The 125,267-nt window shown below is 38.4% G+C and overlaps 1 protein-coding gene across 1 annotated transcript; it reads left to right on the top strand.

Annotated features, from left to right (window-relative positions):
- The first annotated feature begins 7,633 nt into the window (after window positions 1-7,633).
- Window positions 7,634-54,365, top strand: THBS2 (thrombospondin 2). Its single transcript, XM_081334023.1, has 20 exons — window positions 7,634-8,088; window positions 11,270-11,354; window positions 15,638-15,834; window positions 18,180-18,323; window positions 20,669-20,765; window positions 24,936-25,106; window positions 25,896-26,072; window positions 26,916-27,089; window positions 28,201-28,328; window positions 28,475-28,627; window positions 30,259-30,477; window positions 32,001-32,108; window positions 33,328-33,487; window positions 36,172-36,290; window positions 38,252-38,486; window positions 42,462-42,689; window positions 44,609-44,880; window positions 48,648-48,745; window positions 50,258-50,397; window positions 51,790-54,365. The coding sequence occupies exons 1-20, from the start codon at window positions 7,711-7,713 to the stop codon at window positions 51,795-51,797; spliced, it is 3,291 nt and encodes a 1,096-aa protein (XP_081190149.1). The 5' UTR covers window positions 7,634-7,710; the 3' UTR covers window positions 51,798-54,365.
- Window positions 54,366-125,267: the final 70,902 nt, after the last annotated feature.

Genomic DNA, 125,267 nt, shown 5'->3' with positions numbered 1-125,267 from the left:
AGGGTCTCTGGGCCAGGGCCAAGGCAGTGGGGGCCGTTCCCTCACTGTTTCCAGGATGGCTTTGCGGGCCACATGAAACCACTTCGTGGGCCGGATCCGGCCCCCGGGCCTTGTGTTTGACATGTCTGTTCTAGAGCCTCAACATCTTTCTTTCTTTCTTTCTTTCTTTCTTTCTTTCTTTCTTTCTTTCTTTCTTTCTTTCTTTCTTTCTTTCTTTCTTTCTTTCTTTCTTTCTTTCTTTCTTTCTTTCTTTCTTTCTTTCTTTCTTTCTTTTTACATTGTGGCGACCAAAGCTGGACGCAGTATTCCAATCCTTTCCATCCACACCGGGGTAGCTTCGGTTTGATCCAGTGGGAACAGCCAACCGGCTCCCTGGCTTCCCCCCCCCCCCAGAATTAAGGAAGTAGGGACTTTAATGCGAGCCGTGTGCCACGGGAGCAACGGCTGGGAACGGGTCTCCCCTTTTCCCCGCCTGGCTCCACCCCTCCCCCGAAGGAAGGGCTGCCAATGCATGCGCGCGGGGGTGGGGGGGCTCGTGGGAGGAGTGCTGCGGTTGAGCGGGTGGCTGGGCTGGGGAATCGCCTTCCAGGTAGATGGGCTACAAATCGTCTACTTGGAATAGTAAGGTCGCGGCCGCGTTTCCTCGGTTGGCTGATTGACAGCCCGCGCCCGGCTATATAAAGCGGGCAAGCAAAAGGCTGGGGAGCCACTTCAAAGCCCTCCCAGCGGCCGCTTGTTCCAGCGCAACCCCGCCGAGAGGACAGCGCTTCCGTGCCACGGGCGGACCCTTTTTGGTCTTCTGGACTTGGATTTGGCAGCAATCAGCCGGAGGGTTCGTGGAAACGCTCCTGGGCAGGTAAGACTTGGAGCCGGTGCTTGCCGGAGAGGCGCAACGGAAAGGAGGAGGAACAACTTCGGAAAGTTTCCTCGTCGGGAAGGCTCCGACGCGTGGCTTAGAGGAGTCCTTTTCCTTCCTCTGCCCTCAGCCAAACTCCGGGAGTGGAACTGAGGTTTGTAGGAGGACGAGCGCGCAAGAAGAGTCCTTGGTTCCGAACAGGCATCGCGTGCATCGGATTCGCAGAGCAATCGTTTCCCCGTCTGTTCCGATGCAATTCTTCGGGACCCGTCCCGGTGATAGATGGCCAGAATGAAAGTCTCAGTCTGCCTCCGGATCCCTTTCCCCCTCCCACCCCATCCCCCTAGCACGTCGACTTTCTAACGTTGTTAGCGCAGACACTCGGCTGGTTAGTTAAGAATTCTTGCTTTCCTTAAACACCCTCTCGTAAAAACGAGCGAGCTTTTCCAGTGGAGGTTTTAAATCTATCTTTAGAAGTCGTAAAAAGCACAACCCAGCGCCGGGGCTTGGTTTTTCTTGCCCTTTTAGATGGGAGGGAAAGGGACATCTATATGCAGGGGGCTCCCACCCCAAAGTGACCCACGGAACCTTTTAAGTCAGAACTGTCCTGTATCTTCGTGTGTGCAGAAGTACGCGAGGCAAGCGTGCAAGGCTATACGTGTCTCTCTCGGGTCCGAAGAGGGTTTAACGAAGCTTGTAACGGAGGAAAGCTGCGTTCTCCACCCAATACAAGCCACAAGAAGAGCATCTTTGGGTCACAGCCTCTGGAAGAAAAAAAAAAATTCCCTGCACAACTTCGGTATAAGAATTCCCATTTATCTGATTGAGTTTAGCGCTGGGGAGTCTCCTGTCCATCTGGAGAAGGACTTGATAGTTTTCTGATGGACTTTTCAGGAATTGCTGCTGAAACATTAGCAAAGCTGACAGCGTTCAGGTGGACTTTCAGCACCTTTTTATTTCCTAAGGACAGATCCGTGGTCCTTAAACCCTCCTTTCAAAGTATAATCCTTGTACAATGTAATGTGCAGCCTTGGCAAGAACTTGTATCTCTACTGCATACCCTAATACCGTAGATGTAAAAAAAACAACAATATTAGATCTCCCGGAGGGCTGAAATAGTGTAACTTTATCTTGTATGGGGAGGTTATACTTGCAGTGTTGTGTATGTTAATATGCAGTTGTGCAGCTTTCCCTGTTTGTCAGTGAGTACTTTGTGTAGCTTTCCATGTTTGTCATATCAACATTTTTGACTTGGGAATTTTTTTTACTGGCTATGAATTTTCCTGCTTTGATGTGGAATAAATACCCAGTTATGAAATCTACAGTACAATCTTAAATAGAAGTAATAGATTTATATTCTACTTTAAAAAAAACCTGCAGATCATATTAAATTTTCAATTTAAAATTTGCAGTTAATGGAATGTTTCACTACTTGAACTGTTAAACAGGTAATTTATTCAATGACATTTCCTAGAACTCCATACAGGACTGCGGTTGAAAACTCACATTTATGGTTAGATCATGAAATCTAAATATTTTTATAAGTAAAGAAGGCTGTGGACATAGAATAGATCAAAATGAAGTGTCATTTTATGCTGATGCAACAATAGACACAGAGAAATAAGCTGTCTGCTATTTCTCCAGTGGTCAATGTGTATATACGTATGTACTGTATAAGTGTTGGGTGTATGTGAGAGAAATACTGAAGCATTAGCACATGCTATATATATGAAACCCTGCTGGAAATATCATTATCTTCTAAGAATGTAACTCTGGAGCTGGCCAAAAATGGCTTTAAGAGATCCAATAGCTAATAGACAATCCAGCACCCAGATGTCTCACAGAAAACCTTTGAAGAAATTCTGTCCATATCATATATCTGTTTTATTGAAAATATATATATATATATATATATATATATATATATATATATATATATATATATATATATATATATATATATATATATATATATATATATATATATATATATATATATACATATATACATACATACATACATATATACATATATACATATATACACACACACACACACACACACACACACACACACATATATATATATATATATATATATATATATATATATGTGTGTGTGTGTGTGTGTGTGTGTGTTTTTTCTGACCAAAGATCTATCGATCTATCTATCTATCTATCTATCTATCTATCTATCTATCTATCTATCTATCTATCTATCTGTCTGTCTGTCTGTCTGTCTGTCTGTCTGTCTGTCTGTCTGTCTGTCTGTCTATCTATCTATCTATCTATCTATCTATCTATCTATCTATCTATCTATCTATCTATCTATCTGTTAAATGTTTGTTAAGCATTCAGAATACACTTGCTTAGTCCCAGACACGGGACAAATCTTATTTCCTGTTTCAGCCTAGCCCAAGGCCATCTACAGGCAGTAGCCACAGTAGTGGCAGCTCATATTTGTGTAAATTTTTTGGCTTAGTAACAAAGAATGATCATATCGGTCTCCCTTTATTCTTTGTTAGCAAGCCAAAAAAATTACATTATATATATATTGGGGGGGGGGGTCTTTTCCTGACTACTTTCCCTGCATTTCAAATGAGCCTTTTTACTAATTTCATCATAATCAACCCCAGATCAAGTGACTGATTGTATACAGAGGTAAAAGCATGGCCAAAGTAAGCATATTGATCCTGTATAGTAGCAGAGTGTTATGTATTCCCTATATACAACAAATAAGAAATGTTACACACTGCCACACAGATGAATTTCCTTAGCTGGATTTTTGGAGATGAGTTAAGTGGTTAAAATTGGTAAAGGAGCCTCAATAATGGATACATCTTGGTTTGTTCCTAGGCATGATGTTACAGAGGAGTTGGTTATTGGGGCTACTGATCTGTCTAGGTTTCGGTCTTTCATCACAGGCTCAAGGTGAGTCTTTGAATTTCTGTATTCTGTATTGAATTTCTGCATTGTCTGAACAATTCAAAGCAGGCAGAAATTTTAACTATAACAATATCTAATGAAACTGAGGCTCCAGTTGTGTGCACATGACTTTGGCTTGCACTTAAGAATTCTTACTCAAGTATGTCTTTCCACTGCATGCCTAAAATATGAAATTGGAATGGGCCTGTCTCAAAAGATGTGGAGGCAGAGGAGGGGGTCAAGAGATGGAGACATCGAGGTAAGGAAGCTTTCTCCACTCTTACGTAACCACAATACAGGCATGAAGAAATTAAAAGAAAAATCAGCCATGTCCCCAGGACGTCGCTCTCGCCAGCTGATAAACAAAGCAGAGTAATTATAACTATAAACAATAGCATATTTATGTGTATATAATAGTAAAAAATACCTATCCCAGGTCTTTGGAAAGTATTTGATAGGTGGACAAAAATGCCAAATTCAGCATTAACAGCTGGCTGACTGGGTGACCAAAATATAATAATAACATCAACAACAACCCAGTCCTTGATTTATAACCACAGTTGAGCCCAAACTGTCTGTTGCTAAGTTGTTAAGTGAGTTTTGCCCCCTTTTTCTTGCCACAGTTATTAAGTGAATCGCTGCAGCTGTTAGGTTAGTAACATGATTATTAAGAGAATCTGGCTTCTCCCTTGACACTGCTTGTCAGAAAGTGGCAAAAAGTGTTCACATGACCACAGGACCCTGCAATTGTCATAAACACATGCCAGTTGCCAAGGGTCTGAATTTTGATCACGTGACCATGGGGACACTGCAATGGTCCCACATGTGAAAAACAGTCATAAGTCACTTTTTCCAATGCCATTGCAGCTTCAAACAGTCACTAAGTGAATGGTACCTATGTCGAGGATCACCTGTAATTTATTAGACTTGTATGGCATGTGCTGCCTTGGCTAAACTGGTGTTGAAGTTGGGTTTTCTCTCTTCTTCCAACCCCACCCAAGACCAAGCCTCAAAGTGAGGTTCTACATTTAGGCAGGAAAAATCAAATGCACAGGTATAGTATAGGTGGTACCTTGCTCAATAGTAGTAACTGTGAGAGGGATCTTGGAGTCTTAGTAGACAATCACTTAAATATGAGCCAGCAGTGTGCTGCAGCTGCCAAAAAAGCCAACACAGTGCTAGGCTGCATTAACAGAGGGATAGAATCAAGATCAAGTGAAGTACTAATACCACTTTACAATGCTTTGGTAAGGCCACACCTGGAATACTGCATCCAGTTTTGGTCACCATGATGTAAAAAAGATGTTGAGATGTCTAGAAAGAGTACAGAGAAGAGCAACCAAGATGATTAGGGGGCTGGAGGCTAAAACATATAGGGAACGGTTGCTGGAATTGGGTATGTGTAGTTTAATGAAGAGAAGGGTGAGGGGTGACATGATAGCAGTGTTCCAATATCTCAGGGGCTGCCACAAAGAAGAGGGAGCCAAGCTATTCTCCAAAGCACCTGAAAGCAGGACAAGAAGCAATGGATGGAAACTAGTCAAGGAGAGAAGCAACCTAGAACTAAGGAGAAACTTCCTGACACTTAGAACAACTAACCAGTGGAACAACCTGCCTCCAGAGGTGGTGAATGCTCCAACACTGGAGGTTTTTAAGAAGAGACTGGACAGCCATTTGCCTGAAATGGTATAGGGTTTCCTGCCTGAGCAGGGGGTTGGACTAGATGACCTCCAAGGTCCCTTCCAACTTTATATTATTATTATTATTATTATTATTATTATTATTATTATTATTATTATTATTATTATTATTATTATTATTATTATTATTATTATTTCTACAAAATCTGCTAAGCTTCTCTTGCAAATTTTGGAGGGAAATCAGGTTGCTGCGGTGGCTTGAAAGAGTCCGTAGAGGCAGAACAAAGATTGATGGATGTCATGTTGATGCATTTTTCTGCCAGCTTAAAAAGTGAGGGAGGGCACTTCAACTCAGCAGCAGGCAAAGGCCCAGTGTTTAAAATGGGCCACTAACTTAGGTCAAACACCCACCTCAGTGTGAGTTTTGGACATCACCTTAATTTGTGATTAAAAGACTGCACCTCTTCCTCTTTCTCCTGAATTACTTGGCTAGTAAATGTATTTAGAATTTGATTCATTCTGAGAATTAAGACTTTGCCAATTGTTTATAAAATAGCTCTAAATCTACTTGGGTTGTTAGGTTTTGCTAATGTGTTGCTCTTCTTTGAGAAGTTCCCAGGGCTGTCCTTGGCTTCAACAGATGCTGCAGTGTTGCATCTTTCCTGGCAGGGCAGTTGATTTGGCTTGAATTTTTATCCAGTTTCAATAAGGACATCTCTTTCATATATTTTAGCAAGAGACAGTAGCAGCTAGACAAGATCGTTTCATGCCAAAGAGCAGCAGTTATTCATACTAAGCATGGAAGCATCCCATACAATGATGTCATACATGTCTTGATGTTATCATGCAGATGGTTGAAATGATATCATGATGATCTCAAGACCCAAATGAGGTATTTAAATCACTCCATTCACATGAGAACCTCATGAAGTAGGAGTTGTCAATTCCATGGAAATACCTTGGAGGTAACTTCTACCAGAAAAGTAACCAAAGTTACTTTCAACGTGCTGGGTGGGTTTACACAATGTCTTAAACCAGAGGTCCCCAAACTTTTGGGCACCAGGGACCAGTTCCGAGGAAAGAGTTTTTTCATGGACTGGAGAATGCATGGTTTTGCGTGCTGCCTGCATCTCACAGATGGGGCTTTGCTTGTTTGTGTGGACCGGTTGTTGGCATGCTACGGCCCAGTACTGGTCCACGGACCAGGGGTTGGGGACCCCTGTCTTAAACCATATGTTGACCCTCTACTTCTGGACTATTCAGTAGACAAACTGTAGCTTAGCATGCATTTTAATGTGTTTTAAGTCTGGAGCTTGAGCTATAATATACTTGAGTAGGAGACTAACTTAAATGATACCCATTGATTATTTCCCTATTTATCTAATGTGAGCCATTGACAAGAGCAGAAGGTTTGGATCAGAAAGCCTTAATGAATATTTTTTGTTTAGGTGGCTGAGGTTGAAAACAAATAAAACTCTCAGCCTAAATTTCACAGTCTGTAAAGTTGAGCTACATATGTCCTACCTTATAGGTTTTTTTTTGTGAGAATGAGTGAGTAAATGGCTGCAAATTGAACTACAGGTAGTCCTTGACTTACAATCATTCCTTTAGTGACCATGTGAAGTTACAACAGCACTGAAAAAAGGTGACTTATGACTGTTTTTCACACTGATAACCACTGCAGCATCCCCACAGTTGCATGATCAAAAATTGAAAGCTTGGCAACTGGTATGTATTTATGACCATTGCAGAGTCCCGGGGTCATGTGATCTCCTTTTGTGACCTGACAAGCAAAGTCAGTGGGCAAGCCAGTTTCACTTAACAGCTGTGTTACTAACTTAACAACTGCAGTGATTCACTTAACAACAATGGCAAGAAAGGTCATAAAAATGGGGGCAAAACTCACTTAACAACTCTCTTGCTCAGCACTGGAAATTTAGGGCTTGACTGTGGTCGTAAGTCGGGGACTCTCTGTCTAATTTTTAAGAGCAATGGTAAATAATCACGCTAAAACTGTATCAGAGTGAAAGACATATGGGACAGATGATAGTCAATTACTTTGGTCATTCCCTTGTTGTAACCCTGTCACTGTTTGGCGGTGGCTTTGCAGATGGTGAGAGAGAGGATGGGACCTCTTTCGACTTACTGAAAATCAGCAACATTAACAGAAAGACAATTGGAGCAAAACTATTTCGGGGCAACATTTCTAATGTCCCAGCATATCGCTTCGTCCGGTTTGATCGCATCCCTCCAGTTAATTCAGAGAAATTAAGACAAATTATTAAGCTGATGCAGCAGAATGAGGGCTTCATACTTACAGCCACCATGAGGCAGGATAGGAGTTCCAAAGGGACCATCCTTGCATTGGAAGGTCCTGGCATCTTTCAACGTCAGTTTGAGATTGTTTCTAATGGTCAAGAAAATACACTTGAACTTTCCTATTGGATTGATGGAGCCTGGAAACGGCATTCTTTGGAAGATGTGGAATTAGCTGACGTGCAGTGGAAGAATATCACGGTACAAGTTACAGGAGAAAACTACAGTATCTATGTTGGTTGTGACCTCATTGACAGTTTGACCCTGGAAGAACCTTTCTATGAATACCTGAAAGCAGAGAAAAGTAACATGTATGCGGTCAAGGGAGCTACACGAGAGAGCCACTTTCGGGTAGGTAGCCTACAAGACAGATGGTCTACTAAGTAAAGAGCCTGCAGTGGAATGTTATTTATGTCTACTACTACTCAATTCATTGAGTATTTTTCTCAGGGGAGGTGGCATGGGAAGTTTACTTGAAATCTAGAAAATATGGTAAGTATCCTGGAGGTTGTAATTATTTAGATCAGTTCACGGCTTGGTGGCCATTGAAAACTGTAGTCTCCTCCTCCTCCTCCTCCTCCTCCTCCTCCTCCTCCTCCTCCTCTTCCTCCTCCTCCTCCTCCTCCTCCTCCTCCTCTTCTTTCTTCTTCTTCTTCTTTCTTCTTCTTCTTCTTCTTCTTCTTCTTCTTCTTCTTCTTCTTCTTCTTCTTCTTCTTTCTTCCTTCTTCTTCTTTCCCTCCTCCTCCTCCTCCTCCTCCTCCTCCTCCTCCTCCTCCTCCTCCTCCTCCTCCTCCTCCTCTTCTTCTTCTTCTTCTTCTTCTTCTTCTTCTTCTTCTTCTTTTCTTCTTCTTCTTCTTCTTCTTCTTCTTCTTCTTCTTCTTCTTCTTCTTCTTCTTCTTCTTCTTCTCTTCTTCTTTCTTCCTTCTTTCTTCTTCTTCTTTTCCTCCTCCTCCTTCTCTTCCTCCCCCCCCCCCAGACAAAGCACTTGATCTATATGCAAGCTAGAAGCCACAGTGATTTTTGCAAGATTACTAGTGAGCTAGCACTCTGGGGAGGAAAGACTACAGGATTCAGTTCAGCCTTCTCCAAACTAGTGTCCTGGACTAAACTTCCAGAATTTACAGCTTGCATAACTGGAGAAAATAATTTCTGAAGTAGCATATAAAATAGAAAATGACATATCCACTATTTCTAAACTATACCTTATCAGTTGAGCGAGGAAATAAGGTAAGATTGACCAGTTTGCCCAACAATTTCCTGGTCTGTAGGATATTTTATTCTAGTCCTCCATGTCTGATCTTTTGAAGCACAATCAACTATGAGTTCAGCATCTCAAGGGTCTTAAATTCCTTAATTAACACTAAATTAGACAGTTTCTTCAGGACTGAGAACTTAATAATGAGCTTCATTTCTTGCAAGTTATACTTTAACTGCACAATACTTTTGAAACACTCCTTATGTAATTAACTAAAATGTTAATCCTATGAATTTCTGAAAGTCCATTATGGTGTGTAGAATGTCTTTAGTGAACATAAAATAGCTATTCAAAAACAATTGAGGGTTGTGACCACATGTTGCATGATATCAAGAAGGGGGAAAAAGGCAACTATGGAATTTGGATACTTAAGCAGAAGCTATTGAAACAATACTTTGCAAAGATTGCTTTGTTTCTTTGAATTATGGTATCATCTTAAGGAAGCACTTAAGACAGTCATCTTATCAGGACAATGGGCAGCATATAAATTTAATCAATAAGTAAATAAAATAAGGGCTGCTCAACTAGGGTTTCTCTTTTGCAGAACTGAAGTACATGAGTCCAGTATACCCATCTGTAATTTATTTATTTCTGACTTATTACCTTTGCTTATCAAGAACTTAGTGCAATATAAACAAAGAAATTAAGTAATACATAACGAGGATTTAACAGTACATATCCACATTCAAGATATTGTTGGAAAAAATATTAAGATAAAACTGATTTTGTGGCCTGTGCCAAAAAGAGCAGATAAAGGACTTAATGGGCATTTGTGTGGAGGCAAAGCCTGCTTCAGATTGAGGGGTTTCAATCTTATGAAAAATTGAAATCTTATTCTGTCATTCAATCCATGGTGTTCCTTTGGCTCAGGATTTATTTGTAAATAATTGAGCATACTAGTTTGATTTTAAATAAGAAGCAGTCAGTTGTACTCTGCAAGTTGGGGAAAAGTAGACTTGATCATTTAGTAAATTTATAGGCCGTCCATCTCATACACATGGCTATTAACAGTCCAGTGGGTCACATTTTTCAGAAGGAAGTCCAAATGAGTTGAATAGAACTCAAAAAAGTTTACATGAAGGATTGTGATCTTATTCATAGCATTTATAGACTGTGGGAATTGGTCTATGGGTATCTCCCCGGGGTGTGTTAATTGGTGGATTAGCGTCAATTGATGGTACAGATGCTAACAGCTGTATTTTTTTCAAAACTACAATACATCTATCCAAACTGTTTGAAAGATGTTGAATTACACATTCATTCCATGTTAGTCATACTGAGATGGAAACATGTGTATCTTTTTTCTTCAGTTTGCATCTGAAGGGGGGGAAAGAAAAATTAGAAATTGCTTTCTTACTCTCTAGAACATGAGTGATGAATCTGTAGCCTTCCAGGTGTCCTCAGATTTAAACTTTTATTACTCAGACCACTGGTTGGGCTGTAGATACTTTATTGCACTAATGAAGGCTGAAGATTGGAGTGAGTTTTCCATTTCTATTTTTCTGCTCTTTTCTTAGCTCCACAAACTGATTAGGATAGAAAAGTAGTTAACCTTCTTAGTTCTCAACTATTCACCAGGAATGGAAAGTAATTGGGCAAATACATATTACTATTTTACAATTTAGATTACAAATCCATCTAGAAGAAAACACGACTAAACCCATCAAAGATTACTTTTAACTAATCTCTTTCCAAGGAATGCTGGAAACTATAATTTCATGAGGTTGGTAAATTATATATTTCTAATTGTTATTAGAAAATATTTAGCATCATCCCAGGATTTGGGTATTAGAAGCCAATATGCGCCAATTACTATATTATGAATGTTGTCATATTACTCTATAGTATAAAGTTATTGTAGTTTTTAACATCTTTCCTCTATGGGATTCCATCATCTTATCATGACTTTATTGTGATCCAGTGATATTGCTTACACTAAGAAATAATCACTTGACTAAGATCATCTGATGAAGTCCATGTTAAGAAAGTCTTTAAATTGTGGTCTTCTGATTCTTTATTCCTCCTTTATTATTGTGTTTATGTATCATCACATTGAACATTAGAACTTTTGAAAATGCGTTATAAAGACAGCTGGTGGAATATTAACTCCATGCCATAGAAATACCTCTTTACCCATAAACCAATGTATTTGAAAAACATTTTTATCATAATAAAAGTTGCATTTATTAATCTATTCATTGTTAAATTCAGTTAAAAAAACAGTCAACAACATACCGGTATATGAGAAAAATGAGAAATACTTCTTTCTGTTTTCAGGGTCTCCTACAAAATCTTTATCTGGTTTTTGGAACTACAGTAGAGGATATTTTGTGCAATAAAGGTTGCCAGAGAAGTCAATCAGGTAAGAACAAGATGTGGCATTGTTACTTCTGGATTTATGCACAACCTTTTCCTTCTCTGTTAGGCTGAACCCAAAGGGGAGTGTAATGGGAGGTAAATGGGAGAAGAAAAGAATGGAAGTGTAAATTAATAGAATGAAATGTTTAGTATAGTTGATGATAAAATTAACCATGAACTGTTCTCCTTGCTGTTTTCTCACTACAACTCCTACCAAACATGGGCCTTTGCATTTATATATTATCTTACCTTTATTATTTGTATAAATAACTCAAGGCAGTGAACATACCTATTACACCTTCCTCCTTCCATTTGCCCCACAACAACAACCTGTGTGGTTGGTTAGGCTGAGATTGACTGGTCCAAAGTCACCCAGTCAGATTTCATACCTATAAAGAAAAGGAAGGAAGGAAGGAAGGAAGGAAGGAAAGAAGGAAGGAAGGAAGGAAGGAAGGAAGGAAGGAAGGAAGGAAGGAAGGAAGGAAGGAAGGAAGGAAGGAAGGAAGGAAGGACTTCAAAAACTTTTCAATAGTTTATGAAAAAGGAGAACAGCTTCCTGGTTTATTTTACTCAATCCTGTCTCCAAAATTTATTTTTCCAAAGAAGTAAATGGGATTAGATAATCTCTGCCTTTCCAAATGTTGGATTCTAATTCCTATCCCCCAAAGCTGGTGTGTCAAGAAATCAGGGCCGAAAATACCTGAAAATTCATAAGCTATTATCCCATGTAAAATAGAGCTGACAAGTCAATTGCCTAAATATTAAAGTGTACTTTAAAATCAGTGTACATCCACCCAAAATGTAATAGGTTGGCCTGAGATCTTTAAAAGTTTAGGTTTTTTTTTATTAAGTACAATTAAAGCAAAATTGAATAGATATGACATCTCGCAAAGGTATCATTCATTTGGGATATATTTTTGCATTAAGAGCCAAAGACAAAGAAAGATGAAATAGCCTTATCTAAGTACATATAAAAATCTTATTAAATGGACCAATTAGAATTATGGAAATGATCAGAGGGAGGGGTGGAACCCCCAATATTGTTTTTTGCTGGAGGTAAATTGCCAATAGGATTTTTTTTTGGTTACTGTTTGGACTGCCTCTGGATCCATTATGATGATTGCAGTCTTAATATGCTTGGTCAAAACCCAGTTGAGGTTGATGTCATAATCTCACATTAATTATTATGCGTGTGAGCAGCCTATTACACTTTTATGTCTACATGGTAGGAAGACGTCATTTTATTCCATCAAGTTGACATTTAAGCATATTCCACTTCATGATAAATTTTCCATTGTGCAGTGTTGCATTTTTAAGGTTTCTAGTCTGAAGTCTTAAAATAGCCAAGTAAGTCGAATTTCTCAGTGCTGTAAAGAATTCATTATACACTTTGGAAAAGATTTAGTTAGCTGTTGACTTCACAATTAACTCAAGTTAGTATCATTAGCAGTAAGACTTTCCGCTGCCAAAAAGTCTTTCTTTGATGAAAGTTGTATTTTGGATTATTCACAGATCAAATATCCACTTTTCTCCTATTTAGCCACTTTGACACTGTAGTGTTATTATATTTCCATTCTGGTATTCCTACTGATTTTCACTACTATAACTAGGCATAACATGGTGATTGCAGTCTGTTGCCCTTTCTCTAGAGTAGGGGTCTTCAAACTTGGCCCTTTTATGACTTGTGGACTTCAACTCCCAGAATTCCTCAGCCAGGCATGCTGGCTGAGGAATTCTGGGAGTTGAAGTCCACAAGTCATAAAAGGGCCAAGGTGGAAGACCCCTGCTCTAGAGTCACTAGTAATGCAATTGAAGAAATACCAGCAGGTTTCTGAACATTTTAAACAGCAACGTCTAGAGGACAATGACCTTTCTTTTTGCCATGGTTCTTATAATTTGCCCTTTGCTTAAGGAACATACCATTAAATATTTGGACATAGGATATGGCTTAAAAAATTATGAAATAAAACCAATTAATTAAAATATTCTGAAATAAGAATTCTAGGAACGCTGTTTTAGTTTCTCTTTACTGGCATGTAATGCTAAAATGTAATGGAAACTACATGTTCCATGAGTTCTAAATTATTAAGACCATTCCGAAAATTAAAATTACACAATGAGTAATTTTGGAAACTATGGGTTTCCAAATTTGTTTCACAAGAAGTAATGGTGGAGAGTACAGAAATATTTTTTAGATGAAGATGCAAAGGCAAGGAAACAAATTTCAACTAAATATTTGAAGAGAGGATCATCTGTAGGATGGCTTGCACAGTGGATTGTTTGATCAATTCAAGGAAGACATGGGGATCAATGTCTACTAGCCCTGATGGCAAGGTGGCTGCCTCTGAAGGCCATCTGCTGAGAGACTAATGGGCTTCCTTATGCCGTTGGTTGACCACTGTGAGAACAGATAGCTGGACTAAATGGGCCAGTTCATTGCTTATTCTCTTACGATATGTTAAGAACCTGGTATGGGCCATACTAAACATAGGAATACTTTTGTTGCAACAATCTGCATGCAGATTGGCTGTTCCCAACTCTAAAATTCTGTGGATCTTAGTCATATTGAGAGCAAGCCACTTCACTTGTAGTTCCCAAACTTATGCCAAGAATCTGGAGTTTAGGGATTGTGCCTCTAAATTTATCTTTTTTTAAAAAAAAACACCCCAGCATTTGTTCTCTTAGCAAAAAAATGCTGCCAAGAAGCATTGTACCAGCATTAGACATGCTCTGACAGAAATGTGCAGCTTTCTGCCAACTCGGTTTAGAAAGGCTGTTGTCTACCCAAAGGGAGTGAAACGTACATTGAAATAGTAACACTTAGGGAACCTTCGTGTCTTCAGTTTTGTGGAGTGGAAAATAGGGTTTATACGATAAAAGATGAGCAGAAAATCCATACGATGCAATCCTAGATCTGTTCTGTTGAGATTACCCCCCCTGCTCTTGTGAGTGGGATTTTCAGTATGCTTAATACGCCCCACCCTTAATCTTACTTTCTGTGCCTGAAAAAAGCCAAAGAAGGCAAAGATCACTTAGGGCAAAATGTGGGGACAGATTTCTCACGGTGGAGCGTACTCTTTCAACCCCTCACAATATATTTCAGAAGGCTCTTCATCCCATCTCCCCATCCATTTGATTTTCAGAGTGCCTAGTAAGCTACAGGAAAAGAAGGGGGGGGTCCCTGTCCTCCATCCCATTTACCTTCCATTCTCTCAGCCAGACCAACTAATCGTGGTGCATGTAATGCCACTCCCAGCATTATCCCAGAAGAAAAGCAATACCAAGGGTGAATGGAGGTCCTGATTTCCATATAACCCTGTCCTTCTTTGAAACAGCAGAATAATTATTAGGGTTGTGCAGTGCTTTGGATTTGATGATCGAATACAACATTGGGCTATGGAGAGGAGCAAAGTTAACTCCTGGCTGGAACATCAAAAGATTTTGGAATCCAATCCAAATGATTGCACTTCCATGGTAATTATGCCAAGTTCAAAATTGGGGCCAACTTTCCATAACATATTAATCTCATTGGTGACATCATATTCTCTCTATCTCTCTTCCAAGGGTGTCTGCAGGGTATAAACAAAGACAAGATGATGGCTGTGTCTACACCCTGTGGACAGCCTACAAAAGAAGGTACAATTGGTCAATGCAGAATTATTTTCCTAAAGCCACATGCCTGCTACTCACCCTTTATTCAGTGAAGTTAAGACATGTCTCCAATAATGAACAAGTTCAAGCAAGTTGTTGGGACGTTTAAAAGTCCTTAAAAAGGATGATTGTGGTATCTTTAATGTTCGTGCCTTAACATTCCTACTATGCGGTCATTTCTGAAGGAAAATGATTAAGACACAAACATTGATTTTAACTACACTACTTTTTTTGCTCCGTTTTTAAAGTAAAATTCTGCCAGGATCCAGAATATTGAAAAAGACTTCAAGAGTACTTTCAGAAGGGCAATGTTGTATATGATGCATATTATGATTGTAAATGAATTGCAGTAGTTTAACAGCTTTCTATGGCATTTCTAAAGAAGTTTTCCATTACCTTCTGAGATAGGAGAGGATATTTCCGTAGATTTGGGAGCTAAGCTGTGGAAAGGAATAATTGAAAAGAGCAGGTATTCAACCTGTTTGCTTCTGTGATGTAATTTGAATTGAACCTATTCCAGAAGAGATCCTTTTGAAATCCATCTAATGCATCAATGTATAATTTTGATCAAAGGTTATAATAAGTGGAAAATATTTTGGTCTGTGTGTGTTCTCATTTTGTTTTCTTTCTTTGCAGCTGAAGTGAACACTATTAATGAGAACACAGAGATCCTGCACCTCAGTCCTTCAATCATAACAGAGTATGTTGGAGAAAACACAGAGAAGAAAGCTGAATTCTGTGATCGCTCTTGTGAAGAGCTTGGGTCTATGTTTGCTGAACTCCATGGACTACGAGTTGTTATTAATGGCTTGTCTGAGAAACTGAAAAGTGTGGTAGGTACCTCCATTCATTCTTGTTCTAAGAGGTTTCCAGCCTTGCGTTCCCAGGATATAGTTGGATTACATTGGTCATTGTTTCCAGCAATGGGTGATGGAAATTCTAATCTACCTTCAGGGTTTACACGACTAAAAACCTTTCAGTAATTATGAGGATTCTGTCTGTCTGTCTCTCTCTCATACATATGCACCCGTGGTGGGATTCAAATATGTGAACAACTGGTCTCTTTGTGGATGCCGCTTCTGGAAGTCCATGTTGGGGGCAATTAAGCTGACTTTGTAATAATGCCGCTTGGGGTGTGTGTGAAAGCCCTAATAAGCAGGCATATACATAGAATGAAGGCTACTGCTAAGCTTGTAAGCCGCCCTGAGTCTTCAGAGAAGGGCGGGATATAAATGGAATTAAAATAAAAAATAATAATAAAAAAATAGCTACCGGTTCTGCCGAAGTGGTGCGAACCGGCTGAATCCCACCACTGATATGCACATTTATTTATTCAAGGGACACAACCTTGATAAGGATAAGGATCACATATTAAGCCTTTTGCTTAATATTCTACTAGCATTCATAATTAGAATCCCAAAGCACAGTTTCTTTCCTACCCTTAAACTATATAAACATGATAGCAGTATTCTAGTATCTGAACGGCTGTCACAAGGAAGAGTGGGTCAGGTTGTTCACCAGAGTGCCAGAGGGAAGGATGAGAAACAATGATTGAAAACTGATCAAAGAGAGAAGCAACCTGGAATTAAGGAGAAACTTCCTGACAGTGAGGACAATCAACCAGTGGAACAGCTTACCCCCAGAAATCATGGGCACTCCATCACTGGAAATTTTCAAGAGACTGGACCTGTCTGAGATGGTATAGATTCTCCTGCTTGAGAAGGGGGCTGGACTAGAAGATCTCCAAGGTCTCTTCCAGCTCTATTCTATTCTAGAATACATAATGCCTAAGAGGTTCCTCTTTGCTGATTCTAAGCCATAGACTATGTAACATAATATACGATGAATGCATCACGCTTTTCACAGTAGGCTGGTTCCAGACTTGGTCATACTTGAATTCAATTCACTGAAATCACAGAATAACTTACTCCACAATTTTCTATGAGTTTAGCGACATGTAAATTAAATAGCCAAACGCAGACTAAATTGAGTTACCTTTTTTTTGTCTTCCAATTGTGTCCCATTCTTGGAGGCTTCGTGGTCTAGTTCCTGCAGTTTTCTTGACAAGATTTTTCAAAAGTGGTTTGTCATTGCTTAATACTTAGGGCTGAGAGAAAGTGACTGATTCAAAGTCACCTAGCCAGCTTCATGCCCTAGCCAGGACTAGAAGTCGCAGACTTCCAGTTTCTAGCCTGATGCCTTAACCACGACACCAAATTGGCTCTCAAGCTAACATTAGGGTGGCTGAATTGGATGTGGGTTTGTATGGGTCTGTAATGGGGCTCCAGGGTAGAGTAGAAAGATGATTGGAAGAGATGATCTCATTGGATTTGGAATATTGAAATGACTTAGAATTTTTCCCCCCTTGTTTTTGCTTGGTCCTGTTGGAATTTGGTGAGAGGCAGTTAAGTTCCTCTCTGCCTTGATTCTTATCTATTCCTTTTTGGCTCTTCTGCTGGCCTATTTCTCTATTTGTTTGGCATATACTTTGGAAACAGGTGACAGGAAAATATTTCAGCTCGCAAACCTATGCCCATTCCAAAATGCTTCAATCTTTTTTTGAATCATAGTTACCATTATAACCAACTCTGTGCTGTTAATCAAATCCACACATTTTTATTTGGTTACTTGTTGACTTACTTCTTCTTTTCATCCCATATCAGAAGCTGTCCCTTATCTTGTTTTTCTAATAGTAACTCTTTGAAGTAGGTGGGATTGAGAACAAATGACTCGGGTCATCCAGTTAGTTTCTCTGGATGAAAGCCTTTTGAACTTCTCTAGTTCTCTTCCAGGACCTGAAGTATCATACCACATTGACACTCTCCGCACCCTTGAAATAGATCTGAAGTGGCCTAATGTCCATTAGATGAGTGGACTCCAGTACTGAATAAAGTTGTACTGGAGGAATAGCTTTTCCACGGAACTTATTGCAATCTGCATACGATTGACAGGCATGACTTGTAACATTAATTGATATTTGTACCCACCCCTCATCCAAAAAAAGATGGCAATTGAATTGTTTGCTTCCTTTTTGACTGATGTATTAGCTGGGTACAAATAATGTCCTTTCTAAGTATTCTGCATTTCTAAACTAATTGCAAATTAGTTTAGGTCAAATTTCACATTTATTTCTTCATGATGTATTCATGATGTAACGGTTCATCATTTTATTGTACAGTCAGAGGAGAATAACAAAATTGTATCAGAGTTGCTTGGTCCCAACAAAACACTCAAGAACCAGACTGCTTGCTGGCAAGATGGCCGTGAATTTGCAAATAACTCACACTGGGTTGTGGACAGCTGTACAAAATGTAGCTGCCAGGTGAGCCTTTTAAGATTCCTTTCAAACTATACACTGTTTCCTTATCTCAGTCATGATATGTTTTTAAAGTCTGCATTGATGTCTAAGATGAATGAAAAAACACCAATGGACAGTCATAATAAACTTCCATTTCTGTTGCTTATAAGATTGGATTTTTGGTCTGGACTGTTATTTCCATACACAGGCAAAGGAATGTAGAAGGAATGATAAAGAATTTAATTGATGCATTTAAAAAAAATAACAAGACAAACCATTCCAGTGTGCTATGTAAGATCTTGAACAACAAGTGTTAATAGGGTAAAGATAAATATACTAACTATGCTCTAAATCCCATTGCATAGAATGTAGCCAATTCCAAATTTAATATTTAGCTCATGGAGTGATAGATTGTTATTTCAAACCTTAATCAAATGCTAAGGTATCATGAATAGGAACCTATTTGTGGGACTAGCTCTCCCAATTATTCCTGCCCATTTTATTAGATCCAGCAGAAGGGGCAGGTTATGGGGCCCATAGACAGCCTTTCCTGTTATTGCACCTGTCCTATGGAACATCATCCCCCAATAACTTAGGTTGGCCCTAACAATAGCTATGTTCATGAGCTTAGACATTGGGTTGTCAATTATTATCCATGAGATGGTTATGCAAATCATTGTTTGCTTGTTTTTTTAAACTGTGGCTGCTGGTTGAATATTTTATTTTCATTGTTGGTTGTGTTTTTAATTGCTGGTTGTATATTTTATTTTCATTGTTGGTTGTGTTTTTAATTGCTGGTTGTATATTTTATTTTCATTGTTGGTTGTGTTTTACTATGGTGAGATGATCAATCATATAAATTGAATTAAACAAAGAAAAAATAGGATTTTTTCCACAGGAAATACAATGTTTAATTATAAAATGGTGATCAGTTCATAATCCAGGCCATGTGAAAGTCTTTGAAGAATAATTGCAATAAATCCCAGACTTGGGCCACTGGAATTACATAGCATCTTAATTTTGGTAAGATAAGATGAACAGGGTTCTTCCTTGTTAGACTGTTTTCCTTTATATGAAGATCATTTATGGTGAAAGCCTTCACAGTGAAGACCATCTCCTAATTCTCCTTATACTCTTCACCTTTTAGTAACCCAGCTCTCCTCCTTTCTGCAACATCCTCATGCTATAGAAGTGATGGAATGTGATATCAACAAATGCCTCTTTATACTTGGGCCAATTACCATTATTGATGAAATGCTTCAGATTTTAGTTTTTTCATGCCACCATATTAGTGGACGTAAAAGTAGAAGCTCAGAAGCTCCAAAGCGAACATGAAATGAAGCATTTTGCCTTCTTAGACTTCTTATAATGGGCAGGCTGTGAGATTTTGTTTACCATCTTCAGTGACCTAGTGCTCAACAGGGGTCTTTGCTTGTAGAACATCCACTATGGAAAATGGTACTTTGGGAGCTGATAGGAAGAAGAGCATGTATATGTCAGGCCCAAACCCAGAGATGAGACAGTGAGATGCAATCAAATTCTAGCCCTTTATTTGCTTGCATCTAATGGACAGAATCTTGCCAAATTAAAGCTATAACCTTATAACCTTCTGTATGCATCCTGACAGATTCTAGAGCCGAAGTCCCCAACTTTTTGGGCACCAGGGACTGGTTATGTGGAGAGAGATTTTTCTATGGACCGGGGGGGGCATGGTTTTGTGTGCTGCCTACATCCTGTGGATGGGGCTTTGCTTGTTTGTGTGGCCGAGTTGCTGGCATGCCGTGGCCTGGTACTAGTCCATGGACCGGGGGTTGAGGACCCCTGTTCTATAGTATGGCTATCCTGAACCTCTTTCCCTATTCCCCATTCCAACTCATCCAACATGAGTGAGAAGGTGCCAAAAAAGCAAGATGGTGCATTCAGTTAAGGACCCACCTCTTTTATACATCTGTTGATTAGTCATACATGAACAAAAAGTTTGCATCATGATGGATGTATCTTGCCAACTTGGCTTTTTTTTAACCTCAACTCTCACAGTCCACAGATGTTCTGGATGTAGACTAAAGAAATAAAGATTGTGACTGAGAGGAATATAACAGAAGGACCAGAATGGAAACATTATCCATAATTCCTCTTGACCAAGACCATGAGTTCTGAATGATATCTCATTGGAGATATGTGTGCTACTGCATGAAAATAGCAAATTCAATTTTACATCATTTGGTGTATCTTTTTTATCAAAAAGAAAATCAGCTTACCCAATTCAGTTTCAAAAATTTGCATGTTTCCATTTTTTTAATGAGATATCTTTAGTTGACTTCATTTCTGTATCATAATCTGACCCTGGTTTTTTTATTATTGTTATGTAGAACTCTAAAATGGTGTGCAATAAAATCACATGCCCGCCTGTGCATTGTGTCCGTCCAACTTTTATTGATGGCGAGTGCTGTCCTGTCTGCTCTCACAGTAAGTATGCTACATTTTCCCAACTTGTGTGGTGCAGCTTCCCATCATTGTATTCAAGATAAGCCAAAGACGGCAATTCAATAACCAAAGAATAAATGTGGTCACATAGGGAAATAAGTGCAGAATGAAATAAAATGGCAATTCCCCAAATGAAGAGCAAGGATCCTTGCTGACGTTCTTGCTGATATTCTTGGGGTGCACTGCACCCCAAGAAATCATAGTAGCCTGAAACTTATGAGATCATGGAAACCAGTTCACAGCTGGCTCCCATGTCTCTTCCTCCAAAGAGATTGACAGCAAGTAGAAACAAAAACTCCTAAATCTGTAGGTGCACTGACTGCTTGTGTTTTCTTGATGCACCATATAAGGCATGGATTATATTGTCTATTAGGTAATATTTGAATGCAGAATTCCAGAGAATAGCTAGAAGAGATAAGAATGCCTTCTTAAATGAGCAATGCAAAGAAATAGAAGAAAACAATAGAATAGGGAGGATGAGAGATCTTTTCAAGAAAATTGGAGCAATGAAGGAAACATTTAATGCAAAAATGGGCATGATAAAGGACCAAAATGGCAGGGACCTAACAGAGGCAGAAGAGATTAAGAAGAGGTGGCAAAATTACACAGAGGAACTATACAAGAATGAGCTTAATGTCCCTGATAATCACAATGAGGTGATCACTGACCTCGAGCCAGACATCCTAGAATGTGAAGTGAAGTGGGCCTTAGAAAAGCTGAGCAACAACAAAGCTAGTGGAGGTGACAGTATTCCAGCTGAGCTATTCAAAATCTTAAAAGACGATGCAGTAAAAGTGCTACACTCAATTTGCCAGCCAATTTGGAAAACTCAACAGTGGCCACAGGATTGGAAAAGATCAGTTTACATTCCAATTCCAAAGAAAGGCAGTGCCAAAGAATGTTCAAACTATCACACCATTGCACTCATTTCTCATGCTAGTAAAGTTATGCTTAAAATCCTACAAGCTAGACTCCAGCAGTATGTGAATCGAGAACTACCAGAAGTACAGGCAGGATTTTGAAGAGGCAGAGGAACTAGAGATCAAATTGCCAACATACGCTGGATCATGGAGAAAGCTAGGGAGTTCCAGAAAAACATCTACTTCTGCTTCATTGACTATGCTAAAGCCTTTGATTGTGTGGATCACAACAAACTGTGGCAAGTTCTTAAAGAGATGGGAGTACCAGACCATCTTATTTGTCTATTGAGAAACCTATTTGCGGGCCAAGATGCAACAGTGAGAACTGGACACGGAACCACTGATTGGTTCAAAATTGGGAAAGGAGTCCAGCAAGGCTGTATACTGTCGCCCTGCCTATTTAACTTATATGCAGAGCACATCATGAGAAAGGCAGGGCTAGATGAATCAAAAGTTGGAATTAAGATTGCTGGAAGAAATATCAATAACCTAAGATATGCAGATGATACCACTCTAATGGCAGAAAGTGAAGAAGAACTAAAGAGCCTCTTGTTGTGGGTGAAGAAGGAGAGTGCAAAAGTTGGGTTGAAACTTAACATTAAGAAAACCAAGATCATGGTTAAAAGAGCCTTGGTGGAGCAGTGGGCTGATGCCTCCTTAAGTAACACCAGCTGCCTGCAATTAGTGCAGGTTCGCATCCCACCAGGCTCAAGGTTGACTCAGCCTTCCATCCTTCCGAGGTAGGTAAAATGAGGACCCAGATTGTTGGGGGCAATTAAGCTGACTTTGTAATAATGCCGCTTGGGAGGGGTGTGAAAGCCCTAACAAGCAGGCATATACATAGAATGAAGGCTACTGCTAAGCTTGTAAGCCGCCCTGAGTCTTCGGAGGGGGGCGGGATATAAATGTAATAAAAAAAATAAATAAATAAAATAAATGGCATCCGGCCCTCTCAATTCCTGGCAAATAGATGGGGAAGAAATGGAGGTAGTGACAGTTTTTATTTTCCTGGGCTCCAAGATCACTGCAGATGGAGACTGTAGCCAAGAAATTAAAAGATGCTTATTCCTCGGGAGGAAAGCTATGGCAAATCTAGACAGCACACGACTTCGCAGCTAACGACAACAACAACAACAACAGCAGCAGCAACGTAATATTTAATGATACATCTGCAATTATGAGTGTTAGTTCAGTGGATAAGCAAAGCTCATTTAACAGAATGCAATAAAAATATTTTTTGATCTCATGAAATTATTAATCAGTATGTAAAAATCATGTATTATTTACAATTAGAAATGGTTGTTGTTGTTGTTAGCTGCAAAGTCATGTCCCACCCATCGCAACCCCCTGGACAACATTCCTCCAGGCCTTCCTGTCCTCTACTATCTTCTGGAATCCATTTAGGCTCACGCCTACTGCTTCAGTGACTTCATCCAGCCACCTCATTCTCTGTCGTCCCTTCTTCTCTTGCCCTCAACCTTTCCCAGCATTTGGCTCTTCTCCAGTGAGTCCTTCTTTTTTGTTAGGTTGCCAAAGTATTTGAGTTAGAAATGGTTAGCCTTGTGCTTTATTCAAATACTTTTTCATAACAAAGTATAATACAGTCATTCAGCTAAATAGGTAATGCATTTTGTTCGATCTTCCTTGATTTCAAGTGGATTAGGACGCTGAGCTTGTTGATCAGATTGTCGGCAGTTTGGCGGGTCGAATCCCGAGTGCCACGTAACAGAGTGAGTGCCTGTTACTCGTCCCAGCTTCTGCCAACCTAGCACTTTGAAAGCACGTAAAAATGCAAGTAGAAAAATAGGGACCACTATGGTGGGAAGGTAACAGCGTTCCGTGTGCCTTTGGCGTCTAGTCATGCCGGCCACATGACCACAGAGACGTCCTCGGACAAGCGCTGGCTCTTCGGCTTTGAAACGGAGATGAGCACCGGCCCCTAGAGTCGGAAACGACTAGCACACATGTGCGGGGGAACTTTTACCTTTACCTTTTTTACTTTGATTTCATCTGGGTGAAGTTAAGCAATTACAGTTCTGCTGATCCTCCAAGGACACCACTAACAGGGACACAACTGAGCATTGAGTCTATTGCAAATTTTTGATAGATTCTACAGACCTTTGGTACACTCTAATTTGTTTTTAAGACTATAAAGAATATCAGACTCTGCAGGCCTTTGATTTGGTCCAGTACTGCTCTGCTTAAGTTCTAAAGTTATCTTTGTTACCATACAGCAAATTCAAAGACAGCTGAAGGGTGGTAAAGCTTGTATATTAGGCTTCTCATTTGCCATTTTTCCTTGTCTTCAAAAGTGTTGATTGTTTATCCTGGTTCACTTGATGCAGATCGTGGTCATAAACAAATCAAGCACTACTGCAAAAATCAAAAGCCGTTGGGCAAAGTTTGCAGAAGAGAAGTGTCACTTTTCTGCCTTTTTTTTTACAGCCTAAAAGGGATTGCTAACTATGCCGAATCAGTATTACAGTATATATTTTGTCAACAATACATGAGTCATTACTACTTTCTCCTCTTCGAGCTCTTCATATCGCAAACATATGTTACTTTCGCTGTGGAAAGGCTCTGAAGAAGCAGGAATACTTTATGGCATCAAAAGGAAGTGCTGTTCACTTCCAGGTGGATGATATCTCAGTGTAAACTTTGCTCCTTGTATACTCATGTGCAGCACTATGGCGCACATAAAAAAGGCGAAAGTTGTGGCATGACATTGCAACGTATGTTTTGTCATGTTGGCATCGGGAGGATTTTTGCTCTTCGTTCAGTTAAACCCTGCAATTTGAAATGGTATAGCCTTTAAATAGGAACTTCATACTGGGACTTTCTACTTCAGTTTTTTTTAGTAGGGGTGTTATTTATTTGAAAATTCCTCCGTGTGTGATTCATACTCTAATTCAAACTCAAAACAAAGGGGATGTTTTGGAAACTATCCTCTGTGATGTTTACAAAGGCCACTTTTAAAAAAAAATAACAGCAATCTCTGTGAATCTGGAACTAAATAGAGATGAGATAAACTAAATTATCACAACTTGCTGTGCAATAATAACCACGTATCATTGGGCTTTGTGCTGCATACCACTTTTGGAAAGTTAGCACACTACAGAGCTTTCTTTGCATCTTCTGTCCTTCTGATTCTTAGCCTATCTGTAAATTTTGGCAGGCTAATATTTGTAAATAACCGGACAGTCTCAGAGTATTTATGTCTCCCGATTTGCAGCTGACGATCAGGAGGAAGGCTGGTCACCTTGGTCAGAGTGGACAGAGTGCTCAGTCACATGTGGCTCTGGAACCCAGCAGCGAGGAAGGTCATGCGATGTCACCAGCAACACTTGCCGAGGCCCGTCCATTCAGACCAGGACCTGCTCCCTTGGCAAATGTGACAATCGCAGTGAGTGTTACAATGCTTTAGTTTGCTTTGCATCCAAATAAAAGGACAGTAAATCTGGGATTAATCTTAAAAGAAGGATAAAGATGAGGTACCATGAGATCAATCACTTTTTAAGATATGCTCAGTCCTATATACCTTTACTGTTATCTAATATTTTTTTTTGCAGTATTTTTAGGGGGTACAATAGCTCCACTGTTAAAGACACGGTGCTTGTCAGCTGGAAAGCTTGGGTTCGAGACCCAAGCACCATGAGACGGGGCAAGCTCCCATTACTTGCCCCAACTCCTTGTCCACCTAGCAGTTCAAAAGCAAGTGAGTAGGTAAATAGGTACCTCTTCGGTGGGAAGGTAATAGCATTCTGTGCACCTTTGGCAAACAGCCATGCTGGCTACAGGACCTTGTAAATGTCTGCAGACAATGCTGGCTACCTCAGCTAAAAAATGGAAATGAGTATTGCCTCTTAGGGTTGGACATGACTGAACAGGGGAAACCTTTATCTTTATCTTTACCTTTACTTTTCCCCAAGAGGGAATTGCTCAAGTGGCAATTGACTGGTGAAAATACTGCTCTGTCTGACCCAGATGGGTGTTTATACAGCTATGTGTGCAATTTGTTGACATGGCTGGAGGGCTGACTAAGAGGTAGCTGGAACAGTGAGAGATATAATTATAATTATATCTTGAATTATAAACCAATTTATATACACCTAGAGATAAATTGAAATTTCCCTTAGATTCTTTGGGGGCTGAGGATGCAAGTTCATTATTTTTTTTTCTTTCTCTTGATCAGTACGTCAAGATGGCGGTTGGAGTCACTGGTCCCCTTGGTCTTCTTGTTCCGTAACTTGTGGAGTAGGCAATATCACACGCATACGACTCTGCAATTCCCCAATCCCACAGATGGGTGGGAAAGGCTGCAAAGGAGGTGGACGTGAAACTGAAGAATGCAAAAGGGACCCATGTCCAAGTGAGTTTGTTGACTGGAATCTCTTTCTTGTAATAGGGCCATATGCCTAGGCATGAAAAGCAAGGCCTGCAGAAAAGCCTTCCATGGGTATTATGAAGGAGTTCAAAATCTACATGTTCTACAGAGGACAGCATCTTCTTTGATAGAAGTTCTTCAAGTGATTTAGAGTGTGGATTTACCAGAGTTTCTAAATGCATAGAAGGCTTCACAAATAAAAATGCCTTTTTTTTAAAGATGGCCCATAGCATCAGAGTTAGTAAACTCATTCTTGTGCATCAGCCATGCTTTTTTTAGGTTCACATAGAAGTCTGAAAAAGAAAGAGTTGCATAATGAATAGCAGAGAGGTGCTGAGCACATTTTTTGCATCGCTACTGAAGTGTGCATAGCACTAGTGTGCAGTGTTATAGAAACTTATTCCAGTAGTAACCACTGTATGTCAACAACAATAACTAGAGATAAATTTCAAGTACAATTTAGTGCCATCTAACGTGACTTGTTTAAATTACTTTAATAGAAAATGGGCATTTTTTTCTTGATTACATTTTTCTTCTGAAATGCCATTAAACTGTAGGTGTTTTAACTACAGTTACATCATTTGCAGAGACCTACATCAAATGCAGTCCAGAATCACTTTATCCATTGGGATTGGTGAATTATGGTATAATATTAGTAAGTTACTTTGAGTATGCAAATTGTGTTTTGGAATATTGACAAAACAAAAAAGAAGCTTTATATTAATTGTGCTAATGAATCAACCAGTTAAAATATGTGTGGTTACTGCAGACATTTATTGGTTGAATTCTGTTGCTTATGCTAAAATTTCGTTGTCTGAATTCTTCCAGTCAATGGTCGATGGGGTCCTTGGTCTCCGTGGTCTGCGTGCACAGTTTCCTGTGGTGGGGGCATTCATGAGAGATCTCGTCTCTGCAATAGTCCAGAACCTCAGTATGGTGGAAAGGCCTGTGCAGGCGATGTCATTCAACGTGATATGTGCAATAAACAGGATTGTCCAATAGGTGAATATGGAAAACACTGGAATGTCATATGAGTTCTAAACTAATATACTGTATCCCTGTGAGATATGTGTGGGGAGTCACAGCTCATTGATACATTAGCTGCTTTACAGATAGAAGGCACCGGATTCTAAATGAGTCCCTTCACATTGTATATACAGTGTTTAGCATTGCTGCCCTGGATTTTAGTAGAAAAAGAAAAACCGAATAATCTATGAACTGTTCATAAAGCTTTATTGAATCAACAAAGAGACATTTTCCTCTGACAAGTCAGAATACATCAGAAGAAAATTATAAAAAATGAGAGTAAAAATATTAAAATTAATTTTTAGCATATTTAATTACATTTTATCACATTGGGTGATGTTTGGGATATTTCTAGACCAAATCAAGTACATAATACCAATATTTTTAAAATTACTAATCAACATGTGTTTTTAAGTCATCAATAAAATCTTGAGATTTATACTGACATTGATTCATTTGAATTTAATTAATTTAATTTCAAATTCTCTTTTAATGCAGACTGTTATTTGTAATTATTTATAAAACCTAAAGAGAAATAAAAGAAAAGGCCAAACTGTTATTTTTTTTCTGATTTTTCTTGTGCCTCATCTGGGCAAACTTAGAATAGAATCTTATCTAATTGAATTTCCAGCTTCAAAATATTTGAGCCTGGAGCAGCTGTTTCAACTTTAGTGGAAGTGTTCCATGACTATCTTGACCACCCCAGAAATGTTCTAAGCTTGAATCAGCCTCTTTTCCAGCTTATAACATCTGTTCTGACTTCTATAATGTTTGGAATACAGTAACGTCCACAATACTTCCCACAAGGTCAGATCAACCTTTTTTTGAACTCAAAACATTTTAAACTGAAAACATTTTTCACACTCTAAACAAAAATCAGTACTGTGGATAATATAGAATGCAAAACAGTTTTCCTTCCTCATCTGCACAAACAGCCTTAAAATCAGTTTCAACAGATTTAGAGGCTATTATTTTGAGGTTACATCAGGTATTGCAGAGAAGACGGGAAGCTACTTCTTCAGAAGCATTCGTTATGAATTCTCTCTTAGTTCTGCCACAGTGATGCTCTTTTATTGCATTTTGACAGATGGCTGTTTATCCAACCCTTGCTTTCCTGGAGCAGAATGCAATAGCTATCCCGATGGTTCGTGGTCCTGCGGTGCATGTCCTGCTGGTTATCTGGGAAATGGAACATTCTGTGAGGACCTTGATGAGGTAGATGAGTTTTTTAGTCTGTGTGAATTATTTGGATTCCACCTAGGGAATGCAGGTTTTCATTATTATTATTATTTGATGTGTCTGATTAAAAAAAAAACCCCACAACAACTCACTTCTTTTTGCACCTTTTCCCCCTGGGGCAGTGTGCTGTCGTGCCAGATGTTTGCTTTAAGTTCAATCAGAACCATCGATGTGTAAACACCAACCCAGGATTCCATTGCTTACCCTGCCCTCCTCGCTACAAAGGAACTCAGCCATACGGGGTGGGCCTAGAGGCTGCCAGAACAGAAAAACAGGTAAGTGCCAGAAGATAGGAGAGATGTATCCATTCTACAAGTCTTGTTGTTTTAGAAAGGAATTAAAAGAGTAGACTTGAAATAGATAACATTCAAAACCAGCCCCGATGTTGACAATTAGGCACAAAACCATGTCTTCGTGGAGAGAATACAGAATAACAGAGGTGGAAGGGACTTTGGAGATCTTCTAATCCAACCCCATGCTCAAGCAGGAGACCTTATACCATTCCAAACAGATGGCTGTCCTGTCTCTTCTTAAAAACTTCCAGTGATGCAGCCCCCAGTGATGCAGCCTGGAGGCAAGCCATCCCACAGGTTAATTGTTCTCATTGATAGGAAATTTCTCTCTCTTTGATAAACTTCCATTCATTACCTCTTCTCCTATCTGCCACGTAATAGGTCAACCCTGTCTCCTCTGTGGCAGACCTTCAAATATTGCAAGGCTATTATCATGTCACTCCTAGTTCCTCGCTTCATTCGATTAGACATACCCAGTTCCCACAAGCGGTCATATAGAAAGGATGGATTAAAATACTAAGTCACAGAAGTAGATTAAAGCAGTGTTTTTCAACTTCACCCTCTTTTAAGAATTCTGAGAGTTGAAGCCATTGCATCTTAAATTTGCTAAAGCTGAGAAATACTGGATTAAAGGAAAATGTTTCCATTGGTCAAGCTTGATTTCTGGTGCCTGCGTGAACATATCCACAACAACTTCAAAGGGGAGAGGAGAAGTAGCAATAGGCCAGATTGACTAAGGGAAAATGTAGAGCCTCTGTTTTCTCTGATTTTTGTCAATAACCTCCCCCCACCAAGGTCCATTTTGTGAAGCTGTTTGACATAGCCATATACTTTTCTGAAAGATGTCTCCATTTTCTAAAAAGACACATCCCCCCCCAGATTTTTGTTACCTTGGATTTTATTCAGTCATCATCCATTTTCTGACTTATACAGTTTATGGGTTCTAAATGTAAAACTAATATTAAAAGTATGATATCAAAGTTATAATGTAAGCCAATAACAAAGTAGAAACAGCAGCTGTGACTCATTCAAAGGAAATTGTTGTCTGTTAGCTGTGTCTATGGGATTCTTTAAAAAGCAATTTATTGGTTGGTTGCCTGCTGAAAAAGTGAATGTCACCATCAATTCTGGTGACATCATGGACATGCCTAAGCAACTCTTTTGGCAATGGCCTGGAAAGAACTTACCATTCCCCCTTCCAGAATTTCTTTCTTTTTTCTTTATCTTCCTGAAATTACATAGGAAACGGATAGGGCTGTATGTTCTTGCCTCACAGTAAATTTTATATTGTTTAATTACATCCAGAAGTCTACAGATGTGAGAGATAAACCTGTGAAGGAATATGTCATTTGACTTAAGGCTATGCTTTACTTGAAGAGAGGTTTATTCGTAATTGCTACATTGACAGCAGCGCTTAACTTACTAACTCCACAAGCAAATGTTGCTTGGGTCTTTGCCCAAGTTTTTAATGAAAGATGATTATATCTGGATCCAGCTACAAAAACGTGTGCTGAAGGCTCAACAATTGATGGGAAATTAAAGCATCTGTTTCTTTGCTGTTCTGTTAATCAGGAGTTTTGGGTGTCCTATTTGCATAATAATCTGCTTTTCAGGTATGCGAGCCCTCCAACCCTTGCAAAGATAAAACACACAGTTGCCACAGTTCAGCTGAGTGCATCTACCTGGGGCATTTCACTGACCCTGTGTACAAGTGTGAATGTAAAACAGGCTATGCTGGTGATGGATTCATCTGTGGGGAAGACTCAGACTTGGATGGATGGCCCAATAGTAACCTGGTCTGTGCTGCCAATGCTACTTATCACTGCATGAAGGTAAAGTATATGAAGTAGAGTGCTCCTAAGTGTCTAAACCAGGGGTCTTCAAACTTGGCCCTTTTATGACTTGTGGACTTCAACTCCCACAATTCCTCAGCCAGTGTGCCTGGCTGAGGAATTGTGGGAGTTGAAGTCCACAAGTCATAAAAGGGCCAAGTTTGAAGACCCCCTGGTCTAAAATGAAAATAAGGTGTTAATTTTTAAATGGTCTTCCGCAGGGCTGGCTTTATCATGGTGACTTTATGAAGTTTTATCAAGCTTCAGTTATTACTTCAGTCTAGTTCTGAATCTGGAATAAGAGTAGTCCAGAAAACATGGAAATTATTCCTCTTTTACCATTTGTTAGGCCACTGTAGATAGAAAGAACATAAATGATATGTTTCTCTAATCTATCTATCATTTTAACATATAGTCTTCCATGTTCTTTTCCTTTTCCTGCTTTGGGACCTGTATTAATTACATTGAAGTTAATTAATTAATTAATTTTATCAGCAAGTCAGCCAAATATACACTACACCAGAAAAATCTATATTAAATATAACTTTTACTAAAACTAAATAATCAAACAGAATAAAATGCCAATGTACAATATAGCCCAATATCAAGTGAATTGAATTACATTCTCTAAAAACATATGAAGTACAGTACTCCATAACCCTGAAAAATTATTGTTTTTTTTTTAAAATTAGAAGTTAAATTTAGTTTCATTGGCAGTTTCTGTTATTAAGAATTTAGAATCTACTTTTCCAAATATACAAATTTGTTAGCAATATTTGAACCAATGCAACAGTCAGAGAACTGCACAGCTCCAAATGTAATTGTGCTGCAGATTCAATATTAATTTGGAAGGGAGGAAAAACATTAGTGAGCAAAGCATAATTGTCTATTTTCATTATCTGAAATATATTCAGTTCCTTATGCTTTTCTTTCTGTACCTTACTTAAAATTGTTTGACTAATGGAATGTTTGTAATCTGAAAATTGAACATAACTGCATAAATTTGTGTAATGAATGTATTTCTGTTCTTTAATGACTAAGAAGCAATGTTAGATTTTCACTTAACCTCACAGTTCAGATACCATATCCATCTATACTTACAGTTCATCTTTGGGGGGGCAGTTATTTTCATTGGTACAGTCTAACTAATTAGGCTAATCTATTTAGAAGGCATAAATTTAAAGTCTAAATTATTTAGAAGATATTCTTCCCAACAGCTCAGCCCATAGCTAGATTTAACTAGATTTAAATGGCTTCCTTTGAGAATCTACCAGAAACATCAGGTGATAGACTTCATTATGACATTTTAGCAATTTAAATAGCAATATAAATGCTTCTTTTTCTTAGCGCTTGAAAGTTTACAAAAAGACATAAATACTTATATCTCTTTATCCATTATGACTTTAGAAATACATTCATAACTTCCAGGTTGAACATCCAAGTCTTTTGTTGTCCAAAACCTGGGATTATTATCTGTCTCTGAAATTAAACTACATACTGATCCAAGATCTTTGTTTATACAGGATAATTGTCCTTTCCTGCCAAATTCTGGACAAGAAGATTTTGATAAGGATGGAAAAGGTGATGCTTGTGATGAAGATGATGACAATGATGGTGTAGTGGATGATAAAGTAAGCTCATATTTCTTACATTAAATCATATTTTCCATTCAGAAGAAATAAATGTGGAAACTATCAATAAATGTTCAGTTTCTTTAAGATGTCTTAGTTTTGTATGATATTTTTTCTTTATTTTAATGGATTTACATATTCCATATGTAATACAAAAGTATCCTAATTCTCCATGAATTTGTGCCATTTTTTTATTATTTCATGCATATTACAGCATCCATCTGGGACTATTAAAAGAATTTGTTTATTTATTTGTTAAATTTATATGACATCTCACTATCCAAGTAACCCTGGGTGGACAATGACAGTTCGACAATGATACCTAGGATAATTTATTTATATAAGAAGTATAATATATGAAGTTCTTGTCATTATCCCTAACTACGCTAAAGATGCGAATCCTAGGTATACTCATATTTAAAAGGAAACAATCGAACACCAGGATAGAATACAAACAAAACTGTTTAATGTGCTAATACACTTAGCTTTCGTCAGCTAACTGCCAAAATCGTCAGAGTAAAAAGGTGGAGTTCTGGGAGATTGCTTATAAGGCCGGTTGCTTTTGCACCCTGCTCATTGAGCGGTCACCGGTCTACCCGTCCCAATTGACCGTATAGTTTCTAGCTGTCCCGCATTGGTCCGCATGTTTGTAAGCTCAGGAATTGTTTCCTCGCTCGTAGTTGCTCTCCTTATCTGCCTGGTTCATGTCCAAGTCCGAATGCCCATAGATTGGCTCACTAGTTCTTGTTTTGAGACCTCCCCCACTCTTTTTGCTGGGCCCAGGTGCCCGTCTTAAGGTCTTGTACAGGAGGTGCTGGGGATTCTTGTCATAAATGTATCATAGAATGAGGCCACTTGCAAATTAATTATTCATTAATTTCATATGCACCAGACTGACATAAGCCTAGGAAGGCTTCCTAATGATGATAAATGCGAAATCCTTAAAAGCTAGGAGTAAAAGTTATATATTTGTCAGCAAACAGGTATATGCAACAAAATTGTCAGATCTTTCAAGAAAGACTTATTTCATGGTTGGGGAAGGAGTGGGGGCTTTAAGAGAAGTCCTGTATCCCAGTAGCCATTTGTAATTTCATGGAGGATGATGCCACCTAGAAAAGAGTTTTATGAGGTGTTTCTTTTAACAATTGGAGTGGAAATATTCCTTCCAAACTTGATCTGTACACCCATACTTATTCTAAAATCTTACTTCTTCTTTTAGGACAATTGCCCACTTCTTTTTAATCCCCGGCAATTTGATTATGATAAGGATGAGGTTGGTGATCGTTGTGATAACTGTCCATATGTGCACAATCCTGCTCAGATTGACACCAATCATAATGGAGAAGGTGATGCATGTGCAGTAGATATTGATGGAGATGGTATGTTCCTACTTATTCTCTTCCATTTTGTTTCTAGAAAGTAGTCTAGATTAACTCTCATTCCATATCAAGATATCTTTCTGGAAACATCTGTAGTTCAAGTACATCTACCCATCCATTTATGATTGTAAGACAAGGTGCAATGTATAGCTGCAATCCTGAAATGAATTATATTCACATTTATTTTATTCGTTGTTCATATACTAACATTCTTATATCTTTGGTTTTTGCCCATCTTTTTTCTAACGGAAAGGACAATTTTGCCAGCAACAATAAATGCTTGGGCCGGAACTGACCAAAATCATGATAAAACCATGATTTATTATATTGGTTTTATCATTGGGGGACGGGAGGGAGATACATCTATGGAAGGCTATATTTCCAATCAGAATTTTCCATGAATTGACAAGGTGAAATCACTTTTGACAATATCCCCAGAAACTATGGGTTATGGTGATATTTATTGGACAAATAATTCTATAATACTTGATGACTCTTCATCATGTTTTTCAAGGTACTCTGAAATAAAATAGGTTAAATAGATCAGTTAAACAACTCCTTATGGACAAAGGCTATAAACAAAGAGATATTTTCTAATACCAACACGCTCACTTGATATATAAACTTAATAAGGAAGGAAAGTATAATTATGGTCTAACAATTTTTAGTTATTTCATATGTTTTTGTAGGCCATCCAATAATATTATGTGGCAGTTCACAAGAAATTAAAGGAATTAAAATATTTATGTAGAATACACTTGCATGAAAAATCATATTTGATGTGCCAGTCAAATCAAATGTCTTCACCTGAAGTGCTTGCCAAAATGCCTGGAGAAAAGAAAGGAAATTATTTTAAATCTTAGAATAATAAGAATCGTAAATTACATATTTGGCTGAAAGGGAGAGAAAAATCAATGGTGATATTTAACATTATTAAACTGGCAAATATAACCTGAACAGTAGCCCAGCCTTGAAAAATCTACCAACCCAAATACCTTTGATATGTTTTCAATGCCTTTGGGTTTATGCATTTTGGCATGACTTGCAGCCTGAAACATTAATGTCCTAAGGATGTTGTTGTAGCATTTCTTGGCAGCTGAATCTCAGTTTATAGTTTGGGCAAGAGGAGATAACCAGTTAAGCCTTGGATCTGGTTTAGTGAATGTTTCTTTCATACATATTGGATATGTGTATCAGCAGAAATCTGAAAGCTTCCTATAGCTTAAGGTTTACATTAATGATTGAACTTATTTTTGGGTTGATGTTCTGGAAAAAGTTGCAAGAAAAAACAAACAAACAGAAATTAAAGCATAATTTGAAGTATGCAGGAAAATCCTATCAACTTCCATTATTTTCTGGAATTATATCTGATAATACCTTTTCAAGGAATACTTTAACATTCAGGAATGGGCACATCTGATTCGTAGTAAAGGATTTCGGACTCAATAGTTTTACAATGAGTCTTTTATAAATTATCTGTTGAAACAATATATGTATTTGATTAAAAAAAATAGAACAGTGTATGTAAAAGGATTTATCTTCAGGCTCACATTCTGGTTCAAGTTCCTGGGTTTACAAATGATGGTCCTCACAAAAAACCAAATATAGATCATGCAAATCTGTTTTACATCTAGTTTTCATAAAAAACTGGCAGGGTAGCAATTTGGGAAAATACCCTATGATATGGTACCTGAACCCTCACCTAAGATTTGCTGTTCTTAAAACATAGAGAGTCTTTTCAAAATTGGTACCTTGAACTGATCAGTGTCTTTCGAACAAAATTATTTGGCTGTGTTCTTAAGTAGTATAACATATGCAAAGATTATGTATAGGAGAAATAGACCATTTTAAAACTAACCTAAAAGATGACAGTGATGTGATATCCTGAAGATACTTGATCAACTTGGAACCAGAAAGTACAATGCTATAGATGGTATCTATAATTCTGTAAAAAAAATTTGAATAGGGGATGTAATTTAGGGAAAGCATGACAAAGCAAACACATCTTCTTTAACAGGCAAAGGCGACTGCAATAGATATTTAACTGTTTTGCTCAGAATCCATACTGACCTGTGGATTTTACTATTACAAGACAGTTGATGGCTACTAGCTGGATGAGTTTAAAACTGGAGGTGTAGGAAGATGCTATTAACTAAAATGATAAAAACTCCTGATCTTTTATTTATTCTTGCAATCAATGTCCCAGTGCATATTTCTTCACTTGCCCCATAGATATCTGCATGGGTTAGATGTCTCTCAGTCTGTAGGGTTCACTGTTACCTGTGGGTTAATCACAACATGCCTTTAAATACCAGTTGTAACAGGAAACCACTTCAAGCGGGTGGGGTAGACTTCCATCTTCAGCTTGCAGGCTACTATGAAAAACAAAATGCCATTTAAGATAGGATCTGTCCCAAACCATTTGGTTTAGTTGTATTTACTTATGCAGCACCATGATCTATTCAATATATTATGCATGCCTTGAGTCCAGAGTGACCAATGAGCCATGAAACATATGGGAGAATCCCAGGCTAATCATTTTCCTTTGACCTAACTTCATTCAGACTTTGAGGAAGGGTAAAATGGGGGGGGGAAATCTCCATTCCTAACTGTTGAAAAAAACTGTTGTTTTGACTGGAATCTCAACATCTGGCTTCATTTGTATTGCTTTTTCATCCTGGCAGATATTTTCAATGATCGTGACAACTGCCCATATGTCTATAACACAGACCAGAGAGATACAGATGGAGATGGAGTTGGTGATCATTGTGATAATTGTCCCCTGGTACACAATCCTGATCAGGTAAATGATGTACTTCTTAAATATAGAAATGAAAGATGTTGTCATGATTTTAGGAATTTGAATGATATTTTTTTCATTTTTCCAGCACTGAATATAGTTCTTTTTCTAAACCTAAATTTGCAAGTTGTTGACCAAGTTGCTGGTAATATTGTTGGTTGTTTTAGAGATGCTTATATATCCCCAATTGCCCTTTTTCTACATAATGGAGAATTTTTTTTTTCAAGAAATAGGAAAAATAAGTAACTGAAGGGAATTGGTAACTTTTGTTGGTAATAAAAAATTCACCCAACCATTTTCATACTAGGGATTAATTTCTATGGTAATAAAGGTATGATCATAAATTCAAGTTTGTTTATATATCTGTAGGATGATGATGTTATCCATTTAGTCATGTGCAACACTTGGTGATTCTATGGGACCATGTCTCTCCATTTCTTCTGATCTTGCACTAATATGCCTGTCTGTCCGTCTCTCTCTTTGTTTCTATAATCTATTTCTATTTGTATTTCTATATCCCTATGTATATGTATAGATATAGATATCTATATAGATATATAGTATGTGTGTCTGTATACATAGGCATATGTATACACACACACACACACACACACAGTGAATGAATTGTGTGTTTGAATGAACTGGAGAGTTTCTCCATGTGTGAGTAAGTGTTGTTGTTGTTTTTAAATTGTCTCACCAGGTATTTTAAAATTGGTAACACAGGTGACAGATCACAATGGTCTTTATCGCCTTGTCTCATCAGTGCTATGTTTTACTTAGTCATGATTTCATTTGGAAAGGAAAATTGCTCATTTTATATAGAATTAAAATTATTCTTTTCAACAACAGGCCACATGTCTACATTAAAAGCAAATATAATCAACAAGCTACATGTTGGAGATGAGCTGAATGTTTGCATTATTAAAGAACAGCTTTCAAGTTTTCAAAGATCCAACTCAATATATTTACCTTTGATTTCAGCTTATGATCTGGAATTTCTAATTGTATGAAGTTATTGCCTCAGGCTTCCTGTATTTTTTCTTTCAAGGGAACATTATTCTGAGCAATATTCTTTCATATCTTAAGAACATTGCCCAGACAAGAGAAATTTTTCAAAGGAGCATGCATGCAGCACAGTTTCTCTCATTTTTAAGATCTTGCAAAGGGAACAAAGCCCAGATCCAGAACAGCTGAGGTTAAAGTCTTTCCCAGTTTTACCGACATACTTTTCCATCTCCTAGTGCTTGAGTACATAGTTTGGAGCAAAGACAAGTGTTTACCCAGTCATAGCAGATGTAATAAAGATTCATCATTAACAAAATTAGCACAGAGTGGCAATTACAGGGAATGACTTACTTGAGCTTTACTCCTAATGGTGTCAAGGAGCCATGGTGGCACAGTGGTTAGAATGTAGTATTTCAGGCTAACTCTACATTTCCACTGCCAGGAGTTTGATCCTGACTAACTCAAGGTTGACTCAGACTTCCATCCTTCTGAGATCGGTAAAATGAGGACTCAGATTGTTGAGGGCAATATGTGGATTCTGTAAACCACTTAGAGAGGGCTGTAAAGCACTGTGAATTGGTATATCAGCCTAACTACTATTGCTAATGATTACATACACATCCATATTATTTTCTCAGCAAAGAACCTTATGGTTCTGCAAATTCTGCAGAGGACAAGAATTTGAATGAGGAAGGTTCATATCAATCCATCCCACACTACATACTGTAAATGAAAAGCTAATTCAAATTGTTATACTCTGCCTTGTGATCTGGTGGTATCTTATGCATTCCAAATTAGAATGTATACATGATATGTCTATCTGCCTGACTGCCTGTCTGTATTCCATGCCATAAATAGATGTTTTAAGGAGGATCTTAGCTCCGTGATGCCATGGATTTAGTTTAGTTTTTATTTTTATTGCAAACACTTTCAAACTTTTTATCCATTTTCCTCCTTAGACTGATGTGGACAATGATCTGGTTGGTGACCAATGTGATAACAATGAAGACATAGATGATGATGGCCATCAGAATAACAAAGACAATTGCCCTTACATTGCCAATGCTAACCAGGCTGATCATGACAAGGATGGCAAAGGGGATGCCTGTGATCCTGATGATGATAATGATGGTATCCCAGATGACAGAGATAATTGCCGACTTACATTCAACCCTGACCAGAAGGATTCTGATGGTAAGATTATTTTTTCCTGCAACAGAATTTGTTTAAAAACAAACCACAAAACGATTTGCACCTACAGTCACTTCTAGTATCTTTCACATAGAATCTCCATTTTGGGCACCTGAATAATACATGACACTGGCTTTCTTTAATCTAGTGATCTCCAAATGGGTTGTTCTATAATTCCCAGATTCCCCTAGCCAGGAAGAGGAAAAAATCTATTTTTCAGAATGCTAACTAAATGTTGAGCTTGTTATATTTGAAATGAATCTGTTTAGTATTTTTGCCACTGACCTGCTTGGAGAATTCATGTGGGGTCTCCTTCTAAAGATGCCCTGAAGTTTAAAACACTAACAATGTCACATCTACTGAGTGGCAATAAAAAATAATTTTCCAGTTATTGCTTTATTGTTGCTTGATTATAATTGTAGTCTATTGGGATTGTGGGCATAAAGGTAAGGTAAAGGTAAAGGTTCCCCCGCACATGTGTGCTAGTCATTTCCAACTCTAGGGGCTGGTGCTCATCTCCGTTTCAAAGCCAAAGAGCCAGCGCTTGTCCGAGGACGTCTCTGTGGTCATGTGGCTGGCATGTATGTTGCTTATCCTGAGGGGGAAAAAAAAGAAAATCAGAAATTGCCGCCTGAAAAGAACAGAATCTTGAGACAAAGTCTGAACTGAAGATAAGGGACTAAGAATCATGCTTCACTTTGGAAGGATAATTCCAGTGGTGGGATTCAGATACATGAACAACTGGTTCTCTGTGTGGATGCCACTTTCAGAAGTCCATTCTGGACCTGGACAACAAAAAATTAGCTACCGGTTCTGCTGAAGTGGTGTGAACCGGCTGAATCCCACCACTGGATAATTCTGATTGTGGCCAGTTCCCAAATTGGGCTAAGGCAGAATAAAACAATACATTTTTATGTTTATTCCTTCCCTGGCAGCTCAGATTTACCAGCCATTGAAGCTGAGTGTGAAATTTGAACTTTTTAATACTATTCTAATCCAGGGTTCTCTAAATCTGGCAACTTTAAGACTCCATGCTGGTTGGGGAATTCTGGGAGTTGATATGCATAAATTTTCAAGTTGCCAAGTTTGGAGATCCCTATCCTAATAACTGCATAATATTGGCTATAGTACACAGAAATCCATGTGTTAATCTATCATATTTTTTTATTCCAGTCATACAAATTGGTAGGTGATTAATTACTCTGTCCTGCAGAGTAACCTGTATCATTCATATTTGATTATCAAGGTTCCTCCTGTTAGGATTCTACCAAGAAATTAAACAGAATACTAAGTTTGTTCTGTCATGTGAGGAACTGTTTTTCAACTAGTAGTCCTCAAAAAACTGATGGGTGAGATCGATGGTGAGATTCAAACATGTGAACAATCAGTTCTCTGTGTGGATGCCACTTCTGGAAGTCCATTCTGGGCTTGGGCAACAAAAAATTAGCTGAACTGGTGCGAACTGGCTGAATCCCACCACTGGGTGAGATGCATTTTTAAATTTCTGAAGGATTAGTAGTCTTGTCAGCAGCAATTAGTGCTGCAAAAAAATTAGGCAACATATGAACCAAATAATTAAAACCTCACTTGGACAAAGAAGTCACTTCTTTGAAGTTACCAGAGAGAATAAAACTGGAGACATACCTTTACCCTCTTAAGTGTTAAGATAAACACATATACAGTTGGTCAATATTTGGAATTCAACTTGGACAGCAGTCAGTCAGTGGAATGTGAGGCCATTTTCTCATAAAGAGAACTATGAAAAACCTTGATTCTTGCTATCTGTGTTTTTTAAAAACCTTTTTTGATGCTCCATGGCCAAGTTCCTACTGATAAATATTTATGTAAATTCCTAAAAATGTGTGAGAATTAGCCAGGAAAAGAAAGAGAGAACTAGCTCCCATGATTTTCCATGTTTCATGACTGGTGAAACATCAGAAGTGAGAGAGTTAAGGAATCTCTATATAAATCTGACTGTCATGATTCCGATCAATAAGACCAAATAAATCAGAACTCCAAGGCAAGAAAGTTTTTTGGATACATAATACCGGCACATTCAAAAGTGAAACCAGATCTAAACCTTTCCCCCCCCACAAGAATCAAAGTAATACAATGTAATAATTCCCACTCCTGTATTCATGCTGCCCAATAGAACCCCTTGGCAGGTTTTTCTACCTCAATGATCCATCCCTCTGGCATAGGAATGACCTTGGTGCCCACAAGAGTTGCTCATGTTTAGACAACCAAAAATACCCTTCCCCTTCTTTTGGCAATCCAAAACGAAAAAATGGCTGCAGCCAGGTTCGTTGCAGAACTGATACTGACATAGTTAGGATAGATGAAAAAAAATGTTAGACTACCTATAGGTGCACATTAGTAATAATAATAGATTTGTGGAATGGATGAACATTTTATAAGCTGTTATTTAGTCCAGCAACTCAGAAGACTTGTTGACATTTTTCTTCTGGATTTTGGCATTTATTTTAATGCCTGTTGTTTTTTAACCTCAAAAACTAACTCAAACCATTATAAGTATTCCATTATGACACCGAGCTTTTCAACTATTTAGCATTATGCCATTAGTCAATCTTTGTATATAAGTGATTTGGGGGTGGTGGACTCTATTCTCTTGAGTGGTTTAACCTTGAATGCCCCATTAATCAACCACAATTTCAATACAGTCACATTCCAAAGCTTCAAGGAATGTATATTTCACTTTTAGCTTATCACTGCTATTTTTTATGAAATAAACAAGTTTCCCTCGTAAAGAAAGAAATAGTAGTCAAAGCTATTTTTATATGATTTACTGTAATGCCTTCCTCACTCATTTAATACAGATGGGACAAAAATGCACGGCCACAGTCTTAAGTACTCATGGCAAAACTTTGCTGAAGGCATTTGATGACACAGAGATAAAAAAATAAAATAAAATCCCACAGCACTTTTTAAATATCAAATTCTGTTGTACTCAGGATTTTTTAGGGTATAAAGGATTCATTTCCCCCTCTCCCCCAAACAGCTCATATTCTACTTCATATGTAGTTGTGGCATAGCAATTATTCTCAGATTTTCAGCCTCACGATAATCTTACTTAGAGTTTCCACTAGATCAGTAAACCTATAATATTTTCACATTACTATTTTGAGAAGAGAAGTGAACCAATGATTTTCCCCTTCTTTACAATTAATAAATGTACAAAAACAACTGAAGTGTAAATTTGGCGATTCATCATTAATATGTATTAGTACGTTAATGATGATTGGCATATAACAATCACAATATAGCAAAAAAATATAAAGAGCCAGAATTTAATTATCAAGTTAGGAATAATGGTTTGGTTCTAAAAAAAAACACCTTCCCACCGTTCTGTGCACCTTTGGCGTCTAGTCATGCCAGCCACATTACCACGGAGATGTCCTCGGACAAGCGCTGGCTCTTCGGGTTTGAAACGGAGATGAGCACTGACCCCTAGAGTTGGAAACGACTAGCACACATGTGCGGGGGAACCTTTACCTTTACCTTTTCTAAAAAAGAAAAAAAAAGGCTTAGATGGTTATATGAGTGCAACAAAAAGGCTTTGTGATTCTATTTCATGTAAGTAGGGGATGCTTCACAATATAGAAAAGAGTTGTGCATCTCTGTGTATAAGATACAAGAGTATCTATTAGAAAGGAAAAAATAAAGCAGAAAAAGTTTTAACCAAAAGCACATAAAGTGTGCTCCTTTTGAGTAATTGTTTTCTAATAATAGTTAATTGTACTCCTTCATTCAATAAAAGTATTTAAGTAAGTTATGAATGGCCATCTGTTAAATTTGCAATACCTCTGTACTGTATTGTTTTTAGGAATAGTATAGCGAATTGTTGCACTGTATTATTCAGTACTAATTAGCATTTAATGTATAATGTAAATATCCACAACTTCTCATACAGAAAAAAAGTTATTATTACGTGTGTTTTTAAAAATTTGTATGATTCAGGGGATGGCCGAGGTGACATCTGCAAAGATGATTTTGACAATGATAGTGTCCCAGATATTTTTGATGCGTGCCCTGAAAATGATGCCATTAGTGAGACAGATTTCAGAAAGTTTCAAATGGTACCCCTGGATCCTAAAGGAACAGCTCAGATTGATCCAAACTGGGTAATTCGCCATCAGGGCAAGGAACTGGTTCAGACTGCTAATTCAGATCCTGGCATAGCTGTTGGTAAGTATTATAATTCCTTCTGAGTGAACTGTATTCAGAATAATAACAGTTGACCACAACTGTTATTTATTCATAAGGGTCTCCAAGTATCCTGTGGCATTTTTAGATTTTGAGACCATGCATTGGTATTCTGTGTTTGCCATAAAAGAGATTAAATTATTTCATCCCAGATTATCTCATTTTTTCAATCAGGACTAAGATGGTAAAGAATTTAAGGCTAATATCATGTAGCTATTTACCTGAGTTTCATAATTACTATAGTAACTCCCTACAGCATATATAAGATTGTAGAATGTATTGTGCAATTCCTAGTAGCCATGCTGTGAATTGATAGAACAACAAATAGCATTTATAAAACCCTAGTGAGACCACACTGGAATACTGCAACCAATTTTGGTCACCATACTACAAAAAAGATGTTGAGACCTTAGAAAAAATTCAGAGAAGAGCAACTAAGATGATCCAAGGCCTGGAGACTAAAACATATAAAGAACAGCTGCAGGACTTGGCTCTGGCTACTCTAAACAAAAGAAGAAATAGGGTGACATGATAGTATTCCAGTATTTGAGAGGCTGCCACAAAGAAGATGGGGTCAAATTATTCTCCAAAGCACCAGAGGGAAAGACAAGAAACAATGGTTGGAAATTGATCAAAGAGAGAAGCAACCTGGAATTAAGGAGAAAGTTCCTAACAGTGAGACAATTAACCAGTGGAACAGCTTGCCTTCAGAAATCGTGGGTGCTCCATCACTGGAGGTTTTTAAGAGGAGACTGGACAGTCACTTGTCTGAGATAGTATAGGTTCTCCTGCTTGAGCAGGGGACTGGACTAGAAGACCTCCAAGGTCCCTTCCAGGTCTATTCTATTCTATTCTATTCTATTCTATTCTATTCTATTCTATTCTATTCTATTCTATTCTATTCTATTCTATTCTATTCTATTCTATTCTATTCTATTCTATTCTATTCTATTCTATTCTATTCTATTCTATTCTATTCTATTCTATTCTATTCTATTCTCCCAGCTGATTGCCATTTATGGCAGTAATAATTTAAATGTTGAAAAATCATTTGGGCCTTTATGGATTAATATCTTGCAGACAGCCAGAATTTAAGGATCAGCATCTTATCCAGTGCCACCATGAGCCACTCTGTTTCCTTCAGTACCAGCTTCAGCTTCTAGATCATTTTTGAGGAAAGTTGCACATAGCACATCAGTAGGCCAAAATATGAAGGTTGTTGCCTTCTCCAAACATCTACAGTACAGATGTTTCACCCTAAACCAAGTATGATAATTAAATCAAGGGAAAAGATAAGGAATGAGGAAAGCCAAGAACCAAAATACTAAAATGGAAGACTAATAATCTGAGGGGCTGCATTTCAGTCTCCCTTATTAGATCTTGCAGAGCAGGCATGCAATGCATATCATCAGCCAGGGATTTATATTTCACCAGCCTAAAAGATGTAGCTGCCACTGCCATAGTACCCGCTTTATTGAGCATCCTTCCCACCCCAAAATTAGATTGGCTCCTTTCTTTTGATATTCTGGAAGGCCCCTACAAACAGGCCCATTGTGTGATCAGGACTTGGTCTCCCAGAGAGCCAAAACATGGCTAGGTGATTCCATTATTGACAGAGCCATTTTTAAATTCTCCCTTCACTTTGATTGGTTTTGGGTTTTTGAAAATATTCAAAAATACTATGACTTTTTATATTTGTATTCAATGTTTTTATATTTTTTAATATATTGTGCACCACTCAGACTCACCTTCAATAGATGAATGAGTGGCTATATTAATTTGATAAATAAATGATATTGACTTGAATTCTAAAACAAATGAACATACCACACTAAATAGTTTTGACAGTAGATAGTGAAATTAAAACAATACCTCAGCATTTCTTTCCTATCCTTCTTCAGGCTATGATGAATTCAGTTCTGTTGACTTCAGTGGCACATTCTATGTCAATACAGACCGAGATGATGATTATGCTGGATTTGTCTTTGGTTACCAATCCAGTAGTCGCTTCTATGTCTTAATGTGGAAGCAAGTGACTCAGACATACTGGGAAGATAAGCCAACCAGAGCTTATGGATACTCAGGGGTGTCCCTTAAGGTGGTGAATTCTACAACTGGTACTGGTGAACATTTGAGAAATGCTCTTTGGCACACAGGAAATACGCTTGGACAGGTAAGTAGTTGAAAAGTCCCCTCACCAATATGTTATCAGCCCAAAGTTACCATGAAATTAAGGAAACCTATACTTCCCCTGCCCCCATTTAATCGCAAGACAGCCCTCCCATGTGCAAATCATGTGATTAGTGCACAAATGTTAAGAATGGGTCACAGGTTCTGGTATGTATTGAAATTTCCCTTCCCTTCTACAGCAGCTGTTGTTGACCATATTATTTTAACCTACTTTATGATCTATGATCATTCTAACCTGCCCCATGTCTATTTTAATTATAAGCGGCCTCAGGATTTAAAAACATACACTGAAAAGTCAGGGTATAGCACACATGTCAAGACTAACTTTTCATGTAGGTTTAATCAGGAAAGTGCTAAAAATACTGTCAATCTGGTTCAGGATGATAATAATTTATTGCCCAGGTTTCATTATTAAGGGCTCCAGATGTTAGATCTGGGCAGATTGGTGGCAGCTTAGGGAGGAGAGTTGTTTCTCTTTAACAAAGCATTGAGGTGAGCTCTCTTTGCTTTGAGCAGCTGTTTTGCTAAGGGCGTGTACAGGATGTACAGAAATCATTGCTATCAGTCTGAATGGTGTGGCTTCTCTGCTGAGCAGAAATGGAGGGTTACTTCTCCGTGTCACTTTCTAAGGGATGCTTAACTTAAAGTTCTGACAAATCAGTATCCTTTTTGAACATATGCATAGCCCAACCAAGGTATATTTGGTTTGCTAGACCCAAACTAGGCCCAGGTTTAGTTTTTATCTTAATTACGGTCAGTTACTCAGTACTCAGTCCCCTCGTATCACAGCCAAATGCTCTACACATAACTAAGTACTATGGAATATATCTGCTATGTTAGTCTCCTCCTACAGCTCCTCCTATCAGCTCCTTCTGTCATCCTTTTTCTGCCATAGCAACCTCTGCCTAAGTCATAGTATCAGAAGGGTAAAAAAACTCCAAGAGACATAGACTAACAGGTCTATAGAATTACAGTGTTGGAAAGGACCCTTGAGACATCAAGTGCAACTTCCAATTGAGATCAGGAATTCAAATTAAAGCATCCCTAGCTAATGGTTGTCTACCTTCCAATTGAATACATATAGTTCAGAGATCCCCATTATCTTCCTGCAGGACTGGTTCTACTACCAAGCCATCTTAGTGTAAAAGTTTTTCTTTTCTTTTCTTTCTTTAGAATATTTTATTAATTTTCCAATTTTACATTTAAGTATTTTAAAAGCAACACGGTGGCTGGGTTAATCAATAGTTCGGTAACAAAATCTTTAGTACAAATCTCAAGTTATAACATCAAATATTTCCTCTCTTTTTCCCTTAACATTTACTGTCTTGTATTTAAGCTAATACAGTTCTTATTATATCAACTCAGTAAAAACATCATTATTACATTTATCAATAATTTTTTAGCTTATATGTATCTTAATTATTTTTTACAGTGAATCTTCATAAACAATCCATATCCTGCTATTAATTTTCCCCCCAATGTTTAGTTTCCCATCAATATTCCAATTTAACCTTTGATATTTATAATTTTCAGGCTTTAGGTAATCAAGATTTCCCTTATCTCAATTCATAACAGAATCTAATATCCAAAATACACATTTGATCTATTTGAATATAATCTTGTTATCTATTTCCCACCATATTAAATCATCTACTTAATCATACAGTATCCCCTTTAATAAATCAAAACCATTATATAAATTGCCTGGGTTAATCAAGAAATCAAATATACATAATATTTTTTTTTCTTTTAGGTCTAATTTTTAAGTATTAAACAGATAAAATCTTTATTTTCAACTAATTTCCAAATATTTTAAACCTAATGACCAGAATTTCCCTCATCTCAACTTCTCCCTTTAACCCTCTAATTAATAATATGAAATCTCTAATATATCAAAACCCCAATTTTCTTCAGCCTTATTCTGGCTTTCTTTCTTTGCCAACTAGCCTTCCATATCAGTACTTTTAGATCATCAAATAGATCTCCTTCTATTATTATATATATTATTTGAAATAAAGGAGACCATTTAATTGCCTTTTTTTGGAAGGACTAGCCCATTTGTATTTATTAAGTTGTCTCTCTATTATTCCAACTCCCCATGATTGCCCTGATATGTTTATCTTCCATTCAATCTGTTCTTCTTCTTTCTCAAGTTTCTTCTGGTTTATATAGAAAGTCTTTTCCATTTTCAGTGTTGTCACTCCCTTTTCTGGATTTTCCATTAACTGTATTTGCTGATGAATTGAGTCCTCTGTCTTAATATTTGATTGTTCCACTTCTTCTGTTGTCTTCTGCATTGTTAGTTCTTTGGTTGTAGTCAAAGTTTGGGTTTGTGTATCTAAGCTGGCATCTTGATCTCTTATGTTAGGTGTTATTTTATCACAAGCTGAAAGAATGGTTTCATGTATTGCTTTCAACATGGAGAGGATCTTTTCCTGGTCTTCATCCATCTCTTTCATGTGTTTATAAATAGTCTTCATAGTAGAAGTCATTTGTCAAGCAAGATTTTATAGTCCAAGGTATTTCATCATCTCATATAGTAACCAATATTTCTCAAATAAAGAGATAGGAAGGCAATTCCCCACCTATAACTCTGAAAGTCAATAAAGGTTTACATACACAGTTCAAGTAGGCCAGTTATGCCACCCAGCTGTTGTCTTACATCTGAATTTCTCACAGGTGGTGCCAAGGTCAGAAGAGTCTTATCTAAGGTCTGGGCTTTGAGCCAAGTGTCTTTTAGGAAATAACAAGTTGTAATACCAAACTTCGCCACAAAATGACATTGATGCCTTTTAATGTTTTTTAAGTCCAAAATTTTTACAATCTTTTTTTCTAATTTTATTTCTTTTTTGTAGATAAAAGCAAAAGTCTCCAATAAAAATAGGAAAAATTTTGGTCCCCAAGTTTCAGGAACATATACATCCAATTGGATTAAAGTTGTTCTTTTAGTGTTTTAATTCCTCTGGGTAGTCAGTCGCCGCTATTCTTAGAGGGTGGGATAGAAATTCCCTTCCCTCTCTCCTCACAGGGGGAAAGGTACTTTGGGCAGCTTTTACAGGAAAAGAAAATATTTAGGGTAAAGAGAAGATCAGATCTCACCCAGTTTCATCTGCATTGCTTTCGAAGTGCTTAGTGGTAAGTTTGACTTCTGCTGTCTGCAGCCTAGTGACATATCATATTACTATGGCCGGTCTTTCCTCCACTGGTGTGGAGGGCTGCCCCAGATCGAGAGGAAGGGCTGCTATCCTCCTGCAATCAATCAGGGGTTCCCTCCTTGCTCGTCACCCCTACAGGGTGACTTTTGACCCTTTCCAGGGTCCCCCAGCGGAGCGAAACCGAATGCGGAAGACAGAGCTCGCCTTCCAGGAGCCGTGGTGGCTGCGATGGCAAACCAGAAGTCAAATGTTTTTATTTTCTAACATTCAGTTGGAATCTGTTTCCCATAATTTATATGAATCATTTTATATCCTGTACTCTGGAATAAAAGAGGAGGGGACCTGACTTTCTACATGAAACCCTTGCATGTATTTAAGGGTAGTGGTATGAGTTGTAATGTATTACTCATGAGTAGAGTGTAATGAGTGGATAAAAGACAACTTCATGTATGCATGGGCAATTCCTTATTCCTGATGTAACTCACTCCTTAAACAAAGTTTAGATACCATAAGAAGTTGGTCAGTTAGCAATAGCATGATATATGTAAGGCTTTTTTCTCCCAATGTAAGCCTATGTGTTTTATCTTTGTTACAGGTGCGTACCTTGTGGCATGATCCCAAAAATATTGGCTGGAAAGATTACACTGCCTACAGGTGGCATTTGATCCACAGACCTAAGACAGGATTAATAAAGTATGTCATTTTTTCTGATGTATGCTATTCTTTTTCTATCTGATCATAAATAGCATTTTATAATCCTTTATGAGCAAATGCCAAAGCTATCACTTCATTTAGGGCAGCCTGTTTATTTTTATAGTTGAAGCCTTTGGGGGATTCTGAATTCATGTTTTCTCACTTTTCCATCTCATCAGATATGTTCATTTTATTCTGAATGGCATATATAAACAAAGGCAAAATATTATTACATTATTTAAAAGAAATAACTTTCTTCCAGCTCTTAGAAAGTTATGGTTTGCTATGAAATAATCTGGTTCTGGCTAGAAGGTGAGAAGGAAAGAAAAACGATTAAAGTAAAAAGGGTCTGAAAGAAAAGATGGCTCTTTTTTAAAAATAATCAGGTCATCTGGAGAACATTTATTCAAAAAAAATGTTTTAATAAAATATAAATGTAAACAAGTTCTATATTATGGCACATATTTTCCCATGAGTGCAGTATTACTTATTATTGCTAATAATTCCCTTGGGAATGGTTACTGCATTTCTTCTTTTTGTTTGCCCATGTCCCCCTCTACTAGTTCAATTTTTCATGCCATTTATGCCACCTGAATTATTGTCCCATGTGTTAAGATATGTGGGAATTCCTTTGGCCTTCAGATATGTAAAGAATTCAATCTTTGCAAATTATGACATGAATGTACCTCCAGGATTATTGTGTAAATTAGTGTATCTCTATGATTTCTGGGCTTTATGTCCCACCCCACCCCCAAATTTTGCAAATCTTGTTCCCACTGAAAAGTAAAAAGTAATCTGTTAAAAATGTGTATCATCTATTGGATTACTATTTTGGTTTATCCTGTCCTGACCTACCTTTATACACAGATGGACACTATCTATGACACAGTTTTAAAACGCTTCAGTCCAGACACTGTCCTTGAATGTTGTTTAAGCATTCATATTTTTATGAATGTGTAATTTATATATTTTTTAAAATTGGTCATTTGCAGAAGCTGCACACACTGTTTAGGGTCTGATATATAATTATGTAGTGTACGTTCATTATGTCTGCCAGGTGGAAACAAAAAAGACATTTCTCATCCTTACATTCTCTTAAAATCAATTAATTAATTGGAATTAGTTGTTAATTCAGTGCCACACGTTTCTTTCCTATAAAATATAATATCTTTATATAATTTAACTGGTATTGTAATTAAGGCTAAGAAGAAATAATATGTTTAAATAAACAAATAAAATTGCTAGATAGCCATGATATGCAAAGCATATTGATTTCAAAATATTTCATTCTCAAACTATTGTCTTCTATGTTCAACACCTTTTTCTGAAAAAGTTGGATTGTCCCCAATGTTATTAAAAAGGGTTCTGACCATACTAGAAGTCTTCCAAGTTTGAAATGGCCCTGTTTTGAATGGGATGTTTTCATTCAAAAAATTTTGCACATTATTTCTAAAAAGATGAATTATCATCTCAAAGATTGCATCTCACTTAGACCATGTTTTTCCCTTACAGGGTTGTAGTCTATGAAGGAAAACAGATCATGGCAGATTCTGGACCAATCTATGATACAACTTATGCTGGTGGACGATTAGGTCTTTTTGTCTTTTCACAAGAGATGGTATACTTCTCTGACCTCAAATATGAATGCAGAGGTAAATTGAAATTTAAGATTATTACTAAGGCAGGCATGTCAAACTGCTGGCCTGCAGGCCAGATGCATCACGATGAAACCGCGCCCTCCCCATTGCCGGCAATGGGGAAAAAGTCGTGATACGTCACACAACATCATGTGACGTCACGAGTTAGACATGCCTTTTCTAAGGAGTTAATTGAGTTAAAATCAGTGGAATATAATTGTGAATAAAATACTTAAGAGTGGTGTATTCATGTAGGCATTAATTAATTAATTAATTGGTGTTATATACCATTCCAATCAACCTTCTTCAGTGGCTTACAATTCTCTAAATTAATTAATTATATATATATATATATATATATATATATATATATATATATATATATATATATATATATATATATATATATATATATATATATATATATATATATATATATATATAATGCTTGTTAACTATTTAGATTACCTTGCTAGGCCCCAAACATGGGACAAATCTTTATTTCCTGTCTCAGCCTAACCAAAGGCCAGCGACAGGCAGTAGTCACAACAGTGGCAGCTCATATTTGTGTAAATTTTTTAGATTGCTAACAAAGAATTAAAGGGAGACTGATATGCATTTCAAACTTATTTGTTTTCATCAGTCAGCCATACCCTTCTGAGATTTGAACCTGGGCCGATTGCACATTAGGCAGTTGTTTTTACCTCTAGGCCACAAGCTCTATCTCACTTTGTTAGCTGAGAAGCAAGGGAGATATGTGTTAAATGCTTGTTAACTATTTAGATTACCTTGCTAGGCCCCAAACATGGGACAAATCTTTATTTCCTGTTTCAGCCTAAAGATTTGTCCCATGTTTGGGGCCTAGCAAGGTAATCTAAATAGTTAACAAGCATTTAACACATATATCCCTTGCTTCTCAGCTAACAAAGTGAGATAGAGCTTGTGGCCTAGAGGTAAAAACAACTGCCTAATGTGCAATCGGCCCAGGTTTGAATCTCAGAAGGGTATGGCTGACTGATGAAAACAAATAAGTTTGAAATGCATATCAGTCTCCCTTTAATTCTTTGTTAGCAATCTAAAAAATTTACATATATATACACACTCAGTATATTTTATTGTATTCTGATTATTTGTTCTTCAACTCTGCTTTGGAAGTTGCTGAGGCAAAAAAAGTTTGCAAAATGTCTCATATTTCTGAACTACAGTGTTTAAAATTTGTGACCCAAATTTTGTACTTTTTAGGGTACCCTCAATGAAGTTAATAAGATTCCAATTATCTATGTAGAACTTTAGGTCCATTGAAATAAATGAGATTAATATCTGTTAATTTAGCTTTAATCCATAGATTATCTGTACTATAGTCCAAATGTGGCTATTGTACTAACCGATTGTTTGTTTCTGATGCAGATGCCTGAATTATTGCAGCTGTGTGAAAAGCACTGTACTGTAGATGCCGTTCAACCTAGACACCTCTATACATCCTAATATTTCAAATCCCTTATTTTTTCTACCTTTCCTTGACAACCCTGTTGCCAGGAGGGATCTCTCCAACCCTACACCTAAGTGCCTCCAAGGAGTTTGGATTAAATGTGATCATTGAACTCATTGCTGATGCAGAAATAGATTGATGTGTGGATTGAAAACATGGCATAAATAATTTGTTTTAGGTTTTTTTTAATGACGTTTACATATAAAATGTAAAAGTGTAATTATATTATGTATTATATAGATATAAATATGGCAGAAATAAGATTTGGAGGAGCAGACAATATAGCAAGCAGAAGGAAATGGTTAGAGATAAGATCACCACTTAAACGCTTGTTACTTGTTCAGATGAGAGGTGGACTTTGCTGTCACAAAGTCCAAAAAATATACTGTAGCAGAAGGACAACCTTTACAAACTTTGCTCAGAGAGAAACTATGGGAACTTAAGTAAAGAAGATGGTACAGTGATGTTCAAGTGATAATGATTTCCTATCATCTTTTTAGATCAGCAGTCTGCTTGGAGGTTTGCATTAAAGCAAGTCCTCTTGTATAATCAATATTTAACATTTCAGCTGGGTTCCATGGAAAAAATTACAGTTTATACCAAAGCAAATTCATAAGAATGTTGGTTATTTCAGAATTTTTAACATAGTTCTCATGAGTTAGAGTTGAGCCAGCCCAATATTTTAGGAGGAGAACAGAATTACATTAATATTCCAACTGAGTTTTAAATGACAAGTATGCCTTTGCAAGAATTGCATGCAGTGACATCACACAGGCATTGCCATCACACACCTATATTTACGTGAAGGAAAGCAAAACTGCTTGTGTGCATGAAGCTCCTGTGAAAATAGTTTGTGGCCACATCTCACAAACCACTTTCCACCTCTTCTACATGCTAGCACTTTGATTTCAAAATGCTGATAAGATAGGAATGCAACCATTATCAAGATCTAGTAACATAGTTCCAAATATGAGGATACTGATGTTATTTATTATTGCAGTGTACAGCTACATTGTCCAATAAGTTAATTCAAAACTCACCAGAAAGTCCATTAACAATGAAAGGTCTCAAAGAAGATGGCTACCAAATGCTTTTAATGCTATAATGAGAAAATATGGATGTACTTGCTCATATATAAATTTTTTAACTGCTCTGAACTGTCAAACAATCAAATAACCATTGAGACCTTGAAAATGGAACCCTAATATTTACTGTTGTCCTCAATGCTTGTAATTTTTATTGTATGTGTGCTGTATATAGATCGTTTCAAGAAAACTGTACTAAAAGTCCATTGGCCCCTTTAGTCTAACCAGATACAACCAGTTATTCAGCCATAGACTTAGTACTCTCATATTTATCATTTTTTGTTATTTTAAACTGAACAAGCTTCCTCTGGAAGATATTGGTATGGTTTGATTCATGGATGTTTAAATATAGGAAAAACATAAGCAAATCTGTCTCAATTCAGAATGCCATTATGTTATCCAAAAGACTGTTGGTAGACATGTGAATGTGTGGACCTTAGACAATCACATGTGTTGCTGGTAGATGCCACCTCAAAGAACAACTTCTACTAAGTGAGAATTCAAATGTTCAATGTCCTTGTTCATTTCTGCACACCAAACCCTATAAGATCAGGCTTAATCAACCCTAACCAACCCTGCTAGATCAGGCTGGGAATTACTCGGAGTTTCATATCCAGACAAAGCCATACAAAGGGAAGTCCTTCAAACAACAGAACAGTAAGATTCAGGTCATCCACAAGTTTGCCTGCAGCCATGATTGGTTGCAGCAGCTTTGTAGATGTGAACCTGTCATTTTCCTGTCAAAATGTGTAAAGCAGCCACTGGGGAATGGGAGGGTGTGTGTCTCTGTTGTTGCCCTAATGGCTGTTCAAGGATCATCTCTAGAATTGCTTGAAGGATGTGATAGAGTAAGCCACATTTCGTTCCTCTGCTTTGAAAACATTTTTGAATAGATTTTGATGTTATCAAGAATCTGGGGTTTCTGGTTTTATTGCACATTCTTTGTTTTGTCATATTAATAGACATTTACATTTTTTTAATGAGGTTTGTTGAGGGTGTCTTTTGCAAATCATATTTTAATGCATTGAAAGTATGGCTGTTAAGTCCCAGAGAAGAATTATTGAGGGAAACTTCATTAATGTAATAATGTTTTTGTATCTTTTAAATAAAAAAGGCATCAGTGCTGGGACTAAGATGTTAATATTTTGATTGTATCATAATTGCCTATGCCATGTAAATTATTTATGATGGTCTCCCTTTTCCTTTGTGTGTGCTGTGCTTGTATGTGAGTAAGGGAGTATGTATGTGTGTGTCTATGTGCATGAGAAGATCAATAAGACTTGCATTTTATTTTGCTGAAGACTGTAAATAACTATTTATTGTTTGCTCGGATAGAATCTCACCATTTAATGTCCCTCATTTATTCATTTTTCTTTTTTATATACATTTAACAGTAGACAATAAACTATACAAAGGCTTCATTGAAAGTGTTCTCTTTACTTTTGCATAGCTTAATCTGAAGTCATAAAAATGACAAAGATCCCAAGTGCCCATATTCTGGAATTCACATTTTGTTGAAACTGAATGTTTGATACCATTTGTATTGCTAGGAATGGAATGGAACATTGCATATTTTATGTAAGCTAGATGAGTGGCTGATGTAACAAGGTCATCTCTTGTAATTTGTACTCATTTTGATGGCATTTGGGGTAGAGATTATCATAGTGGGCTGCGTCTACTTTTTATGTTCCTTTAAACAAGGGCTAGAGTACATTGGTTTCTTTACAGATATTAGGGCAGCATTCATGAATAGTTGCATAGACCACATCTTCCTTATCACACAACCAGCAATCAACATGTAGATAAAGGAGAAGCAAAATAATAGCCAGGAACAATCTAAGAAGAAACCATATAGCCAACCAAGCCAGGTAGGCCAATCAGAAGCAGGTATCTAAACTGAAACAATTCTTATCAAAGTAGGTAAGATAAGCCAGCACACATAACAAACCAGCAAGCCCCATCTTTTAGTACCATTGTACTGCCAGTATTAACTACTTTGAAGGGTGACTTGTAAGAAGAAAACTAAGTTCAGCATTCAGCAGGAACCCAAGATTTATACCTATTTAAAGTTTTTATGTTCAGTGTATAATATTTATACCACAAGAGATGCTATTAGAGTCTATTTTACTAAATTTCATAATCTACCTTCCAGTGAATGCATGATTAGAATATTATCACAATAGTCACGAATTTGACTCTCAGATTCTTTACCTTGGTCTTGGTGATTATCCCCTTTTAGCAATAGTAATAACACTTAGACTTATACACCATTTTATAGTGCTTTACAGCCATCTCTAAGTGGTTAACAGAGTCAGCATATGACCCCCAGCAACCTGGGCCCTCATTTTACTGACCTCAGAAGGATGGGAGGCCAAATCAAAGTTGAGCTGGTCAGGATCGAACTGCTGACAGTTGGCAGAAGTAGCCTGCGGTACTGTGTTCTAACCACTGTGCCACCATGGCTCTTTTATTACTGATTTTGCACCAACATGCCAAGTACAGATGAAACCATTTCACTGTACTTATATATTGATAGAACTAGCTACAAATAACCTTTGGTTCATTAAAATAATTGGAACCAGATTAAAGATTAATATATCAACTTTTTAAATTTGATATCACAGCTGTTTTTGCCGATGGATAAGAAAAAGAATAGAATAGAATAGAATAGAATAGAATAGAATAGAATAGAATAGAATAGAATAGAATAGAATAGAATAGAATAGAATAGAATAGAATAATAGAGTTGGAAGGGACCTTGGAGATCTTCTAGTCCAGACATGTCAAACACAAGGCCCGGGGGCCAGATCCGGCCCGCAAATTCGTTTCATGCGGCCCGCGAAGCCATCCTGGAAACAGTGAGGGAACGGCCCCCACTGCCTTGGCCCTGGCCCAGAGACCCTCCTTCTGCCAGAGACCCTCAGATCTGTCCCACTCCTGCCCAGGCCCCCATAGGCACCCTTGATGCGAACGATGTAGAGATGGCCACGCCCACCCAGTAGGCCATATGCACTCTAGCCACACCCACCCAGTAGGCCACGCCCACCCAGGCCATACCCACCCGGCCCCCTGAGGGCAACCGCAATGCTGATGCGGCCCTCAATGAAATTGAGTTTGACACCCCTGTTCTAGTCCAACCACCTGCTCAGGCAGGAAATCCTATACCATTTCAGACAAATGATTGTCTGAATGGTTGACAAATTTGGGAAGCAGACCAGTTAACTGGCATCACATAGCATCTTAGCCTTGCTCTGGATTATAGGTTCATTACCATTTTTGTAGTTCTGCAGCAGAACTAACACTGATAGAAGTGGATATTTGGAGTTGAACTGTGGGGTCCTTTGTGCTTTCTGAGATGGTTTTCTTAGAGACATTTAATTACAAATTGGTAACATCACCAATGGCATCATGCTGGCCACCAAGGCCAACACAGAACTAACACTGTCATCAATCTGATCCTAACAACATGTGGGGTCCAACAAAACTCATTTAGGCTCACTATCACAATAATACTGACATGGTTCCGATAGATGAAACCCATTAAAGAACTTTAAGGCAAGAATTCTTCCTTAGAGAACATTTTATTCAGGAAACAAATTATCGGCACTACATAGTTGAACCCAAAACTAGATTCCCTTCCCCCAGATACAAAGTAGCAAGTTGCAAGTACCCCCCCCATGAAGCAGTCATAAATCACATTCTCCAATTAGCCCAGAGCGCAGGCTCTCTCCCAAGATCCTCAGCCTGCCAAAACGTTATCGGTTTGTGTCCTTGAGTTCCCATGGAGCTGCATTGTTATTATGGCTAGCTGAGTTCAAGCATTCACCCCATCCCCCCTGCAACACCTGATTTCTAAACAGAAGAAAAAGCATGTTAAAAGCAAAGGAAAAATGGCTGCAATTTCCGTCAGTTGTCAGAGCAGGAATATCCATTGTTACTGCACTGACAAATACATCACTGAATGTAAAATCCATAATATACTTTCCATTTTCCATATACCTGCCATAGATCTCCATTAGTATATGGACATTATAAAATTCCATATTACAATATATGTGGGTGCAATATATGTGGGTGCAATATATGTGTATACACACACACACACATACACACACACACACACACACAAAGATAGGGCAGATTCAAAAGGTCACTGCCCACCTAAGCATGTCTACATGCTATGAATTCATTGGTGACATCCATTTTACTCCAAACTGTCCAAATTTGCCCCTCCCAATGGGATTTTCCCATGTATTTTACCAAGGAAATGTATTAAGGGCCAACTCAAAAGTAGTATTTAGTTCACTTTTTTCCCTTTTAAATTGACAGAAAGTAACACATGGTGTGAGATCCCAATGTCTAACCTATCTGAATTAGGGGAGAAGATAACAGGCAAACAGTTATTTGGAAGGAAGGTGATTTGAGACAGAACAATGAAACTGTATGCCAAAATGTGAGGCAGCACTAGTATGTATGTAGATTCCAGAAGAGAAGGAATAGCATTAGCAATAGCACTTGGATTTATATACAGCTCCATAGTGTTTTACAGCACTCTCTGAGCAGTTTACAAATGTCAACCTGTTGCCCCCAACAATCTGGGTCCTCATTTTATCAGTCTTGGAAGGATGAAAGGCTGAGTAAACCTTGAGCCAGTCAGGATCAAACTCCTGGCTGTGGGCAGAGTTTGCCTGCAATACTGCATTCTAACTACTGTGCCACATGGCTTAGAATCACCTTTTAGCCTCTGCCATAGGCTCTGTTCTGCCATAGAATTCTCAATATCAAACCAGGGTTAGGCATGATTATGTATTCAGCATGATTACAAATTCAGAGATTGTAGAACAGACATGTCAAACACAAGGCCTGGGGGCTGAATCCGGCCCGTGAAGTGGTTTCATGTGGCCCGTGAAGCCATCCTGGAAACAGTGAGGGATCAGCCCCCACTGCCTTGGCCCTGGCCCAGAGACCCTCCTTCTGCCAGAGACCCTCAGATCTGTCCCACTCCTGCCCAGGCCCCCATAAGCACCCTTGATGTGAACGATGTAGAGCTGGCCATGCCCACCCAGTAGGCCACACCCACCAAGGCCACACCCACCCAGCCCCTTGAGGGCAACTGCAGTGCTGATGCGGCCCTCAATGAAATTGAGTTTGACACCCCTGTTGTAGAACATGAATTATTTCACTTTCCACAATGTTAACATCATTTGAGATAGCAAAGTGAGCTTCATAGATTATGTGCTATGAACACACATATTGTAGATCTTTTAGGAAAATCAAATCTGATAATAGAAGAGACTGTCCATTTTCAGCCCATGTTCCACTTTGGCCAATATACTCTTTATTAATATGAACTTGGAATTTGATATTAAGAGATTTGAAAGATGGAGAAATCTCTAACAGGACCTGCTTTTATGGGAAACTTTAACTTACAAAAGAAATGTAATACAGCAGACCAAATGAAATATGGAATTAAAAAAAATCAAATCAGTTCATAATTTAACTCCAAGGTATGAAAGGAATGTAATCCTACTAAAATTCTTCAGCCAGCAAATGAAGTAGTTCTCCTCACCACTTTTATTATCACAGCAATAACTTGTTGTTATTATCACTATTTTATACTGAGAGAATTAAAACTGTAAGATTAAGGTTTGCTCAAAGTCAAGGTCTGTTTATGAATATGCAGATCTGGTGGGAGATGAAGTTACATCAGTGTGACTATGTAGGAATATACATCTAATAAATCTTCAACCATCTTAATTTCACTTTCTGGAATGGAACTGTTGTAAGCAAGCAAATATAGTTTTTGCTTAACAGACTCCTGTGTGCATTACCTTTTCCCATTCTGATCAATTTCATCTCCTCTCTGGCAGTTTTAAAGCATCTGAAATATACACAGAAAACATAAATGGGTTCTATTCCTTGGGGTTTTTTTGCCCAGTCTTGCCTGATGCCTGCAGTATGAAAAGGACTAATACCCTAGGCTTGATTGTGTTTCTTATCCACTCTTTTAACAAATGTAGATTCTGGGTTTTGGTTGTTGAGATTAAATTAAACTAAAGCTCAGAGCACCAAATATGATTCAATCACTGGTTCCATAAGAAGAAGCACCAAAAATGAAAACAATATCACAGAGGCTGAGATATTCAGGATTTGAGCAGCCTTGTTTCAAAGCACTATTATATCTGGTCATATGCAGTGGCCTTATTATAAACACAGATAAAGGTGTGCATTACTGAGAAATTGGTGAAAATAAGAGATATAGCAACTGGAAAGCCCCAGTTAATGGCACAATTCTAGGTGGCCGAGTGTTTAGATCCAATAAACATAACCATCCCTTGTACGATCAATAAGCGGAAAATTACAGGAACTTGGTACTTAAGTCGCACATATTCTGCAAGCAACGAAAACTCTCCTGCAGCCCAGCACAATTCTGCTTGTATTATTTTCAGCTTCTTTTCTATCCTGGAGTCCTTGCACATTTCCATATGGGCTTCACACATGGCAACCTTATTTTAGAAGTGGTGGCAAACCAGAGCTTAACTTCAAAAGCACACCATAATTCAAAAGCAAACCCACAGGAACTGAAGTGACTGCAGGATATAACTGAAATGTAGGACACATTCCATCTTAAGAGTAAATACAACCACCGGGGAACATTCCTGAAAAATTCTCAGAAAGAGAACTCGGTTTCAATGGAAAAGCCAATATTTTTATAAAGGAATATATTGGGAGAGTGAGCATATGCATACATTCCACATATGAATTATATATGCCTAGAAATATAAGAATTGCCCTCTGAATCACAACTGATCACAAAGTTATCCTTATGCATTAAGCTATAAGGCCACATGTTGCCTTATGTCCTAGACATAATTTCATGTGGCAGTCAACTCTCTTTCCTAAGTGTTTAATTCAGAGCTCTGCTAAGAGACATCTGTTTCATCTTTGGTAACTTGTGTAAAGTGAGGAAAGAGAGCATTGAAACAAACAAAAAAAATTGTCCACAAAAGGGATAAGAGGGCATCAGAAAGAACTGTAGCTTGCTTCATTTTGACCATCTTTGGCAACCGATTCTGAACTTTCTAACTTGGTGGGAAGATAGCCCTCAGCGGAAAAATGGTTGCTCAACTCTATCTTAAGGGTCTCCTGACAACAGGAGTGTTCAAACCAACGGTATTAAGAATGCAGGCCTATACCCTGCAGGAAAAAAAAGGCTCTGTAGATACTGTTAGAGGTGCAGATCAGGACCTTATTCTAATATTAGGATATATGTTGCTTGCCTCTGAATTAGAATGAATTCAGGCTTCGGTAATATTAAAATAATGTGTTGCATCAGCCTGAAAATAAGCTCCAGTCCAGGGCCTGGAACGTCTAGAACAGGGGTGTCAAACTCAATTTCATTGAGGGCCGCATCAGCATTGCGGTTGCCCTCAGGGGGCCGGGTGGGTATGGCCTGGGTGGGCGTGGCCTACTGGGTGGGTGTGGCTAGAGTGCGTATGGCCTACTGGGTGGGTGTGGCCATCTCTACATCGTTCACATCAAGGCTGCCTATGGGGGCCTGGGCAGGTGTGGGACAGATCTGAGGGTCTCTGGCAGAAGGAGGGTCTCTGGGCCAGGGCCAAGGCAGTGGGGGCCGTTTCCTCACTGTTTCCAGAATGGCTTCGCGGGCCGCATGAAACCACTTTGCAGGCCGGATCTGGCCCCATGTCTGGTCTAGAATGCTACTCAAGAAGGCCTGGATTGTATTATTTTGTATTCACAAGAATCTCAGTACCAGTTACTCTTTAGCTTGGGAGATCTTTGAGGAACAGCTTTTGAGGGGTGCAGAGGAGTACTCAGTAATCTTACTGCCATCCCTGCTGGTTAAAGCTATATAACCCATACATTAGTTTATCCCCTTATAACTAAGGAAACTATTTTAAGAGATGAATAAAGCATTATATGCCATATATTAAAGTGTATCAGAAATTGGACAGCCATTGAGAAGTATCAGATATTTTTATCTGCGGTCCACAGCTGCTTTGCCATGTTTCCCTTCCGTCCTAGACCAGCAGAAAACTGAGTTTTTGGTTTCCCCAATGACCAAAAGATGAATCAAGTATAAAGGAACACATCCAAGAACAATTGGGAGGAGGTGTTTATACAGGAAACCAGAGGAATCAATTGGAGTCAGGAGTACATGGAACATGTCATTCTTAGCATTCTCCTCTATGTTAATTAACTTGCCCTACATTGTCCATGGATTGCATCTGGAGATGGCATAAAGAGGAAAAAAGCACTTCCAGACGGAGCATCTGCAGATATCCTCGAGTTGCAACAGCTACAGTGGACAGGAAGATACAGGAAGCAGCTTGCCAGAATGTTCTCTGGAAAGAGTTAGTAGAAATGGGAAAAGGAGGCTGTATGATTTTGTACTATGTAATAAAACAAGGCAATGTTTATATTATTTAGAGTGGTGTTGATATTTGGCCACTTGAAAGCTGGACACAGTTATAGTCGTAGTAGTAGCTATTGTTATTTAGTGATTAACAAATCTTGTGACCTTATAAATAAAATGAAATAAAGTAAAATAAAATGTAGTACATAATCAAATTTCAGAATAAGATAGAAAGGAGGAATTAAAATGATAAAATATGAGTATTTTATCAGTAATAAGATAAATTAATCTTCCTTGCAGGATACCCCAATTTGTCCAATGTATTGGGTTTGTAGGATGACTGCCTTAGTTATAAACTTAGCAGTTCTACCTACAATATTTACATTTGAGCCCAGGAGGAAATCTAACAATCTGTGATTTGGAAAGGAAAGGAAAGGAAAGGAAAGGAAATTTCACTAAATGATGCATCCTTCCCATATAAAAAATAATCAGAGCAGTGAGAGAAAATCATGAAGAGCAGATAGTAACCTTGTGATGGCAGTATTAAAACTAGTCCACCTCTCCACACAACCAGCTTGCATATGACAGGGGTCCCCAACCCCCAGGCTGTAACCCATATTGTTCCATGGCCTGTTTGGAACTGTGCCACACAAGTGGTGGGTAAGTGTGTGTGCACACTGCTCCAGTTGTATGAGTGAAGGGTGCGTGCACATATGTGCTCATGCCATTTACACAGAACCATCCTCTCTTCCCCTCCCTCCCAGCTGGGCCACTAAACCAAATGTGGAGACCTAGGGCGCAAATATGGAGGCCTAGGTATGTCTAGTTGTATTTAAATAAATTAAAGAAAGCAACAACAAAAACACTAATAAAAAGAAAGCTGCCATGCTGAATAGCCAGCACCCACCTTGGGTATTATATTTATTTCCTGAAATGACTTTGCACCTCACAAGTGTTTTGCCAATACACTGTAAAACATTTATTTATTTATTTTGGTGAGGAGTTCTTTTCTTTTAAAATAATGTTTATGGGAATAAATTTTTAACAAAGTAAAAATATAATAAAGAAAAGTAATAAACAGTGGAAAAATAGAAAAAATAGAAAAGGGAAAGAAAGAAAAGGGAAAAAGTTATAAATAAGTGATTTCTGATCTTCTTGGCTCTACTTATAGCTTCATTTATATTTTGCTCTTTCTCTCTAAAGTTATAACGCTGGAAAGCATTCAGGGAAATAAAGTTACATTTTAAGTTTACTATCTGTTTATTGACAAGTAACAATAGTGACCATTTTTCTGAGTGGCCAATGTATATTCTCAAAATTTCAGATATGCCCCAATCACAAAGGTTTACTTACCCTGAAGGAGGCAATGTCAATATTCCAAGAAGTATCCTGGTATCTCATGTGTTTCCTTTGAGCTATAAAAAGTCCAGCTTTTCCTTAGAAACCCACCACATTTGCATTGCTTTTCCCATCTTAAAAAGCAGTCTTGATGTGAAATCTTTCTATAACAATCTAGATTCTAGAATCCTCTCATCCTACCTTCTCTATCTTGAAGTTTCTTTTCACCAATAAAGCTCATTCCATTTCATCTCCATCCTCCACTAAGTTTATTCATTCAAATGTTTGAAGGATCATAGCTTTCCAGAATAATCCATCTATAAGTGTGTGTGTGTGTGTGTGTGTGTGTGTGTGTGTTATATATTGTCCAGAGATCAATTATGAAAACCTTGTTTACAATCCAGCTCTTTAATGGATTTCCCCCCCTCTTTCTGTGTGCTGTTTACAATCTATTAGATTACTTAGCTAGCTTCAAACAAAACTGTCTCATGCTTACAAAATGGCAGGCTATAATTGAGAGAAAATTAGGAAGGGAAGAAAATTATTTTTAATTAAAATAAAGGTTTCTATGAAAGGCTAAAGAAATATACATACATGCATGCATGCTATGTTTATATGGTCTATTTCATGTCCTGTATATGCCTGTATATGTCTATTTATATGCCCTCTTCACCACCCTGAGTCCTCCGGGAGAAGGGCGGTATATAAATTTAATAAATAAATAAATAAATAAATAAATAAATAAATAAATAAATAAATAAATAAATAAATATGCTCATATGAAATGGGAGAGTGGAGTCTTCTAGATAATCAGAAAAGGTAATGATTGTTCCATATAATGAAGCAGATCAATTATAGAATAGTAAATACAAACAAATAAATAAATGGACTTTGTAATGCTAATTGTAATCCTAATTCAATAGCATTACTCCCACTGACATGGGTGGAGGGGGGGGGACACAGAGTCAGAATTATGTAATTTTGCTTCATCATGATATAAGCCCCATTCTTTCCTACGTCTGTTGAAACACTACACACATCTCCATACATACATAATGTCAATTGTCATGTGTGATAGAGATTAAATATTTCTGATAAAAGCAGCCAGATCCAGAGGAGTTTGCTGGTGATGCCATAAGATCAGTATGTTTCGTGACATGAACTGGTTGACAGAAAAGAATGATTAATTTAAATAATCAAAGCTGCCATGAACCAAAGAGACTCTGTAGATATCAAATAAGAAATTATGGGATAATCCATTCATGAATTGGTAGGAATATGAGTATGAATCTCTACTGCCATTCAGTTTTTCTATGTCTGAGTTTCTTCAACATACATAATAGGAAGGTGAGGACAAGTACTCTACTTCTTTCCTCTTGTATGTAGGGTAATTAGTATGGCATTGCTGTGCATTTGTGAGTGTACTGTGCATGTGTATTGCCCTTGTACTTCCCTCCTTCTGAGATGATGAAACACAGAAGTTGAATGTCTGAACAGAGCTCTTCTGTATAATGTTTACTTGGCTATGAATGTTGAAAAGTTAAAACAACTTTTTGAAAGAATATATATTTGTCTGAAAATATGAACCAGATTCTAAAAAAAAAATAAAATGTCCATTTTCCAAAATGCAAAAAACATGGCAGAAGCATTATGCCTAATACACAACAAGAAATGACTGGTCTAAAAATGGAATGAAGACACTCGCAAGCAAAATAGAAAACCCATAAGTATTTAATTCAGTAAATTATACAAAGTTGTTTGGACAATATTCAATATCTTTATACAGAACAGCTCCTGTTCTTTTTCAACCTTCCCCTCATCTGCTCTTTCTGCTATAGGTCTGGAAAGATTTGAGGTAGCATTAGTCCAAAGCCGTGTGCTATTCTGCTGCTTGGACCTTCAAACCCCTTTTTTTTGCATTTTAGATTTTGGCTTCCATTGCCTGATTTTTCTTTTTGTGATCTGAGCTTCCTCTGTGTAGCCATGTAGCTATTAGCTCTGAATGGTGCTGATGTTATCATTATCCGCCATATTATTCTAACTGTCTTAGATCTTGAGGGCTGTTCCCTGACACCACTGGATGACATCGCCAGGGCTCGTTGCCTTGGAAGAGTGAGGAAAATTCTCAGGGATGACTCACACCCTGGACGGTATCTCTTTACTCTCCTACCATCCGGTAGGAGATATAGGAGTATATCCAGTATATATAGGAGTATAGCCAGCCGCACCAACAGGCTGAAAAACACCTTTTATCCATGGGCTGTTAGGCTTTTGAACAAGAAATAACTTGTGTGAATTTTATGCAGAATTGACTTGGGAGGCCGGTGTGTGGTGTAGTTGGTTCACATGGTGTAGTAAGATGGAGGGTTTGTTGTCACTGTGTGTTGGGGGGTGGGAGCACAAAGGGAGGCTCAGCTAATCTCAATGTATACATAGTTGTACTTTGACAATAAAGATTCATTCATTCATCTTTAGTTCTGAAGAACTGAATTCAGCTAGATTCTCAGACATAGAAATATAGATCTTACCAAGCCTGGTGTATGGCTCTTCCTGCCTCACATAAACCATATATTAGACTCTCCATGGCATCTGGAATAAAACTGCTTTGAAAAAAGTAGATTTCTACCATTTGACTGGTCTCACGGCATGACAGCTTGGGAGCAATAAGGAGCATGAGCCCAATAACGGAAAGGAGAGATAATAAAAAAAAGAGAGAAGCTTTGGATATAGGCAGATACTGTATCTCATTTTCCTCATATATCCCTAAAATGCCTATGTAAAGCGACATCTAATTTATTGAAGGCTGCCATGTTTACGTACACAAGCAATTCAATCCTATGAAAATCTTCAGTGTTCTGCATGGTTAACCACTTGACAAAAAAAAAATGGAAAAAGGGAAAAGGGGGAAGCAGTTTCTCAAGATAAATTTAGCTTTCCTCCAGAAAAAAACCCTTCTTCCAAGAAAAAATAAATAAAATAATAAAAAAAAGATTATTTCACAGTTTCCTTAAAAATCCATGTGCACAAATGTAACGTTTAGTCATGTTGTCACCTCTAAGCTATGAAGGTCTACCACAAAAATCCCTGTCAAAACTGCAGAGCTTACCTCATCAATCCAAATGCACAGGGAAGGGAGGAAATCAACCCCAAATGCTGATGGTTGATGCTTTAGCTTTTACACTCCAGCAGGCATGTGGTCAAGAATTGGGAAAGGGACATGCTTACCGAACACAGATTTGAATACTTACTGCAAAATTTAAATTAATAGGTTTTTAGTTTCATTGTAGACAAAGAAAAGTAGATGTGGAACAACTTGCACAGTTGTTTAAAAAACTGTTTTCCCTCTCACTTTCTCTCTGCAGGTCCCTTAGGATGTGGTTGGGCAGATGGATACGGACACATATGCAGAGAAATCCTTAGTAATAATCTGTAGGGGGAAAAGGAAAAAGAATCTTATGGAAGAGGACACAGGGTTATTTTCAACTAGAGGAGAAAATGGTACATAAATGTAAACATCTTAGATTTTCTACTGTCTACAGCATGTAATTTTTTAGACAAAAAACTGTTTTGGGTTGGGTAGTCATTATTTCTAATTTGGTTCAATCAAGAAGATGATAATGAAGCTATAAAACAAAGAGACTTTAAGAGTTTCTCTGAGAAGGCTTTTCTTAGCAGATAGAGACTATGCTGACATATCACAAACAAACCATTGATCAAATGAGCATATATGCTTTACTGGGATTGGTTTCAAATGTCATGGCTCCATGTCAGCCTGATGGTTATTCATGTGGAACCAGCTTCTTGAGTAAAATGATGATGGTTTGGTTATGAAGCATATTTGTATCATCTCATTCATGAATGAATCACTTTTTGGCAGCTTTTGGGGGAACTGGAAATTTTCTAGAATAGGCAGTGCAATTCAGAAAATCTATCCTATGCGATTGAGGGATCTAAATGAATTCTTGATGCTTCTTGAAGATCTTCCTGTCACTTTAGTAGATAACATTGTGAGCTTTAGCAGATCTGCAATGGTTCAAGTCAATTATGATGATCACTTTCCTGCTGAGAAGAAATTCAGACAGACTTTGTGGTTTTCAAGAAGTTTCGGGTAATGAAACATTCGAAAAGTGGGCTCAAAAGTATAGGAGAGTTCCCTGGCAATGACAAGGCAATACACACACACACACACACACACACACACACACACACACACACACACACAAAGACAGCATGCTATATTCTGCAAAGCTTTTTGAGGATGATAGTTGGAACTCTACTTCAGAGATGTAAAAGATTTTTTCATAGACTTTCCTGTATATTTTCAACAAATTAATGGCAAGACAGAACTTACAAGAAAAATCTAGGTACCATTTCCCCCCCTCTTTTAACAGCAGAAATGCCTCTAGCAATTACATCCCCTTTTAAACATGATTATCCTCCTCTGTCTCTAAATGGATCAGCACATTCATGCTCAGGTTTTTATTTCAAGTCTGGCAGAATGGAAATTTTTCCTGCAGGATGAACTGTTCAACAGCTTGGATTTATCCTGATGTGTGCATCTACATATGAGGTTAGACTATTAGAAATACCTCAGTCTACTATTGGCCCATTTGATTTTAGATAACCCCCCAAAGTGTTTTCTTTGTTATGCTGTGTTTGGGGAGGGTGTGTGCAAGAGGGTCAGTAAGAATTACAACCATTCTGAGGTTCTGGAAGTCTCTACAAATGGAAGTCAGGGATATTTGGTTACCTTTCCAATGAGAACAAAATATATTTATTTGGATAGGCTGTAGTCTTCATGGAGTTGGGCATTGAGAGTGGTATTATTTCTTTCATCTGGACAGAATTTATTTGATGGGCTGAGATGTTGATATTGTTTGCTGGCTCAAGGAAATTTGTAGCAGATAGGACAGAGATTTCAAGGAAGAAATAAACTTATGAATGCATTAAGGGGAACTTCTGTGATTCAGCTAAATGAGAAAGATGCTACAATAGTCTGGAGAGAAAAGGGGGCTGAAACCCTGATCCATAAAGGCTAAAGCTGCCAGCTACAGGAGACTGGCAGAACCAAAGTGAGCACATTTTGGAAGAATGGGAACAAGAAATAGTTCTGGTTACTGGACTGTCTCTTCAAAGCTTAGCATGTTTTTAAACACTTTAAAGTGTTTCTGATATATACATTTTTAAAAAGTTCACAGAGGGAGGAGATTTGTTTTTCCTATTGATTGCCCCAGAAAGGAGGGAAGATGATTCTTAGAGATGTCCCTTGGTGGTGGAAAGCTAGTTTAATTAAAATAAATACTGTAGAAGATGGAAGACATTCTGCTTGGAAAATATTGATGGGGAAGCAGCTCTTGAGCTCAGTACCAGCCTCAGTGCTGTAACTGGGGTTACAGTAGTAGGGATGGCACCAATTTATGGCCTAATATTTAGTAAGAATTCTCTTCTCTTAAGTCTCCAATTGAAAACCTACCTCTTTCTCCTTTCCTTCCTTCTTATTTAGCTGTCTCTGGACAAGAGAAGGTGAGAGAAAGAGAAAGAGAGAAAGAGCCTTGGTGGAGCAGTGGGCTAATGCCTCCTTAAGTAACACCAGCTGCCTGCGATTAGTGCAGGTTCGCATCCCGCCAGGCTCAAGGTTGACTCAGCCTTCCATCCTTCCGAGGTAGGTAAAATGAGGACCCAGATTGTTGGGGGCAATAAGCTGACTTTGTAATAATGCCGCTTGGGTGGGGGCGAAAGCCCTAATAAGCAGGCATATACATAGAATGAAGGCTATTGCTAAGCCCATTGATTTGTGCTTTAAATTGTAAGCCGCCCTGAGTCTTCGGAGAAGGGCGGGATATAAATGGGATTAAAAAATAAATAAATCATATTTTAGACTCTTGATTTTACTTTCTAATGAAACTTTTCAACGAGAGTAATTTTTATTTTAAACTTAAGAAATTTTCCATGATCTCAAAATCTTGCCTTCTGCAGAATGTAAAGTGGAGGTTAAAAAGACATCTACAGCTTTCAAACTCTTCCAGCTATTATAGAACAAATGTTCAGAGCTTTGAAAAAGGTGGCAAAGAAAAGTTTTCTTCTCAACCAAGCCCAAACAGAATGCACATAATAAACAAAGCTAGCAAACAAACAAACCAACAGACCATATTTTCAATATTTGGAAAAATAAGATTCTAAAGTATATTCACAGAGGAGTATTGAGGAATTGACTGCAGGCATGTTTCTTAATTCTGAGAATGGAAAAATAAATGTTATTTAAAAAATGTACTAAGTATAGAATCAATCACAGAATATAATGGTTAGAAGTCACCTTGGAGATCATCTAGCCTAACTTGTTGCTACTGCAACAAACCTGACATATAGCTTTCCCTTCTTTCTTTAAATATGTCCAGCAAAGGAAAGTCCATCACCACCAAAGGCAATTTGTTCCACTGCTGAATATGTTTAAATCAGATTTTTCTTGTCACCTGGAACAATTCTGAATAATTCATCTTCTACAGCAGACACGTCAAACACAAGGCCCGGGGGCCGGATCCGGCCCGCGAAGTGGTTTCATGTGGCCCGCCAAGCCATCCTGGAAACAGTGAGGGAACGGCCCCCACTGCCTTGGCCCTGGCCCAGAGTCCCTCCTCCTGCCAGAGACCTTCAGATCTGTCCCACTCCTGCCCAGGCCCCCATAGGCACCCTTGATGCCAACAATGTAGAGCTGGCCATGCCCACCCAGTAGGCCATATGCACTTTAGCCACGCCCACCCAGTAGTCCATGCCCACCCAGGCCACACCCACCTGGCCCCCTGAGGGCAACCGCAATGCTGATGCGGCCCTCAATGAAATTGACTTTGACACCCTTGTTCTACAGAATGCTCATCCATAGTCTTCTCTTCTCCTTTGTTCTCTTCCTAAAATATGGTGCCCAGAACTGATCTCAATATTCAATGTGTTTTGCAATCTGACCAAATCAAAACAGAAAAAAGTTTTATTTTGCAATCTAATCTTCTCCTGAAATTCTTGAAATTAACCATTTCTTCCATGAATTAGTGATGAATTAATTGAAATATGGCCACTAATTTTTAAGCCATGCCTATAACTAACAAGAAGTTTTGTTTATCTATGGGATCAACTGAAATTATAAATATACCATCTTGCCATTCTGGCATCTCTAGAAAGTTCTTCGGCATCACATTCCAATGATACATAATTAAAGATTTGGGAAATTAAACAATGGTTTGTTGTTGTTTTTTAAAAAAAAAACATTATTCAAATGTTTGGACAGACTTAACGTTTCCGTTTGGGAACTACACAAGGCGACAAAGGGAGTTGCTTTTTCTTACGAAACTCAACTTCATTTTGGATTTGAAGAGGAACTGAGACAGTGGGATTATCCTTCCATTCATCCATTGAATGCGCCACACATTGCTTGAATGCTTGCAGGAGGAAGCGATCCTAATTCAACTGCTGCATATGAATCATGCTGGTTTTGGAAGCATCATTTGTGTATGCAATGTAATATTTGAAAAAGAAGAAATTCTTAGGAAGAATGGGTTTAAAGGCACATAGCTAGGTAAGGAAAAGAAGCAACAGGTGTTAGGACTAGCATATGGGCGTCCAGGTTGGAGGATTTTATTGTTGTCAAGAGTTCTGGAATTAATTATTTCTCATTGTTTCAGTTATACACTGCCTGGAAGGTCTAGTTGAGCAAAGCAAGATAGGCTTTGAAAAGAAATACACATCTGGCTCTTTTTTTTACCTCAGTATCTTGATCTATTTGATGCCTGTTGTTAAAATAAGACCCCTGGTTCTGAACTGGAGCTCCAGCTATTTTTCCATAATGGAAGCAAGCAAATGGCACCCCTCTGAAATATTTTGTGGCTCACTTGCAAATCCCTCTCTCTTTCTGAAAGATGTTTTTTTCCTCTCCTCCCAGCTGTTTCTGTCAATTAAATCCATGAGTTTGGCTGAGCTGCGGAGTCAGGAAAACAGATCCGACTCTGAAAGTTTCAAAGAGAACTCTGAGAAAACATTTTTACGGTCATAGAATGAGAGGGAAGGTAACTTGCCAGTTTGGCTGAACCCCTGGAGTATTGAGAACGTATGTTTCGTAATTATTTATTGCCTGGGTTGTGGGTATTCTGGCATTTCCTCATGAGCTTATTTACTTGGCCATGACAAAAGGGGTCTATTTTTGACACCAGTTTTGATTTTTGATTATGGTGCCTCTGGGACCTTGATACTAAAATGCCATTAAAGTCAAATTGATGGGATTATATCCTTCCATTCCCCCATGAAGATTTCTCCATGCTTATATTTTCTGCTGTTTGCTAAGGCTTATTCCAGGATATGTAAATTTCGTCTCCTTGGCAATGGGGCTCTGATCTTCCTTAACTTCTGCTGCCAGAGGGAGCAGTCCTTGTGGGTGTTTTGCTTGTCAGATAAAATCAACTCAAATAAAATGGAAAATAGCATGCATTTAACAAGTTGGTTGGTTTTCCTGGTGAATACAAGGCAGTTATAGTGTATTTTGGAATTCGTAACTGAAGTCATATACTCATCCCCGTCGGAAACCTCCTTGTGCTAATAGTGATCCCTAGAAAGGGATTCCTAGCAAGGATATAGATTGCATATGGAGAAACCTAATTGCAATCATATGGGGAAGATCTTAAAAATTAGCCAACCTCCCTCCCCCAGTCAGCTTGTGTTCAATGTGACATTTTTCTCTTTTTGCCTCATGGAATAAAGATATTATTGGCAGCTCTTGCCATCTCATTTTGCTGAAGTACACATATTATATAGTTTCCTGGATAACTGTAGTTCCAAGAACAATTGTGCCAGCAGGAAGATATTTCATTGTAAATTGCTCACTACTAAGAATGGTAGGACTATGCAGATCAATAAAAAGCTGCTCCATTTTTTTTCTTATAGATTTTAAATAGTATTTTTGTTCAACTATTTAGGCAATTGAGCTACATTTGGTGTATCAGACTGCTTAGGGAGATGTTCCATTTCTCTTTTCTTTAGTCTTAAACATACTTTCTGTAATCACACCAGCTGGTTGCATCTCCTAGAACACTTCCTGGATTGTCCATTTAATTATGGAAGAGAACAAGGTCCCTGGGCATTCGAAAAAGTAAGACTGAGGAAACTGTTGTAAATTCTTAGCATTTTCTCATCAAATTCACTCAGTCCTTACACAATTCCAGTCCACCATTTTGGAAAAAAAATATGGTGGGATGCTCCTAATTTTGGGAGGGATTTTTTGGAATGACCCAAGAAGATATGCAGTGCAAGACATACTATAATGTTGTTTTTTTATGATATTCTGATATTCTGCTCACAGTACTTTGAAATTCCTTACAGTTCTCAAAAAGAAATCCTGGTCTAATTAAAACAATTGCTTTCCAGCAGTTATTGGTAGTTGTCCTGTGTTTCTAAACTACAGTTTGAAATAAGACTTGAAATTAACTTTCTCAGTCAGATTTTATTTGCAGGTAATTTTTTAAAAAATGAAAGTAACTTTCAACATTATCCTGAAATATCATTTATAACTTGATACTCAGCATCCATAAGAGGATGAACAAAAAAGGAGCAAATTGGTTTTGAGAATTGCAGGAAGGGAAGAAAGAATGCCACAATGGTGTACAACTCAACCCTATCCAATAAAATTGAAAATTTGAAGACAAAAGCAGTTTGTCTCAGCACTTTCATGGAGCAAAAGAAAATATAACATCCATTAAAATGCCAAGAAATGTCTAAATTAATCATATCTTTTCTTAGTTTGAACTTACTCTATTTCCTCTTCCGCTTTTGCACAAATTAATTTGTCACTGAATGCTATGGAATGTGGTAAAGGGATCAAAAACTTCAGAAACAGGAAATATTCACACTGGCTGAAAAAAAGAAATTGAAGAACATTTGGAATAACTAATTCACTATCCTGAAGGATAAACATATTAGTCACTTACAGCAAAAATAGCAGAGTTTTTCCTAGAACAGTCCTATCAGACCTAAGATTTAAACCAGACATATTTATGAAGGATTGAGCTATTAATGGTTCCTAATCTTAACAGAATAACAGAGTTGGAAGATCTTCTAATCCATGAATATATATATTCTGAATCACAGAGAATATACAGTATATTAAGTATTAGCATCTTAGGAGAACAACATTAGAAGATGGTCATTCATGCTCTGTGAACTTCCTGGATACATGCAGTTGCTTATCTCTAAGAATACTTCTTACATTTTAAAGAATAATGGTTCATGCTGGAGCTTATCACTTTGTCATGGGTCCAAATTGAAACCTTACCTTGGAAAATGTAACGTTTATACCTTTAAAAGAAAGGAAAAATAAATAAATTAAAAGTTGTAATTTTTATATTTGGTCATAGTAGTCCCTTCTGAGAGGACAAACCTATCACATTTTCAGAAAAAAAAGGATATTTTCATTTTGGGGAAAGGGAAATAGGAAAGGTATGTAATTTCCCATACTTATAGGACCTAGGTTTTGTGATGAACTGTATAAAATCAACTTGCAGAAATTCAGAAAGATAGGTCTACTTTTCTGGAAAGGTAGTTGTTCCTGGAGGGGAATGCCCTAAATTTTTAGTGTACATCATACAGGTTCTTCTAAACTACCTACAACATTTCAAAATGCTATGGGCATGTTTAAAAAGGTTTGATGAGGGAGAATATCAAATGAGATTTTGTTTTCTGCTCAGCTGAGAGCAACAGAGCAGTTCTATTCATACCTATCCATAAACTCTGTAGAATTTAGGGCATAATGTTATGAAAGATAAGAGTTTTGTGGTTTTGTGTTGTAAATTACCCAGGTTTTCAGTAGTGTTCAGGACTAGCTTATAATAAACAGTTTGAAAATTGCTGTCCTCTTGTAGCCTTATATTTGAAACTAAGCGGCATCCTTTTTCCTATCCACATTAATCTATATCTTTAATCAATATAAGACACATATGGAAAACTACCTACTTCTTTTCTTACCTTTTAGGGGGAAAATAGCTGCACTTTTGGAAAACTGATATGCTTTTTTACAAAGATTTATTTTGCCTGCACGCTTATCTTGGCTATTTATGTCCACTAGCAGGTATTACACATACAATGATGGTATACACTTCTTATGTTCCCATGGCTAAGTGATGAAAGAGGGCAGAACTAACTACCTACAGAGATGCTGTTTTGTTCAGGCTGACTCAACTCATGATCCTTATTTGAAGCCTATAAAGATTTTACCTGGTATTGATGTTTCTGAGACCTCATTACAATGGTGACTATGCCATCCGATTTCCAGATTTCATCAGACTGAGAACTAGAGTTTTTGGACAACACTATTTATTCTTTTAAATACATGAACTGATGTAACTATTTTGTGTGTTAATATTTCAGATATGTATAAGATCATGTTCCTTAATATTGTTGATAGGGTAAATGTTTGTTTTTAATCACACCTTCTAGTGACATTGTAAAGCATGGCACAAGATGCCTATATGTTGGAGGAGACATATTTGCTTGTAACCAATACAGCACATTATTGCTATTGCAACATAAGCTTTTTTAACATCTGTAAGGTTATCCCTACAAGACGTCCAGACTCTGTTTATATCAGACATGTCAAACTCGCGATGTCACGTGACATTGCGCAATGTATCAGGACAGTTTTGCCATTGCTGGAAGTGGGGTAGGTGTGGCTTCCAGTTGATGCGTCTGGCCCACGGGCCAGGAGTTTGACACCCCTGGATATGCACATGGATATCAGGACATCCATAAAGGACAGTGGGAGAACCTGGGCAAATCTGGCCTTAGGCCTTATGAAATGATCATTAAACGTCTTCTCTTATCCAAATTTAAAGTCCATAATAGAACCAAAGCCAGCCAAATTATTTTGACCGCAAGTCTCTCTTGTCTCCAGGGCAAAAAGAATAGCCCTAACAGGCTGAATATGTAAAAATGTTGCCTTTTCCTGCTGTTCTAAATCAGCTGCCTTGTATAATCATTTCATTTTGCCTCATGGTCGAGTTCCCTCTAAGTGGAAAAGAAAAATATTTGAAATATCTCTAAAAGTATTCCTACTGCATATTTCTGAATCAAAATAATCTGGAATAGGAGCAGGAGCAGGGAAATGCTCACTGATTCCAAATTGACAAACCATGTCGCCTCTGATATAGAAAATTATGTCAAGCCACTTTTCACTTCGGGGTTAAGATTGCACCGCCTGTACTGCTTTAAAGTATAAGACAGGGGTAGGAAACCTCGGCTCTTTTATGACTCATGGACTTCAACTCCCAGAATTCCTGAGTCAGCATAGTCATAAAAGAGTCGAGGTTGCCTACCCCTGGTATAAGAGAACCAAATAGCTTTTTTAAAATGTTTGGTTTTAGTATTTGCTATTCTTCAAGGGACACGGTGGCTCAGTGGGTTAGGACGCTGAGCTTGTCGATCAGAACGTCTGCAGTTTGGCGGGTCAAATCCCGAGTGCCGCGTAACAGAGTGAGTGCCTGTTACTCGTCCCAGCTTCTGCCCACCTAGCAGTTCGAAAGCACGTAAAAATGCAAGTAGAAAAATAGGGACCACTACGGTGGGAAGGTAACAGCGTTCCGTGCGCCTTTGGCGTCTAGTCATGCCGGCCACATGACCACGGAGACATCCTCGGACAAGCGCTGGCTCTTCGGCTTTGAAACGGAGATGAGCACCGGCCCCTAGAGTTGGAAACGACTAGCACGCAAGTGCGGGGGAACCTTTACCTTTACCTTTATTCTTCAGATTAGTCTCACAAGACTGTATTACTTTTACTGAATGCAAATATGGGTCCTGAGTATCACATATTTGAATGTCTTTCAAGTTTTATAGATGGTTAATTGTTCACAAACTACTTTATATGAAAACCTATCTGGGTCTCCATTTCCTTATTAGACACTATATAAAACTGCTGGGATAGATTGAATCCTCAATGGAATGTATTTGCAAATGTAAGAGCATATGTTTGAATTGCACATAATATGGATTTGAACAAAATCAAGTAAAAAAGCATAGAATATGAAAATACATGGATAAATCTTTTTTTTAGCAGTAGAATAGAGAACTAAACTGGGTTTAGTAATTTCAGGCTACTGAAATCTGACCAATCTATCTTCTCCAAGCTGAATTAAAGCAGCTCATCCAAATATTTCCAAAATTTACAATAAATCACTATTAAAACTTTCTTGGGCTTGTCTTTTTCCAGTCATCCTACTTTAATTTACACAACTAAGCTGTTCTTTTGAAAAGCTGTCTCTGAATGTGTGTCTCTTTAAATCCATTTAGGAGGCCTTAATTAACATAACATTCCATGATATTATTGATAATCCTCCATCAAAATGAAGTCCAGAAGACCTCAGAACCAAACAGATAATATTTTGCGACAGCCAATTATAAATTTAAAGAAAATCATATTAGGGCAGTGCAAAGCCTACCTACCCACAGAGTTCAAGAGATGTAATGCAAGACATAACAACTAGAATTCCTTCTCAAAATTACGTATAAAGCAGCTGCATCATTCACCATACTTCATAGAGCCAAATAAGAAATGGATCCACCTCCAAACAGGTAAAACCAATGAGTTTTACTCTTACCAGAACCCACGGATTAGGCCCCACCAAATTTCAACAGCAAGATATCTTGTTTGCACATTATAAAGAGAGGGCAGCTTTGATGCAGCAGATTGCTGGGCCTGAGGATTTTTTGTTGCATTTTTTAAAAAATAAATATTAAGACAAATATACATCATTGTGGATAGAGGGATTTTATAACTTTCATGAATTAAAAATAATTAAGGGTTGTTTTTTTAATATATCTCTTTTGGCAGGAATGAGAGGGTTTTTTTTTTTGCCTAAAGATGGGAAGCATGACTGTGCAAGATAGGTGTTGTGCATGCCAAATTATAGATTAGAATGCACAACATACTGTACATCCACATGAGTGAGACATGGATGTAGGTCTTGTGTAATGTCAAAATATCCCAGCCTTTCTCTTTTCTGGAGATAGAAAACATTCGATCCTTTTAAAACAAAGATAGAACTGAGCAGAAATCTGTAATCCAAAGGATTTTCCAACTTCCCAGCAGCTCCTGATTAACATTTTGAAATCCCCAAGAAGCTGGAGAACTCCAAGTAACTCAACTACATGCACTTCTGCTATAAAAAGAAAACATACCTTTTAATTGCAAAAAAGACAGAACAGCTTTTGAGAGACATTTTTCTCTTATGCATATTGGTTGGGGGATGGATATCAAGTGAGCATCAGGTCCCATGGGACTTCTGAGAGAAGTGATTTGGGATCCCACCTCTCCTGGCAGAAATAGCCAACACTCCAGAAGATAGGCTTAAGATATAGGAGGATCTGGACAGACTTGAACAATGGGCACTATCTAACAAAATGAAATTCAATGTAAGGTTCTACGTTTAGGCAAGAAAACCCAAATGCACAAGTACAGTATAGGTGGTACCTTGCCCAATAGTAGTAACTGTGAGATGGATCTTGGAGTCATAGTGGACAATCACTTAAATATGAGCCAGCAGTGTGCTGCAGCTACCAAAAAAGCCAACACAGTTCTAGGCTGCATTAACAGAGGGATAGAATGAAGATCACATGAAGTGTTAATACCACTTGATAAGGCCTTGATAAGGCCACACTTGGAATACTGCTTTCAGTTTTGGTCACCATGATGAAAAAAAGATGTTGAACTCTAGAAAGAGTGCAGAGAAGAGCAACAAAGATGATTAGGGAATTGGAGGCTAAAATATATAATGGTTGCTGGAATTGTGTATGTCTAGTTTAATGAAAAAAAGGACTAGGGGTGACATGATAGAGTGTTCCAATATCTCAGAGATTGCCACAAAGAAGAGGGAGTCAAGCTTGTCCTGAGGGCAGGACAAAAAGCAACAGATGGAAACTAATCAAGGAGAGAAGCAAGCTAGAACTAAGAAGAAATTTCCTGACGGTTAGAACAATTAATCAGTGGAACAACTTGCCTCCAAGTTGTGAATGCTTCAATACTGGAAGTTTTTAAGCAGAGATTGGACAGCCATTTGTCTGAAATGGTATAGGGTTTCCTGCCTGAGCAGAGGGTTGAACCAGAAGACCTCCATGTTCCCTTCCAACTCTATTATTCTGTTATTCTATCTCAGGGCATGCTGGCTGAGGAATTCTGGGAGTTGAAGTCCACAAGTCATAAAAGGGCCAAGTTTGAAGACCCTTGTTCTATCTGAAGGGCTCAGTCATTCACTATAGGAAGTTTCAAGCTCTGATTTTTAAATTAGTTAGAATTTGAATCCTGGTAACTATATTGCTTGGTAACAATGTGGCACTAGTTTGCCAATGTCTTCTTCAGCCTTGAATTTTTTGATGGCCTCCTATTAATTATATCCAAGCACTGATTTGCTCTGGGTCTGTTTAGCCTTTTGAAGTTTAACAAGATTAACTAGGTGTAACTACCTTTTATAGTGACAAGCAATGAGGCATTTGCCCTGCTCCTTAGAGCTGGCTGGAGAATTCTGGGAAGTCCAGGTACCTTAAAATTGTCAAGGTTGAGAAAGTTTGCCCTGAAGGATGGGAATTCCATCCAAACTATGAATTAATCAGATTGTTTCATATTTAACTAATTTAAAATATAATCCCATAATCCTTTCCTTATTGGGACACACATATTGAAAAGCCATATCTTATTAACTAGCAGAAATTGCTTTGTGCAGCACTGTAATTCCTCATAGTGGTTTTGTAACACATCAGTAAAAAGAAGTTTCACACAAGATTCTTGGAGGTTGCTGAACTTGGAAGACTTGAGAAAAAGTATCCACATTACAGCTGCCCTCAAAAGGAGGGAATTAGGGGATTGCATACGAAGGAACAGGTAACAGGTAACATTTCCATGGATGAGAAATAGAATGATTAAATACATTCCAACTAGTCACTCATATGCATTAATTTACTTAAAAATAGCCATGGCGAAGAAACAGCATTGTGCAACACTCAGTGCACACTTTAAAAGCAATTTCCTATCAATGTGTCAATTTTAGACTTGAAAAGGAGTAACTAATACAATCCACTCTAAACAAGTGGTTTGAAGCACTGTGTTTAAATGAGGTAAGTGACTTAAGAGTGGGGCTTTTGTTTTACCCTCCTTCTTCCTTGTCACCTAGTCATCATTTTTCTCTATCAAAATGTCCTGAAGAATACCCTTTCTCGGATCCTGGCCTTTTCATAATGGTTTATGTTGTGTATGCCACCCCACGCCTGGTGGCATGGGTCAGGCAATAGCAGAACCCTTGCACAGACTGCTTGACAAAAAAAAAACACCTTGGAATTGGCAAGAGGCCCACGATAAAAGTTTTGAAAATCTCAAAAAATTACTCTCTAGTGACTCCACAGTCACACATTTTATTGAGGACAAACCAATATGCATAGCATGCGATGCATCTCCTTACGGGGTGGGTGCTGTAATCAGCCACCTGGAACACAATGGGGACCAGAAACCCATTGCATATTATTCCAGAACCCTGTCCAGGGTGGAGAGAAATTATGCCCAAATTGATAAAGAGGCATTGCCAATTGTGGCAGGTGTTAAAAAATTTCACAACTATCTATATGGAAGAGAATTCACAATCTTCACTGACCACAAGCCATTGCTGGGACTATTCACCACTGATAGGCAAACACCTCAAATAATGTCCCCAAGGATGCTGAGATGCTCAATATTCCTCTCGGCATATTCGTATAAAATAGTTTACAGACCCAGTAAGGAGATGGGACACGCAGATGCTTTAAGCAGATTACCCTTACCAGAAACAGAACCAGACCCTGCTCTGGTGGGTCAAATCTTAGCCCTACAAGAACTCCCTGAATGCCCTCTCACAGCAAAAGACGTTGCAGCCACCACAAGCAGTGATGTAACCCTTAGCAGGGTGGCAACGTGGGTCAAATCGGGCTGGCAGGAAAAGAACCCAGGGCAGAAATTCCAGGCGTATTTTGTGAGAAGGAACAAGATGTCCTCACACAAAGGATGCCTGTTATGGGGCAACAGGGTGATAGTACTGGACAGACTCAGAAGTAGGGTTGTAAGGGATTTGCATGAGGGACACCCAGGAATTGTGCGCATGAAGGCCCTTGCGAGGAGTTACTTGTGGTGGCCAGGACTGGATAAGGCCATTGAGGAGCAAGTAGCCGGATGTTATCAATGTCAGAGATCTAGGCCAGAACAGGCACATGCTCCAGTGCACAGGTGGAAGGCCACTCAGAACCCATGGTCCAGAATTCACATAGATTACGCCGGACCATTCCAGGGACAAATATTTTTAGTGGTCATAGACAGCTACTCTAGGTGGTTAGAGGTGGTGCCTGTGAAAAGTATGACGTCTGCCAAGACCATACAGGTGCTGAGGGGGCTCTTTGCCACACATGGGTTACCTGATGTAATTGTATCTGATAATGGCCCTCAATTCACATCTACCGAATTTCAGGACTTCCTCAAGGCCAACTTGATTAGACACACAACGGCTGCACCCTTCCACCCGTCCAGTAATGGTTTGGCTGAGAGGAACGTAAGATCTACAAAAGACGCACTGCGGCGGATCATTGTTGGCAATTGGCATCAGAGACTGGCTCAATTCTTGTTGGCTCAACACACCACTCCCTGCACAGCGACGGGTAAGAGCCCAGCGGAGATGCACTGGGGAAGGAGGCTGATAACCAAACTGGACAGACTTCATCCAGATAGAGTGGCTACGGAAGCAGAACAGGCTAATACAGCCAGGACATTGGCCATAGGGGATCTAGTGTGGGCCAGGAACTATGGCATGGGGGAGAAGTGGATGGAAGGAGTGGTAGTGGACAAAACAGGACCTTTATCTTATATCATTGAGGGGGAAGAGGACAGGCAGGTCAGAAGAAATATTGACCAGCTGAGGAAACAGGCACCAGAGAACCGTCCCCAGGAACAACAAGAAGGCCGTACACAGCAACAGCCCATGGTTCGGAGTATGGAGCCACTACCAGTATGTCCACCTAAACCACCACCAGTATGTCCACAATTGTCTGGAGCACAGGCAGCGGAGCCAGCTGCGCATCTCCCAGAAAGAGGATCAACAACAACATCATCATCAACAACAACAACAACAACACGCGGTCCAATGACAACGGTAGCCAAAAGTGACGCAGTACCAGCGGGACTTACCTCAGCCAAATCTACCTCAGAGCAGTTGCGGGATGGAAATCAGGCAATGCCGAGGGAAGCAACTCAGGGGTGCGAAGTTGGGTCAGGAAGGCAACCGGGAAGTTACCCGGCCAGGACTCACAAAACCCTGGCTTACCTGAGGGATTATGTGGAAAAGCAAAAGTAGAAGTTAGAAAATTGTAGTGTAGTTTCGTTCACGTTGGGGGGGGAAGGGGTGTTGTGTATGCCACTCCATACCTGGTGGCATGGGTCAGGTGACCGATTGGTTCACCTGTCCGGCGGGAAAAAGTAGGACACTGGGTTGGGTGTCACCTGTCTGGCGGGAAAATAGAGCCAGCAGATTGGCTGACTGCGGGGATGTGGGAAAGCTATAAGAGGGCACCTGGGGAAGAAAGAGTTCAGTTCCATCTTGTATTCAATAAAGACATATAGCCTGACTGTTGTCTCCTGGTCATTACACGTGGCACCCACTACGTAACAGTTTATGCCCTTCCTGCCTGATCCTTATCATCCTCCTCCTTTTGCTCATCCTCCCAGCAATGCCAGAGAGCTGAATCTAGCTACCATTTCATTCTCCACAGTGGCTCCCACTTAGCCTTTTAATGGGCCATTCAGAGAAACTGAGGAATAGCCAAATCTACTGCAAATGCTGGGCAAGAAGATACGCAGTTTCAGTCAATGATGAAGCAAGGCATTAGATAGAAGTATGAGAATACTGAAAAAAAGAAATGAAATGTTTTTGATCCACTGCTCACCAGTTTCCTTATTAACACAGGAGTAGCAGCCTTCTAGGATCATATTTATAAAGAGTTCCAGAATAATATACAGGAGGAAAAATCTATCCTTTTCCTGTCTGTCTTTAAAAACACTGTGCTTATATTGTACTAAGAATGCCTTACTTAGAAATATTTCAGTTATATTGCATTGTTGCTTTATTTCATACTGTGTTATTTACACTTTATGTATTGATGGCCACCCAGGATCTCCATCAGAGAATGTCCAGTGACAGAAATGCATATTTGCCATTCATTTGGCAAAATGATTTAAAAAGACAGCAACTGTAATATTTCATTGTACCACAGAGAATCAAAACATACAACACAAAAAATATGTGTTATGATTTTGCTTTTCTACTGTAACAATGAGGCTCCAGTTCAGATCATGACTACTATACAAGGAAAAGGGGAAGCTAAATCTTTCCAACCTACCTCTTATTTAGTAAAATTCATGCATCAATGCTGTTCGGCTTTTGTTTTTTTCAAAAGATCCTTTGCCTTCATTAGACTTTATTATGGATTTGGGGAAGAACTATGATTTTTTTTCTAAAAAAAATGAATTTGGGAAGAGATGGGAAGGAGACTGTCCCTTTTTCTGCAAAGGACAGTCCTGAAGTAGATCAGGCCTCTATGAACTAACAAAATATAAAACAATTTTATAATAAATTAAAATACAAAAGCAGAGCAATATGTCACATATTTTATGCACTATATAGTCTCAGCTCTGTTTTATGGAACAGCATCCTCTCGCTAGCTTTCTGGAAGATCTTGAAAATCTGGTTTCTTTTGCAGGCTAATCTGCTGATCTGCCATTTTATTCATTGTATATTGCAAGGAACGTATTAGGAGCTCAGTTACATTGCATTACTGATTGATTTCATATTGTGTTATTTATGGCTTACGTATTGTTGGCCACACTGAGGTCACTAGGTTGAGACGGGTAGATGTATAAATAAAGAACATCATGCAAAATGGCAAAACAAGTATGAAACAGTAGGCGAAATAAATTTAAAAAAGTGTTAAATAAGAAAAGGAAAAGAAAGATAAGTGAAACTAATTTATATCAGCAGCATTCGTTATACTTCTTCCAAGTTTTCTATCCTTGCAAAGCCCTCCTTTCCTCCAGTGTGTCCATACATCACTCCATTCAATTGTGTTTATTCTTTAAACGCCTTTTCTCTCATTAACTTCATCCAGCCACTTGGTATTTCACTTCCTCTCAGCCAATTCACTATGCCTTCATATTATTTCTGCGTTGCATGAGAAAAGCTCAGCTTCCTTCCCCTGTCCTGACCACTTTCTACAGGGGGATGATCGAGAGCATCCTGTCATACCGCATCACAGTCTGGTTTGGAAGCATCACTGCTTCCGACAGGAAGGCGGTGCAGAGAGTGGTGAGGATGGCCAAAAAGATCATTGGCAGTTCCCTCCCTCCCATCCAGGACATAGCACAGAAGTGTTGTTTGAACAGGGTCTGTAAGATTATCTGGGACAATACTCATCCTCTTCACAACCTGTTTTCCTTGTTACCTTCTGGGAGGAGGCTCCGTGGTATCCGTAGCAGAACATCCAGATTCAGCCATAGTTTAATTCCATACAGCATTAACCTTGTGAACTCTCAGGCTTCCTCCTTCCGTTATATATTCAAGATGGACAGTATTTAATATTTTACTGTTATGTATATGTAGGGGTATGGGTCTATACATATGTTGTATGTAGTATGTTTTAGGTGTGCGTCATGTATGTGTTTCACTTTGAGAGCGGGCAACTAAATTTCATTTTTGATGTGTGCTGTTGTGCCCATAGTAAAAAAGGACAATAAAGGTTATCTTATCTTATCTTATCTTATCTTATCTTATCTTATCTTATCTTATCTTATCTTATCTTATCTTATCTTATCTTATCTTATCTCATCTCATCTCATCTCATCTCATCTCATCTCATCTCATCTCATCTCATCTCATCTCATCTCATCTCATCTCATCTCATCTCATCTCATCTCATCTTATCTTATCTTATCTTATCTTATCTTATCTTATGTTACAATTCATTGCCTTTATATGACCAGATCTTTGCAACATCCACCTGTTATACTGGTCACTCACTTCTACATTGCAATCTATATTCGTTCTTCATCCACTCATTCTTGATCTCATCTCTTCACATATCTTGGTCTCATTCATAAATATTATGGGGAGAGTTTTCCCCTCCATTCTTCCCTTTTTCCTATCCCATGCCACTTGCAATATCTTGTCTGATTAAGTGAAAACTGGTATATTTTCTGAACTTTGACTTGACTCAATAGATGCCATATGCAATGTTTGTACTATGTAAATGTCAACAAAACTATTTTAACACTTTTGCACATGGGGGCAGTTTGCTGCAATTTTTAAAGAAGGACAATTGTTTGAGTTTGGCAAAAGACAGGTTTATAGACAGATCTTTCAGTAAACCTGGAAGGAATTCTGATGCTCAGTTGGAAGAAGAAAAAAAGGGATAAAGTATTTCCTAAATTATTGGGCAGAAAATGAAGAAGGCTTTGGGGTAGCTAGAAATAAATAATTGTAAAAAAGTATTCCACAAGTTCAGAGTCTGCCAAGCAATACAAAGTGTTTATTATTAAACCCACTATCTGGAATGACTTAATTCATTAAACTTTTGAAAGTTTTCAATGGATTCTAAAGAAATATACATGAAGAAAATGATGGATGGGATCTACCAGCATTGTCTTGTCTGTTTGGTTGTAAAATATGTGAGCAACCAACCTCTTTGTGAACAATTAAACTTGTGCAGCTTGCCACGTCTGTCACATATGCTTTCCTTAATTTTCTTGGAAAGAATCGATTTTTTGGATGCAAGGCGAACTATTTAAAATCAAAGCCATTTACATCATACAATTCTTTTCCCTAAAATATACCATTGCTGAGAACTAATACATGTACCAACCAAATTAATCAAATCATTAAAAGATAGTGGATATTTCACTAAGAGGTGTTTTTCCCCCAAAACAAATATTGTAATGCTCTCCTATCGCTTTTACAGATGTTTTTCATTCTGAACCTATTGAGAAGTGTTCTTCAGCAATTTTATTTAGAAGAAATGTTTGTCAATCTTTTGACAGGTTTTGCAGATAATGAATTGGAGGATTCAACAAGAAAGTACCTAAGGAAGATCCTGCAAACTAGAATTTTGCCCTTCCTGTAGCCTTAGTTACAGAAACTCACCATATGGCTTTGACTCGCCGTATGAAGTTTTAAACATTTCATAAGATTCCTGCCAAGAAAACCTAAAAATGTAATAATTATTTTTATATTAAGCCCCATTCTTTCCATGAAACTACTCCTGCAGTTTAAGGCAACCACAAAGCAATGACATTTTTATTACTGACTTTGAGGATAACATGATGTATTATAACCATTTATATTTTAGTTTCTCCAGTTCTCTAGAAGTATAATGAGTTTATTTTTATGTACTTATTTGTAAAGGGACATAGACCAAGGAGGATGGAGAGGGGGGAAGGGAGAAAAATTGCCTATTTTGCAGTAATTAAAAATAAAAAACCAAAAACATACAAGCAGCAATATTTAGAAGACAACAAGACAATATAATGAGTAGGTCAAACTCAGCAAAGATTAGAGTATTATAACGGGTATCGTGGTTTGATACACAGATTACTGGGAGGTCTTGGAACAAGACGGTCAACAATCGTAGAACAGAAAGATGAAAAGAAGTTAAGTTTAGCTGGTTGCAGATTAAACTCCCCCATTTATGATGTCTATAACCACAGATAGGAATTTGGCAACCTTCTTGACTATTTTGCTGCAGACATTTTGCAATAGCTGATTTGTAATTGTTGATTGTGATAGGTAAGGAGGCTTGCTATTAATAGTTCTGGGAAAACACAGTGCCAGTTCAGCTCCAGTTGAACAAGGACAAATTTACCTCTTAATTACACTCTGGTGTAAACAACAGCTTGATTCATTTAGAGAAAATTTCATCATACACAACTGAATCTTGTTAGAACACTGACTTACTCTAATCAGGTAGGAAAATATTGCAGTTGTGATTGAAATAATTGTTCTCCTCTCTCATCCTTATGTGAGAACTTGTAAATTAACATTTCTCTGAATTTTAAAATCTTGTGTAATTAGCCATGCTGTATGGGGATGTCTGGTCTCTATTTACTATCTCCATTCAAAATACAATTGTGTCAAAATTTTAGGTGTTTTCTAGAATTAACACTTTCTAATAAGTCTAAACAATGAACCTGTAAAAATATATGATGACTTACACCATTGTAATAGTAATGTTGACTCTTTTCGTTACAAGCTTTCTAAAATTTAGTATTACAGCTGCATTAAAATGTTATACATAGGAAGAAAAATATACTAATGAATAAAAGGTGTGGAAAGAAATGCAACTGATAAAGCTGATTATGAGGAGCAGGTTATTTTTCATGCATTTATCAGAAAAAATGTAAGTCTTATCTGCCTATAGTTCTTCCTTTCATCACTCTTCAATCACTCATCCAGATTGGTGGAATTTATAATTATTAGAAATAAACATAAGAGCTTATCTATCATACCTTATACCTGTGATGGATATTTTGTGGTAGCCACCTAGCATTGATTTGATGCCTCATCCAAAATCAAATGGAGAACCACAGGCTTAAATTGAATCCTGGAGTGACTTTGGGGTTTGGGTCTTCTGTTTCTGGGATTTTGCCATCTTTGATACTGGATGGGATGTGAAATTGCCTCCAACAAAGTGCAGAATATGGAAATCCCATATTATGGGATAGACTTACAGCTCCTGCTTGAGGAACAGATGGCAGTCATGGCTACCAGCTTCATTTGTGCACCAGCTGATTGCCTTTCTGGATCGTGAAAGTCTTGTCATAGTCACTCATGCCCTGGTCAGATCCAGAATAGAATGCTATAACATGCTCCATGTGGGGCTTCCTTTGAAGAGCATCTGGAAACTTCTGCTGATGGAGAATGTGGCTATATGGACAGTTAGGTGTGCCCCTAAAATGGCACACATTACATCTCTATTCCATGAGCTGCACTGATTGCCAGCTTGCTTCTGAGTACAATTGAAGGTGGTGTTTTTGACCTTTAAAGCCACACCATACATGACAGGGACCAGGTTATTTCAGGGTCTGCCTCTTCCCAGTTACATGAGAGCTGTGGTGGCATAGTGGTTAGAATGCAATATTGCAGGCTAACTCTGCCGACCGCCAGCAGTTTCATTCTGACCTGTTCAAGGTTGACTCAGCCTTCTACCTTTCTGAAGTCAGTAAAATGGGGACCCAGATTGTAAGGGGTCAATATGCTGACTCTGTAAACTGCTTAGAGAGAGCTATAAACCACTATGAACAGGTGTAAGTGCTATTCCTACTGCTATATGTACCCATCCCATTACATCAGTCTGGAGAAGTATACTGAGGTCCTGGAGCTCAATCTGGCAGGACCCAGACAGTGTGCTGTTTCTGGTATGGCCCCCATCCTCTGGAACATCATTCCCCCTGAGATGAAGTTAGCTCAATCTCTGTTAATCCTTTGGAAGGCCCTTAAAACATGCTTTTTCATCAATAGTGTGGATCCCATGGAGAGTTCTCAAGAGTTCTGTGAGGTCTAATGATGTTTTTCCTCCTGCATTTCATATTATATATTTAGTTTATTTATGTTTGCTTGTTCTTAGACTGTTAGGGAGTTTTTAACTGTTTATATGCTATATGCCACACAGAGTCAGGTTTTTGTGAGATGGGTGGCTATATAAATATGCTAAATAAATAAAGTGTAATGTAGCCATTTCACTCCTCAAATGTCACTTCAAGGGCAAAAACACATCAGCAATGCTGGTTCAGCATGCCATAGCCTCAGTCCTGTGGCCTACAACCACTGTAGAAATGGAAATGTAATCCTTAATAAATGAAAAAGTTGCTGTTCCTTTTCCTGCTTGTCTGACATGGTTACTTTTCCTAATAGAAAAGTATGTTGCTTCAGCTTCTTGCTTGCTTGCCTTACAATAGCTTTGAGGATATAGTAACCAGGCAAGAACTGTATGGGTGGTCATGCCATGTATTTATATAATGGCACTAAATTAGTGGCAGTTTTATTTCCAGTCCATTTCCTAATGCCTCCAGAAGAGAATTTGCCTTTAAAAAAAAGCCACAGCTGCACACTGATTTAATATTTTTATTGGGTTCTATCCATCATATTCCATGATTCCCTTTCTGATCAGATGCTGCCAACCCAGAACCATTTGTATATGTGAGAAACTGGTATTTGTTTATCCAAATATCTTCAATTTATTTACCGGAAGCCACATTTCTCATTTGTTCCTAAAATGAATCACTTCGTAGTTCCTTCTTTTCTTTTTTTACTTGGTTGAATCATTGGTTAACCTCTGTGATCTTGGCTAGAGTTACTAAATTTGAACAGCAGCAAGATGGAAAAGAGCTAGATGGAAGCACAGAAATAAAGGAATCTAGATTTTGCAACCTAGATTGGTAGCCCTAAATCTCAGTGGTCTTTCCTAACTCCTAATGGCATTGTACAATCCACTGTAAAATGTATATTTGTACATGGCCAATACACTATCACACACTTATTTGAACCTTGACAATATTCTCAATCTGCACCTGCTTAACTCAAAACTTTTAAGCAAAGCTAGCAATCATTGTTACAGAACAGCTTGGTTTAGAAAGCTCCTGAACAGTTTCTACTGCTGGTCCAAATATCACCTCAGCATATCCCTATTGAAAAAGAAGGCCCTTCTTGAAACAGGTCTGTTACTAATAAATAGTTCTGCTTTTTTGGTATGCACTTGTTGAATTGGACTTTGAAACTACAAGTTCTGCTGCTCTCTAGCTCAGTGGGTTAGGACGCTGAGCTTGTCGATCGGAAGGTCAGCAGTTTGGTGGGTCGAAACCCGAGTGCCGCGTAACAGAGTGAGCGCCTGTTACTCATCCCAGCTTCTGCCAACCTAGCAGTTCGAAAGCACGTAAAAATGCAAGTAGAAAAATAGGGACCACTACGGTGGGAAGGTAACAGCGTTCCGTGCGCCTTTGGTGTCTAGTCATGCCGGCCAAATGACCACGGAGACATCCTCGGACAAGCGCTGGCTCTTCCACTTTGAAACGGAGATGAGCACCGACCGGGCCCTAGAGTCGGAAATGACTAGCACGCATGTGCGGGGGAACCTTTACCTTTACCTTTATCAGAAAAGAATCAGTTTGCATCCCAAGGAAATTGTCCCAAGAGCTTGTTCCTTGGGAAAGAAACTACTCCATTTCTCATTTTCCAAGATGAACTTGTTATTCCAGTTCAGGAATCTCTGGTTTTTCCTCCAGTGTAATCTGGTAGGGAACTTTATAATAACCCTGAACCAATCTCAGAAATAGACTTCTCTGAAGCAACAGAGAAAGGATCTCTGATGTTCTGGGTGGGCAAATCTGTGAGTTAAAATCCACACATCTTAAAGTGGCCAAGGTCAAGAAACCCTTTCCTATCCACTTACTCTGTCTCATACATGGAAGTTCTGAATCAGATAGATTAAATCCTGACCAGTTATTTGTTTGTTTGTTTGTTTATTTATTGGGCTTTTAGCCCTCACAGTCAAGGAGATTTTTAGTATAGGCATAAAAATATAACAGCACGCTTCCTTGATAGAACAAATCAGAAGGGGGGGGGGAAACAGAATTAAAGTTTTCAAAGAAACTAATCCTGACGCAATTGTATGAATTAGATTAATTACCTTCTTTTCATGATCCTGTGATCCTGTATTCTTTACTAGAACCAGATGAACTCAATTTTAAACCCTCAAATTCCTATCTCCTAAGATCTGGAAAATGTCACCCTTGGATCCAAACACTGAGTCATGATACTCTAATCCTTCCTTGTTTATATTCTCTGATTTCGCATTGTGGGTCACTGTCTTAGGTTTTGCTATAGATATCAGAATGGAATTGGTTTTGATTGCCTGACTGGAAAATATTAATCTGAACACTAGTAACTGTTGTTTTTGAATCACTGTTACCAAAGGGAAAAAGAGATAATTATATCTCCCTTTTGCTGGACTTCCATCAAATGTGTGTTTGCATAATGAAAAGAGATTTTTCTCATATTTTCTGTCTATTTGGCCTAGGCAACAATCAAAGTTCTCTGGGTTTTAAATGCCTTTATTTTTTTTTTAAAAATATAATAAATAAATAAGATGGTGATGATGATAAGAAGAGCAATAACAATATGTACTCATTGTACGATTTACTTGGGTGGCTTGATTGGCTTGACTCCCATACATATATATGCCAAATTACTTTTTCTAATTGAAAGATATCCATTTCCAGCATCAATCCACTAGGCTCAGAGCATTCTCATTAGCAGCTCTTTTCCATAACTTGTAGTTTATAAGGAATATAAGAACCTGGCCAACCCAGTGAATTCCAGTTTTTGTACCAGGCAATTTCTCATGCAAGTTTGCCCCTAAAACAGGGGTGGACAATTAATTTTCCCAAGGGGCCACATGAGATATGTACTTGTACTGTAATGGAGGACTGCTGCACTCTGCCTTCTGACCCCCTTCTCACCACCAATACCCCTTCCTCAACCCCAGTGTTCTGTACCAGCCTGCTACCGGCCCTGCAGCAAAAGCAGGGACAACCCCTTTTACAAGAAGGCAAGAGGCTGGAATTACGCCTGCCAAATTTATTGCTACAAAAACAAATGGAACAAGATACGAACCAAGAAACAGGAGCTTTAAGAAACAAGAACTATCCAAGCGCTTGCCTTCAGCAAACCAGCCCTCCCACACATTCCCCTTAAATACAGTTCAGGGCGTGGCCTCTCTCTGCCTCCTTCCGAGGTGCCCCATTGCCTTCTTCTGTTTACTCCTGACTGACTGCCTCCTGCATCGGGCGTCCTTGAACAGGGCCAGCTATGGGTCATCTTCATCCACGCTGTCAGGCTCACACAGCTGGGTCTGCATCATGACCAGATGAGAGGGGCCTGGCTGGGGGCTCTCATCAAACTGTCCAATCCCCTCAGCAAGCTCTTCAACACCCCCCTCCTCCTCCTCTGAGTCGTCCGACCCAACTGCCGAACCCACAGGCTGACCCTGAATCACAACACCCAGTACCCACATTCCACTCCCTGACATCCCTGCTGCATTGCTGACCACCCTCTGCTGATGCCAATGCCCCACCACTGCCAATGCCCCACCCTGCCACCTTGCCATTAATGCTATGGGCTGGACTGGGACTGCCCCCAGGCCAGAGATGGCCTATGGTTTGTAAAATACCCAGATCTGCCTTATAAGTTCTCCTTTAAGTTTATGAAAAAGCATCTGCCAGAGGAGAAACATTTGAAGAAATGGATGGACTCACTGACTACTTGCCAAGATGGACGCAGATGTATTGTATGCCCTTTGTTTCACTGGATTCTCCTCTTTTTAGTGGTTTGTTGCTAAACCTTTAAGAACTGGCTATGCTGGCTTTATTGCTGCTGCTGTGCTGTGCCACTAACTATACAACAGCTGATGATGGCACTAGGCATCATGGCTCATCTCTAGCTATAATTATATAGGAAGTTTTCATTCATTTAATGATAGTTCAAGATTACAATGGCCTCCAAAAAAGTGATTTGCAACCTTTACTCGCACATACAACTGTTGAATCATTCCCACAGTAGCACAATCACAGTTTGGGTACTTGGCAAGCAGCTCGCATTTACAACCAGCTGCAGCATCCTGTGGTCACCTATTACAATTTGCTAACTTTTTTTTTTTGAATTTCCGGCAAAAACGCCCATTGTGGATGCTGGAATTCCTTAAGAACCATGTGATTTGCTTAACAATCATGTGGTTGGCTTAACAATTGCCATTCACAACTGTAAAAATCAGGTCTGACTTGACTTATAACTGCAATGACTTACAATGGAAATTCCAGCCTGAGTTGTGGTTATAAGTTGATGACAACGTATATGTGGAAATGATCTAGGGCAGGGGTAGGCAACCTTGGCTCTTTTATGACTCGTGGAGCCAGAATTCTGGGAGTTGAAGTCCACGAATCATAAAAGAGCCAAGGTTGCCTACCCCTGACCTAGGAGACAGGATGACTAGGGTAGACAACTATAATGCAAAGGTATCTAGAAGAAATAGTTGTGGGAAGCAGAAAGGACTCTCTCTAGTTTTCTGGAAAGTTAAAAATAAAGGAAGGAGAAGTGCTTTCTGAATTGCAAGATTCTGTTACTGCCATTTTGCCATAAAAGTAAGATTAGTAGTCATGGTTTATGCCGTTTATCTGGGCATATTCTTCAAAGGGCTGCCAACTGCCAAGCAATTTTCAAAACTCCAAAAAAGTTTACAATTGATTCTTGAACGCTGGTGTGAGCTGGACCTAGGCCAGCACTGTGTGCAAAGCTTCCTGACTTCCAATACCATTTACTCTTTCCCAGTTAAAAAGTGGAAAAAAAAATCATTCATCCAAATGATATGCCTACAAATTTCAGAGAGAATTCCGAAAGAAGGTTTAGGTCCATTTTTCCCCCACAATCAGCATCTGCTCTATCCAACCAATGCAGCCTGCCCCCTCCCACTCCCCAATATGCTACAGCAGGGGTGGAGAACCTTTTATGACTTGTGGACTTCAACTCCCAGAATTCCAGAGCCAGCCATGAAGTCCACAAGTCATAAAGGGGCCATGGTTCCTCAACCCTGTAACTACAGGTTCATTCAACTGGATGAAATTGGGAAAATCCCTTGTTATTCAACTTCATTCTAACATTGTCTAGATTTCTGGTTTTGCAGGGAAAATGAAAAGAAACAGAAGGCTCTTTTTTCTTCAGTTTGTAGTTGATACAAAATTATTTAAAGCTATCTGCAGTTTAATTAAGGAATATGTAATTTAATTTAATAATTGGATTATTGTGTATAAATCTCTCTACATAAGATTCCAGGCAGACAGACGCCAGAAAGGATATTATACTGTGGACTTTCATAACTTTCATGATGAACATTCCCAAGATTTTAATAATATAAATGACTTGGCAAGATTTCCTAAGAAGTCACCTCCTCCTTCTCTGTAGGAACTTCACTGACCCAGATTATTTTTGCAAAAAAAGAAAAGAAAAGAAAAGAAAAGAAAAGAAAAAGACCATTATTCAATAATCCTTTTTAAATGGATGATTTAGATGTGTGACCTGAGTGGTTGTCTGGGAATGCTGCAGGAATTTGGATTTATGATATCTGCTCCCCAAAAGGTCATTGTGCCATTGGTCAATTTAACGCACAGAAAAAATTCTTGCTTCAGACTGAATCTAAATTGCCTGAATTCTTGCTTTTGACATAGCAAGGAATTATGTAACACTTATTATTATTACACTGTGTGGCATAATGTTTATGAAGAAGCCAGCATGGTACACCTTCAATTACTTCTCATGCTCTGCAATTACCAGATGCCATTTTTTAAAAAAATCCAAGAAGTCTCCTGATAACCTGGAGAATATTTCATCAGTGGTTTTGCAGCCCATTGTAGCAGCCCTATGTCAGAGAAGAGAACTGAAAAAGTTCTTCCTTCTTGGGCATACATAAGGGAAGGGAAGAAGTCCTTTCTGATGATGATTATAACCAAATATCAGAAACATATGAAGTCCTAAGGAAATATATTGATAATTGCCCTATACACCAATGAGGAATTGGGCTCATAATTCATTGGGTTCATAATTGGGTTCATAATTCATCTAGTGACACAATAATAGGCCTCAACTAAATTCATTTTTTAAAAAAATAACAGAAAACAGAATGCTCTTCCTCATCTTCGACTTGCCTTGCTTGAACCTTGACACCTAGAAAATGTAAATGGGATTATAATTGTTAATGTATACTAAAACAATGAATCCCAAAGATGGCTCATGTCAAAAGAAAACAGCGTTGACAATAATGGAAAGACAGAAAAAACCTCAAATAAACATAACAAAATATCAAAATAAAAATTTAATACCAATAATAATAATGCTTGCAAATTCAAGTTTTAAGATGCTGTAGAATCATTGAAATGCATATTTTCTTAAGAATGTCAATTCTATGCTCCTATATGTAAGAATAAATCCCAATGAATTTTGTGGTGATTACTTCTAGGTAGACCTGCACAGAATTGCATTCTGAAATTTAAATTGCTTGTAATCTTGACTATTGATCGATTAATCTTGTGCCACCATGTTGTTTTCAACTTCTAGCACCCACTTAGATAATGTTTGTGATCTTACCTCTTCAATTAACAGAAATTACTTTTGAGTAGACATGTACAATATTGCTTTGGAATGGAATCTAATGTTGTATGCATGTATTTGTTGATGTCATTTAAGCTGATGACTTGGAAAGAGGATAATAGTGGGGGGGGGCAACTCCTCTTGCTTCTTCTACTCTCCAAAATCTGTTCCAAAGAGGGCTCCAGGCTGGAAGGGAACACCTCATTTTGCTAGAGGAAATCTGTTAGCAAAACATTAGACCACATCTCTGGAATGTGAAGTTTTTCACTAATTTATATTTAACTTCACAGTTATAACAAAATTTCCCCCTGGTTAAGATTGTGCTATGTGGAAAATATGGACAAAATGCTCCTTAACTTGTGGTTTAGAAACATTGCTTTTGAACAATGTATATCTCTGACCATCACTAGACATTGTGTTAAAACCTATTGGTATGCATATTATTTGGGATATTTTAATTACCATTTTGAAGCAATGAAAACAAATGTTTTCAGTAATTATAATTTGCAATGACCTAATCTTCCTATGGGGAACCACAGGACCATGGCTCTCAAAGAAATAATAGAATATACAATTGGAAGGGTGCATTGAACCATTCCAGACAGATGATTATCCACCTCCTAACTGAAACAAAGGGGAACCCACCACTTCTCTGGAGTATTGGTTTGGATATCAAATTGCCTTTTCTTTAGAAATTTTTGAAACAGACAATTGAAATCAGCATACACACACAGAGAGAGAGAGAGAGACAGAGAGAGAGAGAGAGAGAGAGAGAGAGAGAGAGAGAGAGAGAGAGAGAGAGAGAGAGAGAGAGAGAGAGAGAGAGAGAGAGAGAGAGAGAGAGAAGAGAGAGAGAGAGAGAGAGAGAAGCTAAATATATATTTTCGTCTATATTGTTATGTGGTCCTTAATAATTTTGTTGCTCTTCTGTGAACTTGTTCCAGATTATTTTAATGCTTTGTCAATTGTGGAGACCAGAGCTAAACACACAAAATATACTTGGATCCTTTAGGAAGACTCTCTCTTTATTATTACTGTGCAGAATAAAACAACACCACAGAATCAAAGCTATATTTAAAGAATGGGATCCATTTTACATATAGTTGTTGAGTTTTAATGGACACATAAGTAAAACAAGAGTACTGAGCAACAGAGAGTGTTAGCATATTCAGTATTCCTCAAGATTTACCAAAGTACAAGTATGTGTGTGTGTGGGGGGGGAGAGGGAGAGCAGAGTTCCATGCCTAATCTGAGTACTAATACCTTTTTCTCCCATTTCTTACTCTAGTGCCTCCATATTGGCTCTTTGCTTCTCATATACAGATGTAACCATATACAGTAGATAGAGATACTAAAATAGAGTAAAATTCCCCATCACTCCTTCCTTTGAAATACAATCTTCTTAAGAGTTCTGACACATAAGAGATTTCTGAGGCCCATTCATTGCAATATACAGGAAATTTTCCAAGAAGAATCTGTCTTTAAAAGAAGACAGACAAACAGGTCTTTAGGATGCAAACATTTCTGGGGAAGAAATGTTAAAGTGAAGATGACAACAATTGCAGTGGAATGAAGAACCAGCAAATGCACTGGCTTTTTGTGATTCCTCTTTGAACAAAGACAGGACTTGGGATTGCCCACAACTGCCCTGGACAATTGCTCCTTCAAGGAGAATATTAAATCAATTGTGTCTATCCAGTTTAAAACTCTGGGAGTCAAAGGAATGTCATCTTTGCCCAAACTGTGGTCAATACTTTTATGGACACCAGGTTCATATACTTCCTTTTGTAAACACTTTTGAAAGTTGCTTGTTGACCGCTTTTCAGCTATTAGGAACCTTTGAAATTAGAATATTTTTACAGCACCATTGAGTTGAAAGGAACATTGAGTTTCCTTCAGTCCTTAATGAAATAAGTTTTAATTATAAGTTTAAGGATTTTTTTTTAAAAAATGGGGGGGGGGGCGGGAATAAACAGCAAAAGGATGATTAGAACATTGATTCTGGAATGTTGCAAATAGTCTAAGGTCCAGATTTTCTTTTCTGCACTTTCTATTTTTTCTTTTTAGTTTGTATTTTTTTATTTGTAATATTTATTAGAATTACTACAGAATATAAAGAAATTGGCAAATGGATTTAGGTTAAAAAATCCTAATTAGACTTTTCTTGTCATCTATCCTTTTTATTCCATTCTTTTTTAAAAAAAAAACCACAATTGTTCAGCAGCCAACCTTCAGACTGTTCAACTTATTTTTGAGGCTGATTTAATATGTCACAGGTGGTTGAGCACTTAAAAAAAGTGATTAAGGAATATACTAATCAAATCAGGTTTCTTGCCTAATATGTATAATATATTGGATTTTTTTTCTCATTTTAAAACATTTAATAAACAGAAAGCAGTGGAGCAGAGAGGGTGGGTGGGGTTTTGGAAGTATGTGGCAATTTAGGAAATGTTCCATCCATATAGCACTCATTCTATATTCATTTTGACATGAGCAATGTAGAATGAGATTCAAACAATTGATTGAGCCCAGAATATCTTGCAAAGTTCATTGTATGGTTAGTTTGAAGTAGCAGGTGTGACATGCTTTTGTATTAAGTACATGATCCAGAATCCACTCTGAGGCTGCCAAAGTATCATACAGAAGATTAATTTTTTTGAGTCTCTTTATATATGATTTTGGTCCTTTTCTTTGCAAAGACCTTTGGAGGTGTCAGTTGCCAGATAAAATAATTGTTCCATATATTTTTTGTTGTTGTTTTTAACAGTAAAATGAGAAAGTAGTTAATGAAAGTCTGATGCCCATGGAGGGATGAATTTAGGTTTCCTTTTGTACTGAAAGTATAACGTTACTAGGGGTTTCATCCAGCAATGTCGTTTATACTAGTAAAATATACTCTGATATATATTGGATTAGATTCTGTCTCCTCTTGAAGTCTCCATATGCCTCCAAATCTCTATCTGAATACTATGAAAATATATTTAAAGTACATACATGGAAATGGAGTATGGAGAACTAAGGTGTACAAAGAAGAACATAATACTGGCTTTAGTTTAATGGTAAGATTACTAACATTAATATTACTAATTAATATTAATACCCTTCCAAAACTAGCCATATACAGCCAAATTTAGCCTGAATATGAAAATGCCTGAATATATAAATTTTCATGTGGCATTCTTTGTTCAGTGGGTTGAATTTCCTCTTTAGCTGAAGAATTTATGGAAGTGTTTCAAAGTGCTACTTCTTCTAAAGCAGATCCTTCCATCAATCATCTGTCTAAGGGGTCTCCTTTGGTTTCTTATTTTCCTCTAAAGAGGATGATGCCAAAATTGTGCTAGGCTTTTCTGCCATGCCATCTTATAAAGCCAGTCCCACACCTTGGCTGCAATTCATACTTCTCTGCATTTTGGGGAGTTGCTAAATGGTTGAATCCGGTGTTTGTTTGTTTTTTTTATAATTTTTGACACCTACTTGACCCTGCTTACCTTCTGAGATCAGTCGAGGTCAACTCTTAGTTTCTGCCAAGAAAGAGGGGTACTACTAATTTAATGGCATAAATTAAAAACAAAGGCACTTCTTGCTAGTACTTAGTTGTCACAGGAGAGGTGTCGTTGCTGTCAAAACCATGAGTCCAACAGCTCCTTATTGTTGTGCCTTCCAACAGAGTTCATTTGCTCTAATCTTCGTCCTTCCACACGTAACAGTTTAGCAAGTGGGCTATGGTTCAGCTAAATAGGACTTGCTTAAGGTCCAGGTGTACCCCCCAAGACAATTCATGCTATATATTTTTTAAATTTAGAAAGCTGACTTCATTAAGCAGCATAAATGAAAACAAAACAAAAAGCACAGCATTATTACCAATTGTATTTGAGGACTGAATTGCCTGTGTTTTTGGATGAAGATATTACTGGATGATTTCCCACAACATCTGTAGCTGATTAAATGTATGTTTCTAGACACTTTTCCTCCACATCTATGTATTTCAAGTAATAGAGAAATGTGGTTTATACCAATGCTAATGGAGAGCCATAGTTCTTTAGATTAGAAGGAAGAAAAAAGGAAATGATATAACTGCTTTTGTTGCAAGGAGACCAAAGCAGAGGGAGAGATTGCAACTGATAAAAAATAAAATGGTAATAGCCCAAAGTATTGCGGTTATGACAAAGAGAGCTCACTAAATGTATTAAAACATAGCAGCAAAATAAGATGAATAAAATGAGATTTGGTCATATTATCTATACTCCTACCACATCCCCCTCACATCTTTATAGAAGGCTAGCAAAAAAGAAAGAAGAATCTTTATTTACAGTCTCAAGCTGAGGATGGATACTGTATTTATCAAATGTGCAGTGTGGTTTGATCTTTGCTGATTATACATTCCAAGGTTTTGGAATGAGTACCCAGCCGTGAATCTCACTGCAGTCTGTTTTAGACATGCTAAACAACTGATCCAGTTTAGTCTTCCAAATGTCAATCAAAGTGGTGGAAATTGGTGTGTGTATTACACAGGATAATGTATACTCTGTAAATTTCAAGATGCATATATTTTTCTTTTCCTCTAGATGTAAAAAGTGTGAAGGCAGCCTTAAGAGATGAGAGAGAATCAGTTTTGCTTTCTCTTAGCAGTTATACAGAACTTCTGAAGAAGCTCCATGCTTTTCTGACAATGATTAATGATGCACAAATGTGTATTGGGGGAAGGAAAAATAGGCTATTTTTTCATCAGCAATGGAGAAAACTACTTTTGGTGATGATGGAACTATTCAATCTACCTTCCATGGTTACAAATTAACGAGGAAAGAGGAATGTAGTAGCGAATTTCTTGTCATTATCAATTGTCAGTCCAACCAAATATTGACAGCAGGTGATCTGGGAATGTTATAAAAAAGTATAAAAGTACTTTATAAGTGAGGTGTCCTATTTCAGTTACAAGGGAGGAACAGCTCCCTAGTAAAACAAGAACTTTGTGCATAATGTGTTGACCCACATTAAAAATGTCACATCAGTGCTTGAACTCAGTCAGATACATGTTACCAAAAAGCCCTAAGCTGCTTCTGAACTCGATAGGAAGTATAGCTTAAATAGTCATTGTGATAACTCAGACAATAATTGCAATACAGTAAGAGAAGATCCTCATTAATATGTGGACTACTTTTTGAAATAGTTTGAGAACTACAGTATTGACTGAATTCCAGTTTTGACTAGATGATTCCACCATTCTTATCTCTGCAGATTGATTTTTTCTATTATAATGCATTTCATCTATAGGATAACACTGAAGAAAGCAAATGGATATCTACAATGGCACAGCCCCCACCCAATCTTGTAGGATTTTTAGCTACTGCTTTTAATTTTTTTTCTCCCTGTAAGAAACCTCTTCTAATAAACCTAGCAATACAAGGTGGAGAAAAGGTTACTTCTGGGAAATGCTTGGTGCCCCAAAACTGGAAGAATAGGATACAACTGTAAAATATTTTATAGTCTTTTTTGCTTGAGGCAATAGTCATATTACTGGATTTTTATTCATAATCCAGATTTTATGTGTACAGGAGTTTGGAGGGAAGCAACTATTGAATTTTCTTATGAAAAATCTTTGAAAATTGACTCTCACCATCACTTTTCTTATCCTGCACTAGTGAATAGTTACTTGGATAGTGTTTTGTCTCATACTTTTGGAGAAGAAAATATTGCCATGAGTAGAAACAAGTGACAGAATATTTGTATTAGGATGCATTCTACCGTCATGAAAATTATTTTGGACAAGGGGATTTATAAACAAGGACATTAATGTTCATCACAGCAAGTTCTCAAAAAGACTTATTAAAAAGACAAAACCAATTTATCCCCATGTGTCACAGAGAAGAGGGAATCAATCTTTTTCCAAAGATCTTGAGGGCAGGACAAGAAGTAATGGATGGAAGCTTATCAAAGAGAAATCCAACCCAGAATTAAAGAGAAAGTTCCTGTCAGTGAGAACAATCAATCAGTGAAACTGCTTGCCTGCAAAGCTGTGGGTGCTCCATCACTGGCGGTTTGTAAGAAGAGATTGGACAGCCATTTCTCCTGAATGGAATAGGAGCTCCTGCTTGGTAGGGTGTTGGACTAGAAGACCTCCAAGACCTCCCTTCCAACTCTATTATTCTGTAACTCTATACTCCATTTTTACACATATCTACTAGAAAGCATCTGGCAGAAAAAGCTCACTCTCTTGTCACTGCTGCCCTGCTCACTACGCTTCTCCCATCAATATAAGAACAAAACTAGGTCTCTTACTCTCTTGGTTTTAAAAATTGTCTTCATCTAGATTCCTGAACCTCTCGCTGTTGCATCCAAAAAGCTGCATTTGGGCATACTTTAGTTATTCACCAACATTTCTTATAGATAGGCTTTGTAAGAATTATGAATTCTTACTGTTTATGTTATGGCTTGGATAATCAGATATTTTAATAACACCATTAAGCAAGCCTAATATTACTTTCCTCAGACATTTCTATAAGAGCTTATGCATGTTTCCTGGATATACAGTAAGTGTCACAGTTTTTAAAGTATTTGTTTGCTAGGTTGAATAGCCCTTCAATATTCAGCTTTGTGTCACTATAAGGAAACAATAAATTCTAAACAATGCTGAAAGGACAGTGATATATCCATTACTAGGAACAGAACAAAATATTCCAAAGCATTTTTAACATTTCAAGTCTAGGCTGTTTCAAATCCTGAACAAATGCAATAATTCAAAACTGGCTTTTTGCCTTCAAAAAGTTCTTATCCTTCAGACAGGATAAGAACTTGACAAAATAGATTTGTAGGTAGAAAAGTCCTTCAGCTGAAAGCCTACAATATTCTGTGTTTTTTAAACAAAGAAGAATGTCAACATAAAATAACATAATTAGAGGAATATGGTGTCATCTGGCCACTTTCAGCTGTCTTCCATTCAAAAATATTTTTTTGCGTTTGTAAAATAAATATCTCATGCCCATCTGTTACAGTTCCTTTCACCAGTTAGCTTGTCATGGCTTTACCATAGATATTCAAGGACACATTACTAGCTTTGATATCATTTTTATAGCACTCACTAGCCTGTCAGGAAATCTTATGATATCAGCTGAGACATAGAATATCTATAAATGATTGATATATACCAGTAGTAGCAAGTATATGTAGCTCAAGAGTGAATTATTGGATTCTTGGGATTCTCTGAAGTTGCTTCTCTTCCTGTAGATGTTTCATTACCAAGCTAGATAATATTTTCAGGAAGAGTTCAGAAAACATCAAAAACCCAAAGGGTTATGTAGTACAACAGATCTAATTCTGCTTGCTTTTAGAAAAGCCATTAAAACGTGTGTGCTTTTTCTCTCCAGGTATTTGGGTCCTCCAGGTGATTGTTTAATTTTCATGTTCAGGTGTCACTGTATATTTTTTAAACTTATAAGATTACAGGGTGTTATAGTTGTTTTCTGGGTTTTGTACACCAACTCAAAGTCACACTGACTGAATTCGCTGACCCCTATAAATGAATGAAAAACTAGATAGATAGATGATATAGATTCATTCACTTATTCACTTCTTGGAAGGACGAAGATTATTTCTGACTTGATAGTCACTGGAAACTGTTGTTGCTAATGAATGGAGATGAGTCAGTTAACAAAGTAACTGGTTAATTGGAATAGCCACATCATCCAGGAATGGTCTGTTTCTATAAAGGCATAGCTAGACCTTTTGGAAGCTGTTTGCAGTCCAGAGAGGCATGGAAAGACTTCAATAACAAGCATATGGATTTTAGCAGGAGGAGCAATTGAAAGGAATTGTTGGCTGGGTATTATATATGTTTGATGGGGCTGCAGCTGCAGTTTTTCTAAAATTCAGCAATTCCCAGAACTAAAAATATTTTCTTTTTTTTTAAATCTCTGAGTTATTTGTAAGGCTCAGTCAGGCCTGAGAGCCCAACCAGAAGGAAACTCAGTTGTAGTTTCAGAAACTCAGAAATGTTTGTCAATGTTTAATAGTGTGAGTAAATTTTGTTCCTGGCACCAAATCCTGTCCACCTGCAGGTCACATACTTGGGGGAGAGGCATATTTCAGCAACCATTTTGCCAGTGTTTTAGGTTTTGCATTGAGCAAAAATAAAAAATAAAATAAAAATACACATATTGTGGTTGCAAGAGAAAAGGGCAGCTCTGTTCAGTCACTTTTCATTGTTAGCCAAACAATTAATTACTATTTTCATGGCAACTACCATTTGAAAAGTGTTGACATTATTGAAAAAAATGGGTTCACTTGGAAAAGCTCCCAAATTCACACCTGTTCATTTAAAGCCAATGTGAGAATCCTACAGAGAGCTGAATTTATAGCCTGTATTTGATTTACTTTACAGAGATGAAGGAGGAGACATTGTTAACAATAGGGAGGGGGGCAGAAATTCTTATATGCTCAAGGGCCACCCCACTTTCCAAGACATCTCCTGTAAAGCTCTTTCTTTCAGACTCAACATTTAGAGCCAAACAAAAAGTCAAACAGTTGACTTGTCTTTCATTGGCCCGTGCCTCTGTTTGCATAGAGGACACCATTGTCTTGTTCTAAGAGCAGAAGTTATAAGGTAATGGGAAAAGGCTTTACCTGTGTTTCCCCTGCACAAGGAGGTTTTGTTGATCACATCCAGCTATGGACCAGAGGTCACAAGTTCTTACAGGTCCTGGGTCAAGCCTACAATTTTTTTTAATTCCAGTTAAGAATATGGTTGTCTCTTTTAGCTCAGTGTGCAGGTGTTCTTAGGTTAGTCTTATCTTTGCCACTCTGCTGCTTCCTAGATATGTTAGGATTGGACCTGAAGTCTTGGCTCATTCTAGAGCAGGGGTCTCCAACCTTGACAACTTTAAGACTGGTGGACTTCAGCTCCCAGAATTCCTTAGCCAGCTATGCTGAAGTCCACCAGTCTTAAAGTTATCAAGGTTGCAGGCCCCTGCTCTAGAGGATAATCACACTGCAGCAAGCTGGTCAAGCCTCCCTCGGTTACATATACTACATCAGGGATGGCAATTGGTAGATATTGGGGAAATGAGTTTCCAGAGCCCCCAAGAATCATGTCCAAAATTGTTACTGAATTACTAAAATTCAGGTATCATTATTGTTATTAGGATTTTCATGGAAAATAAAAAGAAAAATGGGATTTGTTCTATTTGCAGTCAGTTTGGGATACCTAAATAATACATGCTTTGTGGTAAGGGCACAGAGATGATTAGTAAGATCAAGCACCTGAATTATTTCATGCTATAGGCTTGTACTAGCTTTGGAAACATTAATAATAAACCATCAACATTAAACATTTCAAATATGCTGAAACTCTATTAATATCAACCTTCGTATATGGATCATATACCATAGAGTGACCTTTTGATTCTGCATGAGACCTGAATGTATTTTTACAAATAGAGCATAATGGGAATTCTAATTTAATATGCATTTATTTAGAACTTAAGTTGTGGAGAACATATTTTGCTCTTGCTGAATGAAAAATGAAACCATTAAAATGAAGAACTTGAATTAAAATATTATTATGAATACAATATCATTATAATCATGCTGTCAAGGGTATATTGTTTCTACAGCTGTACAACTCAGTTTTTTTAAAAAAATGATACTTTAAGCTATTTCAGTAGCACCTTTTTTGCCAGACCAAAAATATGAAAATTATTCAAGCCATTTATTTATTCATAAGTCAATCTATGATGAACTCTTGGTTTGAGATTTTGCAAACTTTATATTCTTATGCAAACTAAAGGCAGGGGATTTATTTTATCTTTACTATTCAAAACTTATCACAGGTTCGAGTCCCACCAGGCTCAAGGTTGACTCAGCCTTCCATCCTTCCGAGGTAGGTAAAATGAGGACCCAGATTGTTGGGGGCAATTAAGCTGACTTTGTAATAATGCCACTTGGGGGTGTGTGAAAGCCCTAATAAGCAGGCATATACATAGAATGAAGGCTACTGCTAAGCTTGTAAGCCGCCCTGAGTCTTTGGAGAAGGGCGGGATATAAATGGAATTAAAAAAAAATAAAAAAATAATTTTATTATTTGCATTATTTGCAGTGAAAAATGGCAACTGAATTGCATGTCACAAATTGCATATGTCTAAATGACACTCTGTCTATTTGACTTTTGAAAGAGTTCCTTATTTGGGTCCAGTTCTTTCTTGTTCATAAATTACCATGTTCCCTGTTCCATCTGCAGCATGACTCTTTGCTTTCTACATGATTCATTTTATATTGTGGGCAGTGCACCATCAAGTCAGCCTATGATTCACATTAAGAAGCCAACAAACTTCAAGCTCTTTCAGACAAATGTGGTACTGACTGATCTTTTATAGCAATGATTCTATACCTTGGCAGTTTGATGATGTGTGGACTTCAGCTCCCAGAATTCCCCAGTTAGCATAGTTGTCCACATCTTTTAAGGTTGCCAAAGTCAAGAAAATTTAGAGAAAAGCCTTGGTATGAGTTTATTTTTAAAAGGCACTGGTAATAGCTAATGCTATTTGGGAAAATGGATGCTATGTTTTACTCTGGAACTCATTTCCATGATTTCAGTCCTTCATTTTCTTTGTCTGTAAGATAGAATACCTTTTATGTGCAGTGCTTATTCTTGTAGTGATGGGTGTGACCTCCCAGAACCAAACAGATTGCTTTTCAGATCTAACAATAATCAACTACAATAAAACTGTGGTGTTGGACAAATCTATGGTGTTGGACAAATCTATGACTGATCCTAGAGCAGGTCTATTAGAGGAATTAATTTAACCTTTCAATTTCCAAACTTACTGGAGTTTTGAAAGTTATAAACCTGTTAATTTTGAGAGGCCCTTGGTGCTCTCTGAGCTTGCAAGTTTTCCTGCAGACGTTTCATTACCCTAACTAGGTAACATCATCAATGCTAGTCTGTATCTAATTCTTTCCCCTTTTTTCATTGCCAGTGATTCTCTGAGCTTCTGTGCAAATAATTTATCTGAACTGCCTCTATTTCCTCTTAAGACAAGACAAGTGTCTGAATCCAACTGTTAAATCTTGGAAGTCAGGTTGTCTAGGTATGCAACTTTTTTCTATGTCATTATGTTTCCAAATAATAAATTATAACAACCTGGCAATCTGGTTACTTGATTTGGATGAAATCTTTTGTAGCAAACTACAAGTTTACGAAAACATTCAACTTTTCTAGCATTCCAAGTTGAATGGTTCTAATCAACTTGCTGAAATTCCTCCAAGTTCCACCAGAAGTACTATTGCTTGCACAGTTAGTGCATATAAAGTTAAGTATCAATTTGCACAAATGTTTTTAATGAGCCATGCAATAAATTAGCAGAACTTTGGTACTTAGTGAATGTTGAATCAAGTAGTAATCAGCTAAGTTGGGCATACTGATTCACTTTGTAAGCTAGAACACATTTGCTAGGAGAGATCAATAGGAGGAAGAGAGAAAAGAGGATATAGCTTGAAAGTATATAGTGTGGATAACTGAATGTTTGCTTCTTTCTGAGTTAGCAGAAATTCTAGGAGGAGCATAAGGAAGTCACATTCCAGGGTACAAACTTAACAAGTGAGGGATCAGAGGAGCTAATATAAGCTTGGTGAGATAGTCTCTTGTCAATTTTTAATGAATAATGTGTTCTTGAATAACCTGAAAGATTAAAAAGGAACAAGAAGAAACAAATAGCAATAGCACTTTGACTTATATATGGCTTCACAGTGCTTTACAGCCCCCTCTAAGTGGTTTACAATGTCACCATATTGCCCCCAACAACCTGGCTCCTCATTTACTGGCCTGAGAAGGATGGAAAGCTGCATCAACTTTGAGCCGGTCTGGATTGAACTGCGTTCAGTCAGTAGAGTTAGCCTGCAATACTACATTCTAACTGCTGCGCCACAACAGCTCTTCTATAATAAAAGGCTTCTGTTAGTGGTTCCTTAAGACATAATAGTGAAAATGAATGGGCATGGATGTTGGAAATTCTAGGAAAGAAATTAAGAAGCTAGAGGCACAACTAATCTTTTAATTTATCCTTTCAGTTCATAGAAGAAGCCTGGAAAGAGAAAAAAGGAATACTGTAGTGCAGGGGTCCCCAACCCCTGGTCCATGGACTGGCACCAGGCCACAGCATGCCAAAAACTGGGCAGCACAACCAAGTGAAGCTCCATCCGTGGGATGCAGACAGCATGAAAATCATGCCCCCACCAGTCTGTAGAAAAATCTCTCTCCACAGAACCGTTCCCTGGTGCCCAAAAGCTTGGGGAACACTGCTGTAAAGCAAGTGAATGATTGGGTTCACATAAAACACCGAGAGGAGAATTTTCAAGGATCATGGTTTAACTTGCTTAAAATGGGCTGTTAGCATTTTACAGAATTGGTAAAATATGTTTGGCCAAAAGCTGCTGAACCTAATCAGAAAGGCTTAAAACCAAGTTTGATAAAAACAAGGAATCCTTTAAAATGGATAATAAACCCAGCAATTTCACGACTATCCTCACCTTCAAAGGCAAATGCAAAATGGGGTTAATTACAACAAGAAAAATATAATCACATATGAAGATTTGGTGTATTCAGATTCCAGAAATGGATTAAATACATAGCAAAAATGATTTAAGGAGGGTAGGAATTTACTATAGTTGAAGTATATGCGGTTTGCTGGAAGCATGAAATGTAATCTTGGGAAACAAAGGAAAATTAAGAAAAATATATATAATTTGAAACCCTTGCATACCATTAAGACCATCTTTTACAATGCATATATAAATTGGTATTAACATATGAAAAGTTAACATATGCATGGTAAAGGGGATACAAAATTTCAAAGGAACAATATAGTTACATTACAGCAGTGGGATCTATTAGAGGGAAAAATTAATAAGTAATTGAGTAAGAACTTTATTCTGAGTTCTTACTCAAGAGAAAATTGGTATAAAATGTTTTAGAGATGGTACATAACTCCATTAATATACAGTGTATATATATATATATATATATATATATATATATATATATATATATATATATATATATATATACAGTGTATATATATATATATATATATATATATATACAGTGTATATATATATACAGTGTATATATATATATATATATATATATATATATATATATATATACAGTGTATATATATATATATATATATATATACACAGTGTGTGTGTATATATATATATATACAGTGTGTGTATATATATATATATATACAGTGTATATATATATATATATATATATATATATATATACAGTGTATATATATATATATACAGTGTATATATATATATATACAGTATATATATATATATATATATATATATACATATATATATATACAGTGTATATATATATATATACAGTGTATATATATATATACAGTATATATATATATATATATATATATATATATATATATATATATATATTTATGGGACGCGGTGGCTCAGTGGGTTAGGACACTGAGCTTGTCGATCAGAAGGTTGGCAGTTTGGCGGATTGAATCCCGAGTGCCATGTAACAGAGTGAGCGCCTGTTACTCGTCCCAGCTTCTGCCAACCTAGCAGTTCGAAAGCACGTAAAAATGCAAGTAGAAAAATAGGGACCACTACGGTGGGAAGGTAACAGCGTTCTGTGCGCCTTTGGCGTCTAGTCATGCCAGCCACATGACCACGGAGACATCCTCGGACAAGTGCTGGCTCTTCGGCTTTGAAATGGAGATGAGCACCGGCTTATCACAGGGCTTTTTTTCTCATAGAATGCTCAGAATGGAGTTCTGGCACCTTTTTTGGATGGAACCTTGTAGGGTAGGCAAGGCAGGTTGTGTGACATGTGGGAGGTTGTGTGACATGTGGGAGTTCTGGCACCTTTTTCTTTTACAAAAAAGCACTGTGTGTATGTATATATATATAAGATATACATTTAAAAGTTAAATTATATATATAACAAAAATGTTGGAAATGTCATGATAATTTTCAAATAAGTAGCTTCTTAATAATGTCGTTGATTTTTCTTTTCTTTTTTGTATATTAATAGGATTTTTAAAAAAAGGTTTATCACAGTTTATAATTGTATGAATATTGGAAAATTATCCTTTGTTTATTCACTTGATTACATTCCTTCACCTTTCTCTCTCTTCTGTTTATATTATTTTCCCCAAAACCATCAATAAAAAATAATATAAAAAAAAATTTCAACTGAATCTTGTGGGAATTGAAGACCAAACCTTGATGTAACATCTCAGAGGTGTGCATGCTGTGGAAAGATGTTGAGTAATTGCTGTATTGGGTCCTTTTTTAATGCAAAATCAAGAAGAATATTTACAGATTTAATTAAATGTAGAAAAGAAATTGGGGGAAAGTGACCAATAATGCTGGAATTCCTGATTTTTAGATTTTTGAAAGCTAAGGAAACATATTTTAGATTTTATTTTTTAATGTTATAATAAACTCAGAGCAATGATAAATAGCATTCCGTAACAATGAAAACTGCTTATAATTAGTGCAATTCTCTAAGAAAGATTCCATGGAGGGAGTTAAAATTAAGTGTCAATAAAAGGTGTAATTAATATCAGGGAGAAATAGGCCCAAGAGGACACCAGGTCATTGAGAATTGTATAGAGAAGAGCTATTTTATGGCTGGTAAACCACCACTTGATTATAGGAATGCAGCATTACCTCTCCCAAAGTAAGGTGTAGATCACTTCCCAAATTCAGTCTCTTTGGACCACTGAAGGAGCCAAGAAGTGAGGAGGTCAAGCATACAAGTGTGTTGGGACAGCGAATACACCACACTATCCATTTCACCAGAATCCATAAGTCTGAAGCCATCTCAAATGGCATGGCAGAAAGTTGCCCCAGTCACCACAACCAACTCTGCTCATGATAAGCCAAGACTTTAGCAAATATGAACAACTTTATTAGTAAAATACTAAAATAAACAATCACAGCAGACAGAAATGAGATCTATCTATCTATCTATCTATCTATCTATCTATCTATCTATCTATCTATCTATCTATGTATCTATCTATGTATCTATCTATCTATCATCTATCATCTATCTATCTATCTCTCTTTCTGTAAAAGGATATACAAGCAATCAAGTACCATGCTACAAGGAGTAATGGCTGAATTTATTAGGGGACATGAGCAAGAATATGTTCTTATGCTCAAGCCTTGTTTGTGAACTTTTTTTTACTAATGTTTGCATTATTCTGTCTTCTTGTATCATGTCAAGGTGAATTGGTGGACAATTGGTGGAGTTTTCTTTGGCAGTACATTATGTGTTCCTTGCAAGTTGAATGAATTATTTTGTACATGTTAGGAATGATATTGAACTGTATCTGTCCAAGTGGTTCAATGATTTTTTTCCCTAGCCTCCATCTCTGGAGAGACCAGTTGGTTAAGCTGCTAAAACTGTAATACCACAGTAAGTTACAAGGTACACTTCATTCAGTTACTAAAGCTTGTCTCATTCTAGTTTTGGCAATGCTTTGTACTACAGCAAAGTATCTAAAATTCATAATCTCTGGTGATTTCAAAGAGGCCAATAATTATATTAAAGCCAACATGACCAAGTTGCCAATTTTAAGTTTAATGATGTTGAAAGTTTTCCAGCACAGTAAATATAAAATGGAAACAGTAGAATAGGATAAAGTGGGGCAGGAGGAAAAACAGTGGATTTTATTGAACGTTTCTAGAAGGAAATGATTCTTATTTTCATTGAAAAAAAATTATCTCCATATTGTTTAATTTACAATAAAACTACTTCAGGTAAGACTGATAAAAATAGAGATTATCTATAGATGGAAGAAGGGACGTGGTGGCTCAGTGGGTTAGGACACTGAGCTTGTCGATCAGAAGGTCAGGAGTTTGGTGGGTTGAATCCCGAGTGCCACGTAACGGAGTGAGCGCCTGTTACTCATCCCAGCTTCTGCCAACCTAGCAGTTCGAAAGCACGTAAAAATGCAAGTAGAAAAATAGGGACCACTACGGTGGGAAGGTAACAGCGTTCCATACGCCTTTGGCATCTAGTCATGCCGGCCACATGACCACGGAGACGTCCTCGGACAAGCGCTTGCTCTTCGGCTTTGAAATGGAGATGAGCACCGGCCCCTAGAGTTGGAAACGACTAGCACACATGTGCGGGGGAACGTTTACCTTTATCTTTATAAATGGAAAATTAGCTAATGTTATATTTAGAAACTAGGAAAACTGTTTAAATATACATTTCAATCTACACAGCTTAAGTTTGTCTATTTTATGAAAAAGCCAATACCAAACTACACATTTACATGTTGTTTTTAAATTCTCTCCTCTCCTCTCCTCTTTCTCTTCATCTTCATATTAAGGTCATTTCTGAGAATTGACAGTCCAACATTTTCCTTTTCAATTATTTTCTTATATCTTGAACTAAAAGGTCTGCTATCTCCATCCAAATTGGCTGAGCTGATGGTCTTTGTTGTGCAATAAGTTCAGAATGCGTGAAGTTGAAGATTAATCCATGTGACTTTTATTTCCATTATGCTTAATGGCTGAGACTGAAATGCCAATAAATGAGATAATAGAATATCAGGTGACAACAGAGAATATTTGGGAGTTACAGAGTCAGACAGATCTGTCTTTGAAGAATTGATGCATGTGCCATATCAAATTTCTGAGTTCACCCTGTTTATAATCTAGCTTGATATACCTATGGCTTTGGAGTTTGACCTTTGTCACTATGGTACAAAGCTTCGCTACTTTAGCCTGAGGCACATTGCCATTCAGCTCTCTGGATAAACTCTTCTTGTCTACTTTACAGCTTGTTGACAGAGATTTCTAAGTTGCTTCCTCTTTACGATTTTCAATGGTATCTGTCCATTTTTTATTTTAGTGGGCCATTGATATGACAAGAACCATATCAATAGCCCTTGGGTCTTCTGATGTTCAATGTTTAAAGCCTGGGCATGAGAAGAATGCCCCATTAGTAACTTTTGTGGACAATTTTAATGGGCTTGATCTTTCAGTGGTGTTCAAACCATTGATCAAACTATAATTTTGGGCTGTGGGAGTTTAGGAGTTGGCAACACTGTTTGAAAGTGGTTCTGCTCTTTCCTAGTTGGGCAGTTCCAATTAGTGTTTATGGAGGAGGAGAAGTTAAACCTTTCAGTCTTCTGGTGTTCAATGGCTTCCCCTTCATTTCCTCATTTATAAGGTTGACTATCACTGGGATGACTATGTTGATAATATCCAGCTTTACTTTGGGCCAGTCAGGAGATGCTGTGGAAGTCTGACCCAGTGGTTGATGCCTGGATGGAACCTGGTAGAATCTGTTCATAGTGAATCAGATTCACCCTCTTTTTTATGTTAGAGCAGTTCTCTGAATGCATGGTCTCTTAGTCACAGAAGACTTGTTCTGGAACTTACATTTTTGGTTAAAATGACTGCTTCTTTATCACCTTTTCAGAAGGTAGTAAAAGCAGTAGTTTTGCAGAGAGTCTTTGGAGAAAATGAGATGTGTGGAAGAAACTGGGCAGCCTTTCTCAGCCTTAATGACTTTAAGATATGTGACATGCTAGTTGGAAAATTCTGGGAGTTGAAGTCCACATATCTTAAAGTTGCCAAGGATGAGAAACACTGAACTAAGGGATATATGTGGGGCAAATTCTCAGGGTTGTTATTGTATCTACTTGAATTGATTCATTATGAATTTATTCTTTTGTTTTTAATGTTATTATATACTTATTTTGCTGTAGCTACCTGAAGTCATTTGATAAGGCAGCAGACACCTGATAAAATCAATGTAGACATATATAAAGATCCATCCATAGATATCTGTTTATAAAGCCTCTGGCTTGCTGGAGTCATCAACATCTGCCCATCTTGCCTATGAAATAATGATATTCCTAGCCTAAGTCAGAAAGTCATTCTGTCTTCAGGATTCCAAGATCAACTTTATTATTATTATTATTATTATTATTATTATTATTATTATTATTATTATTATTATTATTATTATTATTATTATTATTATTATTATTTATTTTATTTTATTTATTTTATTTATTTTATTTATTTTATTTTATTTTATTTATTTTATTTTATTTTATTTTATTTTATTTTATTTTATTTTATTTATTTTATTTTATTTTATTTTATTTTATTTTATTTTATTTTATTTTATTTTATTTTATTTTATTTTATTTTATTTATTTTATTTTATTTTATTTTATTATTTTATTTTATTTTATTTTATTATTTTATTTTATTTTATTTTATTTTATTTTATTTTATTTTATTTTATTATTTTATTTATTTTATTTTATTTTATTTTATTTTATTTTATTTTATTGGATTTATATACCGCCCTTTCCCGAAGGACTCAGGGCGGTTTACAGGGTATTTAAAACAAGGAATACAAAAGTTAAAAAACAATTAAAAAGATTAAATCAATGCCTCAACAAAAGTAAAACCCCAATTAAAATTAACATTCTCAGCCTGGGCCAGAGAGCTCAAAGAGCCAGGTCTTCAGGTCCCGGCGAAATGAACGAAGGTCGGGGGCATTCCTAAGCTCCACGGGCAGCTGGTTCCAGAGGGCAGGCACACCCACTGAGAAGGCCCTCCCCCTGGGTGTTATCCACCGGCAATCTTTTCCCGGTGGCACCCTAAGAAGACCCTCTCTGTGGGAGGGCACTGGACGAAGGGAACTTGATGCTGGCAGCAGGTGTTCCCTCAGATATCCCGGACCCAAGCCATTTAGGGCTTTATAGGTCATCACCAGCACCTTGAATCTCATCCGGAGGGCAACCGGAAGCCAATGTAGCTCGTGGAGTAGAGGTGTTACATGGGAGTATCGGGAAACCCCCATCACAACTCGCGCGGCCGCATTCTGCACCAGCTGAAGCCTCCAAGTGGTGCTCAAGGGCAGCCCCATGTAGAGAGCGTTGCAGTAGTCTAAACGGGAGGTGACGAGCACATGAGTGACTGTGCGTAGGGCATCTAGGTCCAGGTAGGGTCACAACTGGCACACCAGGTGAACCTGGGCAAAAGCCCCCCTGGTCACGGCTCCTATATGAAGTTCAAAATTGAGCCGCAAATCCAGGAGGACGCCCAAGTTGCGAGCCCTATCAATGGGGGGTAACACCTCACCCCCCATCGTTAAAGGTGGAAAAGTCTGGTTAACCCGAGATGCCGATATGCACAGCCACTCAGTCTTGGCAGGATTGAGACGAAGCCTGTTTCTCCCCATCCAGACCTGGACCGCCTCCAGGCAACGGGACATCACGGCGAGGGCATCGCTGGGTTGGTTCGGGGTGGAGAGAAAAAGTTGAGTTACTAGATAAAGTCAAAAAATGTGCAAAACAATGACATGTACATCTGGAAAAATTAAAGGAAAGAAGTTGCATTAGGAATTAAAAAGAAAGTGTAGATCAGCCACTGGGACAAATGCAGAGATTTATTAACTCTGAAAGGGTTCTCTTTTGAGAAGATAGAAATAACTAATCCAGACTTCATGGAATGGGGGTGGTGGTGCAGGTTTGCTTTGAAAGGACTGAAAAACTTGCCATTTGGAAAAGAATCTTGAATAAGCTACCTCATTTCACTTCCAATGAAAAGAATGGCAGCTTCTTTCTCACATCTTCACTTTGCCTTTTAATACCGAAGGAATATATTGTAAACGGTAGCTGCCAACTGGGCTGAGGTTCTTGTAGCGCCCTCCAGAGATCCCTCGCTTGACAAATACCACTCTTCAATTGGCACCAAGATATTTGTTTTCAGTCAAAGCTTTTCCTTTTTCTGCTTGATCCCTTTTTCCCCATTCCTCTTCCTTTCTGAAGCCAAAAATAATAAGAAGGAAATGCAGCACTTTTTTGTGGAAGATATTGTTATTTTAGCATACTACTCCTAGCATTGCACTACCCAAATATTAGGTTGTTCTCAAGAAAAGTACATATCAAGATTTCAAGAAAGAGTTCCTCACACTTTAAGGCACAGACCACAAAATGTCTAGACCGGGGGTGTCCAAGCTTGGCAACTTAGGACCTGTGGTCCCAAAGGTGCTTTTTCACGAGGCAACTGGACTTTCTTTGTTTTCCTTGAAGACATTTCACTCCTCATCCAAGAAGCTTCTTCAGAACTTCATCCACTTCTTGGATGAGAAGTGAAATGTCTTCAAGGAAAACCAAAGAAAGTTCAGTTGCCTCGTGAAAAAGCACTTTTGGGACAACCATGATCTGGATGACTGAGAATCTCCACAGAAATTTAGGAGATTCAATTCACTATATTCAATTACACATCAGTTTAGTTTCAATTAATCAATCCATCAGAATAGAGCTGGAAAGGATCTTGGAGGTCTTCTAGTCTAACCTCCTGCTCAAGCAGAGACTCTTTACCATTTCAGACAAGTCCAATCTCTTCTTAAAGACCTCGAGTGATGAAACACCCACAACTTCTGAAGGCAAGCTGTTCCTCTGGTTTATTGTCCTCACTGTTAGGAAGTTTCTCCTTAATTCTAGGTTGCTTCTCTCCTTGATCCAGTTTCCATCCATTGTTTCTCATTTTGCCTTCTGGTACTTTGGAAATAAGTTGACCCCCTCTTCTTTGTTGACCCCCCCTCAAGTTGACCCCCTCAAATATTGGAACTCAGTTTGGCATACTCAGCCATTCATTGCCATCCTGTGCCATGCCAGAGATATGATAGAAGTCTTGACTCACTGCCAGAATGCTATGAGAATCAGGATGAGGAGAGACGAACTGAAGATGAATTCCAAAAAGTCAGAGTGGCTGTGTTTCCAGAAGCCATCTGTCTCTCTGCTCCAGTAATAACCTTGGATGAGGTAGCACTCTCCCTGAAGAAAGTCCATGATGCTGGGGTTCTCATAGATTCATTATGACTGCTAGACAGAGAGAAAGAGGCTGTGGTCTATTTGTCTGCTTAGGCCCTCGTGAGGTCTAATTACAGTAACCCATGTCCCTATCAACTGCTCTGCAATTACTGTAGACGTCCTTCACAAAAGATGCTTGGAAATCTGGTGCAAAATGTACTAGTTCACACTTTGGCAGGTGGGAGATGATATAATTTTTTCACACCAGCATGGCTAGTGCTTCACTGTTTGCTGGTTGGCTTCTGAGTAAAAATCAAGGTGCTGCTTTTTGATTATAAAGCCATTGTGGCTTAGTGCTGTAGTGTTTAAGACCATCTTTTTCAGTAGAATCTACTCATCCATCTAGCACGTCTAGGAATGGGATTCTGACATTTTCCTGCCCAAATGAGGTTTATGGGAACAAGCAAGAGGCTGTTTTTCAATGACGTTTTTCATCCCTCTGGAGCTTCTTGCCCTTGGAAGTCCATCTGGCACCTATTAAGGAAGGCAGTGAATACTGAGCTACTTCATACGGCTTTTAATTCTTTTCAAAAACTAGGTGGTTGCTTTTCCAAAGATGCTTTTTCATGAGGCAACTGGACTTTTTTTTTGTTTTTCTTTGAACACATTTCGCTTCTCATCCAAGAGAAGCTTCTCTTCTATCCCCAGTCTACAACACCAGGAAAGCTCCACACACATTTGCACTAATCAGGTGACCCTGAAGCCTCCAGGTAGATTTAATGACTCACAAAAAGAATGCAAATGAACAGCTCTCTGCAAAGAGTATAAATCTTTCCATTCCCCTATTCAGAGCTGAAGAAGCTTCTTGGATGAGAAGTGAAACATCTTCAAAGGAAAAAAAAAGTCCAGTTGCCTTGTGAAAAAGCATCTTTGGGATAACTATGACCAGGATGACTGAGAATCTCCACAGATATTTAGGTGGTTGCTTCATGTACTGCTTTTGAATTTAGTTGTACTATCAGGAGTCTGTTGGAGCATGTTGATCTTCATCAATGTTTCTCAACTTTGGCATCTTTAAGATGGGTAGATGCCAGCTCCCAGAATCCCTCAACCAGCATGCTGGTGGGGAAATTCTGGGAGTTGAAGTTCATCCATCTTAAAGTTGCTGAGGTTGAGAAACATTGCTCCAAGTGATCAGTTTTCCCAAATGCATTTTATAGGTGGGTCTCCCTGATTCATATTCCTGAACTTTCCATGATACCATTTTGTAACTAAGCTCCTTTTCCTCATAACCCTTTAGCTTTCCTTGACAAAACATTTCTGAAATGCAGAGTAAATATTAGCCAACTAACTCACACATTTGTATTTTTGGAGAGAGAAGTGTAGGTTAATGACAGATATTTTCAAAGGGGCTCCATTAATCACCGTTGTATGGAAATGTAAACTCAAATCTGTAATTGACTCGATTGTTTGGAGGCAAAGGTCATTCATTCTGAGGCAAAGTGAAATAGCTGCGCAAACTGAAAACACAGGAAAAGGACTTCTCAGTTACCACCATCTGGATTTCCATAGGTTAGGACATTCCTCATGACAATTTCCTGCAATGTAAGAATTTCTGCCCTAAAAACATTCAAGACCAGATGAAGCACATTTCTGTGGTAGCTAGAAGATAATCCCTTGATCTCTTTGGCAAGTATGTGCACATAGATCGTTCGACACATGGAAAGAGAACATCACAGGCTAGAATTTAAACCATATGCCACATGTACTCCATGTGAATTAACTCACAGATCTGCATACCAGCCACAAGACTACGCGTAGACTATGAGAAATAATCTGGATAACACTATTGCAAAATCCACAGCTATTTTATTAAGCCTAATGACCAATCCCATCAACAGGCTTCCATGTTTCCTACATGGGTTGCTCAAGAGACATTCTTGCTGCAGACAAGAGATATTATTTTATTTTATTTTTTCTGTTTAGACATAAAAACTGTCTAATAAATACCAGGTGCATTGTCATTAAATATTTAACTGCAATCAATTACTAGATTATGTTTGGAAAACATAAACATCTCATACTTGTCTGATTCAAGTGTAGATCATCTGGAAAAAATGCTGAGATATGTAAATGTATGCCTATATGTAAAGATAATATGTAAGGGAAAACACACACTGCACACAAACAAGCTCAAGAAGGGCTTCATTTGTGAGGGAGACAGTGCATCTGAGGACACTTGGTGTGTCATTTTGCTATCTTCCTTTTCTAAGCTGCCCTGTTATCCAGTTCAAATCACATTCGAAATGGAGATACTCCAGGCAACCAGAGGAAAAAAAAGACAGCCTTAATTACAGTGTTGTAAATTTGTAGTGTTGGGGAAAGACTCAGTATCTCAATGGAACAGGAAATAAAATAAAAGTGAAAGGATAGGATAGGACTAAAAAAAAGAGAATGTGAAGAAAAACTAAGCTGCCTTTTTACCCAAGTCAAAGAAACAATTCGAAGGAAGGCAAGGGTCTGCTTGATCACTATTACCAGTCAAAGCAATATCATGTTGTATCTTCTCTTGTGTTGTTGTTTTTTTCTCTCTGCCATTTTTCATACATTTCGCTGAAAGGGAATTTGCTTTGGACATTTCTTATAAAGCAGTAAAGAATGTCATTATGGCGTCTTTTTACACTTATTTCATTATGGGGTGACACACCTGTGAGGACCCAGATTGTTGGGGGCAATAAGCTGACTTTGTAATAATGCCGCTTAGGTGTGTGTGTGAAAGCCCTAATAAGCAGGCATATACATAGAATGAAGGCTACTGCTAAGCTTGTAAGCCGCCCTGAGTCTTCGGAAAAGGGTGGGATATAAATGGAATTTTAAAAAAAAAATCCTTGTGTCCTTAGGAACCTGGAAATAAAGTGAAAAAACAGAAGCTTCTTTTTCAGGGGAAGAAAACTTCTGAGAAATTGCAAGGCAGATTTCAGCAGAGCATCTGTTCAATGGTGTTCGAAGCTCACCCTTTAGACATGGAGAAATGATGTTTGAAGGTTCTCTGTGAAACTCCTTATCAGAAACATTGTTTGGAGAGTCCTCTGTTGAGTGGGAAAGCAATATACCATTTCACAAAAGGGTGACCTTTAGAACCACATTAATAATGTAACTTTGGAGTCCTGGACATTACAAAGAGCAAATTAATACCTCCCATTGTCATAGCATATTATCCATTGGTAATTTTAATGGGTAGTTGGACACACATGCAGGAAATATGATTGGCATTGTTCTGATTGGCCGAAACACTTAAAGTATCTGTTGCTATTTGTGGAAGAACAGCTCTCAGTGACATATCCCAAAGATACTGAGCGGTATCAAAGATATTATTTTTCAAATATGGCAAGACATCTCCTCCAGTTTTTACTTTATATACATGATTATTGTAGAGGACAGATGAATCTGGGGGGGCGGAATTCCTGAAATATGCACCAATCATATTATTTGGAGCCCTACACTTAATTTTCTCACTGATTTTCTTTCTCAGAGATTGATTAAGAGACTGGGTGAAATGTTCTCTAAAGTTGTGTGCTTTCTACAGTAACCTAAATATCCAAAATGATTGATCATCATGAACCAGGTATAGCAGGCAGAGCACCTAGAGCACCATACATTCTGGTATCTCTTTTAACAATCTGGAATTCTTCTTATGTAGGTATTTTTCAAAAATGTTATATGAATTTCTCATTTGTGCTGCTTTTAAATGGTTGGGGATAATTGGGCAAGGAATAGCTTGTTATCCTGTAAAACCCTCTTCAATCATAGTTTAACAGAAAAGCTGAATAACAGAGTTGGAAGGGACCCTGGAAGACTTCTAGTCCAACCCGTAGCCCAGGCAGGAGACCCTATAACAGACATGTCAAACACAAGGCCCGGGGGCTGGATGTGGCCCGCAAAGTGGTTTCATGTGGCCCGCGAAGCCATCCTGGAAACAGTGAGGGAACGGCCCCCACTGCCTTGGCCCTGTCCCAGAGACCCTCCTTCTGCCAGAGACCCTCAGATCTGTCCCACTCCTGCCCAGGCCCCCATAGGCACCCTTGATGCGAACGATGTAGAGCTGGCCACGCCCACCCAGTAGGCCATATGCACTTTAGCCATGCCCACCCAGTAGGCCGCGCTCACCCAGGCCACACCCACCCAGCCCCCTGAGGGCAACCGCAATGCTGATGCGGCCCTCAATGAAATTGAGTTTGACACCCCTGGCCTATAACTATTCCAGACAAATGGCTGTCCAAACTCTTCCTAAAAACCTCCAGTGTTAGAATACCCACAACTTCCAGAGACAAGCATTCTACTGATTAATTGTTCTCACTGTCAGGAAATTTCTCCTTAGTTCAAGGATCTCTCGTTGATAATTTTCCATCTGTTTTGATGGTAAGGAAAATAATGTGTCAATATGTGCATGCACATTCATAACTAAAGTTCCATGACTCCCATTTCCCATTTCTCAAAATATGTTTTCTGTAGACTCCTTGCTGTTTTCTTTCTCTGGGTTCAGTTGCCCCCATCGGGACCAATGAGGACCACACATGGCTTTTATTTGCATTTGTATCTAGAGAAGAACTTGTGGACGAATATTAGAGAACATGGTTTTGCTACTGAATTGGTTTAGAATCCCAGAATTATAGAATGTTGGAGCTGGAAGTTTCGTGCATCTTGGTTAATCCATCTTCTTTATGATGTATTTGTTATATGAACCTAGCTCTCTTCAGATCATGGGAGTAGCACTGAATCACTCAGTTCATGGGGAGCAAACAGCTGGATTTAGTCTTCCCCTCTCTCAGGGCTACCTTTAGAATAGTTGGATAGGGTCCAGAACTTTCGCTTCTTCCTTTTTCAAGTTGGAATCTAATAATGAACAAAAAAGAAAATCTGGAAGTAATATTGGCATTATATTTGTGACAGCCCTGAAATTCATTTGCCAGCTAATAACCACTAATGCACCCTTTCACTGAGTTAGTCATCCCTTGTATATATAATCCAATGTCACCGCTTGGCTGCGTCTTCCTGTCAGAATTATTTATCAGGATTTTAAACAGCAGAGAACTAATGATCTCAGGGTAAAGAGAAACTGATAAATTTTTCCATTCTGATTAGGAATTATGTAATGTAATTGGCCTTTTACTTGAACTGTTTTCACGTGTCTTTGAATGCTGCTTGAGATTGCTTAATTAGGGTGTCTGTGTAACGGTTGCTGGCTGCCCAGACATGCAGTCTCCAGGACAATCATTGGTTGGCTCTGGGGTGGGAATAGGTTCCTTTAAACCTATTGGCTGCTGCCTAGTGCCCAACCGTATAAGTAGCTGCGTAGAAGCCTCTGTTCTCAGTTCTGTTCCTGTTACTACAATAAAGCAATGTTCCTGTTTGAACCCTCTCGTCTCGCCTCTTGCTTCCAAAGAACTCACTACACAACACTGGTGACGAAGGTGGGATCCTGCTTCTTCGGAAGAGCTGAAAGTCACTAGGGGATGAGGCCAGCAAAGTGCCTGGCAGGGAACATGTCCCCCCCCTCTGTCGGCCTAGCAAGCCACACTAGTAACCATCTGCCCTGCGGACCAGTCCCAGGGCCTACAGAAGAAGCAGGATGAGGCAATGAGAGGCCCAAGCTGCAAAGACTTCCCGAAGATGGCGAAAGTTGGAAAGCTTGAGGAGTTTGATGTTACTCACCCAGAGAGATGGGCATCCTACATCTTGAGGGTCGAAAACTACCTCCATGCCAACCAAGTCACCGAAGATGGCTTGGAGGCTGCAACATTCCTCTGTGTCTGCGGGCCTGCAACCTTCGATATCGCAGAGAACTTGGTCGTACCGGCATAGCTGGAGTCCGTTACTTATGCGGACCTGAAGAAATGGCTCGGCAACCATTTCCAGCCCAAATTGTTGGTGATAGCATGGAGGCACACCTTTGAACAATGAGTTCAACAACCCAGAGAGACGACAATGGAATTCATCATGGCATTGAGACAAGCTTCATGCCTGTGCCAATTTTCAGACTTAGAAGAAAGGCTTCAAGACTGACTCGTCTGTGGAGTTCGGAGCAGAGAGCTACAACAGAAACTTTTTTCAAAAGAGACTCTCTTGCTCCAGGAAGCCTTAAAAGAAATCATGGCAGATGAAGCTGCCGGCGGAGGTGTGAATGCCATGCGGCCCACCAACAGCACTCAGCACGAGGAAGCCATCCACCATGAGGATGCCGAACTTCCCAAAGACATTGACTTCAAACATGAAGTTGACAAGATCCAATGGCACCACAACAAAGAACTGAAGACTCCTTACAAGGCAATTCCTTTCCCTCAGTGTCTGGGCTGTGGCGGCTGCCATCAATGAGCAGACTGCAGGTTCTGGACAGCCACATGTTGGGCCTGTGGAAAGACTGGCCACATCGCATCAGTCTGCAGAGAAGGATCACCATTCAGACATTCCGATCAGGAGAGGTACCCGGGCCCCAGGGCAGCTTAGTGTAGGGTTTTGCTCCAGCCATTGGAGTGTTTGCTGCATGGGAGCTCGCTGCCCCCTTAAGGCCCCTTAAGGCCAAACTTTGACTTCAAGTCGAACTGCAAGGCATCCCTTGCAGGATGGAACTGGACACTGGTTCAGCTGTGTCCATCATTTCCCTGGAAACCTTCCTTCTCATCTGCAACCGCAGCAAGAGGTGGGCCAAGCTGAGGCCATCCAACATCATCCTGACTGACTACCAAAACTCCTGAGTTTCCGTCAAAGGTGAGACCACATTGGCCATCAAGTTCAAGGGGTTTTCGTGGGCCCTGGATGTGATTGTGGTGGAGGGCCAGAGAACGAGTTTAATAGGGCTTGATTGGTTTGATGCTCTGGGCATCCAAGTCAACGGAATCCACCAGGCAGAAGCGGTGAACTTGGCGTCAGTATGCGAGGAGTTCGCAGACATTTTTGATACAAGCCTGGGAGAGTACAAGGGCCCTCCGATAGCCTTTAAACTTGATCCTGCTGTAATGCCTATTAGGATAATATCCCATAGAGTGCCATTTACGCTTAAACATAAAATTGATGCAGTGTTACACAACCTAGTTAGTCAGGGGGTTCTACAGCCCATAGATGGGGGTGAATGGGAAAGCCCAATTGTCACACCACTTAAGGCCAATGGGGAGGTCAGAATTTGCACTGATTACAAGTGCACCATAAATAGAGGACTTAAGCAGCACGTGTACCTGTTGCCAGCCATTAGCCACATTTTGGCATCGCTGCAAGGGGGGATCGTGTTTGCGAAATTAGATTTGGCACAGGCCTATCAGCAGTTACCTGTGCATGAGGCCACAGTAGCTGCACAAACCATTTTAACACACAGGGGACTTTTAAAGTCAAACGCCTTCAATTCAGGGTTAGCGTAGCCCCTGGGATTTTTCAAGGAGTTATGGAGCATATGCTCAAGGGCATTCCAGGGGTTTGCCCCTATTTCAATGATGTGCTCATCACCGGTGAGTCCACTGAGGTGCTTGCAAGGAGGCTCAAAGCCATCCTGCAATGGTTCCACGAAGTGGGCCTTAAACTTAAAAGAAATTCCATGATTACTTGTATGGCAGAGAATTCACGATCTTCACTGACCATAAGCCACTGTTGGGGTTATTTACTACAGATAGGCAGACACCTCAAATACTGTCCCCTAGGATGTTAAGATGGTCCATTTTTATGTCAGCCTACAGCTACAGGCTGATTCACAAACCTGGCAAAGACATGGGCCACGCAGACGGCCTTAGCAGGTTGCCATTGCCACAGATAGATCCAGCTCCAGCTCCAGCAGCTCGCATTTTGTCAATTCAGGATTTGCCTGAGTTTCCACTCTATGCTGGGGATGTGGCTGCAGAAACTGCTGCAGACAAGGTTTAAAGTACAGTATTGTCCTGGATTCACACAGGGTGGCTTGAAAATAGTCCTGGACCTGAGTTCCAGAGCTACTTCACACATAGACATGAGCTTTCAGCTCACAAAGGTTGCATTTTATGGGAGAGCAGGGTTATTGTCCCCAGTTCATTGAGGCACCGTGTACTTCAGTCTCTGCATGAGGGACATCTGGGCATAGTCCAGATGAAGGCATTGGCATGTGGCTACCTATAGTGGCCAGGGTTAGATAAGGCTATCAAGGCCCAAGTACATGGGTGTTACACATGTCAACAGTCCAGACCAGAAATGCCACATGCTCCTGTCCACAGATGGGAGGAAACTCATACACCATGGTCAAGAATTCACATTGACTTTGCGGGGCCCTTTCAGGGACAGCAATTTTTGATAGTGGTCGACAGCCACTCTAAGTGGCTGGAAGTAATTCCTATTGCAAATATGACTACTACTAGGACCATCCAGGTGCTTAGAAAGCTTTTTGTCACACACGGGCTACCGGAAGTCATGGTCTCCGATAACGGGGCCCAGTTCACAGCGGCAGAATTTCAAGCCTTCTTGAGGACTAACCTCATAAGGCATGCTACACCAACTCCCTTTCGCCCCTTGACTAATGGGCAGACTGAACGTATGGTGTGCACTACAAAGGAGTCACTCAAGCACATAGTGACTGGAGATTGGCACCATAGGCTGGCTGACTTTTTGCTTTGCCAGCACACTACACCTTGTACAGCAACAGGCAAGAGCCCAGCAGAGCTTCGCTGGGGAAAAAGGCTCATCACAAAACTGGACAGGTTGCATCCAGACTGGGTGGCACCAGACACCTCTCACCCAAAGCTTCCAAGGGGGTTGCAAGTGGGTGATGGGGTGTGGGCCTGGAACTATGGGCATGGGAACTTGTGGGTGCCAGGTAAAATTGTCAAAGTCTCGGGCCCTCTCTCGTATGAGGTGGCTCTGGATGGAGGGTGAGTCGTTCGCTGCCATATTGATCAGCTGTGGAAGTGATTTACAGAACGGCCACAAAGCGAGGACCTCCCAACAGGTCCGCTCCTAGAGCCAGAAACTGGCAGCCAAGGAGGGCAGTTCACATGCTCTGAGGACTCCACCAGTCAGTACAACGGGGAGGTGGTCATAGATGGGCGAAGCCTGGGAGTGCAACATGGGTCCCCTGATGGGGAAAGTCAACCTGATCAAGACAGACACTGTGCTAACTCTGCTTCTTCATTGGGCTTTGTTCTGGGCAGACCTGGAATGGCCAGCCAAAGGGACTCAAGTCAATCTGACTCTCGTGAACTCATGAGTCCTGGTCTACCCAGCCTGGTGGGAAAGCTGGTAGACCGGGAGTTGCCTGGATCCCCCAGGCGATCTGCAAGGTTATGCAGACCGCCACCATATTTACAAGACTTTATTCTCAAATAATTTTAATAATGTTTGTACATTCTAGGAGGGAGGGGTGTAATGTATTGGGCCTTTTACTTGAACTGTTTTCACATGTCTTTGAATGCTGCTTGAGACTGCTTAATTAGGGTGTCTGTGTAATGGTCGCTGGCTGCCCAGACATGCAGTCTCCAGGACGATCATTGGTTGGCTCTGGGGTGGGAATAGGTTCCTTTAAACCTATTGGCTGCCGCCTAGTGGCCAACCATATAAGTAGCTGCGTAGAAGCCTCTGTTCTCAGTTCTGTTCCTGTAATTACAATAAAGAAATGTTCCTGTTTGAACCCTCTTGTCTCACCTCTTGCTTCCAAAGAACTCACTACACAACAAATTACATAAGTATGATGATAAAGTTGCCATGATAATTTTGTAATTTAATTTTTTTTAAAAAGCCAGCAACATACTTTTATAAACAGAATGGCATTAAACCCCACCTTATGACAATGCAGGGTTTGAAAAGGAGGAGGATGGAGGACATGATAGCAGATTTGCTCATGTACATGCATTTGTGGCTCAAATATCTTTGATTCCTGTAAAAAATAATAATGTGCATGATGCCAAAGGCCAATCATATACAACATTATTGGGTTGAATGAGATTTTCCAGATGCTTACTTAACTTTCATGTGTTAGCATAACACAATTGCCACAGATAAAGTTATGTCCAACAGCTACAATGTTTTCACTGTTGCTGCTTTTCAGAAAGAGCCTACACTTTTTGTTTGGTCATGTTAAATGTAAATAGTGACACTATTATGATAACACTAGCACTTAGGTATTGTAGAAATGTAATGCAGAGGCGAGAGCCTTCAGAAAATATTGTGATATTTTGGGGAAATCAAAGGCAGTTGAGAAAGACACAGATCCTATCAAGGATGCACTCATAGGAACTAAAAACAACAGAAAACTATCCAACCAGTGTCTTGAACTTCAAAAAAGCTGACTTTAACAAAAATTCAGAGAAGAGCTACTAAGATGATCAAAGGCCTGGAGACTAACACATTTGAAGAATGGCTGCAGGCAGTGCTTTTTTTTGTAAAAGAAAAAGGTGCCGGAACTCACACATGTCATACAACCCGCCTTGCCTATCCTACAAGGTTCCATCCAAAAAAGGTGCCGGAACTCCGTTCTGAGCGTTCTATGAGAAAAAAAGC

This window comes from Vipera berus (genome assembly GCF_964194415.1).
Source record: "Vipera berus genome assembly, chromosome: 1".
NCBI classification, from domain to species: domain Eukaryota; kingdom Metazoa; phylum Chordata; class Lepidosauria; order Squamata; family Viperidae; genus Vipera; species Vipera berus.
Note: the sequence above shows the minus strand (reverse complement) of the source record. Positions and strands in the feature narration are given on the sequence as shown.

Bases quoted from the DNA above. Each gene is read 5' to 3' on its own strand.
- THBS2 (XM_081334023.1), top strand. From the start codon at position 7,711: ATGCAGCAGAATGAGGGCTTCATACTTACAGCCACCATGAGGCAGGAT. The intron at 26,073-26,915 runs GTGAGTTTGTTG...GAATTCTTCCAG, and splicing joins CAAAAGGGACCCATGTCCAA to TCAATGGTCGATGGGGTCCT. The intron at 32,109-33,327 runs GTAAGCTCATAT...TTCTTCTTTTAG, and splicing joins ATGGTGTAGTGGATGATAAA to GACAATTGCCCACTTCTTTT.